Below are 138,805 nucleotides of genomic sequence, written 5' to 3' on the forward strand. Positions count from 1 at the left end.
TCTCACAGTACAATATTTATGTGCCTAATAATGACCCTCTGTCATTAAGGACGTTGAGACACACATGCCCCCATTTGAAGCAGCCATACTACTCTGTTTCATTATAATGCCATTTGTCTCTGAAATAGTAAGCTATCAAAGTAAATGGAGATGCCAACCCATACAGTAGATGGCAATCTATATTCTCCCATGCTCTGAGCGCTGTCCTAAGCTCTGTGACAATGACAGCTGTGCTCACTGGCAGTGAGTGTTGACTTGCATCTGCAAATGCTCTCAGCCAGGAGCCTTCTGCTGCCTCATCCCACACTGACATCCAACACTGTGTGTGGCTCACTTCACTGTGACCTTGTCTCCTGTCATGTTACTTGTATCCTAGAAAACCACTTTGACCTAGAGAAGTAGATCAAGAAGTAGATCAAGTGTGCAGAAGCGAGAGTGTGCTGGACCTTCCACCCAAATACACATACATATGTATGTATGTGTGTATACACGTTTGTAGATATACAGATAGCTGTATATTCACGGGTTTTGGCACCTTAAGTTGCCTTCAATGAAAACATTTGAATGCATGCCACAACTAAGAGTTCACATGCCACAAATAAGGAGCCCATGAGCCACAACTAAGGAGCCTGCCTGCCACAACTAAGACCCAGCAAAACGAAAGGAAGGAAGGAAGGGAGGGAGGGAGGAAGGAAGGAAGGAGAGAGAGAGAGAGAGAAGGAAAGAAAGAAAGAAAGGAAGGAAGGAAGGAAGGAAGAAAGAAAGAAAAGAAAGAAAGAAAGGAAAGAAAGAAAGAAAGGAAAGAAGAAAGGAAGGAAGGAAGGAAAGAAGGAAGGAAGAAGGAAGGAGGGAAGGGAGGAGGAAGGGAGGAAAGAAGGAAGGAAAGAAAGAAAGAAGGAAAGAAGGAAGCAAGGAAGGAAGGAAAGAAGGAACGTTTGAGGAGGAAGAAACAGGCAACTTGATATTTGGAGGGGCATCATAAATGTCATGGGAGACTTGAAAGTCTGACGACAACTGTGTGAAGGGCAGCGGGAAGAACGCCCGTCCAGACAGGTCCTGACTGAGGGGACTGATGGCCCTCTTCTCGGGAACCTTGCTGTGTGTGGAGAGCTCGCCCAGCTGGGTCTCCCAGCTCCACACACCGTGTGCTCTATTCCTTGTGTTCAGCGTACTGACAAAGAGAACCTGAGCCTGGGACCTAGGAAGCCATCAACAAGTATTTGTCGAATAAATAATTTCCATCAAAAATGTTAAAATAGTGTAGACATTTAAAAAGGTTAAACTTCAGTTATCTAGAACTGTCACTCACCAATCTAGAATTATCCTTTTCTGACTATTTCACACAATAGAGATGACACCTTATCACTGTCATGGCAGACCCATTCATTTTTTTTAACATAGGTTGTAGGTTTTTATTGAGAAATAATTGACATATAACACAGTGTAAGTTAAGGTGTACAACATGCTGATTTGATACATTTATATATTGCAGTATGATTACATTAGCTAACACCTCTATCGAGTCATAAAATTATTTCTTTTTGGTGATAAGAACATTTAAGATCTAGTCCCTTAGCAACTTTGAAATATATAATACATTATTGTTGGCTATAATCACTATGCTGTGCATTAAATCTTCAGAATTTATTTACCTTCTAGTTGCAAGTTCAAGACCCATTCAGCCGCAATTGACTTGTGAAAGATGAGTGACATGCGGGGAAACAGAACAGAAGGAACCAGAACTGTCCTTTAGTTTTGTTTTCCGATACCCAGTAAACAAATTAAAATCACATATCATTCAAGTACTACAGAAATTAAGCCAAGTTAATACGATCCCAACACTAGTCTGTAGGAAATCATACTCTAGGTCAGAGTTATCACATTTTTATTCCCTACAAACAATATGGAGAACTCATTTTAAAGACACATTCTGTGCCCCACCTCCAGATATTTTTAATTTAGTAGGTCTGGGTGGGCCCAGGAACCCACCACTTGTTTAACAAACATCCCAGAAGATTCTGTTCTGGGAACCATTGGAGATGATAAAGAAATGCCATCTGGGTTGAGTGACAAACAAGGGCCCAATATCCACAGTCCCCAAGTCAATTAGCTAATTCATGGAATAGCACAGGTGCACTCTCCCTATTTGTTATATTGATAAATTAACAGAGGTCTGTTTCACATTTCATTGTTAACCTCAGCTTGTAAAAATTACGTAACACTAGCTAGAGGTTATTGAAACTGTCTTGAGCCAAGATATACGGTAGGCATAGAATAACAATTTTCCAAATTAGCCATTGTTATCTCCATTTTAAAGATGAGGAAACAGGCTAATAGAGGATAAGAAATTTGTCCAAGATCACACAGCAAGTGTCCAAGCTGCATTTCAAACTACTGAGTCTGTCCAACCCCAAAGCAAAAGTGATTCCTAGATAACTAAATAATGCACCACTTTCAATTCTTCAGTAATAACTTGTGTTCAGTGATTTTGAACATTCTCTACAGGTAATCAATTCATTTCAGATTCATAAGTTCATAACATATTGAATGTCTTCCATTCTAAGACAATATTAAGATTTAATGAGAGGCAACATCGTTTTGATAACAGCTTTCAGGGGGCATAAAACTCTACAGTAAATCCATATGTTGAGTGAAAGATGCATCACAATTTTGGAAATGTGAAAGGAAGGGAGGGAGGAAGGAAGGAAGGAAGACGGGGAAGAGATCTTAGAATTAGTGGGGAAAAAAAACATGCTACAACTTAAGGCTGGTTTGACTACGCAGCCACTGGCTTACAGTGCCACCTGTTGTAAGAAAGTGGCAACGGCATCAGCCCTCGATACCAGGGCTTTGAGGTTATAATCTCGTTATTACCCCAAGTTTCTAACAGAGTGAGTGCCAGTATCAGATATAATATGTGGCTATGGAATAAAGGTGAAATTAAGAATAAATATAAAATTTTAAAGGAGGAAAACCAAGGAGTAGGGAAGAAAAAAGGAAAGCAACATAGGGAGGAGGTGTCACATCACCAATCATCGTGTCATTAGTATCTTATCTCTTATTATGCACCGGGTATTTTGCATATTTTATCTCCAAACTATTTTAGTTATGATCCATCTGACACAGACTTGCCTTTTTTTCTTTCTTCAGTCTTTTCAAAGAATAAGCTTTTGGGACTTCCCTGGTGGTCCAGTGGGTAAGACTCCACACTCCCAATGTAGGGGGCCCGTGTTCAGTCCCTGGTCAGGGAACTAGATACCACATGCCACAACTAAGAGTTCGCATGCCGCAACTAAAAGTCCGTGTGCTGTAACTAAGAAGTCCACATGCCACAACTAAGAAGCACACATGTCACAATTAAAAGATCCCGTATGCTACAACGAAGACCTGGTACAGCCAAAATAAATAAATTAATTAAATAAATATTTTTAAAAATAAAAATAAAATAAAATTTCTTCATCTATCAAAAAAAGAATAAGTTTTTGGGCTTCCCTGGTGGCGCAGTGGTTGAGAATCTGCCTGCCAATGCAGGGGACACGGGTTCGAGCCCTGGTCTGGGAAGATCCCACATGCCACGGAGCAACTGGGCCCGTGAGCCACAATTACTGAGCCTGCACGTCTGGAGCTTGTGCTCCGCAACAAGAAAGGCCGCAATAGTGAGAGGCCCGTGCACCGCGATGAAGAGTGGCCCCCGCTTGCCGCAACTAGAGAAAGCCTTCGCACAGAAACGAAGACCCAACACAGCCAAAAATAAATTAATTAATTTTAAAAAAAAAAGAATAAGTTTTTGTTTTTATTGACCATCTCTATGATATTTTCATTTCTACTTCACTTATATCTGCTCATCTTTGTCATTTGCTTCCTTATATTTACTTTGGGTTCTTACTTTCCATACCTCTACCGTGTAATTTTAAATCACAGAATTTCAGAGCTGGAAGGAGACAGAACGTGGCCCTCCTCTCTCATTTTACAAAGAGGCCCAGAGGGAAAGAGCACTTGCCTAAAATCCTGCAGCTGGTAACAGAGCTTCCACATTCTCCATCCACTGCTTCTCCCCTCACACCACCACTCTCCCACTCCCTTCTCTCTCTCCTTTCCTGTTCCTCTTTCCCCAGCCCAGAAGAGAAAAAGATAAGATTTTTGGATTGATAAAATTCAGAAGAAATAGGCAAATGTCTCTCTCAAAAGAGTTGCATGTAAGAACTTAAAACTCAGAGCACATTTGTGTTGGTGGATTTTTCCAACCAACAACACAACGTGGCCCGTTTAATGCAAAGGGACAGGTTACCTGTTGAATGAGAAGACAGAAGTGTCACAGGTAATCATATACAGTACAATTTTATAAAACAAAATTCAATCTGCCTTCTAGAAGTTTATGCTTGTATCGATTAACAATTCTGATATTTATATCAGATATTTGGCAAGAAGCAAAAATAGACAGTATCTTAATGAACCGGGTATTGCTGTCAAAATGCAAAGGTAGTCTTATATTTCAGGTTAAACAGATGAGGACTTCTAGCCGTAAAATGTATTGAATTGTGCATAAAAATCACTGGCCCTGAACGGGTTAAAAGGAAGCTGAAGTTTGACTTCTGGGCTCCTGTCCTGCCACCCCTGGGACTTCAGAAGCCCTGGTGGCTTTGAGGTCCGGGTCTCTTCCTCCCTCTACCAAGACCTTGGATAAGAAAGGCTCTGATGTTAGTCATTCGCATTAGTAAGGAGATATTGCTCAAATGCCCTCTCCAGGGCCATTTGTATTTGAAGTTTTCCTTCAGTGTAAGCTAAAAGGCTTTCTTGTCTAAGAAATGTGAGGGAGCATTGATCAGGTAGGTAGGTATGGGGAAGGAGGGCTTTCCAGGTGCTTGAAAATAATTCCATCCATTCTAAGACCCTGAATATTTCAACACAAGTTAAGTTTGCCATGTCCTCCAAAAATGTATAGTCCCTAACAGCACTTCCCAAAGCAGTGTTATAGTTGTTAACACACACACACACACACACACACACACACACACACACACACTGTGGTCCAGTCTCTGATACACTGGTGCACAGCGTGATGCTCCGAGAGGGGTGTAGAGAATACTTCCAAAACGTATCCAACCACGGGACATCTCCTTCAAGCAGCATCTGCAGGTCTGTAGTGGATAAATAATGTCACCTTCTCCCCCCAAAATAAAGACACATCTACCTGGAACCTCAGAATGTGACTTTACTTGGAATGAAGATAATTAACGTAAGAATCTTGAGATAAGGTCATTCTGAATTGACTAGGGTGGGTCCTGAATCCAATGATGGGTGTTCTTACAAAAGACAGAAAAAAGACACATGGTGACCCAGTAAAGAAGGCCACGGGAAAAGAGGCAGAGATTGGAGAGATACAGCCACAAGCCAAGGGACACTAAAGCCACTAGAATCTGAAAGGAAGGGTCCTCGCCTTCTAGAGCCTTCGGAGTGAGTATGGTCCTGCTGGCACCTTGATTTCAGGCTTCTAGGCTCCAGAACTGGGAGAAAATAAATTTCTGTTGTTTTAAGCTACCAAATGTGTGGTAATTAATTGCAACAGTCCTGGGAAAGTAATAGAAGGCCTAATGTTCCTCAGAACACGCAAGAGGAATCAGGTCATAAACTTCCTTCCACTCAGTCTCCAGCCCCATCAAAGAACCATTCTGAAGGCTTTCCTATGGCTTTGCCGTTAGAACTCTCAGTATCCATTATAAGACACAGAAAGAAGGAAATGGTTTCTGAAGACCTGCATGGACATAAAAGGCTTTGGCAAGAGGTGTCCTAGAGACAGGTACAAATGCTTGGTGAGGGGAAGCAGGAAGTGTCTCAAAGCCATTCATAGGATGGCTCTGCACCGCACAAACATAGAAACCTGGGAGGTAAGAGATCTGATTACTATACAAATAACATTACAATCAGACTAAGTGAAAGTGGTGGGACAAAGGAAAGCCAACAAATGAGACCAAGCAGTCAGCCCCTAGCAGCACAAGCATTTTATCTCCAACAGAATTTGAGAACTCGGGAATCTGATTGTCCTGCTCTTCCACATTACAGTCAGAAAGTCTGTGCTTAAATTGATTAAGTCTATGAAGAACCAGCCTCAATTTTAAAACCAGGCATGAAAAACAAACCCAATTATGAGTGAAAAAGTTCCAAATAACTCTATACCGTATAACACCATTTTTATAGCATCCCCTGAAAAGCAAACTAAATTATAATAAGGAACAGGATAATGTGAGATAAGTAGGCTCAAGCAAGAGATTGATAAACAAAATTCAGAACATTGGTTACCTTTGAGATTGAAGGTTTGGCAGGGGTGTGTTCAAGGAGGAACATCATAGTAATATTCTAGCTCTGAGATTGGCTGGTGAACTCTGAGTGTTCACGTTAACATGCCTTAGAACTCGCACATGTGAAATATGTAACATATATGTGTTACATACAATTTTATTATACAACACTTGAAACATACAAAAGAATACACTAAGGGCTTCCCTGGTGGCGCAGTGGTTGAGAGTCTGCCTGCCAATGCAGGGGACACGGGTTCAAGCCCTGGTCTGGGAAGATCCCACATGCCACGGAGCAACTGGGCCCGTGAGCCACAATTACTAAGCCTGCGCGTCTGGAGCCTGTGCTCTGCAACGAGAGAGGCCGCGGTAGTGAGAGGCCCGCGCACCGCGATGAAGAGCGGCCCCCGCTCGCCACAACTAGAGAGAGCCCTCGCACAGAAACGAAGACCCAGCACAGCCATAAATAAATAAATAAATAAATAAATAAATAAATAAAATTGCAGTTATCTTAAAAAAAAGAATACATTAAAACAATGTAATTTAATATACATAACTTTTTGTAATTAAAAAAAATAACCAAACTGAAAGCCCCTCGGGCTCGAGGACAGCTGTGTTCCGAGGACCACATTTCGTTGGGAGCCTGGAGGCTGTACTGTCTCACTTCCCCACGAGAGTTTTCTCACTTGGCTCTTGCTGCCCTCACCAAGCCCAGCCCCAAGATTGTCCCTCTTGCTCCCGGCTCTGCTGAGGTACAAGGAGAACACAAGCTCCCCTCCTTCCAGTCCTCTGAGCACAACCAGCGCAGGGCAGCACTCTCTAAAAGCTGTCCTACAAAGTGAGGGTGAATGGGAAAGATACAAGCACAGAAGGACAAGCAGCTCCTTGGTGTGGCAGGCCGGGCCTGACGCTCTCTGCCGTTAGGCTCACCCCACCCTCCTTCCCTCGCTCACGCCCCTCCTCCAATCATGCTACACTGCTTGGGGTTCTCTGTGTGGTTCCACGCAGCCAGGCCTCTATCCCTGCTGTGTCCCCTGCCTGGAATGCCCCCCCCTACCTTTCTGTGCCCCGCCATCTCTTACTCATCCTTTGCCCCTCCACTCAGGCAGCCTTTCCCAGGAAGAACCCTCATCACATGTCTCATATCTCATCACCAACCCCCAAGTAAGCGTGACCCTGAAGGGCCAAATCTTCCTGCTTGGTGTTTGTGCCCCTAGGGTTGGCCAAGTCCTGGTACAAAGTAAATGCTTAGTCAATCCTTGCTGAACAGAGATGGGCTAAAAAGAATCAAGGTCCCAGAGACCAGATTTCTGTCCAAAGATTTAAAGGAGAAAAGAAAGACTTTTCTGAGCCTCCAACTCTTTCATCCTGAAATTACCTCAACCCAGCTCCAAGGGCTGAGACTCCTTTGCACACATACCTTTCTTGGCTCCCTTCTCCCACCCCCTTCCTTATCTCATAGCCAAATGGCCCCTTGCAGCCCCCTTATCTGTCAAGTGCATCTTGAACCATTCCTGGACCAACTACAAAGACCAAAGTTCAGACCCAAGACCCCTTGTATCCATCTTACTTCTGGCTTCCAATCTGAGGGATGAGTCTTCACAACTGACGGGAAAGGCAAGAATGGTGAAAGATCCCGCAGGCCTGCGTTGATGGTCCTGGCCCCTCTGGAGCCTCTACTAATTGCCTCTCTAAGGTGAGCTGAAATTCCTGGAAGGGAAATTGCTTTATCACACACAGTCCAACATCACAGTATTTTAACCACGGGGTGTCATGCTATGGTTCAAAGCATGCTGAGAACTCAGCCACAGGAGCTGGTGAGGAAGGGAAGGAAGCTTGAGAAATGTGGAATGAAGGCCGGGAAACCAGACCTTTCCCAGGTGCTGGCTCCAAAGCACAGCATCAATAAGACACACCGGCTGAAGCTTAGCTCAAGCCTTAATCTACACCTGGAGTACCTGACCCAAAGGGTAATGGTCAGACACCTGAAAGCAAAGCAGGCAACTTGAGTGGTTCTAGTTGCATCCCTGGCTGCACTGGGACAGGAGCAAGGGTCCAGGATCTTTGGCTAGAAGTTAAGGAGGGTGCCAAAGCCTTGGATTAGAACATCAGGAAAGACAAGTGCGAGAATCATGAGAAACCTAGGGATAGATTGGCAAAAGAGGCGGCGTGGGGGAGGGGATGAAGAGATTCACGTAGAAGAGGAGAAAATGTTACGACCAAAGTGCTACAGAAGCACTGGGGGCCCAGATGGGGTCGGAGAGGAGACTGAGGGGGAGGGAAACCATGAGAGCTGGCACCTTGGCTATGCTAATAGCCAGACACAACCATCCTAAGGCCCAGCAGGGAGTGTTGCTCCTGAGGAATGGATGGGCTCAGGTTGAGGGAGTAGGGAGTTAAAAAGGAGAGAAGGCAAGTATGTTCAATAACAGGTACATGCCTACAGTGTTAGAAGCTTCCTATGTGGAGACTAGGAGGTGGCACGCATTGTTGTTTTCTGTGTGTGTGTGTGTGTAACATATAAAAGTAGAAAAAATAATTTAATGGACCCCCATGTATAGTGCCCCCAACTTCAGCAAGTATCAGTTGATGGTCCATCTTGTTTCCCCCACACCTCCACCCATGGCCCTTTGCCCTGGATTTTTAAAAGCAAATCCCAGATATTGTATCATCTTGTAAAAGTTTCAGTATGTACATCTAAGAGATAAGGACTTTCCTTTTTAAACCTGACCCCAATGACATCATCAGATCCCCAAATTCCTTAATAGAAGTTACTTAAAGTTATCAAATATCCAATCGGGATTCACATTTCCTAGATGGTCCTCTGAATGGTCTTCTTTCCTTTTATTTTTCCAGTTGGTTTAATCTGGATCTAAACAATGGCCATACATCGTCATTAGTTAAAATATCCCCCAAGTCTCTTTTAATTTACAGGTTTCCCCTCCCTGTTTTTTTTCTTATAATCTTTTTGCTGCTCCTGCTACTGTTGTTTTTGTTGTTGATGTTAAAACCGTAGGTCGTGTGTCTGAAGATGGTCCCATTCTTGGTTTTGCTGATGGCATCCCTGTGGTGTCATTTGACTTGTTTCCTCTATTCCCTATATTTCTTATAAATTGATAGATTCATGTGAACTTTTCTGGCACAATTCTTTCACAGGTGACAGTGTGTTCTTCACTGAGAGGAGGCTGATGTCTGATTGTCAGCCTTCCAAACATTGTTTTGTGATGTTTGGAAAACTGTGAGGTCCTAAATTCTATCATTCCTTCTGCACTTAGAAGCCAGAATGCTTCTATAAAGAGAAGTCTCCTTTATCAGTTATGTGATTACCCTGATGTATGGTTCAGGTAGAAGAGACAGAATATGTGCTTGATTCTTTCCCTTTATTTACCAGTTTTTGAAATAATAAGTTTGTCCCCTAGAACCTTCTAAGGGCAGTCAATGCAGCTTTATTTTTATTTCGTATTACTGTAAATTCATGAACATAAATATATTTGATGTATTTCAAGAACAGGATATTTATAAGATTTTTAGGGTCTGGTATAAGATGGGTCTTTCAATGCAAGGAGGCTGATTAGATTGGGTAAGTTTGCCATTCAACAGTTGAGGATTGGTGGGCACAGCAAGGGGCAGGTTTGAAGTGAGCCTTGAAGGGCACAGTCATGAAATCACCCAGTTGACTGATCTATGGTTGAGGAGAAGCTGTAATTCTGATGAGAATTAGTTGGGTAGTCAGTCTATTGCTCCAATGAATGGATTTTTAAGAAATTCCTAAAACAAAGATATTTGGCTTGAGACTTGCCCTTTCAATCTGAGGTTTATGTCTTTCTTTCAACCTTGAAATTCATCTCCACAGTGTCTTCAAGTATTTCCTCCTCTCCATTTTTATATCATTCCCTTTCTGTTCTAGTTCTATTCTTGATATTAATTAGAAAATTGTAAAATAGGCTGCCTTATTTGTTTTAACCTTTTCCTGTTGCTTCTGGAGAGCTGCTGAAACTACTCTTTCCAAGCACTGATTCCTCTTCAGCTGCATCTATTCTACTATTTATCCCATGTTATTAATAAATAGCATCAATGAATATTCATTCCAATTATCATATTTTTCATGTTTAATGTTTCTATTCATTTTAGTTTTGTGATTTTTTTCCCTGATTCATATTGCTATTGTCATTCCTCACCTTCTTGAATAGATTTGTCATGCTTATTTAAAAATCTTGGTCCATTAGTTCTAATAATTCAGTTTCAGATGGTATGCATTGTTCAGTTGTGGTTGTTTTATAGTAGTTGTACTCCTCACAGGTCTAGTTATTTGGCCTGTGAATTCATGTTTGCTTGGAGTTTCAGCTACTCTGATAAATATGCATCCAGAAGGCCCAGTGAGTTAGGGGTGGGAGGGCGGTGATGAGCCCAGAACTGAAGTCTCAGGCACCAGAGAACCACCGTCTGTCCATCCCACTCTCTGACACGACACCAGATCATTCCTCAGCCAGGTTTCTCCCCTCAGGGAGAAGCAGTGCTGAAAAGAAACAGCAACCTAGCAGCCCTGGGGGTGTGGATGGGGAGGAGTAGAGAGTGAAAGGGGGTAGAGGGTCCATTTTCAGTTGTTTTAATGTCTCACCCCGATAGCACTTTTGCGCTGGTCAGCTATTACCCAAAGGACTCCTCCACCAGTGGCTTCTGCAGTGGCTATCATTTCAATTGTGAACAGCCCGACAATGATTGTCCCATTACTGGGACAGAGAGGTGAGAACAGAACCTGAAATTCCTTCATCCCACCTAACTTTTTGGCCTCTCCTCCCGCCACCCACTGCCCACATGTTCACAGATTACGGCAGCCCTCAGACTCCCCAGGCTTTTTATTCTCGTTTTACTTCCTGGAACCCGTGGTTCCTCCAGCTGCTTTAGTTTCTCCAGGTCACGCGTTATGGGAGAGAGCCAGCAGCCCCTGGCCGCCATCCTGATAGAAAGAGAAACACCTCGACAACTCCTCGAGTGTCGTGGCGGGGTTCAACTCCTAGCTCTACAGTTTTCTCGCTGTGTGTCCCCGAGCAAGTCACATGGCTGCTGTGCGTGCCTCAGTTTCCCTAATCTGTAGACTGGGGATAACGGTAGTTTCTGCCTTTTTGATCGTTTAATAATGCCTTAAAGCAGTTAAAACAGAATCAGGGGCAGGGTAAGGGCACTCACCTGTTAGCTATGTAGATTAATTCAGCACCCCACCCTGGCCCGCCCTCTGGAAGGGTTTGTTGAGACTTTCTCGGCTTCCTGCTCACTGCGGTGGCCGCCCGCTCACTAGGCCCCAGAGAGGACGCGCCCAGGGTCGTGGCGGGGCCAGCGCGGACGTCGCGCTTCAGCGGGCGACACGGGCTTCCCGGGCGCCGCACCGCGCGGAGGGTGAGGCGGGCGGCCCGGGTGCTCGCGGCGGCCGGGGGCCCCTCGGGGCAGCGCCCGGGGCGAAGTCCGTGGCGCTCGAAGGCGGCCGCAGGGCGGCGCTGCGCCCCTTCCCCCCGCTTGACTGCCGGGCCCCGGGCCGGCCCGCCGCGGGCTCTGCGTGGGCTCCCAGTGCGCGGCCCCTGGGGCGGAGCGCAGGATGCAGTGCCTCCGCGCCGAGCACCTGGTAAGGCCTGCGCCTGGCCCCGGGGGAGGGACCGCGGGGGAAGGCTCGGGCCCCTCCAAGCACCGGCCCGCCCGGACGCTTCCGCCTCCCCGGACTCCCTCAGATCAATACCCACCGCTCCCCGCCCCCCCCCCCCGCTCCCGGCGCCGCCGCGTCCTGGGGGCACCTGGCGGGGAGGACCTCGAACCCCACTCCTGGGGCAGAGGCGCGGGAGAGGCTGGCCGCCCAGCACCAACTTGGGGCCGCCTCTAGGGGCACCTCCAGGTAAGGACTCGGCGACTGGGACCTTAACATCCGCTCTGCACAGGACAGGTGTTTCAAAGGCTCCATGAGAGCTTCAGGCGGCCACGTTTTTAAAACAAACAAACAAAAAAGGAATGGGTTATTCTGAGCAGTCTTCAAGTAAGTTTCGACTCATTTTCCAGGTTGGGACTTATATGATTATCCTCTTTTCCTCAATACTCTTCTTTCTTTTTCTGGAAGGTTTCCACGGAGAGAACCCCCAGGCAAAGACAGTGGCGACCTCAGATTTATAGGAAATGCACAGATAAGGCCTGGTTGTTCCTGTTCTTTCTCTTTTGGGCTGGTTTGGTAAGTGTGAGCGCCTGGCAGGGAAGAGACCAGAGTATGTGTGTGTGTCCCGAGATAGCTGTGCCCCAAATGTAAATCGCGTCCCCAGGGCCTTTCCTGGGGAGAAGGCTCCGGGTGGTACGAGGTTGAAGTTTGTGCTTCAGGGAGCGATCTATCTGCCAGTACTGCAGGGTAAACAGCTGTTCTCGTTAATTCCTGTCAGGTGTCTCAACCTCCTAGGCTCGGTAAATTGGAGAGCCTGGCTTATTGCCGTGAGTCACGTTCTAATGCGAGACTCTGAGAACCACCGTTTGCAGTGGGATTGTTATTTAATAGGCCAGTGTGTGTTCTCTTATTATCCCAGCTCACTGAGGGGAAGTTCTTTTACCATCTCATCTCAGCCCCCCAAATATTGATAAAATGTTCCTCCAACAAAGGGAAATCCAGTGTAAGCCTAGAAATATCAATAAATTCTTCTTACTTTAGCTGAGTGTAACGCCCTCTCCGTATGTTGTGTTTAGCAGCTAATAGGTAAACAAGCCTTTGCTATAAACCCTCTAGTTTGATAGGTAGTGGGATTCCCCCTTCCTACTCTGGTTTCCAGGTGTGTCTGATTGATGGTAGACCTCATCATGCTGTGCCATTTTTGTCCTGGGAGGGTCTCTTGGAAGCTGAATCTTGTAGCCTTTGTACTTACGTTAGAGTTGTAGGTAACAGCAGAAAAAAGCTCACTCAACTTCTTCAAAGATTATGTTCATGAAATCATCCATTCCAGACTGAGCCATGCTATTTGCTGCATGGTAAATGATCAATCTATAAAGCTCGACAATAGCTATCACATAATTACCTCTGTTGAAAGAAAACAAATTTGAATAAACCCTAAAATATATTTGTTCTTCTTTCCAAGTAAGAAAGGCATTTATTCAGTTGTTGACTTACCGACTGGTTTCTCACAGGCAGATGGGTAACAGGCACAATGGAAGGTTGGGCCTTAAAGGCATAATTGAATGTCCTGTGTTGCCTCTATTATGACCCTTGGAGCTCTTCTCTAGGAGCTGCGAGAAACTGTACCTACAACACCTCCGCCTAAACTTGCCCACAGATGCTGGTATTTCTCTCTGGATCTGCTATTGTATAAATGCAGGGAGCAGCTGTTCTGCCAGTACCTGGCAGCTTTGAACTTGGGCTGTTAATGATCTTCCCTAGCCCCTCTACAATTCAGACCTAGTGCAGCACTACCAAACCTTCAACCAACGGCTTTCTGGGGAAAGGATTTGTAGATGGCCCATCACAGCCTGAAGAATTAAGAACCATCTGAGAGGTGGTACAGAGCTAGAAACTGCTTTAAATTTATATGTCCTTTGCAAAATAAATCTGAAATGCCCACATTCTCTTTACTATATTAAATTTGAATAATGATAGTTCTTCCTTAGGTGACTAGCTTTTAGTATCTTTGCAACATTTTTTTAATCACAGCTGAGATAGTAAGGAGTGTTTTTTCTGCCTCTCTGCTGTTCGGCTTTCTGGTCTTTCCTGTGACATCCTGACCAGTGACAAGGCACATGTGGGATGGGATTATTGATGGTGCTGCCCTGAGTCAGGGCTAGACAAAGGAGGTTTGGGGTGAGGGGCCAGAATTATGAGCAGGGACAGTCTATTATAAACAGAAAGAGTGCCAGCCTTTCTTTATATGTGCGTAAGACACAGAACAGAACGGCTCAAATCCTGGACCATCTCTGCCTCTACTACCTCTCCAGTGTCCTCTCCCACCTTGCCTTTTCTTACTCATCTTTCAAGACTCCTTTTTCCAGATCTCCCGCAGTACAGTTGACGGTGACCTCCTTGATAACCCCACCATAACTGCTATAAACGCCTACTGTTTGGAATTGCAATTGTGTGTTTGAAATTGGAAAAAAATTTTGATGGTTTAAAGTAGTAGTAGTATGACAGGGACTCAGGATTACCCAAATCTGTTCCCCCCAGAAACCCCCCCCCAAAAAAACCTTCCACTCCTCCCCACAAGCTTCCCAAGGGGGACGTTAACATAAAGAATGCTGATAAATGGGAAATATCACTTCATTATTAGATCTCTGGTGAGCCGGGCAGAAGCCCAGGACTCCTTTCCTCCCTCTAAGTCCAAAACCAATCAGGATCTGACCACACTCCAGAAGGAAGGGCAGGAGGGGAGCACCCGGGGGCTGGGTCAGCCTATCACGTCAGCCACATGGGCCCATGGTCACACCCAGAGCCACAGTCTCAGAGTAAAGGGTAAGGGGTCTGTCCACCGGCAAGGGTGACCCACTCGTCCTGGAGTTTGACCTCAAGACTGAGGAAGGAGGTGCTGGCGGAGTAGGAGGGGCAGAGAGCCTCCTTCCCCAGGAGGTCAGCTGTTTATAAGCCCTGAGCCCTGCCTGTCTTCTAAGCCGAGTTCCTCGGGGGGCAGGGGTTCGGTTGTGTTTGTTTCTATGTCCCTCAGCAACAGAGTCTCTAGCACACACTGGGCACTTTAAGACTGTTATTTTGATTCCTAAATTAGTAATGAATGTAGAGTATCTGAAACATATTTGACTATGGGACAATGTACCTTTGGAACATATGGTACCAGTGCTATATATTCCAAGTATTAAATGGTATTCTATGCATTGTAGATTGAGAAACTTACAACACTAAGCTTATGTTATGGGAAGATACAGACTCAATCCGAGTAGAGGGCCCGTCAATGCATATTAAGGGAACAGTCGTTTGAGCTGAATATTTTAAATATTCCACATTCATCATTCCACATTCAAAAGTGACTAGAGACTGCATGATGTTCTTGTCCAGCAGAATTCCTGAGATTCTTTATCTTGTGTATTTTTAAGGACTTACTCCAAAACACCATTTTCTCACTTGTTATGGACAGAGGGTTAGAATCCCCTAAATACAAGACAAAAAGAAGAGTTGGGGGAAGGGAGTAGGAGGAGAGGGAGGTGGAAGGAAGTAAGGGTTGGACGGATGGCTAGAACCTCAGGGAAGACAGCATAGCCTTGCTTATGACCTTAGATAAAACAGGAACCTCAAGTGGAAAAAAATTGAATTATACTGGTGAACTTAGGCCAAGAAGAAAAAAATGACAGACTCTTGGAGAAGAAGGTGAGAAGCACAAACTGGTGAGAAAATAGAGAGGAATCTGCTTCAGTGTTTTAGAATGTCCTCCCTCCCTAACCTGTTAAAGCGCGTACTAGAGGAGGAGCGCGCTACCTGCTCTGATTTGCTGGTATTACTGATGAAGGAGGAAAGGGCAGTGATGCTGGGGAGATTCGTTTCCACCCGGTTCCATTTTATACCAACATCCAAGGATGTGGGGGACCGGTTTCCAGCCCTTGGCCAGGCTCTCATGGCGGCTACTTGGGTTTTGCCAGGTGTTCATCATGGGCTACTCAGTGACGGCTGGGGCCACAGGAAGACTCCTCTTCGGCTACGACAGCTTTGGCAACGTGTGTGGCAAGAAGAACTCCCCAGTAGAAGGGGCCCCTCTTTCGGGGCAGGACATGACCCTAAAAAAGTAAGTTTTCAAGTAAGTCCCCAACCTGCAGAGGGGCTAGATTTCAAAACTTTGTATAAATTAGTCGTTTGAGCCTGGAAACTCTTTTCCCACTCAAAACTCTGTCCGCCCAACTCATGAGAGGGAGGCATGTGTGTGGTAGTAAGGACACAGGTTTTAGAATCAGCCAGTCCTGAATTGAAATTGGGCAGAGTACTTAACCTCTCTGAGCTGAGTTTTCATCTTTTTAAAGTGGTTATTAGACCCACCTCACAAGATTGTTTTAAGGATCCACTGAGACACTGCATGAGCTAAGGCTTAATAAATGTTAGTTGTCACTATTATTATCCATAATGTATCAGAATCATGTTACTAATTATACACCATCCACAGTATTGTTTCTATGTGGAAATACCTGAATCCCACCTGGGAATGCTGCGGACCTGTGTCCCACTCCCTCCCCAGCCTACACTCTCAGCTATGGCACTCTCAGCTTTGGTGTCTCACTTTTCTCCCACCGACTCCAACACAGAAACAAAAAGGGGAGAGAAGAGACAGGAATCCCCTGAGGGGAGAGAAATCCCTGGCCATGATTTTCTAAGATGGATACAGCTTTGTGATAATTTCAAGACTTGATAATCAAAAGCAGCTCCTAGGAAAGAAATCTTAAAGGTCTAGATAGGTCCTGAGTATAAGTTTGGAATCACCAAACACAAATCTCCGACCAGGCCTCCTCTACCCCTGAATTTGCTCTTGAGGAGGGGGCTTTGCACTGCTGAACATGGACTGCCTGAGGGGCATTTCCCCCTGCACTTGTGGGTGTCACTCACAAAGAAGACAGGAGAGGAAGGGGCTCCCCAGATGCACCTGTGCTCCTGTTTAGACATTGTATTCATAATGCAATGCTGGGAAATAGTCATCCTCTTTGAAATGAAAAATACATATTTTATTATTCTCAATAGCCAAAAGGTAGAAGCAACCAAGTGTCCATCAGCAGATGAATAAATAAACAAAATGTGTATATATATATACTGGGATATTGTTCAGCCTTATAAAGGAAAGCAATTATGACACGTTACAACATAGATGAATCTTGAGGATATTATGCTAAGTGAAATAAGCCAGTCACAAAAAGATATTTTATGATTCCACTTATATGAGATATCGAGAGTAATCACATTCATAGAGACAGAAAGTAGAATGGTGGTTGCCAGGGTTTGGGAGTGATGAATTATTATTAAATGGGTACAGAGTTTCAGTTTTGCAAGATGAAAAGAGTTCTGGGTGGTAGTGATTGCTGCACAGCTATGTGAATGTTCTTAATGCCGCTGCACACATAAAAGCTTTAAGATGGTAAAATTTTATGTGTATTTTACTACAATTTTTAAAAATTAATAAGTAGAATAAAGTACGTATTTATCATACACCTACGAAATCTGTTCCCCCATCTCCTGTAACACCACCCACCTTTCTCCCAACCCCAATTGTAGGGAAAAGAAGCTTCTGGCACCCCTTCTCCGGTCCCTCCCCTGGAGGACTGCCTACAGGGCTCTTGGTCTGACATTCCTGTGATCTCAGCAACCCGGATAAGTGTAGGGCATGGGCCTGAGAGCTGCCACTGCCAACCAGCATGTGACCCTGTTAATGTCAACAACCAGTTTTGTTCTTGTGCCCAGTGGCTGGGCAGCTGCAGCAGGAAGGGTCTCATGAGTTTCCTGTCTCTAACTGGGAGGCAGGGGGAGGGGCAAGCCTTTAATTCACAGCCTCGGCCTCCTCCTCTCCACTTCTCACTTCCCTGGGTTCAGCTATTCTCTGAGGTATAGTTGAACACTCTTGGGTACAAATATGCTTTCTGTGGACTTCATGAGTAGTTCATGCACTGGCCTCACCTCGCAAACCAGGGGCAGTTTAATCAGTCCTTTCCCTTCCTCAGTGACTTCCTCCCTAGTGTTATCAACATCCCAGAAAATGCTGAATCTGGCAAAGGGAAGTTTTGTTAACATTTGAATATGATTCCCAAGCTGCACAACTCCATAGATGAACCCAGGTAGGCATAATACATGTTAAATTATGTGGAAGTATTTGATGATGAAAGTTTGCCTTAATTATTCCCACATTTGATGGCGTGTGGATATTTTTAAGTCCCACAATCAAACTCAATGACAGGAAATGCTCTACGACATTCTTCTCCTGTTTCATTTGTCTCCTAGACATGTGTTTTTTATGAATTCCTGCAACCTGGAAGTCAAGGATGTGAGGTTCAGTTCCCCCATTCTCTGTGTGTCCAGCTGTCCTGAAGAGCAGCTTAATACCCTGGAAGAGGTCCAGCTCTTTGCAAACACTAGTGGTAGGTACCGAGGGATGGGGTCACTCTTCCTTCTGAGGCTGGGGACCACGGCAGGGTAACCTGTGCAGACCTAGATAACTTGCCCTGCCCTGGCTTTCTCTGCAAAACTGGAAATTGTCCTTCCTGTGGGTGCCTCTCCTTGTGTAGAAAGGGCCATAAACATTTTCTCCTGAGCTGTTCAATTTCATTCAGGTTTATCTGGAATTCATCTGAAACCCTAGCTGTTCTCTGCTCACTGCCAGGGACTGGTCTGCGGTAGAGAGCGGGAGGAGACAGCAGACATTTAGGGCCCAAAGGCAAGGTCAGATGGAGGTCAGAGAGCTCTGTGCACTTGGCACATCCAGTCCTAGAGAGGCACCCACAGGCTTTGGGTTGAATTGCCGACAGGTATGTTCTTTCATTAAGATGTTCGGGCCATGGATAGTTTCACTGACCAGTGGGATAGCCGTTAAGCTGTTCCAAAAGCATTTGTGTAACTTGCTCTGAGCCTGCTTTTCAGATTTATATTTTAAGCATTAAATAAGCAAAGGAAAGTAAAAAGAAATTCGAGACAACCCACTGCAAATTTCATCTGCCTGTGAAATGGGGTGCCAGAGTTTTAAAAACTGTTTGCAAGGCTGGGTTAAAAATATGAAGCCTATATAATAACTCATCTTCCTATCGTTTTAGTACCAATCATATAACTTTCAGTTTCGAATTTGGCATTTTGGAGAGAGAAAAAGAGAGGACCTAACTCGATCTCAGTTTTGATGCTGATTCTTTTTGTCTTAGGTCACCCAGAGACCTGTTTTCTAAACCTGAATGATTTATTCTGGTTTTTTTTTTCCCAGTTTGGTAAAATGACTATGGTTTCCTTACTGGCTCCCCTAGAAAGATAAGCACAATGTAGGAAGGTGGTACAGTCTGTGTGTCTTCTGCTTCCAGGGTCCTTCCTGTGTGTTTATAGTTTGAATTCCTTCAACTACACCCAGAATCCAAATGCAGACTCGCTGTGCCCCAGGCTACCAGTTCCTCCAAGGTAAAAGCTTCCATACGTTTTCCTTATCCATTAACAAAAGTTATTGGGTACTTGGTGGGAGGCTGTTACTCTTCTGGGTATCACAGAAAGCAGCGCAAAGGAGTTATCCGGTAGAGCCCCTGCCTGCAGGGAGCTTACAGTTTACAGAAGGCCAGGGATAAACAAGGAGGGGCTATTTGCAATATACATATTGGCTTAGGACTATGGATTAGAAACCAGGCTAAATAAGGAGAAAACTCAACAAACAGTAAAAATACACGTAGTCTTCAAATGACAACCCTGGAGCTAGCAAAAAGTACTATATGAATTATTACCAAATGAATGATTTTATAAAGTAGTTGGTGTGTTTTTTCTACTCCAGCTATTTATTATAAAGTAGAAATCATTTACTTTTGCTTTTTTATTGCAACCAGACATTGTTAGTTTTTTTTAGCTCTAGATTTCTCCCTAAGAAACAGGCCTTGGTGGGCAAGGCCAAATGGGTCCACACCTTTCTTCTCAATGAGAATAGAAAACAGGTCCTTCTCAAGAACACCACTCAGCGAACTGCTTTCAGCATCTTATTCATCCCTATCAACTAGGGCAGTACTTGGCACAGAGGAGGTCCCCTGTAATTTAAGTTGTAATGGTGAAGCAGTAGTTGCACTGCCATGGTAAATGGCTCACGTGTGAGCCATTGAGAAGACTAAGGGGAAAAATGCAATTAATAATCATTGCCACCATCAGGATGCTGAGATGTACTGAAGGAGGACTTGGGTTTATTTTGCATTACCATTCTTTTGAAAATTGTACATATGTTTACAGTGAATAAGACCTCTGTGCAAAATCCCTTCAAGATAATGACAATTTAAGTAGAACCAAGGCATCATGCCAACCCCCTACGATAGTGTTCATCAAACTCGTGACTGGGATTCACAGTAAGACATGTATTACATCACAACCCCAGTATACATACCTTCATACATACTTCTGTATACGGAACAGAAATAAAAGTCTCACAAAACAAGAATTCCCCTTACTGCATATGATTCACACTAATAGTTTCTATTCTATTTCACTTTTTTAAAAAGTAATCTATTTCATAATCTTCTAACAGGTTGCAAATGCAACTTGAAAAATGCTGAGATAGCAGGTGCTAAAAAATCAGATTTTAACAGAATAGGAGGAAGAACATAGTTAACCATCCTTGTGCCCTTCTTTTCTAAAATAAATACTTTGTGTTATAAGTAATTGAAAGAGAATTATTTCCAGAGGAGAATACCATATCATTTTTCTATAATATCTTATTTTTTTAATTCTGATTTTTGTTAGATGTCATAAACATGTCTCAGTGAAACATAACTAAATCCAGGGGAAAAAACCCAAAAATGTTGTAGTAACTTGAAAGAAAATTATTTAACAGGTGGAGAGAAGTTTTTTTTAACTTTGTACCCTTTGACCAACATCTCCCCTTTTCCCTCCCTCCCCTGTGGTGACTACCATTCTCTGCTTCTGTGAGATTAACTATTTTAGATTCCACATATAAGTAATGTAGTGCAGTGTTTGTCTTTTGAGAAGGATTTTTTAAAGAACACTATTTGTAACTGGACCTGCAGAAGGAATTGAAAGAGAATAGAATTTTTGAGGCTGTAATTTAACCAGAGTTGGATAAACTCTCCTCTTACTATAAATGGGATGGTAACTGTAATTCCATGGGAAGCTTATATCTTGATATTGATGATGATAACAGCAAACATCTATTGAGCTCTGATACTTGCCCGGTACTTTTCTAAGCTCTTTACGTGTATTAATTTACTTGGACCTCATAAAACCTCTGTGTTGTAGATATTGTTTCAACCCTATTTTACAGCTGAGAAAGCTGATGCAGAGGTAGGTTAAGGTTGCACAAGTGGAAGAGCTGGCATTCAAACCCAAACAGCGTCCATATTTGTTCCTATAACCCAAAACAAACAGTCAGGACTTCGTTGGTTTTATTCTGCCTGGCAAATGGCCTCCTTAGGCCCACACCAAGCTTGGGGGTGGGGGGCGGGGAGGATGGTGCTGTACCCTGTGTCCTCGGGGCACCATCTTTTCTACCACTCAAGCCGATCCTACTCCTTTCACCCCTTAAATGCAGACCTTTCCAACACTAACTTTTCAAGTGAAGACAAAACTGCTGATTGACTGGCTTTTCTTGGATGGAGTTAGGGAGATAGAAATAGGCTCGAAGGCTCCATTTCCTTTTCCTACACAAGCAAGTGGTTGTTTTAAGATGGAAATTATCATATTTATCATGGAAGAGCAGTGCCAAGAGTGAAAAGCTTGAAAACATGAGAAGTGTGGCTATACGGCCAAAGCACATTTTCTAAATACCTCTTTTTGACTAAGCCAATTGTTTCTTCTTTCTGGGTTGGTCACGTGAGGTATAACATACCCTTTTAGAGCAATGACTGAATATCAAGAAGATTTGTATACCTAGGAATGAGCTTCTAAGAGCAGTGAAAAAATACTGCAGAAGATAACAAGCAAGCATATCTTTTTCCTTTTGGTGTTCTGTGTAATATTGTATTTTGAGTCCCCCATATATTTAAAATGTAAAAGGCTTGGGCTTTTCCTTCCAGTAAATTCTGTTTCTAGCCTCTCACGTTGGTGCCTGTGCATGTCACTGCATTGTTTGCTTGAATAAATTCCATATAGAGAGTCACCTAAATATACAGTCAGCTCTCCAAATTACTTCCAGCATATCTGAGTGGCTTTGCTGGTGGGGAGAGGAAAAGCAGAAGTGGAGAAGAAACCGCAGTTTGTGGCCAATAGATGCATCTCCTGCCCCAGCTAATGAGGTACTCCGTAGGCAGCTACCTGGTCAACCACCTACCAGCTAGCTGGTCACCAGGGGTGACCCACACTTTACATGCCTCTCTCCATCACTCTCCGGGGTAAGATGGGTCATTCTTTACCAGTACAGGGAAGTTAAATGCCTAAAAAGCACCATGTTTAACAAACTATGTTGACAAAATTAAGGTCTTAGGGAAAATTATGTTTGGGGCAAAATAAAATGCCATTGAATCTATATATCTGAACTTATTTTTCAGAAACACTAAATGAAAGTTCAGAAAACATTTTCTTTCAAAACAATTCAGATTCTTTGGTATTAAGACTGTTTAGTAAAAGCAAAGAAAAAGAAAATAGAGGTTTAGAAGTTGGAAAGCAGGAGGTAAAATTATTACTCTGTAGGTGGTAAGAAAATTAACTGAAAAGCTACAAATGACAAGAAAACTTTGGTGGCAGGGAACAAGATAAATATACTGAAATCTGTAGCATTCATATGTTTTTTGAAAAGACTCCTTTTACCACAGCAAGAAAAAGCACCTACAAAAACACAAAAGTGCCTAGAAATAAATTTAACAAGAAATGTACAAGAGCCACAGGAAGAAAACTTTCATATATTCCTGAGCTACAAAGAAAGCTTGAACAAATCAGAAGACAGAAATTGTTCTTGACAGTATGACTCAACATTATAAAAATGTTACTTCTCCCTACATTATTAAGATGTTATTTCTGCCTAAGTTGAGCTATAGGTTTATCATGATTAAAATAAAAATAATAGCAGGATTTTTTCAGTAGCTAGATAAGCTGATGTAAATTTGCAAGGAAAAAAGTTTCTTAAATGGCCAAGAAAAATCTCAAAAAGAAAAACAATGAAGGAAAACCAGCCCTTCCAGTTTTTAAAACAATGCTTAATAATTAAAATGCTGGGTACTAGTTCATATGTAGAAAGATCAGTGAAAGATATTATATAATCCAGGAATAGACCCAAATTCTATAAGAATTTAGTAAATGATAAAAAAAATGGCATCTAAAATCAGTGACAAAAAGATGGACTATTCAATACGGAGGTTGGGACAGCTGGGTAGGCATCCAGAGGGAAGAGCTGGGTCTATACCTCGTGGCTTATATGGATAAATTCCAAATGGATTAAAGATTTTAACTTATAAAGTGAAACCAGGAAGTACTAGAAGGCATGGGAGAATTCTCTTATAGCCTGGAAGTAAGGAAGGCTTCTAACCATGACTTAAAACTCAGGAGACATAAAATTAAAAATTCATTGACTAAATTAAAAACAAGTATTTCTGCATGACAAAACACTAGAAGCAAAATTAACAGGCAAATAAGTTGCTATTCATATAAAAAAGATTAATCTCTAATTTATGAAAGGTCTTACTAGTCAACTTTTAAAAGACCAATATCTCAATATAAAAATGAAACAAGAATATGAATAGATGCTGCAGAGAAAAAGCACAATATTTTTTAAAGATACTAAAAAAGAATGAACCTCCCTCACGATAGGGGAAATTCCATTTAAGACTCTAATGTTTTCACCCCATAGACTGGCAACATATTAAAAAAACACCCTTGGCAGGAGTGTAGGGAAATAGGCACTTCCATACAATGCTGAGGCAGGATCCTAAGGAGGGTAATTCATCAATATTCATCAGTCATGAAGGTACATACATTCATTAATTTTTTATTGAAGTATGGTTGATTTACAAAATTGTGTTAGGGGACTTCCCTGGTGGCACAGTGGTTAAGAATCCGCCTGCCAATGCAGGGGACACGGGTTCGAGCCCTGGCCTGGGAAGATCCCACGTGCCGCGGAGCAACTAAGCCCGTGCGCCACAACAACTGAGCCTGCGCTCTAGAGCCTGCGAACCACAACTAATGAAGCTCGCTAGCCTAGAGCCCGTGCTCCACAACAAGAGAAGCCACCGCAATGAGAAGCCCGCACACTGCAACAAAGAGTAGCCCCTGCTCACCGCAACTAGAGAAAGCCCACACGCAGCAACGAAGGCCCGATGCAGCCAAAAATTAATTAATTAATTAATTTTTAAAGCACTCTTAAAAAAAACAATATTGTGGTAGTTTCGGGTGTACAGCATAGTGATTCAGTTATTTTTTTCTGATTATATGTTGTTATAAGATATTGAATATAATTCCCTGTGCTATACAGTAAATCCTTGTTGCTTATCTATTTTATGTATAGTAGCTTGTATCTGTTAATCCTATACTCCCTTTCTCTCCCCTTTGGTAACTGCAAGTTTGTTTTCTATGTCTATGAGTCTGTTTCTGTTTTGTATATAGATTCATCTGTATTATAATATTTTTTAGATTCCACATTATAAGTGATATCATATAGTATTTGTCTTTGTCTGGCTTACTTCACTAAGTATAATATTCTCTAGGTCCCTCCATGTTGCTGCAAATGGCAGTATTTCATTCTTCTTTACGGCTGAGTAATATTCCATTGTATGTATATACCACATCTTCTTTATCCATTCATCTGTTGATGGACATTTTAGGTTGCTTCCCTGTCCTGGTTATTATAAATAGTGCTGCTATGTACATTGGTGTGCATGTATCTTTTTGAATTAAGAGTTTTCATTTTTTCTGGTATATACACGGGAGTGGGATTGCTGGATCATATGGTAGCTCTAATTCTAGTTTTTTAAAGGAACCTCCATACTGTTTTCCCTAGTGGCTACACCAATTTACATTCCCACCAACGGTGTACAAGTGTTCTCTTTTCTCCACACCCTTTCCAGCATTTATTATTTGTAGACTTTTGATGACGGCACTTCCAACTGGTGCGAGGTGATACCTCACTGTGGTTTTGATTTGCATTTCTCTAATAATTAACAATGTTGAGCATCTTTTCATGTGCTTGTTGGCCATCTACACTTCCTCATTGGAAAAATGTCTGTTGAGTTCTTTGCCCATTTTTTAATCCAATTGTTTATCTTTTCAGTATTGAGTTATATGAGGTATTGGTATATTTTGGATATTGACCCATTGTCAGTCTCATCATTTGCAAATATTTTCTCCGAATCCATAGGTTGTCTTTTCATTTTGTTGATGGTTTCCTTTGCTGTGCAAAAGCATTTAAGTTTAATTAGGTCCCATTTGTTTATTTTTGCTTTTGTTTCCTTTGCTCTAGGAGACAGATGCAAAAAAATATTGCTACAATTTATGTCAAAAAGTGTTCTGTCTATGTTTTCCTCTGGGAGTTTTTTAGTATCTGGTCTTACATTTAGGTTTTTAATCCATTTTGAGTTTATTTTTGTATATGGAGTTAGAGAATGTTCTAATTTTATTCTTTTACAAGTAACTCCAGTTTTCCCAGCACCACTTATTGAAGAGACTGTCTTTTCTCCATTGCATGTTCTTGCATCCTTTGTCATAGATTAATTGACCATAGGTGTGTGGGTTTATTTCTGGGCTCTGTATCCTGTTCCATTGATCTATATGTCTGCTTTTGTGCCAGTACCATGCTGTTTTGATTGCCGTGGCTTTGTAGCATTGTCTGAAGTCTGGAAGGGTTGTACCTCTAGCTTTGTTCTTTTTTCTCAGTATTGCTTTAGTAATATGGGGTCTTTTGTGGTTCCATATACATTTTAGGATTATTTATTCTAGTTCTGTGAAAAATGTCATGGGTATTTTGATAGGGATTGCATTAAGGCTGTAGGTTGCCTTGGGTAATATGGCCATTTTAACATTTTAACAATATTACTTCTCCCAATCCAAGAGCATGGGGTGTCTTTCCATTTCTTTGAATCTTCTTCAGTTTCTTTTTCAATGTTTTATAGTTTTCAGCATATAGTCTTTCACCTCTTTGGTTAATTTTATTCCTATGTGGTTTTTTTTAATGAGATTTTAAATGGGACTTTTTAAAAATTTTTGATATTTTGTTATTAGTGTAAAGAAATACAACAGATTTCTGTATACTAATTTTGTATCCTGCTACCTTGCTGAATTCATTTATTAGTTCTAGTAGTTTTTGTGTGGAAATTTTAGGGTTCTCTACATAGAGTATCATGTCATCTGCAAATAGTGACAGTTTTACCTCTTCCCTTCCAATTGGATACCTTTTATTTCTTTTTCTTGTCTGATTGCTGTGGCTAAGACTTCCAATACTATGTTGAATAGAAGTGGTGAGAGCGGGCATCCTTGTCTTTTTCCTGAATTTAGTGGGAAAGCGTTTGTTTTTCACTGTTGAGTATTGTGTTGGCTATGGATTTGTCATAAATGGCTTTCATTATATTGAGATATGTCCCCTTTATACCCACTTTGGTGAGTGTTTTTATCATGAATGAATGTTGAATTTTGTCAAAGTTTTTTGCATCTATTGAAATGATTATGTGGTTTTTGTCTTTTGTTAATCACATTGATTGATTTGTATATGTTGAACCTTTCTTGCAACCCTGCAATTAATCCGACTTGATCATGGTGTATGATCCTTTTTATGTATAGATGGATTTGGTTTGCTAATATTTTGTTGAGATTTTTGCATCTATATTCATCAAAGATATTGGCCTGTAATTTTCTTTTTTGGTAGTGTCTTTGTCTGGTTTTGGCATCAGCGTGATGGTAGCCTCATAGAATGAATTTGTGAGTGTTCCTCTCCAACTTTTTGGAATTGTTTGAGAAGGATGGATATAAGTTCATCTTTACATGTTTGGTAAGATTCTCCAGTGAAGCTGTCTGGTCCTAGACTTTTGTTTGTAGGGAGTTTTTTTTTTTTTATTACACATTCTATTTCAATTCTAGTAATGTCTGTTCAAATTACCTGTTTCTTTTTGACTCAGCCTTGGCAGCCTGTATGTTTCTAGAAACTTTACCATTTCTTCTAGGTTGTCCAATTTGTTGGCATATAACTGTTCATAGTATTTTCTAATGTTTTAATATTTCTGTGGTATAAGTTATTTCTTCTCTTTCATTTCTTGTTTTGTTTATTTGGATCATCTCTCTTTTCCTGTTGGTGAGCCTGGCTAGAGGTTTGTTGATTTTGTTTATCTTTTAAAAAAACTAGCTCTTGGTTTTATTGATCTTTTCAATTTTTTTATCTCTATTTTATGTATTTCCTCTCTGATCTTTACTGTTTCCTCCTTCTGCTGACTTTGGGTTTTGTTTGTTCTTTTTCTAATTCTTTGGGTGACTGGTTAGGTCTTTTATTTGAGATTTTTCTTGTTTCTTGAAGAAGGCCTGTATCACTGTGAACTTCCCTGTTAGAACTGCTTTTACTGCATCCCATAGATTTTGTAAGGTTATATTTTCATTTTCATTTGTCCCAAGGTATTTTCCAGTTTCTTCTTTGATTTCATCATGGCCCATTTTTTTTTGTTTGCTTTATTGGTTTTTTTTTTTAGTAGGATATTGTTTAGTATTTTCCTCTTTTTCTTTCCGTGGTGGATTTCTAGTGTCATACTCTTGTGGTCAGAAAAGATGCTTGAAATAATTTCTAACCTCTTAAATTTGTTGAGGCTTGTTTTGTGACCTAGTACGTGGTGTATCCTGGAGAACATTCCATGTGCGCTTGAAAAGAACGTGTATTATGGTTTTTTTGGATAACTGGTTTATTGTGTCATTTAGGACCTCTGTTGCCTTATTGATTTTCTGTCTGGATGATCTGTCCATTGATGTCAGTGGGGGGTTAAAGTCTCCTACTATTATTGTATTCTTGTCCATTTCTCCCTTTATGCTTGTTAGTATTTGTTTTATGTATTTAGGAGGTCCCATACTGGGTGCATAATATTAAAGAGTGTAATATCCTCTTCTTGTATTGAACCCTTTATCATTATTTAATGTCCTTCTTTGTCTTTTTTTATGGCCTTTGTTTTAAAGCCTATTTTGTCTGATATGAGTATTGCTACCCCTGCTTTCTTCTTGTTTCTATTTACATTAAATATATTTTTCTATACCCTCATTTTTAGTCTGTGAGTGTTTTTTGCCCTGAAGTGAGTCTCTTGCAGGCAGCATATTGTAGTTTCTTGTTTCTTTTATTCAATCTGCCATGCTATGTCTTTTGAGTGGAGCATTTGGTCCATTGACATTTAAAGTAATAATTGATAGGTATGTATCTATTGCCACTTTAATCCTTGTTTTCCAGTTGTTCTGTAGTTCTTCTTCATTCATTTCTTCTTCTTTTTGTTTTTCCTTTTGTGATTTGATGACTTTCTTTTGTAGTATGCTTGAGTTCCTTTCTTTTTTGTTTTTTGTGAATCTATTCTGTTTTTGATTTGTAGTTACCATGAAGTTCAAGCATGTTGACCCACAACTATATCTATTTACTTGCTTTAAACTAATAGTCATTCAAGGTCAAACACATTCTAAAAGATCTACATTTTTATACTCCCCCGCCCTCACATTTTGTGCTTTTGATGTCATATTTTACATCTTCATGCTTATCCTTTTCTATTTATTGTAATTACAATTGCTTTTACAGTTTTTTATTGTTGTTTAATCTATGTACTGGCTTATTTAAGTAATCTTCAACGCTTTTATATATTTGCCTTTTCTATTATGATTTTCCCTTTCCTATAAATTCTTGCGGCTTTTCTATTTAGAGAAGACCCTTCAATGTTTCTTTTAGGGTAGGTTTAGTATTGCTGAATGATTTTTGTTTTTGCCTGTCTGGGCAATCTTTATCTCTCCTTCTATTCTAAATAATAATCATGCTGGGTGGAGCATCCTAGGTTTTCCCCTTTCAGGACTTTGAATATATCTTGCCACTCCCTTCAGGTCCTGCAAAATTTCTGCAGAGAAATCAACTGATAGCCTTATGGGGGTTCCCTTGTAACTGACTCTTTGTTTTTCTCTTGCTGCCTTTAGAATCCTCTCTTTAACTTTTGCCATCTTAATTATGATATGTCTTAGTGTGGGTCTGTTTGGGTTCATATTGTTTGGGACCCTCTGTGCTTCCTGCACCTGGATATATGTTTCCTTCTTAAGGTTTGGGAAGTTTTCAGCCATAATTTCTTCAAAAGCAGTTTCAACCCCCCCACCTTCTCCTTCTGGAACGCCTATTATGTGTAGGTTGGCACATTTTATATTATCCCATAGATCTCGTATGTTGCTTTCATTTGTTTTCATTTGTCTTTCTATCTGCTGTTCTGATTGGGTGATTTCTATTATTCTATCTTCCAGTCACTTATTCATTCTTCTGTGTCATTTATTCTGCTATTAATTGCTTCTAGGTTGGTTTTTATCTTGGCAGTTGAATTGTCTCTTTTTGATTGGTTCATCTTTATAGTTTCTAGCTCCTTGTTACAGCGATCTGCATTTCTATCAATAATCTTTCTTCATTCAGTTATCATTTTTATTGCCAACTTTTTTAACTTGGGGTGTAGTGGATTGGAGAGGTCTGTTTCATTGTTTGTTCTTTCAGGGGATTTTTCTTTTTCATTTAATTAGGAGTAGTTCCTTTGCCTTTTCATTTTATTTAACTTTCTCTGTTTTTATAAATTTAGGAGACACAATTATCTACTGTGGTCTTGAAGGGGTGTTTTTATTTGGGAGCGTCTCTGTGTAGACTGTGCTTGTCCAATGTCTTTGGTGCAAGTTGCTGGTTTGGGTATGGCTGCCATCCAGGTCTTTCCTCAGAGTTTGCTGGCCATTATCCCCTTGATAGGAGGTGTAGTTTGTGTTGTAGTTTCTAGACCCTGTGCAGGGTATGAGGTGGGGCTTCCCTTCTGCTCTGTGGCCATTGTCACCCTGTCAGGGACAGGGTCTGCTCCCCAGTTGTTGGATTAGAAGCCCTGAAGGTCAGGTTCAGTCAGGCTCTATTGCCCTTGAGTGCGTGCCCCACCCCTAGGGAGGTGAATACTAAAGCAAGTGAGGCCCGTGCGGTCACAGAGGACCTGTGGACCCCCATGGCTCTGCTTAGAAGCAGCCCAGGATCACATCCCTTTCTCTGTTGTGTTCATCCCAGATCTAGGGCAAGGCTGTGGTGTGGAGTGGGCTGGGGCTGCAGGTCAGGATGTTGTGGCTGCAGGAGTTTAGGTGTCTGTGCTCCCGCCTGCCATCTATGCTGCTTCGGTGCCAGTTTTCTACCAGGACCTGTCTGCCCCAGGTCTAGGGCTAAGCTGTGGTGTGAAGTGGACTTAGCTGGGGTGCTCTCACTGGGAGATAATCTGCTACTCCTGAATGCACTGACAGTGGCCATCACCGCCCCACCCGGACCGCATTCCAGGCCCTCTGGGCTGTCTCTGTGTAGCTAGATGAGTTCCCAGGGCCTGTCTGCCCTAGATTCAGCCCTTAGCCTCTGTGTGCTCTTGTGGCACCTCCCTGTGCTCACCCTGACAGTGGCCACTATGGCTCCACTTGCCCCATCCATGCGCAATGGCCTCTGTGGCTTCACCTGGATCACACCCCAGGTGACCTGGTCTGGTTCTGCATAGCTAAACTGAATCTTTGCCCTGATCTCACAGCAGGCTGTGGTGTGGAGTGAGCAGGGCCAGGGTGTTTGCCCCTTCTGGTTAAGAAGTGCGACGAGGCCGCAGCCACCCGTGCATAGCTCTCTCCACCCTGATTGTCAGCAAGACAGCAGTCACACACTCCTTGCAAGCAGAGTCTAGGCTTCTCTAGCCCTTCTGTCTGTCACAGCAGATTTTCCAGCAGGAAAGGGGGCTTGTCTTCTCCACACAGGAGCCCAGGACTCGGATGCCCAGATTGTGGCTTGGCCTGCTTGCTTCTCAGGGGCACAGGTCCCAACCCAGTGCCTTTTTTGTCCTAACTGGTTATGTAGAAATCTTTCTTGCAGCCTTGGTGGTATAGGAGTTCTTCTGCTGGTTTCCGGTTAGTTCTCCATGAGAATTGCTCCACATGTAGATATATTTTTGATGTGTTTGTGGGGGGAGGTGAGCTCCACATTCTCCTGCCCCACCATCTTGATCCCCCTCCCTACATTCATCACTTTTTAATCAAGCATTTCTACTTCTAGGAATTTAATCTTCAGGTATACCTGTACCAGTGTGAAATGACATTTGTATAAGGTTATTCACTGCAGCATTTATAATAGCAAAATAATTAAAGCAATCTAAATGGCTTTCAATAGAGGGCTGCTTAAATAAATAATGGTATATCACTTAATGTAACACTATTTAGCTCTTTTTTTTTTTAATAAGAGACTAGCAAGCTGGGAATAGCTGAGAACTTTCTCAGTCTGATAAAGGGCATCTATGAGAAATCTATAGTTAATATTATACATAATGGTGAACTATAAAATGCTTTCCACCTAAAATTAGAAACAAGGCAAGGATATATGCTCTTACCACTTCTACTCACCAGTGTAATAGAGGTCCTAGGAATTGCAATAAAGTAAGGGAAAAAAATAGATTGGAAGAGGCAAAACCATCTTTATTAATAGATGACCTAATTGTTTACATAGAAAATCCAAAGGAATCTACAAAATAATTACTTAGTGAATTTAGCAAATCTGCAAACTACAAAGTCAAGTTACATTTCTATGTATTAGCAGCAAACAATTAGGAAATAATTTTGAAGTCCATCTTCAGCACTATCAAAAAAGTATAGAATAACTAGGAATATATTTAACAGAAGACATGTAAGCCCTCAACTGAAAACTTTGATAAGGCATTGCTGAGAGAAATTAAAGAACACCTAAATAAGTAGAGAAATATACCTAATTCATGAATTGGAAGTTTTAATATTGTTAGGATGTCTCTTCTCCCTAAATTGTTCTATAGATTCAACACAGTGCCCCAATATAATTTTTGTAGAAATTGACAAGTTTATTCTAAAAAATACAGAAAATGCTAAAGACATAGGTTCACACACACACACACAAAAAAACTTGAAGAAGAACCAAGTTAGAGAGCTCATAACACCTGATTTCAAAAGTTATTATAAAATTACAGTGATTAAGACAGTGTGGTATTGGAATGAGGATAGACAGATAAGTGGATCAGAACAGAGAGCCCAGAAATAGAGTAACATACACATGGCCAATTGATTTTTAATGAAACTGGCAAGGCAATTTCGTGGGGAGAAGAAGTCTTTTCAACAAATGGTGCTAAAGTAAGTGGAAAGACATGGGGGAAAATGACTTGGTCATTTTGATTGAGGACTCTTACCTTATACCACACACAAAAACTAATTTTAGATAGATCCTAGACCTAAACCTAAGGAGCTAAAACTATAAAGCTTCTAGAAGAAAAATAGAAGAATATCTTTGCCTCCTTGAAGTAGGCAAAAATTTGAGAGGGCACACAACTATATTGAATATAGTTCCCTGTACTATACAGTAAGTCCTTGATAGCAGCTTTATTTTTAATAGCTCAAAACTGTAAACAACTCAAATGGCAATCAACAGGAGACTAGACAAACAAGTGGTAGTATATTCATACAGTGGAATAGTACTCAGCAGTTAAAGGAATGATCTGCTGATACATGTGACAGCTGAGTGTAAGAAGCTGGACACAGAAGAGTGCATACTATGTGATTCCATTTAAATGGGATTAGACAAGAGTCAAAACTAATGTTTAGTTATAGAAATCAGATTAATAGTGCCTGTAAAGGGATGGAGATTGGAAGGGGGCATGAGGGAACTTTCTGGGGTAAAAAAGCTGTCTGCACCTTGAAAGGGCCGGTGGTTGCATTGACATATGTATTTGTCAAAAGCCACTAACTGTATGTTTAAGATCTGTACATTTCACTATATGTAAATTTTACCTCAGTAAAAATAAGAGGAACCTCTTATATCCTAATATGAGCAGAGCTACAAGATGTATTAAGTTTAAAATAAAGCAAACTATAAAGCAGTATACAGTATACCACCTTTCCCATAAAAAGGAAATGTCATAAGTGTGACTTATGTGTTTATATACATATAAGTATGTATACATGTGTGTGTGTATATTTGCTTGTATAATCATTACATCAAACATAACCTATAGGATGTAGTTAGAAAGCTACTCTAGTTTTGTTTCTCTGTCTCTTTAAATTTATTCAGCCAAACTAGTTTTTTCTCTGCCCCTGAATGAAAACACAGTTCCCAAGACTTCTCTGGTTACTTTTAGGTAGTAAGGACTCAGTCACTTTAAGTGGTTAAAAGACACTTTCAATTCAGGAATTAAAATGTTCAGCGCAGTGTGACAGACTTCAAACTTGACCGGAAGTTGAAGCTTCTCCCTCCCCCAGGTTGGGTCAGGAGCAGGGGGACGGCTTGGGTCAGGGGAGGTACAATCCTCTGCTTCTCTCTCCTCTCCTGCTTACTCACCCCTTCCTCTCCCAGCTTGCTAAAACGGGCTTCTGACTCTTGGGGTTGGCACACCAAAAGTGAAGAGAAGACAGAAGGAGCCAGGAGCATTTTTACTTGACTAGTACTGATTCTAGGATGAGTCTCCTGGGCTTGGGAGGTGTTCCAGACAGCTTTCTCCATGAAGCACTTTTCGGGTTATCTGGAAAGTTCCACCAATGGGCTTTCTCACCAGCGGCGCCCCTTACATGGTCGAGGGCACCTCTGCTCTGGCTGATCATGTCCCCATTCCTCTGGTCGGGCCTTCCCCTTTCCCGAGGCATTGAGCAGCTACCCACAGCTTCTTTCCGCTAAGGTCCCCACAGTCGTCCATGTGGCTGTCCTGGACACCAGCCCCACCCCGTTCTCAGGACTCAGACCTTAACCCATGGGTTAAGGTCTGTAGAGCCTCTGAATTTTCCAGGAAACACTTCTCATCTGACTTAGGAGTAGTATCCCTCACCCTAAGGGACAGCGATATATTCACATGGCAGTTCTCTCTCTCAAAACAAAACCATCTGTTTAGAATTGCTCTTGTACATGAGTCTATGCACTTGCCAACACCTGTACACAGTCCACTGTATCCAAATAAAAAATACAATCAACCAAGGTATCAGGAGATCTCAGGATAAAATGTAGACTACAACAAATGAATTTAACTTATTATAAATGTATGACATAACCTAATGAAGGGGGTAGAGAGAAAAGGAGCTGGCCTAAGTAACTTTGGGAAATAACCCTGTGACTACATACTGTAAGCTAAAGCCAAAAAAAAAAAAACACCAAAAAATTTAAAATACTGTACATAAACACTGTGCTCTAGTTGGTAAATTTGTTTCTCACGGGGCACTATTTAGCAATTTTGAAGCTACGTACTAGGGTTGATGATAAAGTAAATATCCATGAGTCCATACTTATATAAATAAATGACTAATTAAGTAAATAAATAAATGGGAGAAAGGGGATAGATCTTTACAGAGGATCTCAGATAATGTGTGTAGATATTCCTCCTCCAGGAGGTGGAACTTAGTTTCCCTCTTCTTGAGAGCAGGCTGGATTTAGTGAATCACTTCTAAAGAACACAGTGTAGAAAGAGAAAAATAGTCACATTCCAGTGGAGAAAACTGGCAGGTACCAACCACCTTAACCAAGTGATTTTGGGCAACTTCAGCAGTGGTGTCATGTTGCTGTTGTGTCCCCTGATGTGATCCTCTGAGAATAGCTCTTTGCCTCTGTGGTTTTCTTCCTATAAACCCATAACTGCAGCCTAATCATGAGAAAATGTGAGGGTCATTCTATAGCTTGAAGGACATTTTATAAGATACCTGACCATGAATCTTCAAAAGTGTCAAGGTTATGAGAAATAGGGAAAAACTAAGAAACTGTCACAGACCAAGAGAGACACAACAAATAAATGCAGTGTGGTATCCCAGAACAGAAAAAGGAATTGGTGGAAAATGGTGACTTCCAAATAAAGACTGTGGTTTAGTTAATAGTGTAGCACCAATGTTGATTTCTTAATTTTCACCAATGTACTGTGGTTATGTCAGATGTTAACATTAGGTGGAGGTGAGTGAAGGTACATGGGAACTCTGTGTACCATGTTTGCAATTTTTCAGTAACACTAAAGTTATTCCAAAATTAAAAGTTTATTTTATAAAATGCTCTTCTAATCTCCAACTTCCAACACTCTTATATTCAGTGTGGGTGAAGGATTTAAGAGAATAACCAGTTTTCTCCTACCTCTCTTTTGACAAACCCTGCTTGGTGGGGTCTGGCATCTCATTTGGGGATATAATTTTTATTATCCTTGAGCCTCAGCAGCAGACTCCTATTTAAATGTCCTATTATGTTCGTGTATGCTAAAAATGTCTCTAGAATGATATACAAGAAACCAAAACAACGGTCGCCTGTGAGGAAATGTACTTCCGTGGCTCAAGGAGAAGAAAGTGCAGTTTCTCACAGTTTATCCTATTGTACCATTTGGAATCTGAGCTGTGTGAATGTATCACACTTGCAAAATTTTTAATTTAAAAAAAAAACAACGGCTTGGTTGTATTACTCTTCTCTTAAATCACCGTTCAGTGACTCGGGAACTCTTATATACTGTTGTGACTCCTGAGAAAGATCCTTCCGTATGTTCTGTGTTGAGCTTCACTGGGGTTTCAGAAGCCATTTTGCCTTCATGGCAATGCGATGTTGGTGACTGCCTAATGTTTTAGCAACTTGTCAGACAATTTGGCACTTCTTGGGTCAGGATTATTTCCACTGTTTGGGGCCCACAGAAGGAAAGAAGAGCAGGATGTTATGAAGGTACGCGTGGCCTCATTAAGATTCATTAGGATGAACATTCCTGGGCATTTTTCCATTTCAGGAAGGGCCCCAAAAGAGGTCAGCTTTCTCATCTACCCAAGGCAGTGATCAACCACAGCTTCATTCATACATTTATCACTCATTTATTAAGCACTCACTCTGTTTGTAACAAAACTCTCAAGGCTTTTACGTCTTCTTAAAGAGGATAGAAATAAAGCTGGTGGTTTCATTAGTACAGCTTCTGATTGAGCCAGTCCTTATCTCTAACAGTTCCTAAAAAGAAATGTGATTCTTGTGTTGGAGTTGGTAGTTTGTTATCCAGGAAGGGCCAAGACATCAGAGTCAGAAATGTCACTCCCCAACATTAGGTTTCTGGTGTCTATGGGCCTCCATAATCAGTTTCCCATCCAGGCATCAGCTGAACACTGTGGCAGCACAGATGCCTGGCTTTCTAAGGTGTAGACTGCAAACAAGATGTTAAACTTCTTTTTATTACTGTGGATCTTATACATTTTGGTTGCTGAGAATTTTAAATAAACATCTTTTTTTAAGATAAGTAATTAAGTAAACATCTTTGCCACTTATTCTTTTATTTTTAGCAAGTCTTTTCCCTTGTTTAATCGATGCATCCCTCAAACGCCTGAGTGTTATTCCCTGCTTGCGTCTGTTTTGATCAATGATGTTGACGCCCTCCATCGAACTCTAAGTGGAATAATGTCAGGAAGAGACACAATCCTCGGTCTCTGTATCCTCGCCTTCGGTAATTTTCAATTAATTTTATTTCAGTGACTATTTATACCAAAGTTTCTAGCACTTATGTATGTTGTACAATGGAAATTAGCCTCTTGACTTCAATATAAAACTTCACTTCATATATCTTCTTTGTAGTTATTTTCAGTGTTTCAGGTTCCAGTGGAGGAGGGGGCAGTAAGACTGGGGAAAGGCCAACTGGCTCTCTGCCCAGAGGCCTCACTAGGTGGGGCTGCCTTAGAGAGTGACCACGTTCCAGGGCCTGCTCCTCAGCTCTGAATAAGGATGGATGTGCAGAGCAGATTGCCACTTTGTGAACTGGCCATGATAAGTACCAGGAACGCATGTCCTCTGGCCCGTGTGCCCTCTTCCCCTAGGCAAGCCCGATCACAAGACTGCTTGGCGAGCAAGGGAAGGAGGTGTGTGCATCATGTTAAATAGCATCAGAGGGCATTGGCCGGATGTATCCAGCTCCTCCTAGGAACAGGCCTACTGGGTTGTAGGAGGGTCAAGGTCTTGAGCCAGATCATGCCTTTTCCAGCCTTTCTGGAAGCAGCCCCCCAGCCACTCGTGACCGTTTGACTTCCCATTTGCTGTTTCAGCTCGATGAGCGCCTTTAAGAGTCGGCCTTCTCTTTGAACGAATTAGTGCTCTCTGCTGCTGTAGGCAATAGTGGTGGCCTCTTATTTACCCCGTTATTTACAGCGGCTGCCTCCCAACCTTGGGAGGTTGAAAGAAACTCTTTGATCAGCCATTAACATAATTTTGCCAGTTTACAAATTGAGTTTTCCATAATTTCATTACCCAAAGGTTACTAATTCCTGAATGCTTGGGGATGCTTAACTAGCCACCATTATGTAACTTCCAGACTTCTTATGACCCAGATGTGCCAGACATCGTGCTTGCTGTTAACACATTAAACCTCATCAGAACCCTATCACCGTTTGTAGGAGAGGAAGCTGAGGCTTAGGGAGGTCTGAGGTTTGGCCAAGCAGAGGTGCAGAGCTGAGACTCAGCCCAGACCTATCTGATTCTAAACCCATGTTCTTAACCACTACACCCAGATATCTATATGTAATCTTGAATTCTTGTTTAGAAAAAAAAAAAGTAATGTAGTATTTATAAATTCACTGAAGTACTGAGAATAAATTCATAGGCTTAAAAACCCCCAAATTGGAAACTGATGTGCAGATTTTTATACATACATCTTATAATCATAAATTTTTCATTTTTAAAGGCATTCATCTTTCACACTTAATGAGAGTATCTGAGAACACAAAATTGGAACTTTAGATAAGTTATGAAATCAAAAGGGTTAAGTTTGATAAAAAATTTTAGATGGTTCATTTGGACTTAAAAGAAAAAAAAAGAATGTTTAGGGTATTTGGGAATAATACCTGCTTTAAAAGAAATTTTTTTAAATTCAGAAAGAATGCTGGCACTTCCAGGAAGTGGCACTGTCACAGGCCTAACTTGTGTATGCTTCAGAGAGCGGCCAGGGTGTGTCTTGTTCTTTTGTTCAGTAGATGTCCACGATATTTAGAGACTGCAGGCCGTCCTCAGCCCTCACTCCTTTGGAAGGTTTAGGCATTCCAGCCCCATCATCATCCCCCTCAGGCCTTGGTGGTTGTTAGAATTTATACGTTTTGCTTAATTTTCTAGCCTTGTCTTTGGCCATGATGATCACCTTCCGATTCATCACCACCCTTCTGGTTCACATTTTCATTGCACTGATTGTTTTGGGATTGCTGTGTAAGTATTTCCACTTGATTGATTTCTTCTTGATTAAATGAGAAGCCTTTCCGTGAAGTGTAGAACTTAAAAGCTGGCATTTCTGAGCTACATGGGGTCTTAGAGAGTCTCTCGTCCAACTCCCTCATGTTACGTAGAGGAGACTCGGGCCCAGAGAGGACAGGGAGGGCCACAGGATTGCTCCTGTCTCACAGAAAACAGCAAAGTTCCTGCCCAGCCTTCTGTCTCTTCTGCACTGTGCCACCTCTCAGATGAGCCGGCCAGGTGAGTGGTACTGGTTTCCACACCATTAAAAGTCAGTTCCAGTGCCTGTTGGAAGCCCTTTAAAGCAGAGGTCCCCAACCCCCGGTCCGAGGCCTGTTAGGACCCGGGCTGCACAGCAGGCGGTGAGCAGCGGGCGATTGAGCGAAGCTTCATCTGCCGCTCTCCATCCCCCACCCCGTCACTCGCATTACGGCCTGAACCATCCCCCCACCCTCCACCCTGTGCGTGGAAAAAGTGTCTTCCACAAAACCGGTCCCTGGTGCCGAAAAGGTTGGGGACCGTTGCTTTAAAGGATGTCTTCTGAATTTTCACATCTCCCATTGACATGTGGGTACCCACGCTGTCATGCAGAGGCTCCGGCCAATCTGAAGAGACGCAGGCCCTGAGCTGGGGCAGGGTCCCGGAGACCCTGCCCGGTGCCCACCGTTTTCCTTTTCAGTGCTGGATCCTGGATCCATCCAGAAGTTGTCGGGGAAGAAGGTCCGAGGGGCAGAGGCATGCAGGGAGCTCAGGGCAGCAGCTGTTTCCAAACTAGTATAGGATATTTTAATTTTTAATAATTAGCATGACCACATAAATAAATAAATAATTGGCATGACCGTAGGTGTTTCATCCCCTAAACAATCAGTTCTGCAGATCACAGGTGCCCAGCGGGCAGGCGCTGGAGGACACGCAGTGTGGCTTGTGAGGGTGCCTTCCCCACCTACGGCTAGTAAAGACGACTGTGACCTCCCTGTCGTCACTGTGGATGCGGTGCAGGTGGCGCTTAGTACCTAAATGCAGAGCATTTGCAATGTCGGGGCACCCGCCCAGTTTTGTAGGTGCCAAGCCAATATCCAGGCTGCCCCTGGAGTTGTCACCCGCAGAGCTCATTTGGAAATTTTAGACTTTAGACTCTAATATTGTTCCTCTCGCCATCCCCTTCGGTGTAGTTTCCTCCCTGCTCACACCCAGCCCCACCCATGGGCTAGGCTGACAGGACACATCTGTGTTCCGGAGTCACCTCCCTGCATCTCCCAGAGACAGGCAGCCACCCCAGGTCTGGCAGGTTCGCAGCTGGCCCGATCCAGCTGCTTCAGAGGGCCGGTCATTGCCTGCAAAGCCCCAGGGATTTGGGACCCACTGCCCGAGCAGGGCCGCCTGGTGTGAAGGGAGGGGCCGGTGGTTAGCTCATGGCATGCGCGCTGAGTTCTGCTGGTGTTTTGCTTTCCAGTTGTCTGTGGTGTCTTATGGTGGCTGTATTATGACTATACGAATGACCTCAGCACAGAATTGGACACAGAAAGGGAGAATATGAAGTGTTTGCTGGGGTTTGCTGTTGTGTCTACAGTTATCACGGTAAGAAGCACCCTTCCAGCAGTAGATCACGTAGCCGGCCAGAACTCTGAAATCCAAATAATTAGATTTTAACCAAAAACAACGAGCACTTGTTTTTCTTTCACTGCAGAATGTATATACATGTTAGTGTAGTGAGTGTACATACGTGTCTAGCGCCTTTGTGTTTTATTTGCGATACCTACGTAGGAATGCATCGCAGCCTTCAAAAAGATGAGTAAACGCTCTGACTTCGTTGCAGGTCACTTCCGCCATCTCAGAGGTAGGTTCGCTCCCCTTGCTGACTCATTGCCCTTGCACACAGTAGAGCCGCTTTCACCCGCAGGCGGCTACAGGGTGGACGCTGCAGCGTGCAGAGGGAGCCAGACATACAACAGTTCCCATTTCCTGGTTTGCGGAGAGTCGCCACCCCTCTAGCCAGTGGATGCTCCGCTCTCAAGGCTGTGACAGCTCGCACTGCCCTTGAACACAGAGAGCCCTTTGTTTCCAGACGTGCGGCTGCTAGGCTAAGTTGGTTTGAGAGAACCGCCGCCTCCTTGGTGAATTCCCTAGTTGAGAGCCGGCAAACAGAGAACATTGAGCCTGGAGATACTGGTCGTTGGGGGAGGGTGGTTGGCAACTGAAAATCATTCTGGTCCCTCCCCTGGTGCTGATAGCAGTTCTGGAATCACAGGGCCCCGGAGAGGGTCAGCAACTGATTTCAGGTGGCCCACGGGCATCCTTTAGTGTGTGGCTTGCTAACCGTTTCATGGAGGCCTGGCCGCCGGGGTTTCCACACGCCCATTAAATCTTTCAGCAAGGGCAGATTCTCTCACCAGCTCAGCTCTCTCCTCTAAGGGAATCCTTCAGTTCTCACATTTGGCACAGGCTTTCCGTTTTCTCCTTTCTAGTGAGGTGTCAGGTTTGTGTTTGTCACATGAACTGCATCTCAGTGACCAAGTATCCGATAAAGCAAAGCTCCTGGTTCGTCCTGGGACCAGGCCCGTAGCTGAGCCAGGGCGTGTGCAGGAGGCTGGAGAAGAAAGGCCCCCCTGCACCCCAGGCCGCGTGCTGGGCTCTTGGGCACTAGGGGCAGGGAGGAGCAGGGCTGGGAGCCGGGAGAGCTCGCTTCGCCCCCTTCCCCCACCCCCAGCCCTCCACAGGGCTCCCTTTGTCTTCACACACTGAACCATTAGTGGCCGCCAGATGCCAGGGTCGGGGGAATGCTCTTCACCGAGGGTCAGGCTAGGGAAGGGGTAGGCTGTGAGAGCAGAGCGAGGAAACGCCCCACGGCTCGCACACCGTTCATTTAACACGTGTGTCACTGCTGCTCAGTCTCTACCAAGGACTGGGTGCTGGCGCGCTTGTTCTCATAAGAGCCCTAGCTTCTCTGTCACCACTACTGAGCGCCTGTTATGCCCAGGGCCCTGCACTAAGCAATGCACCTGGCAGGACAAAGCACAGAGATAACACACGCCCCACGATGAGGTGAATTACAGGGCTAGCAACGCCATGACGTGGTACGCGGGGAGAGAGGGCGGCCTATGAGGGGGGCTGCCTAGGAATATTATTTCAGTGGTTTCAGTAAAACCACTGGCAGCGATGCAGACAATGGGATGAACGGCATCGAATGTTCGCCTCAGTGTGTCAGCCTAGGGGCACAGGCTGAGGTGCAGCAGTTTGCAGCTTAGAGCCCAGAAGGGTGATGTTGAGGCTTGACCCCTGCGGTGAGTCAGCTCTGCTGTCCACCCCGCCCAGCCCGCACCCCTGGCACCATCCCCAGTGGGTAATGCTGATCTCCCTTGAGACTGGGGAAGTGACGGGTTAGAGTTAACTCATCACTTGTGGTCAATATCCTGGTGTACTTTGAACGTGAGGGGAGCATTTTATACATATATATGTATATATAATATAATTGAAAAACACACGCATTGAAACACACACATTTTACCATTCCACTCAGGAGCTAGAAGCCAAGTTTATTTGCCTAAAGATTGTATCATTTTGCCTCATTAGAATTTTTAGTAAAAAATGACAACAACAAAATATGTCCCTCTTCCTTGTTGATTGTGCTAGGCATTGAGGACACAGAGATGGAAATTCCTACTGTCTCCTCCAGGCATCTTCCCTGGCTCCTCAGGCCAGTCCCCACAGCTATGGCAGGAGGCCCTTCTCCCAGCCCCGGGAGCAGTTCTGCACAGTTTATCCCACTGCCCTCTGACTTTCCTCCACTTGATTATGAGGTCCCTGAGGGCAGCAATGCCCAAGCCCAGCTGGAAGAGGAAGGGCATCCTAGGCCAAGGGAGTAGCATGTGAGGGGTCACATAGACAATAGAGGAACCTGCAGGAAGTTCCCTCGGCAGGAAGGGACCATGCCAGGAAGATCCTGATTTACAGTGATGATGATTTCGATCTTTATCCAGGAGTTTTGGGGAGATGTTGAAGGATTTTGAGCAGGGAGATGATATCCTTGACTCTACCTTTTACAAAGATCCCTTTAGCTTGGGTTGGAGGAGGGATTGAGGCAGGGGTAGGGGGCTAAGGGGATTAAAACAGAAGGTAGTGCGGAGTCTACTGGGGTCTGGATGAGAGATGTTGAGACTTGAGCTGTGGCATCAACGTGGGAATAGAGAGGAGAGGATAGATTGAGAGCTCTATCAGGAAACTGAGTCCGAGGTGATTGAGATTGTGCTGTGCGCTGGGACTGTGCCAGTCCTTGACAATAACAGACGGCCCTGCCCTCAAGGAGCTTAATGTAATGTGAAATGCAGACAATAAACATCTACAGTAGAGTATGTTGAGTGCTACAGTAGGGTAAGTATGGGATAAAATGGAAGCACGCAAGAGAGGAACCTGATTTTTTCTTGGAGAGTCCAGGAAAATTAGGGCCACTGGAGTAGGGAATACAGGGGAAATAAGTTTTTGTATGAAGATAATGAATTCGGTTCAGGACAAGTTGAGTTTGACACCCTGTAGGACACCCAAGGCCTGGTCAGTAACTGAAGTGCTTACTCATCCAGCACCTAGAGAAAGGTGAGGCTGGAGATTTTTTTTTTAATTGGCCACAGGACCTTAGTTCCCCAACCAGGGATCGAACCCGTGCCCCCTGCAGTGGAAGCGTCGAGTTCTAACCACTGGACCCTGGAGATTTTTATTTAAAGGTTATCAGCATCTAAGAAGGATTCAAAAACCACAGAGGAGTAGGAGAGACCACCCAAAGGATCCCAAGGAATAGCAACTGAAGAAGTAGAAGGAGAGCCAGAGGAAAGAGCAGTCACAGAAGTCAAAGGAGAAAGTTTTAGGAAAAGAGGAGGGGACAAGAGATTCACACGCCATGCTGAGGTCAAGCAAGATCTGGAATGTTTCCGTGGGATTTGACATTCAGGAGGTCAGATGAGGTGACCTTGGGGAGAGCAGTTTCAGGAGAGTCTTGGGGTCTGGAGGTTTACAGGCAGCTGAAGGATGAGTGCAGGTATGGACGTGCAGATGGCTGGTGTGGACCAGTACTTGAAGAAGCTCGCCTGTGAAGGAGATGAGAGATGACGGTGGCTGGACCGCGGTGTGAGGGTAGAGGGAGGTTTGTTTCTTTCATACGATATTTATATACAGGGAGGCCAAAGCCAGCAGAGGAGGAGGCACAGAAGGTTGCTTTGAGGCACGATCACTGTCCTCTTCCCTCATACTTGTGTCCCCTTGACCTTCTGCAGTCCTTCAGCATTCTCTGAGCATCTTGGGTACTGTGGAGGGAAAAAGAAATAGACGGTTCCCTGACCCCAGAGGACCTTATTCTCGTTTTCTCTCATTCTCTGACCAGATTGCAAGCTCCTTTAGAGCAGGGGCTGTGTCTTGTCCACTGTTGTAGCAGCAGGATCTAGCATAAGTATCAGCACATAGTAGATGCTCAGTTAGTATTTGAGAATATGTCTATTCTATTATAATAAAAGTAGGGAGTAACTATCTTAAAAGAGTTGTTTGCCGAGATGTCAGGGAAATATTAGGGTTTGTTTTCAGCTCTTCTCAGTTCTTCATTATTTTGAATAATTTAACCCCTTTCTCACCAGGCAGTTCTGCTCGTCTTGATTTTTGTCCTCAGAAAGAGAATAAAATTGACAGTTGAACTTCTCCGAGTCACAAATAAAGCCATCAGCAACTCTCCTTTCCTGCTGTTCCAGCCACTGTGGACGTTTGCCATCCTCATTTTCTTCTGGGTCACCTGGATGGCCATACTCCTAAGCCTGGGAACTGCAGGTAAGGGCAGTGGGAGTGGGGTCCATCACCCTGGAGTCATGCACAGAAGGCCTCACCGTTCTGGAACCATTGGCCTGTTTTTGGAAGGACCAAATTTCCCATGCAGCTAAAGGCATCTGATGGCAACAGTGACGGTGCTTGGGGCTCTGTCATGGGAGAAAAAGCAGGAAATTCTTTTTCCTCTTTTGTATCAGTATGTGAAAAAAAGAACCCAGGAAAGACCCTGTTAAAATGTTGTGCTCAGAAGAACGAGCTTAAGTTTAAAGCAAGTGTGCGCAGATGTTCACATTGCTTTGCTCCTGGGAAGACAGTACTGTCCTCCATTCTGCTGTCATATCTGTACAGTGGTTTTCCACCAGAGATATTCCTCAGAATCTGCTATGGTGCTTTACTAAAATACAGATGCCTGGGCCCCATCCTCAGAGACTCTGATTCACTTGGTTTGTGGTAGGGTTAAATTTTTTTGGATGCCTGTAAGAGAGCAACTACATTCTAGAACAGTGCTATTCAAAGGGTTGTCTGACACCGGATAAGGAGCTTATGCCAGAATGTATATCCCTCCATCACTTCCTCCGTCAAGAAAGTCTTGCTGTGAAAAAAAAAAAAATGTCAGCAGAACGAGACGATAGGCCTAGTGATGCAGCTGACCTTCCTTCTGGCACAAGCTCCTTATCTCACTGTGGACTAGTCACATACAGGGTGAGCCCAGGCCACTAGTCTATGGCCCCGTTTGAGTGATACTGCTCTAGATCTTCTCTCACTCACTCCTCGATTTGATTTAGTTAAGGCCCAAACTCACACTCTGATGTGAGTACAAAAGAGTAAGTTGCTTTCGGAGACTGTCACCAGGCAGATAAGAACCACAGCAGATGTCAAAGCAACAAGGCTAACATAATTTCTTAATGGTTTATCAAGTTTATTCTGTTCCCTGTAGGCTCCAGTTGTATATGTAGGAATAACTACACGTAGTAGATTCTTAGTAAACTAGGTTCTCTTACCTCTCTTCTGGAGTAAACTGAACCCGTGGAGATTACTCCAAGATGGGCAGCCAGCTGTCTGGAGGTCCAAGCCCTTGGAAGCCCATGTTTCCAACTTAGAGATGCTCTAGGGGCAGTCTCTTCTGTCGGGGGTCTCTGGAAGCTTGCTGAAGGCCTGCAGTGCACTTCCGATAATTATCCAGCAGGGAACCTTGTTCAAACAGGCACAGGACAGTAATCAATCAGGATGAGGTTTGTGTGAGAGTGATGGAAACCTCAGAACAGTGGCTTAAACAAGATGACACGTAATTTCTCTCTCATGTAAATGAAGCCCACAGGAGGAGACCCCATGCCAGCATGGGCTGCCAGAGGTCACAGACCCACGCGCCTTTTTTCTTGCTGCACAGCCTACCACTTGCTTCCACCTCATAGCTGAAATAGACACTCGAGTTCCAACCACCCTGTCTTATTCGAGCTGTGAGGAAGGTAGCAGGGAAGTCATGACAACACTTCCACCTACAGCCATTGGGCAAATCCCAGTTACATGGCAACTCCTATGTGCAAAGGGGGACAGGAAATGTCATTTCGTTGGTGGCAGCCATGCACAGCCTAAAAATGAGAGGTTCTGTGAATTGCAGGGCAGTTGGAAGTCTTAACTAGGGCAACACTGAACAAGCATCTTCCAGCTCATTTCCTTGACGTGATCTTAGTCCTGGCGGAAAGGGAAGCAATGGCCTCGGTGCCTGCAGGAAAGCAAGCATTTGTTGAAAATTTCCCAAATTCTAAGCTCTGCACTAGGTGCTTTCTTATGTTCTCTCCTTTAAGTGTCGCAACCCCCTTTCGATGCCTGTGTTGTTATGTTCAAGTTACAGGCAAGAAAACTAAGGTTCTGAGAAAGCAATTTGCTGAAGGTCCAGCTAGAAAGTGTGATGGCTCTTACTGACGCCAGAGCTCTAGAACAGAACCTGTGCTCTTTCCACTACCTCGCATGTCCCTTGTGTCTGGGATACAAAGCTAGGAGATCAAATTAGACCTCCTCAGGTTTGTCTGTTCAAGTTGAAGCAGTATTGTGACCACAGCAGCTGGCTGGTGAATGCAGGCCTGTAATGTGGTGTTTGGGACCTGCGGCCTGAGGGCAACATGACAGGGCCAGAGGCTAAAGCCAGATCAGGCTGGGAGTGAGGTGTGGCAGGAGGTGGCAGGGCTTGACGCTCTGGTGGTGGACTGTGGCGCTGGGCCCTCGCCCTAGAGAACCACAGAGGAGAGGTGAGGCCTCGGGAAGTACAGCTCAGGACCAGGGAGGGACCTTCCTACTCCAGCCTCCAGGGCACAGCTGCCCGCCCCGCTGTCCTTGTGGGCTGTGAGTCTGGGTGAAGGGAATTGTCTCTGTGGTTAAACCCTCAATGATTTGGAGCAGGACACGTTCTTTCGTTCTTTAATGCACAGATGTTAGGTGAGCACTGGGGGGACGAGGCCCTGGCAAAGCACTGGGGAAGAGTGGTGGCCTCTCCCCACGGTGAGGATGGCAAAGGCTGATGAACATCGCAAGAGGAGAAATTTGGGGAGCTATGGAGCGGCACAGTGGAGCTCCAACCCCCTCTGCGAGTCAGGGAAGGCTTCTCAGAGGATGGGCTGGAAATTACCAGAAGATGGGAAAGTACGGAGAGAGGCAAAGGGGATTTAGTGGGGTCATGTCCAAGCACAGGAGAGAACCTGCTCACAGGGGACAAGGCGAGAGCTGGTCCTGAGAGTTGGGGATGCAGTCGGAGAGGAACACGCCCCAAGGCCAACTCGGGGTGAGCTGCTAGCAGGGCTCTCCTTCAGTTCCCCCACTTCGGCCCCAGCTGGGCCCAGGGCCTGGGGACATTACACAGCCTCAGCCCAGGACCGAGAGGAGGGGCAGGGAGAGAGTGGGCTGCTCTGTAGGGCCGAAGGCAGCACATCAGAGGGTCACATATAAAAGCCCAGCCCTTCTCTATCTGTGGAAGGAGCAAAATGAGCAAAAGTGAGAGGAGTTGAAGGGCAGAAAAGGAAACCGGGTGCCCAGGACCTACCGTAGGGGTCTGTGGGCAGGTTGATGTTCAGCTTCACAAGAGAGGGTGTCTCACAGAGTGACTGCCTTCCCCCCTTCCCCGGGGCTGAGCGTCATAGAAACCAGATCCGCTGTCCCCTTAGGCCACCTGCCTCTCCTTTCCACTCACCTGTGGGCCGACCCAGGTGCACAGAACTCCCTTTGACTTCAAAGGCCTTTTCATGCAGTGCCAGGACGATGGGCTCTGGGCCTGGGCAGGTCATCTGCTGCTTGTTTTGATCTTCAGCAGATGCCCAGGTGATCCGGGTGGTGAGAGATGCCTGCACAGCACCTGACTGTCTCATTTCATGTCCCTCAGGAAGTCCCAGAACCCTCAGGCTCTCTCTTCAGTCTCCACCCAATGTTCCCAATGCTGTGGGGTGTCCTCAGTGGGTAAATACTGTAAGACTTTTATTGTGTCAGATGATTGAATGAGTTAATATTTTAATGTGTAAAAAAGAAAAGAAAATGCAGACAAAGTGAACTTTAGGTTGATCATTTTTTGCCATTTTTTTGATGAGCTCTTACTCTAGTGACTGTTAATCAGTCTCTTGACTAGTTGACAGACTCTGGCTTGTTTGAAGATTGTTTCAGTGGAGCATAACGAGGCCCTCAGTAATGACAGCAACTAGTCAGCTGGGACTTGTCTGCCACCAGCAATGTGACAGTGACTACTAAATCCAGTGAAAATAATAGTTACAGGAAAACGGAAATAACCTTGGGAATCCAGTAGGTGCAGTTGGCAGGTTGGAAAGAGCCCAGTTGATCTGATGACCCCCAGTTACCCTAAGGTGGTTGGGATGCCCCAGAGTCAGAACAGTAGAAGAAAGAGGCCCATTTGGGGAAGGGGGGGCTTTCTCTCCCACTGGTACTGCAGTTAGAAGAGGTCATCGCAGGGATGTGCTCAGAGTGCTTAAAGGCAAAGGACCATGCTTGGAAAGGAGGCAGCAAGGTCGGACAGAGGGTCTCCCATCCAGGGACCTGGGATCCAGGATGGCTCTGGCCTTCCTTGTATGTTAATCCTCTGGGCTTCCTGTTTTCCTTTTATACAGTGGAAAACTGGTGCTTTCCCCAGGCTGCCTCATAAGGATGTTAGGAGGCTGAAATGGGACCAGAGCTTTGCTCTGCAAATAAGAGACAGTATGTGTTCCTTATATTAGGAACTAATGTCAACTAGAGAATGTCTAGTACTAGCGTCAGCTTTGTGGTTTATTCTCTGCTCTGCATGGCATATTTGAGAACACAGTCTAAAAGAAAATTGTCCTTTTTTTAAGTTATCAGAGATCTAGAAGATAATTGAAGTTATTTCACAAAAGTTTCCTAGTGGCCCAGTCCTGTCCTAGGAACAGGGGGAAGGGAGATTGCTCAGGAGAAATTTAAAACAGCTCCTGCTTTTCAGAAGTTTATGGTCCCTGTGGGGAAGTGTGAGGGAAAACAATCTCCATGAACATCTAGGTGCCTTTGCACCTGCTGTGGTCTTTGTCTAGAATCTGCTCCTCTTCCTAACTTTCACCCCAACTTTTTCCCCCAAACTTCATGGAAAACTAGTCATTATTCAAGATTTGTTTTGAGTAATATATTTCTTGGGAAATCTCCTATAAATTGCCCAGGCATACTTAGATATTTCTTCTTCATTTTTCCCTGCATTTTTTATATTCTTCATTCTTTCAACAGATATTCATCAAATGCCTGCTATGTGGCTTGGGTACTGAGATACAGCAGTGAACCAAATAAAGGTACTAGTGAGTGGGGAAAGAGAGCATAAATAAGTAAATAGATTATGTCAGGTAGTGATAAGGCCTATAAAAAACAATAATGCAAGATAATGACTTGTGTGTTGTCTTCCCTCAAGAGAATGAACATCTGGAGGGCCTGGGCTGTGTCTTTTTCTTTCTGTCTCTATGGTCAGTGCACAGCCCTTGAGTGAGTTCAGTAAGTGTTTGCTGAGTCAGTAAGTGAATTCACATCAATGTTGTGTTCAATGAGATGTATACACAGAAAGAATGAGGTGAACCACAGGTGCGCTGTCAATGAGATTTTCTTCTCTTTTGCCCTAATCCTCGTGCTGTCAGAGCAGAAGCTGAGCCAGCAGGGGGCACAGGCAGGATGGGTGTCAGCAGGACACTGAGCCAGTTTGCTGGAAGAGGCCAAGTGTACAGAATGTGCCAGAATATAGAACCCTTTTAAGTCGGGCCTGCATCCTTTGGGAAATTATCCCAACCAACTGGACTGCCTCCCTTGAGAAACTGCCATTTACATTGATCATTAATATTGATATCCATATCACCTCATTAATATGATATCAATATCACCTCAGTCTTTCAAAATGCTTTAAAGCTTGCTTGTAATACCCAGACTTATAGCTAGCTGCATGATGCATTTCCTCCAGGCTATAATGATGATCTCTAGGAAGACTTCTAGAAAGTTGTCTCGAATCTCTATGATAGGATGTATTACTTGAGGAAGGTTGATTCATTCATTCATACAATCATTCATTCAACAAATATTTATTGAACATTTATTATATCAGACCCTGTTACAGATGCTGGAGATACAGCTCTCCTTCTAGTTTGGAAGCTAGAGGGAGATTGGCATTAAATGAGTAAGTGAATTTTATAGTATATTAAAAGTTGATAAGTGGTAAGGAGAAAAATAAAGCAGAGAAGAGTAATAGGAAATGCTTAAGGAGGGGGGTCCAATTTTGAATTTAGTGATTGGGGAGGGCCTTGTTGAGAAGATAATTTGTGAGCAAACATTTGAAGGAGGTGAAGGCAGAGCCTTGAGACTATGCAAAGGAAGGGAAAATGTTCTAGGCAAAGGGAACAGCAAGAGGGAGAGGTGCTGGGGACACAGCAAGGAGGCCCATTCAGTGAGAGTGGCCTGATCGAGGGAGAGAATGGTTCAGGTGAGTGTCAGAGAAAGCACAGGCTCAGATCCTGGGGCGTTGTAGGCCATTATAGGAACTTTGTTTCTGAAATGGGAAGTCATTACAGCATTTTAAGCAGCATAGTGGCATGATCTGACTTACATTTTCATGGCAGTGCTCCAGGGAGGAGGTGATGGTGCCTTAGAACAGGGTTGTAATGGTGGACATGGTGTGACATATCAGATTCTGAAGGATTTCCTGATATTAGGTGAAGGGTGTGAAAGAAAGAGGAGTTGGGGATAAAACTGAGATTTTTTAGCTTGAGCAACTGGAAGATGGGATGGCCATCAACTGAGATGGGACAAGACTTTGGAGCGTTTTCGGGGAAGAGCAGAAGTTCTTTTTTAGTTGTGTTGATTGAGATGCCTTTTAGACGGCTGGATGGAGATGTCAAGTAGGGAGTTAGCTGTTTGAGTCTGAAGTTTCTGGAGAGGGCCAGCTAGAGATCTCATTTGGGAATTGGGGAACACATGAATAGTATTTAAAACCATGAGAGTTGAATGAGTGTAGATAGAAAAGAAATTCAAGGACTGTGCGTTGGGGCATGTCAATGTTAAGAGGTCTTGGAGATGAGGAAGAATAAGGAAAGGAAACTAAAAGGGAGCAGCCAGTGGGCAGGAGGAGAAAAATGTGCTGTCCTGGAATTGGGGTGAAGGGTTCAATGTGTCAAGTGCTGCTGATAAGTCAGATAAGAACTAAGGATTGACCATTGATGTTAGCAACATGGAAGTGAAACAAAACAGTTTCAGAGAAGTGTGGGGGAATGGATCACGATTAGAGCAGTTTAAGAGAAAGGCGGAGAAAAAAGAATTGGAAAGAATATGAGACAGTCTTAGAAGTTCGGCTGTAAATAGGAACAGAGAAATAGGAAGGAAGCTGGAGGAGGAAAGGGAGTCAAAAAGTAGGTTTTTTTTTTTTTAAAGATGTGAGGTGATTTAAAATGATTCAGTAGAGAGGAATATTCTGATGAAGCAAGAAGGAGAGGGAAAATTTCTGGAGTGATATCTTCAAGTAGGTGAGAAAGGGGATCTAGTGCAGGGGTTGGCCTTAGGATCACAGACAGTTTATCATATTAAGGGGGTCCGATTATGGACACATGCTGATAAGGGGTAGAGATGGGGGTAGGTGCTAGCAGAGATTTTCTGATTGCTTCAGTTTTCTTAGAGAAACCGGAAGTGAGGCCACTGTCTGAGCATGAGGATGGGAAAAAACTCTTAGAGGTTGGAGGAGGAATTATAAACAGTCCACAAGAAGGGAAGATGAATAAACTAAAGTAGCAAATGTGGTATTCACTCTGATGATATCTTCTTTCAGATTTTTGTGTTTGCCTTTTTCATTTTTTCCCCTAATGGCTAATGTCCAGCATAATTCTAGCATGCAGTATATGCTAAATAAATATTTGCTCATTTCAGACCTGGAATCATATCTACTTATACCTCAACTATAGCTAGCCTTATATTGTACTCACTGTTCTAAGCACCTACCTGTTTAATCCTCGTAACAGCTATGTGTATGGCTTTTAGAGCCGTGAGACTAGATGGAATCAACAAGGGAGTGGTATTAGTGTCTTCAGATTACAGATGATGAAACAGAGATTTTAAAAGGTCCCACAACCTCATAACTTGCCTGAGGTTGGTCACCCATTAGGAGACAGAGCAGAGATGTGAATCTCAGCCTGCGTGACTCTCAGACTGTATAACTACTGCCCTGGAGTTCATCTTGTCTTCCCTCTTCATCTTTACAATAAGAGAACCGAGGCCCAGGTTGCTTATCACAAACGTCAAAGCTGAGATTGGAACCAAGCCCTCTTCCAGTTCAGTGTCCTTTCCACCACCATCCCCCTAGATCAATCTTATCTTGGGATCCAGTTCCCAGGCCCGTTAGCTACACTTAGTGGTAGCTATATTGTAATGGTCCTTAGTAACCAAGCAACTGGTATTTTGATGAGAGGCTCTTGCCTGCACCGACCCAGCCATCCAGGAGAGGGCAGTCCTGTGCGCATAAACACGCCTGCCCCACCCTAAGCTTCTTCCTGAAGCCAGAGCGCCTGATTCTTCAGAGAATGTTTGCTTAAAGCAGTGGTTCTCAAGCAGCAGTTCTGTCCCCCACATGGCATTTGGCAATGTTTGGAGACATTTTGGGTTGTCATAACTGGAGGAGGGGAGGGAAGAATCTCCTGGCATCTAATGGGTAGAGGCCAAGGAAGCTGCTAAACATCCTACAATGCACAGGACAGGCCTCCATCCCTCCCGCCCCTAACAAAGAATTATCTGACCCCAAATGCCAGTTGCTATGTTGAGAGGTTGAAAAACCCTCCCCTAAAGGAAAACCTTTAAATAGTCTGGTATAATGGAACCAGAAAAATAAATAGATGATGGCTTCAGTAAAGATGTTCAAAAACAAGTAGCCAGTCAAGAATAATTTATGAATTCTGCTTCTGTGAGGAATGCCAAGGGTGTGAAGGCCTGCGTGGATCATGATTTATCCCTTTAGCCATTCTCTACTTGCTGACCGTTGCCATCAGTGTGCCAAGCTGGGATGTATGTGAATGTGCCACTGGCAGCACAGGGCAGCCCCAAGGAGAGACAATCCCCCCTTAGCACCCAGGGCCTTTGTACTTACTTGCCTTTTGTCTGTCAAGGAAATCATCCCTCCTGTTCTTTGGAAACGTCATCCACCCCCAAACCATGTGTGATGTTGTAGACCTGTTCTTGCAAACTGTAGTCTGTCCCCGTCACTGGCAACCTTGTGGGGGCATCAGTGTGCATGTTGACTGGCCTCATCACTTCTGCTATTCCAGGAGTGGCTCTCCAAGTCTCCACTCACCTGATCTACCTACACTGGCTTGTTAGTTGTGAGGGGTCACCTCCTTTGGGATTGGGAATGCTTTTCTGAAACACACCCATTTTGGAAAAGCATAAGCATTTATCAGTGCCTTACCTGAACCAGAGATTGCTTCCAAGCCAGAATGAGCCCAGTGTTCAATAAGATATTAACTTCTCTCTGTAAACCAAGCTGCTCCGCTATTTCTCACAATGTGACTCTTGTTCAGCAGAACACAGAGCGTGAGTTACTAAGACCAGCCTTAGTCTGTGGAATTAGTTTGCTCTACAGCATGATTATCTTCTCTCACTTCGTTTGCACAGACCCTATTGTGAATGTCTAAAGACACATGAATTATGAACCTAAAAGCAATTTATAGCTGTGAAAGGAAATATGAAACTATCTTTAAATGTTCTTCAAGTTGTAGGTTTTGCCAAAGACCAAAGTGCCATCTTCTTTCTTACAGTAGTTTATTTAAAATACACAGCAGAGGACATCTAGAAATCAAATGCAGTTGCAGAGCTGGGATTTGGTTTTACTAGATCCAAATGGAATTGAATTGAATTGCAGAGCTAATTCAAAGGCTTCTTTAGATGAGAGCAAATAAAGCAGGGTATAACCAGTGAATGGCAGAGCATTGCTGGGGTTACCTCACTGGCCTCAGTTTAATACAGTGTTGTGCTCCTGAAATTTAATAATAATAATAAAAATCGTTATCACTTATGTAGCGATATTCCTTTGGGCCAACACTGACCAGGTAATCCCACTCTACTCTCTCTTGAACTACCACCAGCATATGGGTATTACAGATAAGGATACTAAAACTCCAAGAGGCCAAATAACTTGCCCCAGGCTACCCAGAAAGGGGTGAAGCTGAGATTTGAACCTAGAAGGTTAACACTGAGGCCCAGTAGATATTTTAAATGTCCTAGAAGAGTTTGCTCTTGAAATGAAATCTGTAATGAATCCCTTTGAAAAAATGAAGATCCTTGTCTCTTTTATTAAGTCTAAACTTTTGGTGAAGTGAGGTTCTATAACAGAGTCCTAATGGCTTTGTGTGCTTTCATCAACATAAGTTTTGTTTGCATCACTAAGTGTTGTGGTAGAAAAACCATGGGTTTAGAGTCCAGTGTGTCCAGGTTTATATTCTCCCTCCACTAGTCATGAGCAATGAGACTTTGCAAAAGTCACTTGACTCTTCCAAACCTCAGTTTTCATATCTGTAAAGTGGGGTGAGTATTAGAGTATAGGTCAAGTGCCTTGCAAATTGCCTACCAATCAGTCATCATAATTATCCCTGTTAATATTATTCATAAGTTAAATGTGTGTTCTCAATTTTTAGTTTTGCTATGAAGATCTTATATTATGGTGGGTATTTCAAACTTTACTTTGGCATCTGTGTTTTGTATAATGCCAAAGCCCAGGTATGAGGAAGCATGGCCTGTTGAACCTTCTTCCATACTTAGGAAAACATAGGTATAAAGCATGTTTGTGTTTTAAACTTTAGGAGCTGCACAGGTCATCGAAGGCGGCCAAGTGGAATATAAGCCTCTTTCAGGCATTCGGTATATGTGGTGGTACCATTTAATTGGCCTCATCTGGACTAGTGAATTCATCCTTGCATGCCAGCAAATGACTATAGCTGGGGCAGTGGTTACATGTTATTTCAACAGGTAGGTCTAGCATGTTATTCCTATTGATTTGTCTATGTGCTTCATGTTGTGTATCTCAAAAGATATTTTGGAATTTTGACATGACCTCTCAAAAGGGATTGGCAAGAATAAAAGACCAAGCTCAAAATTAGGCAGGATGTTCATTTGGTAGTAAAAAGAAATGTTATATCTTAAATCTGTCACATTTCCAACCTCTTTTACTTTAAGCTAGGAAACCCAGAAGGAAGCCCAACAGGGAAGTATTTGTACAGCTTAGAATTGAAAGATATCCAAAAGAAAGGGTTGACTTCTCCTGTAAATATCCATTCTTACTGACTTCAAACTTTAAAAACATTACTGATCTATTTGGAGCACACTTCAGTAAATTCTGCAAGCTTCATTTCATCCTCTGCAAAATGAGGAGAATGTTTTCTTGGAAAACAATTTTAAACCCTAAGGGAATTGTACATGACTATAAAATATAATTCATGTTCAGATAGTTAAGTGCTAGTGAATTAATTACTTGCTTCTCTGTTCGCTATGATACTTATTTAAGTGTTTCTCCTCCTTTACCTCATCAAAATAATTGAGGACACACACACACACACACACACACACACACACATACACATCTCAACCCTTTACCTTTTTTGTGTGTGCTACTCTCCATGAGGCAAAGATAAAGCCACAGTCAAGAAGAACACGGCCAGTAGAATGACAGGGTTGGACTCAGAACAGGAAGTTTACTCCTATGGGACTGATCCTCCTCTAATCTCTCAGCCTAAATGAGCAGAAAAACATGAGGGTTTGTGGGGGTAAGAAAGTCAACCAGGGATGATTCATGCCATTGAGCAATTACCTCCTGATGATAAGGAGTACTGTGGGTTTTATTACAGAGGTGCTGTTGGGAGCCTCCGTCATTAGAGAGCCCATAGGATGCACAAAGGGCTGTAGCCCTTGGCATTGAGAACCTTTGAGCCGTTGGAGGGGGTGGTGTGTGCTGCTTACTCCTGAGTAGAGGAGCAGAGATTATTCTAACCAAATTGGCCAGCAGGTCATATCTCTCTGACAGCAGTGATTTTGTGCTATTTTAGTACCACAAAATCAAAGCATTTTCAACGAGAGCTTTTTATTTAACTTCCAGTGAAGTGACTATCTCCCTATCTCTGTGCATTCGGTGGGAGAGGAGGCTGGTTTGAGCCACAAAAACCTAGAGAGGCTCAGGAATCCAAGTGTAAAATGTGCTTCCAAAGATTAGTTAAAGGTCTTCCTAAGGAGCAGTTGGGCCCCAGGGCCCCTCCTTCACACCGGCAGAAGACAAGACGGGAGCTTTGCTCTCTGGAGAAGTCATCAGAGAGGGTCTGGACGTGGGGCATCTGGCACAGCTGAGGCTGGGGCAAGGCTCTGCACTGAAAGAAGGGGGAGCAAGTGAAAGTCTAAATACTGAATAGTATTCTACCTACTACCAACCCACACTCCACAGCTTAGCCTCCAGGATGCTGACAGCCAGGTTGATATTTCCTTGGCAGGAGATTATCGGATTCTTCTTTGGAGAAATTGTCTAACCCAAAGAAACGACCTACAGATGGTGCCATGTGGGGGTCCCCCAATGAAATGGCCTGTTTCCCTGACTCTGAACCAGGTCGTGAAACTCACCGGTCAGCAGTCACCCTCATATAGAACCTCTAATTCACTTTTCAGTGCCTCACTCTTAAATGTGAACTGATAACCAGTGATTGTTAAACATTAGAAGAAGCCTCTAGTGAAAGAAAAAGATCAAAATGAACAAAACAAACAAACAGAAAGAACTTAGGGAAAATAGGGGCAATGCAGGCAGCAGAAGAAAACTACAACAACGACAACTATAGTATCCTCAGAAAGAACCAAGAAATGTTGCTTCCATAAAATAAGAATTAAAAAAAAGAATATTGAGAGAACAAGAAAGACCTCTTTGTAGTTAAAAATATGATTGCAAAGTGATATTTTTCTATTGAGGGATTAAAATATAAAGTTGAAGAACTCTTTCAGAAGGTAGAACAAAAAGATAAAGAGATGCAAAATGGGAGAAAAAGGATAAAAAATCAGAGGCTAATTTAGGACACCCAACATCTGACTAATATGAGTTCCAGAAATAGAGAACAAAGAAAAAAGAAGGGAAGAAATTATCAAAATTTCCCAGAACTGGAGGACATGAGTAAAGAGAAGATCCCAGAAGCTTTACAGAGAAAAACAGATCACAGGCAAAATATCAAGAACTAGAATGGGTAAAAGACCCATATACTGAAAACTATAAAACTTTGATGAAGGAAATTGAAAATAAAGCAAATAAATGGAAAGATATCCTGTGTTCATGGATTGAAAGACTTAATATTGTAAAAATGTCCATACTACCCAAAGCAGTCTACAGATTTAATGCAATCCTGATCAAAATACCCATGACATTTTTCACAGACGTAAAACAAATAATCCTAAAATGTATATGGAACCACAGAAGACCCCGAATAGCCAGAGCAATCTTGAAAAAAAGAACAAAGCTGGAGGTTTCACACTCCCTGACTTCAGACTGTACTACAAAGCTACAGTAATCAAAACTACAAAGCTACAGTGGCATAAAAACAGACACATAGATCAACGGAACAGAATAGAGAGCCCAGAAATAAACGCATGCACTTATGTTCAATTAATTTATGACAAAGGAGGCAAAAATATACAATGGGGAAAAGAAAGTCTCTTTAATAAGTGATGCCAGGAAATGGACAGCTACATGTAAAAGAATGAAATTAGAACATTTTTGCATACTGTATACCAAAATAAACTAAAAAGTATTACAGACCTAAATGTAAGACTGGGAACCATAAAACTCGCAGAAGAAAACAGGCAGAACACTCTTTGACATAAGCCATAGTAATATTTTTTGGACCTATCACCTCAAGCAAAGGAAACACAACCAAAAATAAACAAATTAAACTTAAAAGCTTTTGCACAACAAAGGAAACCATCAGCAAAATGAAAAGACAACCTACTGAATGGGAAAGATATTTGTAACTGATATGACCAATAAGGAGTTAATATCCAAAATATATAAAGAAGTCATACAACTCAATATCAAAAAAATAAAGAACCCAATTTAAAAATGGGCAGAAGACCTGAATAGATATTCTTCCAAAGAAGACATACAGATGGCCAACAGGCACATGAAAAGATGCTCAACATTGCTAATCATCAGAGAAATGCAAATCAAGACCATGAGAGATCACCTCACACCTGTCAGAATGACTGTTGTCAAAAGGACCACAAATATCCAGTGTTGGCAAGGACATGGAGAAAAGGGAACCCAAGTACACTGTTGGTGGGAATGTAAATTGGTGCAGCCACTATGGAGAACAGTATGGAGGTTCCTTTAAAAAGTAAAAATAAAACTACCATATGATCCCACAACTCCACTGCTGGGTATACATCCAAAGAAAATGAAAAACACTGATTCAAAAAGAAATATGCACCCAGTGTTCAGGCAGCATTATTTACAACAGCCAAGATATTGAAGCTACCTAAGTGTCCATCAGTAGATGAATGGATAAAGATGTGGTATATTTATACAATGAAATATTAGCCATAAAAAAGAATGAGATTTTGCTATTTTGAAACAACATGGGTGGACCTGGAGGGGATTATACTTAGTGAAATAAATTAGAGAAAGACAAATACTATATGTTATCACTTACATGTGGAATCTAAAAAATAAAACAAATGAATGACTATAACAAAACAGAAACAGACCTACAGATTTAGAGAACAAACTAGTGGTTTCCATTTGGGAGAGGGAAGTGGAGAGGGTCAAGGTAGGGATAGGGAATTAAGAGGTACACACTACTATGTATAAAATAAATAAGTTACAAGATATATTGTACAACACAGGGAATACAGCCAATATTTTATAATAACCTTAATGGAGTATAATTTTTAAAAATATTGAATCACTGTATTGTACACCTGAAACTAATATTGTAAATCAACTGTACTTCAATAAAAAGTAAAAATTTTAAAAAAACTAGAATGAGATCTGATGTTCAACAGCAACTCTGAAGCAGGGAGACAGTAGGACAAGGCTGTCAAAATTCTAAGGAAAGATTATTTCCAACCTAGAATTCTAGACCTACTCATACTATCAGTCAAGAGTAAAGGAGGATAAAGTCCTGTTCAGGCATACAGCATCCCAAAAGATTTCCTCCCCACATCCTTTCTCCACTGAAACTAATGAGTAAGCCAGGGAGGAAAGCATGAGTTTCAGGAAATGGGCTCCAACACAGTGAAGAAAAGAAGGAATCCCAGGAGGGTAGCTAGTCAGCAGGTATAGAGCACAAACCAGTCCAAGGAGGAGCTGGAGAGCAGTGGGCTCCAGGAGGGATGTCTCCAAGAAAAAATAAAAAGGAAACTGAGAGAATATAAGATGTGTTGTTTGAACATGTGGAGAAAAAATTTATACTTTGGTGAAGCATTTGGTGAAGTCCATGGAAAACCAAGCAAATAAAAAATGTGAAACATTATTAAGTTAAGGAAAAACCAAAAGTTGTACAGAAAAGGAAATATAATCAGAATACACTGTTTGGATTAGTTGTATTTTTTTTATGTACTGATTTTATTTTATATATGTACTGATAATGTAAACCCTAAACATTAACTAAAACATAGTGGTGAAAGATTGAAAGTTTTTTCTCTAAGATCAGAAACAAGACAAGAGTGCCCACTCTTACCATTTCTATTCAACATAGTACAGGAAGACCTAGCCAGAGCAATCAGGCAAGAAAAAGGGGGGAAAAAATGCATCTAAATCAGAAAAGAAGAAGTAAAATTACCTTTGTTTGAAGATGATATGATCTTATATATAGAAAATCCTAAAGACTTCATCAGAAAACTGTTAGACTTAAATCAATGAATTCAGTAAAGTTTCAGGATACAAAATCAGCATACAGAAGATGGGTGCATTTCTATACTCTAACAACAAAATACCTGAAAAAGAAATAAAGAAAACAATCCCATTCACAATAGCATCAAAAACAATAAAATATTTAGGAATAAATTTAACTAAGGAGGTGAAAGATCTGTTTACTGAAAAGTACAAGGCTCTGATGAAAGAAAGACACAAACAAATGGAAATATATCCTGTGTTCATGGATCAGAAGAATTAATATTGTTAAAATACCCATATTACCCAAAGCCATCTATAGATTTAATACATTCCCTATCAAAATTTCAATTATATTTTCCACAGAAATAGAAAAAAAATCCTAAAATTTGTATGGAATCACAGAAGATCCCAAATAGCCAAAACCATCCTGAGAAAGAAGAACACAACTGGAGGCATCATACTTCCTGATTTCAAACTGTACAACAAAGCTATAGTATTGTATGGTACTATATGAACAGTATGGTACTGGCATAAAAATAGACCCATAGATCAGTAGAAGAGAACTGAGATCCCAGAAAGGGGAAAGGATAATATCTTCAATAAATGTTTCTGGAAAAACTGGATAACCCCATGAAGAAGAATAAAATTAAACCCCTGTATTACACTGTTCACAGAAGTTAATTCAAAATGGTTTAAAGACTTAAAACATAAGAACTAAAACCATAAAACTCCTAGAAGAAAACATAAGGGAAAAGCTCCTTGACATCAGTCTTAGAAATGATTTTTTGAATATGACACCAAAAGCACAAGCAACAACAGCAAAAATTAGTGAGACTACATCAAACTAAAAATCTCTACACAGTAAAAGAACCAGTCAACAAAATGAAAGGGCAACCTATGGAATGGGTGAAAATATTTGCAAATTGTATGTCTGATAAGCTGTTAAAAAACAAAATATATAAAGAACTCACACAACTCAATAGTAAAAAAAAAAAAAAAATCCAGTTAAAAAATGGGCAGAGGAACTGACTTCTTTCCAAAGAAGACATACAAATAACCAACAGGCACATGAAAATGTGCTCAACATCACTAATCATCAGGGAATGCAAATCAAAACCACAATGAGATATCACCTTATACCTGTTAGAATGGCTATCATCAAAAAGACAAGAGATAACTGTTGGCAAGGATGTAGAAAAGAGAGAGCCCTTGTGCACTGTTGGTGGGCATGTAAATTGGTACAGCAATTATGGAAACAGTATAACAGTATGGAGGTTCCTCAAGAAATTAAAATCAGAACTACTATACAATCCAGCAATCCCACTTCTTGGGTGTATATCCAAAGGAAATAAAAAAATTATCTTGAAGAAATATCTTCACTCCCATGTTCACTGCAGCACTATTCACAGTAGCCAAGGTATGGGAACAACCTAAGTGTCCATCAAAAGGTGAATGGATAAAGAAGATGTGATATATATAATGGAATATTATTCAGCCATGAGAAGGAAGGAAATCCTGCCATTTGCAGCAACATGGATGGACCTTGAGGGCATTATGCTAAGTGATATAATTCACAGAAAAACAGTTACTGGATGATATCACTTATATGTGGAATCTAAAAAAGCTGAACTCACAGAAACAGAGTAGAATGGTGGTTACCAGGGGCTGGGGGTAGGGGAAAGGGGAGATAACTGGTTAAAGGGTATAAACTTCTAGATAGAAGGTGAATAAGTTCTGGGGATCTAATGTACAGCATGGTGATTATGCTTAATAAGACTGTATTATATACTTGAAAGTTGCTAAAAGAGTAGATCTTAAATGTTCACACCACAAAAAAGAAATGGTTAATTATATGAGGTGATGGAGGTGTTAGCTAACACTATGGTGGTAATCATTTTTCAATATATAAGTGGATCAAATCAACGCATTGTGTACCTTGGACTTACATAATGTTATATGTCAATTATATCTCAATAAAACTGGGGAAAAAACATTAAAAACTTCAGTGTAATTATGTTGAGAAGAAGAGGGGTGGGAAAATGAGTGTGTTGGGGGAGTTTAGGCTGTGTAGGAGAACGAAGCCTGCATCTTCCATGGTGGGAAGTTGGTTGACAGTCTCTGAGGCTGAAAACAAAATCAAGAAATAGCAGTAAGAACAAGTAATTTAGAAGTGTGAGGGTGAGTTCCAGAAGAAACAGCTAAAATATTACCTCCAGGGAGAGAAAATTAGTGGTGGGGAAAGAAAACTGTTGTTTTTCCTGTTATGCCTAGCAGTACTATTTGACTTTTTAAGATATTTCATATATTTGATAAAAATAAACTAATTCAAAGTAAATGCATGCGATTTATTTTTAGCACTACTATTTCATTTATTAAAGAGTTCTGCATTCTTTTTGACTGTGTGCTAATTTTGAAACCTCAAGGTTTTTCCTTATCTCAGGGCTCACAATTCTTTGATCTCATGTTCTAGCCTGCACGCAGGGTGAGAATTAAATATAGCCAGAGTGCATTCATCTCTGTCATTCATTTAAGCAGTAAGAGGCTAAAGCGTTCATACAAGACCATCAAGTACCAGGACATGGGCAACCTGTGTAATTTCCCTTTTACAACCATTTGCTTGAAGAGGGGTCAACTGAGAGCCCTAAAGATGTGGCTGAGGTATGATGGGAAGGAACCAGCACCGCTCAGTTTGGAGAAGGGACGCACGAGGCATGACTTCATCCTTTGCAACTGTACAAAGATGGCTTCCAGCTGCTTTGGATTTGCTGAGGAGGAAGTGAGGAAGTGGAATCACAGCGGAGCCTAAGGAATTTAGGTAGGAGACAGATGAGTTTCCTAACCCTGACAAGAGCTGCCGAGGACCTGTTCTTCATAGCAAAGAGCTTCCATTTTCTTTGGGACTGGAAAGGTGAATCTCACAGCTTCCCCACAGTCATCACCATCCCATCTTGCAGTAGTTTTGCTGAAAGAAGTATCAGGAAAGGGCAAGGTCTCTGCAGGGACACACCATGCTCCTTTGCTCAGGACCAGATTGACATTGGAGGCCATCCATCCTGTGCAGCCCAGTCCTTGTCCAGGAGCCGTAGCACAAAATGCATTTCCATACTGTTGAAGAGTTCTCAGTGAGCGCTAGGCTGGATCTAACTGGAGCTAAAACGTGCCTCTAGGACCCCGAAGTTGCTGGATTCGACTTATGCTCTACTGTCCCAAGCAAATAGTAGTTGCAACACAGCACTTACGTACCATGACTCAGAGGCGCTACAGACTTGGATGAATGGAACCATTAAATGCTTTGCCCAGTGACTTGAGCTGACGCAGTGTCCTGGGGCCCTGGCTCCACTGCACAGGGCCAGGCACCTTTAGCACTCAGCAGCCGCAAGTTTAAAAGTAGGGGAGCTAGGTGTGTGGGGCACATCCTCGAACCTCCTGCTCTCTCACACTGCCCGGGGTCTTCCTACTGCCACCACCCACAGAACCCGGTAGAAGATGCTCAGCACGCAGTACTCCCTAGAGACAGAGGCGCAGTCCTGACGGGAGGACCTAGCATCCTCACAAGCCCGTCACTGAGCCGCCCAATACACCCCTCGCTGCACTGCAGTCCCGAACGCCAATTCTCAAAATACGGTCAAGTCTCAGTTTAAGCTTCACCAGGTGTAATCAGAGCCTCTTCCTGAAGGCAGTTTTGGCTGGTTGTGAAGGTAACAGAGATGAAGGCCCCAGCCACATGCATAGCGGAGGAGGGATGATGATAAGATGATGTTACCTTTGAACATGGAAAGAAGGTCTAGGGAGAGAAAGTGGGGACTCCAAGACCCTCCGCTGATTGACCTTTCCCTGTGGGGTGGCGTTTAGTTCTCAGGGCGGGTATTGAGTGACTCCTGGCTCCACAAGCTGGCCTGGTCTGTGAGCTGGCCTTCTTTTCAGGTTTTCTCTCTCATGTGGTAACTCAGCTTCTGGAATGTCTACATCTTCTTCCAGCCAAGCCCTGGAGCGGCTGGAGCCGTCACTGGGGTGCAACATGGGTGAGGGCAGTGCAGACGATGCAGACACTCCTCTGCCTGAAATGGTTAATCCCATCCCAGCAAAACCTTGGAAAGCGGGTGCCTAACCCCAAACTTCAGTACCTGGCGGACCAGCCCCCAAGGCCCTGTTCACAGTGGCCTGTGAATCCTCTGTTTCCCTACCAGATGGAAAGCAGGTGCTGCCCTCTTCTCCCCGCATCCCCTCTTGAGCACCATAATATGTTCTAAGGCGCATAAATCTCCTAAATGGGAAAGTAAACATTCTTCCTTTTAAAAAAGAGAATGAGGAAAGGGGAAAAAAAATGTGTCCGATTTTCCTGGCTGTGCTACTTTTCTAGTTTATCAGATCTAAATGAATTCATATCAGCAATAGCTTCCCTAGTATTTCCTATTTTCAACAATATTGAGTTGAAACACACATCGCCCTTTTTGTGGCACAACTGGATTGCAGTTATTCTGCTCCCAATATTACTTTCATATTCTCTATCCCTTCCTGGATGATTTAAGTAACAGCAAAATACGGCTGTTGCCAACTCTTGAAACATTTCTGGCCAATTTCCTTTTCCTCCCTCAAAACCTAGATTCTTGTCAAAACCTTAATTCATAGTGACTTATTAGCAACCAGAGCAAGTTGTAGAATAATCCATTATGAAGAAAGCAAGCTTCACTTGGAATCAGTGAAGTAGCTTTTCGGACAGGGCCTCATTTTCTAGAACTGGCATCAGAGGGTCGGGGGAGGGGTTGCATCAACCCTCCCTCCTTTGTTTTATCTTTCAGGTTTGGGTAGGGGATGTGCCCATTCTGTTCTTTTTCACTTTTTTTCCTGCCTGTGAAACTGACTTTTGCATTCTTGAGAGCTGTGTCATGACAAGTCCCGTAAATGATTCACAGTGAAGTGACCTTTTCAGAGCAGAGTAGGAATCAGCTGGGTTTCAGGAGCTTGGAGCTGTGTGAAAGCCAGAACGTTTCCTCCCTTCGCTGTAAGCTGGTTCCTCTCTGGCTGCCAATCCTGGTCATGTGATTTGGTGGTGATTTTAATCACCGAGCTAATACTGGCAATATTTACAGATGCATGTGTGTAATTTAAACGTTGGGGATTATTATATAATTAAACTTCTGAAAATGAAAATGGGATCAATACGCAATTTAATGGATTGGTGGAGGTGGTAGGCGTGGTAAAGAGGAAAACTTATTTAACTCATCAGTATTTTTTTTTTAATTTTCTGTTCCATGTTTGTAACATTGAGCACCACCAAAAGGAATTAACTTCGTCCAAGAAATCATTTAACCTTAGCTACCAAGTAGTGTAAAAATTTTGCCAAATGCGGATGGCGTCCCTGCTTTCTAAATTGTTAGTACCACGGATGATTTGAACCAGAGAGAAGTTTCTCGTTTCTTTCTAAATAGGGTTTTTTAAGTGCTGTCTTTTTTTCTCCTGTTCCCAGAAATAAAAATGACCCTCCTGATCGCCCGATCCTTTCATCTCTGTCCATTCTTTTCTGCTACCATCAGGGAACAGTTGTCAAAGGGTCATTTTTAATCACTGTGGTGAGGATTCCAAGAGCCGTCCTCATGTACATCTGTAACACTCTGAAAGAGAAGGTAAGGCAGCACCCTAAAACAGTGCACTCCGTGTTTGGGTTACAGAAAAGTTAATCGCTGGAAAACTACACTGGGTCCCGGGACAGGAATGTGACCTGTGCCAGTGGCCATTCAGAAAGCTCCAGTGTTCTTCAGGTCCCATCCCCCCACCCCCAGAAATCTTTTTGTCCCCGTCCCTGTTTTGTTCATAGCTTTGTTTGTTGGATTTTCTCCAATGTGGTGGCAGAGGTGGGGTGGAGAGGGCATAGCTCTGAGTTTGCTGGTTTTCCTTCTTATTTAAATGCTGAACAAATGGGAGGAATTCTTAAGATGCAATTTAAGCAAGTTTTTACGGACATTTATCATGCTTTATTTTTTAAAGAAAGAAAAGTACACTATAAGATAAGAATAATGTTTGTTTGTTTCTGTTTTAATGCTAAAATATTCCCCACCTTTTGTGTTTCCTGGAGGGTGACCTGGGAAGTTGCTGGGGTGTGTGTGTGTGTGTGTGTGTGTGCACACACGCACGTGCTTGATAGTTAGAAATGGGCAAGCTGACCTCAATCTCAGCTCAAAAGACAGAAAACTGTGGGGCTTTTGTGCCTGGGGGTCTTTCTCCTCCCTGGTTTTTATTTCCATGCACATTTGGTTATGAATGGCAGTGGAAACCAAAACACCAGGAAAACAGCTGTTCTCATGGTATTTCTGGCCTGCCAAACAAGGGAAGGTTGGATTTTCCCCAACTTTTCTGTTCTCACACAATGTTAATCTCCACCCCATCCCCACCTCAGTGTTGGTGACTTGGTCAGAGTTTCTCAAACGTGCATGAGTCCAACCTTTTGGGTATACGTATGTGCTCTTAGTTAATTGGGGAAGTTTTACATGTGGGTTCATAATTATACTTTAGAATTGTTTTTGTTTGCTCTTTTAAGCAGAAATCTGAATTGTTGATATTTAAGTCTGTAATCAAGATTTAAGATTAGTATATTAATTAGGAACAATTGATTGAATTTCGCATAAAATTATCTAGCTTCCTCATCTTGAAATGCATGCTAAGCCGTTGCCCCTGATCAGAGAGTATTTTCTTGTATTTCTGCTGAAGTACTGCTTAGCTACATGTCTGTGACTTGAAGAAGCATTTGCACATCCAGGACAAATCAAGCTACTCCGGCTCTTGCATTTTGAAATTGATCCTTCAATCTTAGGAAACTTGGGGGAAGGATTTCTTGAAGAACAGAGCAGCTTTTTTATTTTAAATATATTCATATAGTTTATATATATTAAATATATTCTTATTTAGGTATTATAGGTATATGTATGCATTAGTAATAGATACTCACAAATTAATGAGCAGTAGGGGACTAGCTATCTCCCCTAGAGCTAGACACCTGAAATTCTTTGGGGAAACAGCCTCCATAAATCTGAAAGAGAAGTTAGTGGGTCATTCTCTCTGGCAGAAGTCTAAAAGGTTATTTATCACTCGCCAGATCCCATAAGGACTAAAGGGCCAAACTCCCTTTTAGTGGTGTCACTGTTGGAGAAATGTGTCCTTTCTTAGGTTAAAAAAAATGGTCTTCCTCAGCAGCCTTACAGCCCCCTACTGTACCTACAATTTAAACATTTCACACGGCCACTGTGAGACCCTTCTTACATTAAGTGGCTTATTTACAACCATGGCCAGGCTGAAAAGTATCCAGGTCAAATTTCATCCAATTGAATTAACATTGGGACAAGAAAATGTCCATATAAGGCTGAGTTATTCCTGGGGTCCTCAAAGAGAACTGTTTCAGTATTGTTTTCAGGAATCCTCCACCCTGGGTCTGGGCACATTCAATCACCCCTTCCCCCAACAAGTTTCGTTAAATTATTCATTCCTGAGTTATACACAAGTTCAAGTTATATTTCGAAGGACTAATTTATCCCTAAAAATTTAACCCTGAAAATCTCACTATAGGATGTATTTCCAAAAAAATTAAACCTGACTCTTTTTTTATGTGGACACGTAACTAGTATCTACAGTGCATTAGTTTTATCGTCTCAGGGATGTGAAATTTTCATGAATACAGACTTTGGTTTGAAAAAGCAGAGTTTATAATTGAAGACACTTAGGGGAAGGTGAAGAGGGAAGAGAGATTCTTTTTTTTTTACTAGAACCAGGAGGTCTAGTTCACCTTTTCTAGTAAATATGGACTAACCCATTTCCCTTTCTGCTGAAGTCAACAACAGTCCTAACAGGTAAGCCCACAGGAGAGAAACCTTGCTCATCAGTAGTAGTAATGATAATAATTAGTAGTAGGAGTAGCATATACAGAATAGAAGAACTTCTGTACCGAGCACTGCTGCAGTGCTTCCCCAGGTACGTGGGTCTCCAAGTAGGAACACGGTATGTTCACAGAAACTGCCTGCTTACCTCTTTCCTGTGTTGTTTCTGACACTGATCCTTTCATTCTTAACCTGACCCCAGCAGCACGGTGCCTGGTCGAGTTGTGTGCCCCGTTGCTGCTACTGCTGCTTCCGGTGTCTTGACAAATGCCTGTGCCATTTCAACCAGGTATGTCTCCTGCCACGTGCCCCAGGGACACAGGGAGGGGCCTGCCAGTGGGCATCATCTCTTAGGTCAGGGGTTGGCCAATTTTTCTGTAAAGGCCAGATTGTGTAAAAGTTTTCAGCTTTTGGGTCATTCAGTTTGGGTCACGACTACTCAGCTCTGCTGCGGCAGCAAGAAACAGCCATAGGCAAGATGTAGCTGGATGGGCCCGACTGTGTTCTAGTAAAACTTTACCTGTGGGCACTGAAATCTGAATTTTGTATTTTTCATGTGTCAAGAAATATTCTTCTTCTTTTGAATTTTTCCAGCTATTTTTTTTTAAAGTAACTATTTCTTTTTTTTTAAATTTTATTTATTTATTTATTTATGGCTGTGTTGGGTCTTCGTTTCTGGGCGAGGGCTTTCTCTAGTTGCGGCAAGTGGGGGCCACTCTTCATCGCGGTGCGCGGGTCTCTCACTATCGCGGCCTCTCTTGTTGCGGAGCACAGGCTCCAGACGTGCAGGCTCAGTAGTTGTGGCTCACGGGCCCCGTTGCTCTGCGGCATGTGGGATCTTCCCAGACCAGGGCTCGAACCCGTGTCCCCTGCACTAGCAGGCAGATTCTCAACCACTGTGCCACCAGGGAAGCCCTCCAGCTATTTTTAAAATGTGAAAATTATTCTTAGCTCTGGCCAGAGGGAAGCACTCTGTGTCTGATGGATCTGGCTCCTCAGCTGTAGTTTGCAGACCTTTACCTTAGAACTTTAGGTCACTAATGCCATTCTTCAAATTCTGAAAGAAATGTGTCTCTCTTTTCAGAAATAAAAAGAGGAGGGGGCTTTAGAAACTAACACAAGGCGTGTATATCAACTGAGAGCTAATTTTCAATGTCTTCTCCAAGAACTATAATTTTCTTGAAATAGGAAAAAAATTGCCTCCCTAATTTTTATATATTTTGCCAGCCTTTCCCTTTCAAGCTATAAATACTCCTTTGAAAATCAGAAAAATTGCATACTGTGATTGTTTGAATTTCAGATTTTTTTTCTCCTGAGTCTTTCAAACTGATGGAAATTTAAATATATGTTTTATTTTTCTGTAGATAATTTAGGAAATTTTAATAACTCTTAGTAAAATTTACACAAAGCATTATTTTTATAAGTCAGCAAGCTGTTTTATACTTTGTCTCACTTAGAAAAGTACTTCTTATTATTGCCCCTCTTCCTAATAAATATACCAGTAGAAGCAAAGGGACTAATTAGGCCATCTGTGTTTAATGTCTTGTAAGTGGCATTAAGAATGTCTTTCATTGTTCAGGGGAGATTGTAGTCGTCTTGCAGTAAAACCCTATATTTAAGGCTCTTCTTAAGAATCTTGGAATACATTCTAGAGTGTATTTAGTTTTCGCTTGGATCACTTCAAGCCAGCATGTATAAAACACAGTAAAATACCACAGCACCTTCAGAATGGTGGGTCCTGTAGCAAAGTCAGGCCAAACTCTATGAGTGTCTTGTCACAGTGTAATATGCCAGCCTCTCTCTCCTAGAACTCTGTGCACATATCCAGATGCCAACTTATTCCACAAAGATTTTGAGATGCATTACAAAAAAGTACTGTGATAAAATATACGTACATGAAAATCAAGCTAAGAAACATATAGACAGACGAGAAAGACAAAAGCAGTGGGACCATTGATATACTAATATGTTGGCCACATGGCCCTTTAAGAACTGAAGGTTGAGTTGCAGTGCCCTCACTGTATTATGTAAATTCAGTTTCTTTCCATGTCCCTCGTTCACTGCCCCATGGAAGCCTAGGGGCTCCCTGTGGGTGCTGCAGGGACCACCACTTCAGGAGGGGAAAGAAATGGGTGAGGAGGAGGAAAGGTGGGTTCTGGGCCCATACCACCACCACCAGCACCAGCACCACCACCACCACCATCACCATCACCATCACCATCACCATCACCATCACCATCACCATCACCACCACCACCATCACCACCAGCACCACCACCACCATCATCACCACCAGCACCACCACCAGCACCACCACCACCACCATCATCACCACCACCACCAGCACCACCACCACCACCAGCACCAGCACCACCACCACCACCACCACCAGTACCACCACCACCAGTACCACCACTACAACCACCACCACCAGTACCACCACTACCACCAGCACCATCACCAGCACCACCACCACCACCAGCACCATCACCAGCACCACCACCAGCACCACCACCACCACCCACCCCTGCCTTGCAACCAGAGCAGCTCCACTTTTATCTGGTTTAGGAGTAGGATTCCACTGAAGGTTTCATTTGAAGACAGGCTCTGCTGCTTGAACATGTTTGAAAGCCACTGTCTCATACCATGTTCATGTTTGTTTTCTCTGCCCTCTTATCCTAAGTGATGTATTTGCTGCATTCTGAAGTTTCAGCACCTTATATTAGCCCAGTACCTTTTCTTTGGGGAGTTCAAAATGTTTCCAAGATCCTAAGTAGTGTTAGTATTAATCACACTATAATTACCATCATAAAGGGGAGGAATCCTTATGACAGATTTACAGTGGGAATGATTGTCCCTGAATCACAGAAAGGCTCAGCTATCCTCGAGGATCCAGCTCGTAGTGAATCAGTGTTGCAAACAGGGATAGGTCTTCTGGATTCTGTTCATGGTGCCCGTGCACTAGGCCTGGGCCTAAACCAGCTGTCGGAGCAGCTTTAACGTGGGGTGACTCCTACAGGACTAGGCACTGCCAGCGGATGTGGGCACCACTGGGAGGCCTAAGGGTTAGGAGATTGAGAAAGAAGAGAAGGAAGAATGGAGAAGAAAGAAAGAAGTGACGTGAATATTGGCGGGGAGGGAAAGGTCACCTCTAGTCTAAATCAACTACTGGAAAGCAGAGTGAAATAATGATTTGTAAGAATAAAGATAATTGTTGTATAATGGTAGTCAAAGCTATTGTTGATCTCATCTGGCAGTAGACAAAGGAAAGTGAGCTCAAAGTGAGAGAAGGAATTTAGATTAGCCTCTTGAAAAATTTCCTGGCACGGGAATGAGTTGCTAGGAAAAGATTTTCTCTGGAAATCAGACTTATAAGAGTTGAGGCTTATTTTTTATTTTGCTAGTTTTGTGCAGAAGGAGCTGGGAAATGCTAGAAGAGAATGAGATCCATTTGTTACCAACAGAACCCAGATGCTCTTCTTTACTTAAGATCAAGTAGCCGGCTGTGTTTCAGCATTGCTGCTTAAAAGCCTAATCCGTCTTCACCGGTCCTGGGAGGGAGGCTGGTGGCAGTTGCCACATTTGTCGACACCCAGCCTAAGGCTACACGGTAATTCACTTGCGGGGTGGGGGATGAAATCCCACATCTCATCATTTTTCATTACTTGTCTCTCTACATCATAATATCAAACGTGTAGATAGCTGAAAATATTATGTGTGTACACCTCACACATTTATTTATCCAACATCTATTTGTTTATGCTGTATTCAAGCCATTTGAACCAGGTGTAATGGGGGAGGGGACTGTGGTGAAACAGAGTCAATATAAAGCAAGCCAGGCCTTCCAGGAGCTGACAAGCTGGTGTGGGGAATGAGGAAGATCATGAGGCACTTGCATGAGATGCTTAAAGAACAATATGTGCTGGAATGAGAACTGCGAAGTTCAGGAAAGGGGAGTCTTGGTATGGGGAGGTACTTTGACCTGATGATCAGGAGAGCTTGCACAGAAGAGGTTGGATTTGTCAGGCGTGAGCATAGAGCACCACCGGAGGTCACCAGCTGATAGCGACAACGGTAGCCGTGACCTCCTGGCACTCACTGTATGGCTAGTTGTGTGCTCAGCACTTTCCCTGCATTGGATCAGTTTTGAGTTTGAACTGCAGCCCCCTGAGATAGTTACCTCCAATTTATAGATGAGGAAACCGAGGCTTAGAGAGGACGCATAGTTAGTTAGTGGCATAACTAGGGTTTGAATCCATATCTGTCTTGCCTCTGGGACCCAAGCCCATACTTACTGTGCATTTTGAAACAGTCAGAGAGGGAGTCACAACCGCTGTCTGGGGTGGATCGCTTGAGCGCCTGCCCAAGCCAGAGTCCAGACAAGTCAGTTGCTGGCTGTTGAGCAAGGCTGGCTTCAGACAGACTTTTGTAGAGGAGGACAGGAAAGGTGTGGGGACTGTGAAGGCGTTGAAGGCTGGATCATGCAGAAAAGGCTAGTCAGGGTGGTCTGAGCCCGCCTCCTCCCCTCAGGCAAGTCAGTGTCAAAGCTTCTGGGAGGCCAACTGGCCTGGGTGTTCTCAGAGATTTTCAGACGAGGAGATCCTGCAGCCTCCCCCTCCCTCCCAGCACTTTCCAGGAGCCCGACTGAGAAGTCCCCTCATGGGACCCTGGAAGCGAACCCTTCGGCAGGAACGGCCTGCCCCTTATTCTTACGATCCACACACGGTTCCTCGTGAAATGTCTCCCTGAGTGCACGTTCTGTCCACGGAGGACACAGATGTCTGCCCCAGAGCTGACGGTGGCTTTAGGTCAGTGTCCCTCTAGGTTTGAAACCCACTGGTGGGCCACAGGACTCTTCCTGATGATTCCAAACTGATTGAATATTCCAGAGTGTTCTTTCTTCAATTCTTACAGGCACATTCATTCTTCTTCAATTCATGGATTTTCATTTTCGCATACAACTAAAGGCTTTTTACCAATCAATAAAGTGCATAGGGTGTTACTTAAAGCTTACTGAAATGTGTCATTTATGAACCAACATTGATGTTTTACTTAGTTTCCTGAGGACTCAAATTCATAATTCTGTTAAGATGTCTGTGACTGCCAAGGCGATGCCTGGTGACCCTGCAATGCTTGTGAATGAGCCCAGGCAGAGCTGGGATTTTGCAGACTGGGGAAGGAACCCTTTGCTATGAGTGCCACCAGAGTCGCCTTGGATTGGCTGTGTTGTTCAACTGCAGTTATACTTGCCTTGTTTACCACTTTACTTCTGGTGAGTATTTGGCTCTTGTTTAATGTGTTGTATTTTTATCATGGTGAGCATTGCATTCCTTTTCAATTCTTTGTTCTTCCAGCAGAAGTGGGAATGGGTATAGGAAGTGAGCTGTGGGCTGAGGTCAAACAAGTTTGAGAACGACGATTTCCATTCCGTCTCCTGGGAGGAGCTCTTAGGTAAAGGCAACCCCTAGTCAGGTGTGGCAGCTGGCTTCTGCCATCTTTGTGGAACTTGGGTGAATCCCTCCACCTTACTGAGCTTCTGCAGAAGAGGATCAGCTTAAATGACCTGAGGTCCTCGTGGGGCGTGCTCAGCCTTCCCGTGGTGCCGGCCGAGAGCTGGGGCACGCGGGTACCATGTTGCCGCATCATATCCGTGATCCGCTTTGTGCGGGATGTGGGGCAGGATGGAAAATGCGAACTGTGTGTCCTCCCACTGTGTCCCGAATGGCAGGATCTTTTTTTTTTTATGTTGGTTTTCTTATCCATGGTGAGGACTTACCCTGGGATCACAAAGATTAATGATGCTTTACGTTGCCCGGATCTCAGGCCTCCAGAATCTTTGTTGAGTGAACTGAGCATGTGAGTGGACCGCTATCTGCATCCCCTTCCAGCGATTCTCCCAACACTGCTGCTGTAGTGACAGCAATAAGTACATTGAACTGGTGATGAGATGCTGGTAAAATGCCAGTCACCTCGGTCATTCTCAACAGTGGAGAGTAATGTCCAGCAGCTTTCACCTCCCATTTCTGCCGTGGGCCATTATGCAGGGTAGCTGGGTGCCCAGTGGATCTCTGCTGTATCTCCTGGTCAGATCTGCCTTCATGCAGCCCATCAAGCTGCCAGCCTGCTTTACTGTGGCGTCCGTCTAGATATGAGATACCAAGAAGTGCATAGATTATTGCCTCTTGGCATTTGATTTGAAATGCCCATAGCTTCCTGGCTTCCTAACTAACAAATATACTGGTCAGAAAGGCTCCAGATAATCTTGTCAAGTCCAGTGCAGAGAAAAACTTGCTGCTACTAGGAAAATATACACATCTCTCCCCTCCCTGCTTCATAGCCCACCCCTACACCCCCGCCCACACTGCCTGCCAGTGCTTGTTTCTCAGGGCACGTAAAGTCGGTCTCTGTCTTCGGAGCCTTTGTGGCTGACCGGGCTCTGTAATATCCCAAAGCCTTCTCTCCCGCCTCCACTTCCCTTGCAGTTAGCTCGATTTCAATGCTTCTCTCTCTCACAGTCCCTCAGGAGCAAAGGCACTGGGTAACTTTTCCATGTCTGATTCTGGTTCATCGTCAGCCAGCTGGCAGACCTCCAGGAACTCCTCTCCTCTCCCCAGAAAAATGTGTGCAGCTCAGAAAAGAAAACTAATGAATATTGTGCAATTTCTCGAACTCGATTATGAAAATGATGTAAAGGTTCTTAAGAGGACACAGTGCTTGGGGTAGTTGACATTGCCTCATCACAGAGCATGCAGACAGCTGTTCTTTCCATGACAGCAGCGGTTCTGAATTCTCCTGCCCCCACCGACTGGCTTAGAGCTATTCTGGGGCAGCCAGCTGATGCTGAGAGCCCCGGAGAGATGCCTCCGTGTGTGCATGCTGTAGAAGAAACTCGCATGTGTGTCAATATGATAGTTTACATTAAAGTCCATTTCTAGATGATGGTAATCCTCACAGCCCAGCTGCTTTGTGGCAAATGCTACTGTCCTGACTTTAGATAGAAAGGAATTGAGATGCCTATTTGTCAGAGACCCCAGGCTGTCTGGGAGAAAACCAACTGTATCCTCATGTTTCTTGGTGCGTGGCTCAGAACCTCCTGGGCGTAGCGCTGAGGCTTTATGTGGCTTCCTGGAGAGCAGCCTCTCTGGAGCCCGGCTCCCACCTGCTGTGGGTGTGTTGCAAGGCTTGGGGCTCAAGAGGGTGTGGCCCTAAAGCCCTCTGCCCTAAATGGGCCTCAGCAGCCTCTCCTCCTTCTGGAGAAAGGCCCAGTGTGCAGCTGCCATCTGTCCTTTCTGACTTGAAATTCTTCTACCTTCTCAGAGAAACAGTTAATGTTTGTTGAGTGAATGATTGCCTCACTATAGGGAAGGGAGGGTGAGTTTTGCAAGGGGCCCTCAGCTAATCAGAAAACCTCTTGGGAGGCAACTGTTAGGCTCTCTCCAAGGTGTGCAGCTCCTCAAGACAGGAATTCCTACCACTTATTGGGCATTTCTGTGCAGCAAGCACCATGCTAACTGCTTTACATGTATTAACTCCCTTCATCCTCACAAATAATCCTGTGAGAAAGGTACAATTATTACCCTTTTTTTTTTTTTTGTAATATATGATGACACTTAGATTCAGAGAGGTTAAGTAGCAACCTGCTCCAGGTTAGACAGGAGGAAAGTAACAGAGTTGAGTGTTAAGGTTTGGGAGACATAATAAGTCATCCCTCTTCCTCGTAAAGTTCTGAACAACTGAGAGACCCAAGAGGCAGCAGATGAAGATTAACAATATCACCTTGAGTACCTAATGGCTGGGTTGGAAAATACATTGTAGGAGCAGCTTATTAAAGTTTCACCCTTGAAATGGAGAGACCACCTCGCCCTGTCCCAGGCCCAGCCAACAATGTAGACCTGCCGCTGGGGTCTCCCCTGTGAACTCAGCTGATAAGCTGAGAAGGTGTGTCCTCAGTGCTAGGTAGATCCCAAAGAGAGTGACAGAGGGCTGCGACAGCCTGTGCTCTGCTCTTCCCTCCAAACTCACCCTTAAGTCCCTCAAGTCCCTCAAGTCAACCACCTCCTCTGGGAACGAATGGCCATGGAAATACAAACACAGGGTTACCTCCACCAGGATTTAAAACCGGGTCTTTACCAGTCCACCAGGGCACCCCTTCCCCAGGGAGGAACTCGGACCCCAGAACTTAAGAGATCATGGAAACCCTGCCCCTCATTACAGCAGAATCTGGGGTCCACAGGGCTTGAGTGCTTCAACCAGGCTTACACAGTGGGCAGGGCTCTTTCTGATTCTCCTCTTCTCTACCTTGCATCTTCTCTCCCCCCACCCTCCCAAGCTTCACTGAGACACTGGGGACAAACAAGTATGTCACAGTACACAGAATGTCGATGGGAGCTGCCCCGGCTCACCTCATAAACAGAACTATACGTAGGTCACCCCACTCCCTTGGGCAACATGGAAGTCAAGGCCCTGCTCACAGGGCAGAGGATGGGGAACACTGGGATCTGGGAAGGATGGGATCTCACCTCTTATTAATGGTACCAATCCTCCAGCTTCCTTCTCCAAGCATCCTCCCTTCTCCTTACACCTTAGCGCTCCCCTTCTTCTGGAAGATATTTGTCCACCTCTTATGAGAGTTCCTCCTTCCTCCCCCTCCTCCCTCTCTGGACCTGGACCATCTGTTCATTTCCCAGCAGTGTGATGGAATGGGAAGAAGGCAGACAGGTCGGGGTTTGGATCATAGCTTCTCCACTTACTGTGTGGCATTGGACAGGTCACTTCACCTCTCTTACTTAGCCTTGGTTTCCCCATATATAAAACAAAGTTCTTAACACCTACCTCATAGGCAGCTGAGAGGGTTAATTAAACTAATACACATAAACATGGTGTGGTGTCTGGCTCTTAGTACGTGCTCCATAAATGTTAGTTTCTTCTGTGAGGGGAAGGAGAGGCTTAGTTATTCACCACATACTGGAAGTCTACCATGTACCAGACAAATTGGGTATAACAATGCCTGTCTCCCAAGATTATTATAAATAATTAAAGAGATAATGTTTGCAAAGCTCTTAGTTTTGTGCCTAGCATGTAGAGGTATGTGCTGAATAAATGGGAGTCATTATCATTATCAACCCGCTAAGTGTACAAGCTCTGATTCTGTCCTGTGCACTTAGAGCAGTGCTGGGTTCCTGGGGTTATTATTCAGCCAGGGGTATATCAGCATCCACAGGGAACTTCTCCAAAAACACCTTTCCTTCCCCACTACCCTCAGCCAGAATCACTGCACTCATGACTTGCTGGGGGGAGTTGAATTGCTAAGAGCAGCCCTTCTGGTCCTTGCAGTCCAAGCAACTTAATGACTAAGTTTCCCCTCACAAAGGATGATGGTGAGGGAAAGCCAGTACTCAAATCCAAACCCATAACCAGAAAATGACCGTGGCCCGAGGTTAAGGAAACATCCCCTGCATAGCACATTGGTTTGGCCCCCTCTTTTCTGCATCTAGCGTTCATTTTCTTCCTCTTCACTCCCATTTTCAAGGGTAGTTGTGTCACTGCCTAGGGAGGATGACTGGGACTGTTTCCAACAACACTGGTTCAAAAGGTCATCTGATCCAAGGAATCGCCATTTGCTTATCTGTAAGACTCCTTTCATAAGTCTGAGCTCCATGCAGGACATAAAGCAAACCCTAATGTTCTTTGTCCTTCCCTTCCTGTCATGACATGCTCTAGGTATGCTGCAAATATGCTGAGGGAGATTGCCTGTGTTTTTAACTTTGATCTATGAAAACTATCTTTGGAGTCAGCAAAATTCAGTTTCCCCAGAAGTAAGGAAGCAGGTGACCCATGAAAACACTGTGCTCTGATGGACAGTGTTCCACGTGGGGCTGAGGCAGCTGCCCATTGGCTCCCCCTGTGTTCTTCTCGTCCGCAGCCTAGTGTCCGCTGTGGGCACCATGCTTACCACCGACGCTGGCCCATCATCTGTGACGGCAGCCAGGGTGGGGGCCGGGTGGGGGCATGGTTCAAATGGAAGATAGAACTTTGGTAATCCAAGTTCTCAACATTGCCCTAAGTGCTTAAGAAATGGAAAGATTGTAGATTAGTTTCGACATTTCCCAAATTCATTTAGTGTGGGAAATGAAATTAAACCATTAAATAGCTTCTACCCCAAATCTAATCTTCCTCGTGATGGAGAGCAGGTTTCTTCATGTAATTTCTCTTTATCTGCATCTGCTTCTGGAACAGAGTCATTGTCAGAGTGGCCACCTCTGAAGCCCATGCTTCATCCCCTTCCATACCCTTCTAAGCAAGACACTGACTGTGAATACTGTCCTCAGCTGTCACTCCCCAATTGTCTTTGTCTTAGACATTAGACTTGTTGGGAGAAGGTAGTGATTGTTGGCCAGAGACTAGAGAATGCATTCATAAAAAGATTTTAAAAAAAAGGAAGGCGGTGCGAGTCACAGTGGTCAAGGGAATAAAAGCCACTTTGATGCAGCGGCTACTGATTCCATGTTCTGCTAAAAGCTAGAGTCTGACAGTGCTCTGTGCCGCCACTGCCTGAGTCTCACCTCTGACTGACTTCCACACAGATGTGAACCTCATCCACAATCTCAGATGTGCAAGAAATACTGTATCATGTCTCTCAACCTAATTTCTGTCTGTTAACTCCCATTCACTGGACTGGCAGAAAGTTTAATCCATTATTCTTGGGCTATCCCCCCATGGGTTATATGAGGTGTCAGGTAGCCCCAGGCATTAGTACACACAGGTTGCCCTTGAGACATCCATCTTCCCATCTTCATGGCTCCTTCAAGCTCTGCTTGGGAAGCAGGAGTCTTTTGGAAGGCCACCTATGGCCCTGTCTGCCTAGATGTGCTAGTGGTAGGGTAACCAACCCTCCTGCTTTGTCTGGGACTGTTCTGGTTTTAGCAATGAAAGCCCCCCATGTCTCTGGAACCCCCTCACTCCTGGCAAACTCAGACCCTAGGAGTGGGCACTCCCCTTTAGAGTCTCGCTACTTTTCCGTGCTCTGCTTTAAAAAAAGGAGAGCTGGACACCTGGTCAGGACCCACAGATCTCTAACCCCCCCTTCTTTCCCCAGTGCAGGGGAGTCTCATTTTCTAATCCCGGGGTGGAGGAAGACCTGCACACCCACCTGTTGCTCCCAGACTCGGGTCATGTTGGGAACCCCCTTCGTTCACCTTCTCCACTGGTAGGAAGGGCCTGAAGAGCTTAAAATTTTGGAAATCAAAAGCCAGTAAGAATTGCAGACTGGGTGTCTTCTCCTGCCCCCCTCCCAGCTCCCTCCCCTCACCTGGGGGAATGAGCACAGGGCCCCCGAGTCCTGCGGGAATGAGGTGGGCAGAGAGGCAAGAAAGGAGGAAATACATGCGGGAAGCGAAACAGAAGTCAGGATAGCAGAGTGAACCATCACACACACACTGGGGATAGCTGGACAGTCCTCCTTCCATTTAGAGTCTCATCTCTATAGACATTTCAGAAACGAGGTCTGTGAAAAATAGGAGAGGAAGTGACTAAGAGAATTTTGGCTCAGCATTCTTATCTAGGCAGGACTAGAAAGTTCCTAAAAGTTTCAGCAATTGGATCCAGTCTTTGATGTTCTTCAAGTGGTTTCATCTTCCCCCTCCTTTTGCCGTTTATAGAAGGCCTCAGCTGGCATAGGGGTGAGGCGGAGAGAAGCATTTGCTAGACTTGCATTCATCCAAGCAGTGCGACAGCTGAGGCCAGATGACTTCATGAGGCTGAATCTCAGTGGGGGTGAGAAGGGCCCTCTGGGCCTGCTGGCCATGCCCACGTCTTGCCTCCGTCAAGGCGGCAACAAAAACTTCCTGAGATCCAAGAACACAAGCCTGTCGGCCTGGCTCAGTGCCCTGTGCCCAGCCCCGAGCTTAGTAGAGGCACACCCTCCATACGCGTCTGTGGATGGAAGGACGAGCCCCTACTTTCTCAGCCCAGCCCTGGTTCGTGCTGCCTTCACAGAGCCTGGAGCATCTGCTCAGAGTAGCAGGGAGACAATAAAGAAAAAGGAAATACAAGCTCAAAGAGCTGCCCTTTCTTGTTGGAGCTGCCCTAACAACACCTAAGACTGACTGCAAGAAAAGCTGCTTTCCAAGCAGAAGTGCCAGTGGTTAGAGAAGGCCAGAATGGAAGGGCCGATAGTCTTTGGAGCTTCAGAAAGAAGAGTTCTGTTATTACAGCCAGTGTCTTTAAATAAATGCATTTTTCTTAAAAGAGTTTTCATTGCATGCTGGGCCAAGCCATGCACAGAGCAGTAATCACTCCCAGCAGCCTGTGACCTTTCAATCGACTACCAGGCTCTCTGTCAGCAGGCCTTTCTCATGCAGCCTAACAGGTCGGCTGTTGCTTCGCCAGCCCCACACCCATCAACAGTGTGTTCATGGAGGGACACACACCTGACTTCAAAAGTTATTCCCCCAGATGTGCAACATGCGAAAACATGTAAACAGTCCCATTTCTGCCCTCCATCTCCCTCTTGCCGTTTCCTCGGGCTGAGCTTCAATCAGAGATATTTGGCATTCTCTTAACTAAAGAACCAATCTTCTCAGGTCTGTAAATAACATAGCCATTTATTGAGTTTTGAGGGTCTGCCAGGCACCCTGGTACACATTTTACATATGCGGTCTAAGTTTGTCCTCTCAAGGACTCTGTGTGTTAAGTGGGTATTACCCCCATTGTACAAACGAGGAAGCTGAGGCCCAGAGGCTGAAGAGCTTATCTAGAATGCTAGCTGCTCTGTGAGGATCCATATGACTCCAGGTCTGTAGCCTTAATGGCCTCATTGTGCTGCCTGCAGTTCCTTGTCAAGGGTAAGAGTAAGGAGGAGAGGAAACCAATGGTCTTCACTCACAGGGGACAGCCCATCCATTTAGTCTTCTTTCTAATAAAGCCTAAGATCAAAATACAGTCCGAGCATTTTCCATCCCCTGCATTTCCTATTTCACAGGCTGCAACTTTAATTTTACCTCATGGAAGCCCAGGCCTCCCTTCGCCTCTCTCATTTCCTCCGCTGATTATACCCAGGTCACATGAGGTGAACGCAGGGAGAGCCCTCTGTGGGCCTGCGGGGAGGCAGGCGGCACTCGCTGCGCAGCCCTGTATCCAGATCTGCTCATCACTAAGCATCACGTCCTTGTCCCGGTGGCTTTTCACTGGGAGGGTGGAGCTCTGCTAGCACATCAATGATGGCCAAGTTCAGCAAGATGCAGGGGCCTCCTTGGCTTTTTCTGGATTTTGGGGACCCACAGATCTCTAACCCTCCCTTCTTTGGGGAGGAAGGGGCATGGCTGTGAATATCTGATTCACGTCCATCTTGGTCACCTCTGTCTGGTCACTTAGCCTGTTGAGACTTCTGTTTCCTCATCAGTAAAACGAGAGGGTTTTCCTGGGTGACGTCTGGGGTAGCCTTTTAATCCTTTGGCTTTGCATGAAGAAGTATTATTTGGAGGCCATTCTTGATTTGCCAAAGCATCTTCCTGTATCCATTCAATGAGCGTGAGCCTCACTGGGAGGGCGTCTTGGCCAAGGAATCCCACCCCCGCCACCACGTCCTGCAGGAGAGTGTCAGAGCAGCTGGCACAGAGCAGAATGTAAGGCGGCGGGCACAGCGGCTGTGCTGGGTACACTCCATTAAGTAACTAAAGCCGTCACCACAGAAGAGGCTGTAAATGTTCAAAACCCTGACAAAGTCAGAATAGTAACGAAACGCACTAAATTCGGGACGTGGGAGAAAGCGTGAGACAACTAACTCATCTTTCACCATCCATGCTGCTGAAACTTAAGCCACAGTGTTAAAAAAAAAAAGAAAGCACTCTAACCTCTTAATGTTTTTCATAATAATTTTAGAAAGTTTTCTTTAGAAACCTAGGTCTTGTGTGTGAAGATACATTTGTCCGACATTCAAATATTCCTTCAGTTTCAGTTTCTTTTGCTGAAGTCAAATTCACATTCGTGCTTTTACTTAAACCGTACTTTTTGTTTCCATTTTTATAACTGTTGCTTGCCTGCCCATACTTCCTCCCTCTGTCTGTCTCCCTTCTGTGTATCTTTGCAGGGAAACATTGGGGTGAGGTCCATGTGATGTGAGCAGTGGTTATTTCTGAGGGGTGGGATCAGAGCGATTTTCTTGCTTTCTTCTTTGTCTCTACGTTGCTTGATTTTCTTTAATGATGAGCATGAAACTGATAAAGCCATTATTCTAAAAAATAAGCCAAAAGGAAATACATTTAAAAGGAGCAAACAGGACAGCACTGCCGAGTGCCCGGCTTTACAGTGCCTCCACCCAACCTGGTCCCAACCCCGAGGGGCCGGCAGGTTCCCCCACCCGCCGTCTCACCGGACTTTTGCAACTGGTGAGCGGTGAACTCTTGGGCTGATCCAAGCAGCGAACGCCAGGTCTGGAGGTTGTGCCCCACCTCCCTCAGCATGTGTTTGTGATAAAAACAGGGCTGAGATGAAACTAGCTTGTGATGGTTCCTGCAGGTTTTACCAGAAAAGACCCTTGGATGTACGGGGATCACTCTGGGCTCAGATTTCACTGTATTACTTTTGGTTCTGAGGAAAGTATGAATACCAGTGTTATTTATTCATCATCCAGTTTCTCAGGTTTGTTTTCATAGTTCTTGTTTTATTTTGAGTTAATAAATATCAGAATTTTGTTAGGAAGGCATTCCAGAAATAAAGCTGGCTATTCATGGCATGGCTTTTGGAAAATGCCTTTCCTCCTGTACGGAGGGAAACTCTGTTTACCTTTTTGAAGAGTCAACAGAAGCTCGGGTTCACAGTTCTGCCACCAAAAGAAGGGCCCGCTTCAGTTTCGTGGGAGGACGAATGGCTGCCCTTCGCTGATGAAGGACACAGCGTGGGCTGGGCTGGCTTCCGGCTTGAGTTAAGGAGGAAAAATGTTCTTTCTGTATAAAAGCTGCAATTAACATTCTTGGACAACTCTCAAAGTAAAGAGGTAATCCGACTTTTCTGTTACCTAAAAGTACACTTAAATCTCTTTCATTTCTCTTCAAAAATTAGAATTTCCTGTAAAATGGGAATAATATACCCATGGTGATGATTTCAGTGAGTCGTGGTGAGAAGCAGATCAAGTAAGATAATAGCAGGAGGGTGCCTAGTGCACTTTGAAGTACTGCACAAACGTGAAGCATCTTTAGCTAGAACCTGAGGGCTCGTGTAAGTGTGAAGTGACATTACTTAGTGGAAGCCATTCAGCCAGTCTTTGGAGGCAACGTGATTGGAACCCAGCCTCTTTCTACTAAACCGTCCTGCCACATCCTTGGCTCTTTTTAATGACACATCTCCTAAGAGCACCACTTTATTATTTTGAACCTTTTGGAAGGAAAAGCACAGAGTACAGCTCAAAGTAAATGTTTTCCTGATGGGCCTGAATGAGTCAGAGGTCCATTTCTTGTAAGTGATGCAACTTCTGTCGCATGCGTGTACCGGGGGTGTGCTACCCAACCTCTCTGCATTCTAGTCTCTGCAACTACTTCATCGTCCAGTTATGGTTGTTAAGAGGATTAAATGCATTCAGGGGAATATAGAATAGGGCCTGGCACATAGTATGCACTCCGTGATTCTTGCCATTATTAGTTACTATTATTATTTATTTACACACAGAAGTTGCACACCTGCCTACTGATAGCGAAAGAGAAAAAAAGGCCACAGGGACAAATTAGGAAGCTACTGCCAGGTCTGTGGCAAGCCATTCGGGACATATCACTAAGGCATCTCTTGAAGTGGGGTGGAAGGGAGCAGAGCACCTGGAAAGAGTTACAATTCCTAGTACTCTTTTTTTTTTAATTTATTATTTTATTTTTGGCTGTGTTGGGTCTTTGTTGCTGTGCGCGGGCTTTCTCTAGTTGGCGGCGAGCGGGGACTACTCTTTGTTGCAGTGTGCGGGCTTCTCATTGCGGTGGCTTCTCTTGTCGCGGAGCACGGGCTCTCAGCACGCGGGCTCAGTAGTTGTGGCTCGCGGGCTCTAGAGCGCAGGCTTAGTAGTTGTGGTGCACGGGCTTAGTTGCTCTGCGGCATGTGGGATCTTCCCGGACCAGGGCTCGAACCTGTGTCCCCTGCATTGGCAGGTGGATTCTCAACCACTGCGCCACCAGGGAAGCCCCACAATTCCTAGTACTCTTATTTTCTCCCCACAGAAGGGCTCATTTGCTTTGGGCCTGGCCCCTGGCTCATGACCGCTAATGACGCCAACGTGCTCAATGTCTGAGTGGTCACAGGGCATTTATGTGCAGCTCAAGCAGAGCCCAGGAGGCGCAGTGGACGTGCCTGGGGGGCTCCCCAAGGGCTTTGGTGAGAATGAGCTTTGGGAGGTGCAGGGCTTTGTAGCTCAGCGTTAGACGGTAATGAGAGATCTGCCCTGAACCTTCCCAGGGCAGCCTGGGAGAGCTTCCAGAAGCACAGGCTGAACCCTCCTGTCATGTCCCTTGCTCCACAGCATGGCGTTTCAGCCCCGCCGAGATCCGGGTCTGGAGGAGTCCCACCACAATTCTCTGCTTGACCCCTGAGTCTCAGTTCACTGCCTTCTGCTGCTGCCGTGGCCCCATCCACCCCACGTTCTCTGCAGGGGCCCAGCCTGATGCCACTTCTGTGACGTCTTCTACCCCCTCCCCTCCCCCATGCTCGCTCCTCTCCCTCACCCCAGGCCGGGCTTCCACTCCATGTTGCTCTCTCACCTGAGCTTGAGTTGTAGTTCATCGTTCACGAATCCTCCCAGCCACACAAGACCTCCACCCACCCTCCCCTGCAGCTTGTGACAGACCTTGGTGGACAGTCCATGCGAACCTGAAAGCAAAGCCACCTGTACGTGCAGGGAGTCCTCAGTCCCAGGCAAAGGAACGAGAATGCGACCTAGTGTTGAGGTGCTTCCATTGTCGAGCGGGGAATCCTTCCTTGTATCGATTTTGTGTTTTCACGGGTTCAGTCTCAGGCATAGATGTGTCCACTTGTTTGGTGATGCTAAAGAAACAGGTACACTGAATTTTGTCTAGTAATAAAAGCCTGGTACCGCTACCTCCTTTTTCCTTGCTTCAGGATCTCCTGATTAACCTTCACAACCAACAAAACGTGTTCCCTGTTCCTTATATCTATCCTTTCCACGTATTGTTAGGGTCTGCAGATCGCCTTAGCGTTCTGTCATGCCAGGCAAATGCAAATGCTCCGAGCCAGGACTTACAACACTGAACATTTACTGCAGTCCATCTTCCAGCTGCCTGGCAAGGAAGCACTTCTCCTCAGAATAAGTATAAATTAGCTAATGCTGAAACTGCAGAAATTCTCAATCCATATCCTGTGTCATGAGCAATTCTTCCCTCCACCAGTTCTTCATTCAGACATTAATTCTAGGTCTCTCTGCGGCAATCAGGGTTGAACCTGTGGTAAAATACTAGTGGTGTAGTAGCTGCAGGAAGGCGTATATATAATTTCCCTGTCAGAGTGGTTTTAATGCCATCTTTCACTGGGCATGATACATTAAAGAAAAGATAAATGGTTATGGGCCCCCAAGATCTGTGGAGTCAACACATGCATGAGAAAGTACTATTTTACCTTTAATCATTTTAGCCAGGGAGCAAAATCTATTTTTATTGCTTATGAGCAGTTTTGCTAAACTGACTACGAGGTTATGATCTGTAGGTAAAGGAAGTCCCACAGAAACTCTATTCCCAGCCTGAATCAGGAAGAACACCAAGAACCTCAGTTCAGAGGGTAGAAGTGGGGCCGTGGGGGGCTGGGGGCAGAGCCCGAACGCAAAGAAAGAGGCTGAGCGGCGTGTGGTGTTGCCGTGGAGCAAGACCATGTGGGAGCCTGGGACGTGGTCTGGGAAGCAGGTCCTGCCCCTCCTGGGTCCCTGAGAGTGTGAGGGATTAAAGTCTACAGATGAAGAAACCACGGGTCCTTTCCGCACCTCCTCCGCGCTTAAAGAATGGCCTCTGTGTTTCCCAGTTGTAAATGAGTTCATCGTCGGTGAGGTCTGGAGGAAAATAGCCACCCTTTATTACATGCTTTCTATGTGCCTGCGCTTTGCTAAATGCTTTATAGGGAATGTGTTCTTTAATCCTCCCAACATCCCTTTGCAGTAGGTGCTATAACTCACTTTACAGATCAGGACATTGAAGTCTGAGAGGGGTTAAATCATTTGCCCAAGACCAACAGCCAGTCGGTAGTAAGAACTAGGATTTGAGGAACTTCCCTGGTGGCGCAGTGGTTAAGAATCCGCCTGCCGGGCTTCCCTGGTGGCGCAGTGGATGAGAATCTGCCTGCCAATGCAGGGGACACGGGTTCGAGCCCTGGTCTGGGAAGATCCCACATGCCACGGAGCAACTGGGCCCGTGAGCCACAATTACTGAGCCTGCACGTTTGGAACCTGTGCTCCGCAACAGGAGAGGCCGCGATAGTGAGAGGCCCGCGCACCGCGATGAAGAGTGGCCCCCGCTTGCCACAAATAGAGAAAGCCCTCGCACAGAAACGAAGACCCAACACAGTCATAAATAAATAAATAAATAAATAAAAGAACGTGAATTTCTTAAAAAGAATCCGCCTGCCAATGCAGGGGACATGGGTTCGAGCCCTGGTCCGGGAAGATCCCACATGCCATGGGGCAACTAAGCCCATGTGCCACAAATACTTAGCCTGCGCTTTAGAGCCTGCGAGCCACAACTACTGAGCCCACGTGCTGCAACTACTGAAGCCCACGCACCTAGAGCCCATGCTCCACAACAAGAGAAGCCACGACAATAAGAAGCCCGCGCACCACAACGAAGAGCCCCCGCTCACCGCAACTAGAGAAAGCCTGCGCACAGCAACAAAAACCCAACGCAGCCAAAAATCAATCAATCAATAAAATTAAAAAAAAAAAAAGAACTAGGATTGGAACCCAGAGACTGGCTACAGGGCCTGTGCTTACATTAACCACCATGCTTTTAAATAGCCTTTTGTTCTAATTAAAGTTGCTAGTGTCATGTCCATAAAGTTAGAATGAAAAAAAAAGTTCCCTGATTTTCCAGAGTACCTGGGGCAATGCCTTTGACCTTGGTTTCCAGTCTGTACCTACCCACCCTGCACATGTGTCTTCAGGATGATGAGCTGGTAGTCAGGGCTCTGAGAACCTTAGATGATCAAAGATGCTTGATCAAATAATGAGCAATGAGTTTCCACATCCCCACTCAAGACTTAAGTCCACCAACAGCCAGTTTGGGGTATTAAAAGCAATTTCACATGCATTCTACTTAAGTCAGAAATCAAAAGTTCTTGTGGAATACCATTAAGGCATTTCTGCAGGAACCTCATCTGACATCTGACTGAGAATATCCCCTCTGAGGCAAGCAGGGTGCCCTGTGTGGGGAGGTGAATACCCAGCCTTTCATCTTTAAGAGCCAAATATTCCTCTCTAGTTGGCCCTGGGGAAGAGGGGGTTACCAAGAGAGGGTCAGTTAATTCCATGGCCTTAGTCTCCTTCTCCTCTGTAACTCAGCTTGCTTAAGACCTGCATCACTGGGGCTAAATTACTGCAGTAGACTCCAAATTAGTTTCTTTACAATGTTTTTGAATGGGTGTATGAAAGGATTAGTTTTATATCATGAGATTAAAAAAACTTTCATCCTTTAAGCCAAAAGGCAAGGCAAAACCCAAGCAGGTAGCATTCCAGTGTATTTTCCCAGGGAAGTTATAAATTGTAAACTGCAGTGCAAGTAGCATTTTAAAGATTTCAAGGGAAATGTAAGAAATAGATGGTTTTGAAATTATCGTATAGTTATAAGGAAAAGGTATTTTGGAAAAATGACCAAAGAAATCTTCTTATATGAACACATATACCCACTTGTCCTCTTTGACTTAGTAATCTCATTTCTGGAAATTTATCCTTAAGAAATTATCCAAAATCAGGAAATTAAGATGTTCATTGCATAGTTATTTATAATAGCAAAATATTTGAAATAGTCTAAATATGCCCTAGCCACACACACACACCCCTGATAAAATATGTATTTATTAAAAATTAAAATTATAAAAGCCATGGAGCAACATGAAAATGCTTATTTTCTGTATAGAGGGAAAATAAGTCAGATATATAACAATGACACTGAGCCATTTAAATTGTATATCTTTTCATTTCTAGAATTTCTATTCCGTTTGTTTTCTACACTGCCTCTTCATTTTTTATACCGTGCTGTTCATTCTTTATGGTCACTCTTCCTTCTATTATCTCCATAACATCTTAAACATACTTCCTTGAATGCTTTATTTCAGATTGTTCTCAAGGTGAGATTCTTTTGTTTGACGTGCTGTTCATTTCCTTGGGTCACCTGTACATTTTTCCTGTGAAGGCTTCTTCATCTTCTTCAAGGATGGTTGCCTGTGGGCCTCCACCATTCCCTGGCCTGGGGGGATGTGGTTTTGCTCTGCCTATGGCCAGACCCTAGTAATTTCAGTGGTCCTAGGCAGATGTTGCATTTCTTTACCACTTTCCTGGAATGGCTGATTGAGTTTGAATATAAATTCTGTATTTATGCAGACAGCTCAGTTTCCTGGTATGGGCCTGAGCGTTGTTTCTTAGCCCCAAGGTGTTAAATCCCCAGCCCATCACTTCTAACATTTACTGATTCCCTGCCCGTTAAGTCTTTGGGTTCAGCGCTCACCATTAGCTAGGGTCTGCTTTGTTTCTAGCACCTATACTTCTTTTCCTCCCCTCAAACTCTGCTGTGCATTAAGATAGTTATGCTTTACGCATCATTTCCATATGTTTGTAATGGTGATGCTTAATCCACCATATTGACCAGAAATACTTATTTATCTTTTCCATTTATTACAATTATATGAAAATATATGTGTATATATTCCAGAGACTGGAAGGGACTTTGAAAATGAAATGACCTGTTATGGGTAGAGATAGTGGGTTAATAGTAACTATTTTTCTCTATTTTGCAAATATTCTGCATCGGCATTATATTGTCTTTACAACGGTAAGACTCATCATCTTTTTAACTATTGTCTTTTGTTTTCAGAATGCATACACTACAACTGCCATCAATGGGACAGATTTTTGTACATCAGCAAAAGATGCACTCAAACTCTTATCCAAGAATTCAAGTCATTTTACATCTGTTAACTGCTTTGGAGACTTCGTAATTTTTCTAGGAAAGGTGAGATGTCTTCACTAAAATAATAAAGGAACTTGGGATCCAAAAATTAAGCCATACAACAAGACCGTGAAGGACAACTACTGTTTCCTGAGTGCTTACTCTGTGGTAGATGCTGTGTCTCATCCTCTCATTTAATCCTCAATCCTGTGAAGTAACCCTGTTTCGCAGATGAGGAAACTAAGGTTTAATAACTTGTCCAGGATCCCATGATAGGTAGAGCCAGGATTCGAATCCTAGTCTTACTCTTAGCTATGATCATTTCTTTCTACCATTCTGAATCCTGCTTTCTCATATCTAAAATGAAAATGCTACTAACCTCAGAAAATGAATGTTTTATAGGGGTTGTTTGCCATAAAAATATATGGAAATAGTATTGAAACCTGATTACTTTAAGAGCATTGAATCCATAAATATAAAGATAGAATGGTTAATGTCCCAAATGGAGCCAGTTACATTTCTGCTGTCATCTTTTTCCAAGGAGTTGTATGTGGTCTTGTGAAAACCTCATTTTTCCCATCTGTGAACTAAGGATAACACATCCCCTTTCTGGGTTACAGGGAAGAATCCCTAAAAGAGTGATGAAAGCGGTGCTCCAGCCCCTACTTGGCCATGCCTCAAGTTGAAGGTTCTTTATACTGTGCTAGCGTGTCTCTTTCCGTGTCACCCACTGGGCTTAATTCCACACACCTGTTTGATCCTATTTCCAGTTGACTGCCCTTCAAATTCTTGACTACAGACATCCCGACCCTCCCTCCACATCTTCCCTCTTCTAAGCTAGACATCCTTGCGTCTTCCAACCAGTCCTCCACATAGGACACGAATGCCGGGGACATTCGTGGTGCCCTAAAATGAACAAGGTATCAGTCTCCAGTTGTGCCAATGCCAAATATGGGGACTCTTGGCTCCTCGTTTAGCATTTTGTGTTTCTGTGGCATTTGGCGTATATCTCTGGTGCATTACTATCATGGTTAGCTGTCAGTAACAAGTTAGAACATGCATGGACTTCACAGGTGTGTGTTAATTGCACATATATTTTAAGGCACAGCTGGGCCCCAGAGACTTTTCATGGGACAGTAGCTCTAGAAGAACAAACTGATTACGCCTTTCAAAACAGCCTAATAATCTAAGTTGTAGTTCTATCTAAGTGGCATTGTTTACGTTAGCTTGGTAGGATTGTGGATGATATATTTTGTAATAACTACTTACAAAAATTTTTGGAAGGTTTCATTTTTTCTTTTTTTATACACTTATTTATTTATTTTTGGCTGCGTTGGGTCTTCCTTGCTGCGTGCGGGCTTTCTCTAGTTGCGGCGAGCGGGAGCTACTCTTCTATAACAGACTTGTATTTTATTTTAGGCAGTAATTCATTTTCCTATATTTCCCAAAAGGAACGCATAATTGCTGATTTTTTTTTTTTTTTTTTGAATGAAGTGGCATGCAGACATTCACGTCCATCTTTATGGATATCCAAGTGCAGTGCGGGCTCCAGAGGGGCTCCAATTTGTCTGTTAAACAGTTAGGTACATCATGGCCTGTAATCATATTCCTGGAAATATAATAATTACATGTAGCAAAAGCCTATTATCCTATTATCTCCCTACACCAGCATTGGAAAGCCCATCCACTTTAATCCCCAGGGTAAAAGTACTCACATATTGAACTACAGTATGTCCACTCACTGGATTGTTGTGCTGTTGTTTTTAAAAATAGCATTTATAAAAAAAAATTTTTTTAATGAAGATGCTTTTTGTAGTGTTTAGTGAAAAAAACACTAAAAATTTTGTGAGGTACCATTACATCTGCATAAATACAAAAACTGGGCACAGATAAAATGAAAGTATGTATACTCTTCTCATCCTCCAAATTAGCTGGGTTTTCTTTTGGTATCATAGCTTTTCATTTTTCTTCTTCCTATTTCATTGTACCCAATTTTCTGACAAGCACTGTTTACAGTAAGGCACATACACTCCCACACATGCACATACATGGAAACTATTGCTTATACCTGACAAATGTCTTTTCTAAAATATCCTAACCAACCAACTTATAAACATTTTCAACAAACTCTTGTTCTGGACAGGTGCTAGTGGTGTGTTTCACAGTTTTTGGAGGACTGATGGCATTTAACTACAACCGTGTGCTTCAGGTGTGGGCAATCCCACTGCTATTGGTTGCTTTTTTTGCCTACTTAGTAGCCCATAGTTTTTTATCTATGTTTGAAACTGTGCTGGATGCACTTTTCCTGTGTTTTGCTGTTGATCTGGAAACAAATGATGGATCATCAGAAAAGCCCTACTTTATGGACCAAGAGTTTTTGGTAAGTAAACATCTCATTTCCTGTTTTAGACTCCATCCTCACAATCTCAAAAGCGTTGAAGACTCACACATAAAGGAGCCTTGGTTCCCAGCTTATTTTCTCTGCCGGAGGGCCACATGACCCAAATGTCCTGAGAGATTTGGGCTGTATTTTCTGAGATTGATCCCACCTCCCTCATTGAAACCTTCTCCCTGGAAAGAAGTGAAGCTGAGCAATTATCACTAAGCAAATGACCCAGGGTAGGAGGGTCTGGATGGAGTAGCAGTGCAAGTCCCCTTTGGTGCTAATGGCTTGGTCTGGCCTTTTGGATGGTCTGGAGATTTCACAGTTGATCTTTTTCTAAGGCATTTTTGCATCCCCAAGCATCATGTCATACCCGTTGTATTTTAGGGAACACCCACTCCAGTGTAGACCAATCACCTTCAGCGCCAGTATGACAGATCTGCGATTCTGAGGCCCTTTATTAACCACAGCACACAATGTTGAGGAATGCCACACCCTCATTAGAGCCCCCATACTGCTATCTGGAAATAGCAGGCAGCTGTTTCCAATAGCTTTTGCAACACAGTTGTTGCTGATTTGCCTTATCCTGTGTAGACAGGCATATTTTAACAGCTGAATGAAGTCTCTCATCTCTTTCTGTTGTCTGGGTCAAGTGACATTTTAACAATTTTCTTTCATTCTGTTACCCTAAAACCTAGGCCCTTTTGCTTTTAAACAGAGCATGCAAAGCACTCCTTAGTCCGGCCAGGCACTGAAGTTTAACAAGCGCTTCTACAGTTTTATAATTAAGTGTATCCTCATTCTTCTCCAAATAAAACATAAAAATACAGTAGCACTTTGACATATTTGGTATGTACTCCAAAGAAAATATTTCTGATGGTGGTAGGAAGCTAACTAGGTCTTCTTTCTCCAATTTACACTTTTCTGATTAAAAACCTACTTGGAAATCTACCCCCCCCCCCAAGATATTTTAGTTCAACAGGGAAAACTTTAAGGATTAAATTCCCCGAAATGATATGGCTAAGTAAATGACTGCCAATCTGTGCAGATACAGAACACTGGTCTAACTCATTCTTTTGTTTTTCAGAGTTTTATAAAAAGGATCAACAACTTAAACAATGCAAGGGCACAGAGAGACAAGAACTCATTAACGAATGAAGAGGGAACAGAACTCCGGCCTTTGTAAGATAAGCGCCCATCAGGTATTTGTACCTGGAAAAAGTTTCCTTCTCCTAAGAGCCATGCGCAGAATAAACGATAGGGCCCGATGTGGACCCTATTCTTCCTGTTTTTGTCCCCACTATTTGACCACATTACAATACTAGGACCATTAAAAGTATACAACCTTTTTTGTACCAACTGGGACTGAAAAACCTTTTAACAACATGTTTATGTGGTCAATTAAAAAGCACATTATGTAAAAACCAATTTAAAGGACAATTCCTCACTCACAACCAATAAACCTTAGCAAAACTCTCTGGAATGTTGCCCTAGTACAGAGGACTTTTCCCTACCCTTCCACTCCTGGAAACGTGCTAAATATGTTACAGCTTTTCAAAGTACAATTCTTAGATTTAGGGACAATTAAAACGGAAAGTGTAAAAGGAACTACCACCTGATGGGCGTGGTATAGAACGGGCAGAAGATTAACCAGATGTGAAAAGTTAAATTTTGTTAAAAGTACAAGGCTACGTCTTACAAATTACCAAAGGTTCTGCAGAAGCGGTTTTCAACCACAGCCCCACCTGAGATTGCCCGGAGGAAGGTTTAAAGTCCTTCTGCCTGGACCCCATTCCCAGATTTAGATTCAGTGGTGGGTCAGAGGAAAGGGCCACGATGGGCGTGCACTGGCGGCTTTTCCTTTTTAAAGCTTTAAACAAATAGGAACATCTAACGTGTTGATTGGCAGCCTCGTTTCAACTAGATAACAGGTAAACTGAATTACTAACTCTCCTAACAGGACGCCCAATCTGGCTTATTTGGCAGGGCAAGCAGTGCGATATAAGGTTTCCCTAAACCCCTCTTCCTGGAGGGCAGGAAACAGCATGCTAGCTCGGTCTCCTTTAACAAATGCAAATTACAACTTTTTTCTTAAACAAGACTATTAGTTGAGCTCTGACAGTCTCCTTTAGGAAAAGGATTTACAACAGGGCAGTTTCTCCGAGGCATTAACCTTAGTCACTGCAGCACGATGAGCAAGTCAACTGCGCTTTTGTGGGTTCATCAAACACCCCTATGTCCTCATTATCTGCCTCAGCAAAAAACAAGCAGGCACATTTCACCCCCAAGGCCTAATAGAACCAGTGCTATCAGAGGAAATCACTTGGCTGAGAAAATGTCAAAAAGTGTGTTAGCGACTGAATTTTTTATCATTACAACACTTAGCTGTTTGACCTCCTCTAGGTCATAACTGAAGGTTAGGTTTTGCTAACACTTCCTACTATAAATCCTAGTTCATTATCAAACAGCATGTCCTATTCCTGATCCAGTATGTTTCTTAATATTTACTCACGCTAGAATATGAATATAAAATCCCCCCACCCCATCCCCACCAATGTTCCCCAAGATGATTTTAAGATTATTCCAAGTTGGATTTAGAATGAACTGGAGGCAGATGAGTCACAATGGAATAAGCAAAGGTCAGATGATAGTTTGAATCCTGGCTGGCATTTCCCGTGTGCAATGGGCAGGTCCCTTCGTTTTTCTAAGCCTCCTTCTCAAGCACTCCTCAGTGCACTGGTGTATAGATTCAGTAAAGAAATGTTCAAGTATCTTATAACAGTACCTGGGAAAGAATACTTAAAAAAAAAATCTGACTCTACCCATCTGGAAGTTAGCCAGAAAATAATCAGCCTGTGGCTCACAGGAATGTTCAAAAAAAATATTTATTTATAAAAAATACAATGGGATAAGTTTATGCTGAGAAATGCAGCAATAAATACAGTGGAAGAAAACAGAGCAACTCTACATCGATACATTGGCACAAACAGGAAGAGCAAACGCACCCCCCAGACCTCGATGTCTGTAGGCCAGCTTTGTACACACTCCTTTCAAAACACCACTCGGAAAAGATCTTGTCGGCTTAGGTAAGAATGAGTACACATATAATCACAAATGCACACTGATCAGGACTTTATTTAAAAATTAGCAAACAATACTGTAGAAACATTGATATATAAATTTCTAAAATGCTGCATCTTAAATTTAGTTGGCAAAGACCACATTTAGCTATAAGCATGAGTTTAGTCTTCCATGTAGAAACCAGATACTAAACTGTAAAAAAAAAAGCTTCCTATTGTTTGAAAATACCAATTTAAGTAGAGGATTGTAAAAATGCATAGATCTTTAATAAAAGAATTGACTGTACAAGAGTACTCCCCTTTCACAGTATTCCTTTTTACTTCATACGCGAGTTATTGGTTATGCTGTAGGATTTAACTGTTACAGCACTAAAAGGCAACTATTTAGGGAAGAGGCAGAAAAAGGAAAAAGGAATGTATGTAAGGCAGTATTTCCTTTAGGTACAATAAGCATAATAGTGTTTTAGGAAGACAAGATAAAAATTACTCAAGGCTAGCTTGGTTCTCACTGGATAAAAACAACGGGCTAAATACTGAGCTCCTCTGTGAATCTAATAATCAATGCCTTGGTCTCCATATTGGTAATCTCTGGGGTAGTCATCTTGGTACTCGCCATGATATTCATCTGGGTATTCTGCCTGATAATCACTATCACTGATTTCCGACCCATTTGTTCCGGTTCCTTGGCTTCCATTGTGAATGACAGGTTCTGTGGGCGCAGCACAGTATTTGGGGTCATATACTTGCCGCCCAAGCCCGTACACACTCATTCCTTTCTGGGAAGCGACTTTGTTGGTACCCATCTGTAGAGAAATTGTCGAGTTGTCCACGGGTTGTAATGTTAGCTTCTGATCGTAGATGTCTCTTCGGGTACCCGGTGCTAACATCCCCGCCTGGTATTAAAACATAGTATAAAAGTTAAAACAGCAGGTAAAATCTATTCTTGTTTTTTGCATTTTATAGATTATGAAATTCCCATCGAATGTGAACACTAATAACTTCCATTCGGTTCAGGGGTAAAGCTAGCTCACCAAAATATCCTGATGCTGACTGTCTTACAAAGCAATAGTCACTGGCTTTTCGAGCTAAGGTCAGCCCTTCCTTCAAATCCTTGCTCTGCTATAAAACTGCTATGTGGCCTCAAACAAGTTAACTTACTTTTAGTTTTAGGTTTCTCATATGCAAAATGGAGACAATACTACCTACTTTGGAATAAGAAGATTGGACATAACGAATATAAAAACAAAGCATAATGCTGGCATACCTGAAAGCTACATCTGAATGCCTATTATGACCATACACGCTATCCAGGTTACCAATTTCAAAAGTCTGTAATACATTCAACAAAAATTATGCTGAGCAGTCCTTAAGGACTTGAGTCTTTCAGAAGGCTCTGAGACACCAAAGAGCCAGCTATTTCAGAACAACTACTCCCCTCCTTTTCAGAGTACTGTAACTCACCTCATTTCTCCACTTACGCCAAGCACATGCTTTCAGATTTAATCGATAAAAAAGCAAACCTGAGTGGCAGCTCTGAGACAGTGCCCCATGTGGCAGGACATATTCCATAAAGGGTAACAACACCACACCTCATGAGGTCATGATGAAAAGCTTTTTCAAACTTTATCCCCACTCTTGTTGGATGTAAGACATGTCCCGCTCTGATATGGTTATGTGCACACCGCCTTGCGAGGTGCTGGTGATCTATTTATTCTTCACAGGAAATACTTCCATCTTGTGTGGTGGTAGAATACTAGCATTCTCACCATGCTGTATTTCCATCTCCTTAGATTCACACATTTACCATGATGCTAGCTAGAGTTCTTTGTAAAACACCAGATAATTTTACCCACCAAATTAGTTGAGGGCTTCTTTAAAAATAAAAGAAGCGTTAGAATGAGCAATTCACTTGGATTTGGAGCAAGAATACTGTAATAAACGTATCTTTTTCTTCTGGTTAGGTAGAAAGGCCAGCTGTTCTAACTGCCAATAAAAGCCATGGGCCACACCATACTTGTGTGGCTACAGAAAAGGCCCTTTGATTCTTTTGCTTTCTCAGCAAATCTTACTTTCCCGAAGGAATATATATATATCGTACAAAAAATAACCGCTTTGGACTCAGTTAATAAGAATAAGGTAAGTGTGAATTTAAATAGCCCTTTTGTACTCTTTGAAACAAGTACAAAAAGGTATTGCTTACCTGGCTGGCTCCTTTGTTGGTGCCCATCTGCAGACTAATCGTGGTCTGATCAAAAGGTTTGTCAGTTTGCATTTTGGGATCATAAAGATGCCTCCTAGTCCCATAGGCTGTCATACCTGCTTGGCTGGCGCATTTGTTGGTTCCCATCTTTTAAGTTAAAAATAAAATCACTAATTATCAGAAGTCAACAATATATATGACACAAACAAAACTTTGTTCTACTGAAAAGATTTCTTAGAAGGGATGCAATTGACAAGTCCCTTCCAATGCTGAGGTTGCAGTCAACTAGATACAAAATCTATGCTTTTACAAATAAATTTCAAGGTGCTCACTTTAAAAAGAAAAATTTCAAAAACTTCACTGGATATAAAGCCTCACAACATAATTCATCAGATACAAACATGCACATAGAAAGAGAAGGACAGACACACAAAAAGTTATTACAGTGGCAGAATTATGAATAATTTCCTCTCCAACTCTTTCCCCTACCCTCTTTAGCACAAATAACCAAATTTATGGGTACCTGCTTCAGCCATTTAAAGGGACAGAGCAATCTTTGGCTAAACAACATACTTTTCTACTCCAAACATATTTTGCATAAAATGTGACAGTAAATGCCAGGTGTCTTCTCTGGCAGCTTAGCAAGGGATTAAGTTTCATTAAAATCACCAACATTTTAATGGGAAAAGAACCACATTTTATTCCTCTAATTCTCATGTCACTAGACAGAGTCAGAGAGGGGCAGAATGAAGAATCTGAACTTAGCAATATTCAGAGGAATAATAATTAACTTTTATTCCCCACTGAGAATAACATGGCTTCAGGACCAACCAGTACACCTTGTTCTACTGGTTGGGGTCACATTTCTACTGCTGGTCTTTTTTCCTTAAAAAACAAGATTTATTAAAGGAAAACTTTATTACTACAACTCAAACCTGTCACTGGAGAAGATAAAAAAAAAACACATATAAGCAAAAAGGAAGGGAGGGGAAAAAAATCACTGAAATCCTACCATTTAGACATTCATTGTAAAGATTTGTGTATAACCATCTAGCTTTTTTAGCTTGTTTCTGTGTACATATCCAGATACACATACATATACATACAAAAATATGCATGTTCATTTAAAAAATAAAATTGGGATCACACTGACTATATAGTATTGGGTTGGCCAAGAAGTTCATTTGGGTTTTTCATAACATCTTCTGAAAAACCCCAAACAAACTTTTTAGCCAACCCAATATTTTATGACCTGATTTGTTTTCCTTAATCTTTGAACTCTTGTATATCATTTTCTTCATTACTAGTTCCTTTTATGGAGCTCTCACAATTTAAACAACTGATTACTGTCTGGAAATTCAGGTTTCCAGTTTCTCGCCACTGACATGATTTTGTACTGTATAAAAATAAATCCATATGTCAATTATACCGTGATAAAGCTGAAATAAATAAATAAATCCAACTCATGTAGACTGAGTCCACAGTGAGGCACCGTATCCAGCAGGTATCAGACAGTAAAGCCCTTCTTAGCATATTAGGCATTTAACAGTGGTGTTTTTGTGACACTCTGCAGGGGAACAACATGAAGGGAAAAAAATACCTGAACAAAGTATTCCACAGGACTAATAAATCATGCTTTACTAAGGTAAAAAAATGACTTTGCTATTGAGGTTTTCTAAAATTGTTTCATTTGGTCAATAACATTTAGGAATTTATAAAGTATATTTTCTTAAAAAAATAGGACAATGTAATTAGGGAAAAAAATCATTTCCTGGAGAAACAATTACTAAGTCAGATGGCACGCCTGAGGTTTCTTCTAAAACCATCATCGTCTCATGGGCTTTAAATGGACATAAATTGTATATACCACAGGTCCATCCCAAAATATACACTATAGTATATCTATCTGTTCCTTACTTATGAGAGACGCTTTGCATGGTAAGAATTAATGACATTGAATAAGTAACTGATATGCAATACCACATTACTTACCTGCAAACCAATTACACTTTGGCCAGCTTTTAATTTTCCTTCATCAAAACGTCTTGTTTGTTTTTCTGCGTACTTAACTCCAATGTCAATGGTTGTATGGAATCCTTTTGTTTTAGCCTAGACAGAAATATGCACACTAACTAGTGATTCTGCCAACAGAGTTTTACAGAAGGAACAACAAAGAAATGGTACTGTCCATAGATGAAGGTTTCATTTGTTAAGACCCAAGCTAGGGGTAAAAACACATCCAAAGCCATTCAGAAACACCCCAGCCCTCTGAAATGTGAGTATTCTGATTAAGCTATCCAGTACTAGGCAGCTGATGTCGGCAGCCTTTCCACAAAGCTAATAATTACGGAAGAGACAGCCTCCTCCCTGCCTAGTCTGAACTCCTATGAGAGCAAAGATGCAATTAATCACCAACATAGTGGGGGATTTTTTAACCAGTCATTAAAGACGTATACATACCAGACCTGCTAGGGCCACCAGCGTAGTCTGAACCTGGGTCATGTTTCCATTCTCAAAAAGATCATTTGCTTCAAATATGTCATGTGGCTTCATACCATAAGCCTGAATAGCTTTGATAAAGTTGCCAATATTCTCCAACTATAAAGAAAAAAAAGCATACAACTTTTGGAGCTAAATACTGACATTCATATTATCTAAGAATTCTAAGGCTTTATGACTAGGTACATGATGCCAGGCAGAAAGCTACTTGGCAAGGATTCTCAACCAGATACGTGGTAAGCGTAGCTCTCTCTGGAAAAGGAAGAGTATTTTCATAGTTGGTCACATCATGATCTTTTTAATATTTTTAAGCAGTCAAGTTTTTTCAGTTCTTTAAAGTCAAGATCTTGCTTACATGTTTTAAAGAATTCTGTGTCTGACCTATCCAGGGCTGGAATTTTCTTTGTCAAAAGGTACAAAATTAAATTAATGCACAAGTTATTATGTTTAAATTTTAATTAAAAAAATGTGTGGTTACTAAGTGTTTATCCTCATAACTCAAAGCATATGCTCAAGACAAAATATCCAATTTTACTTTATCATACACATTCATGAACTAAGACTATGCTTAATACAGTGCTCTACAGTCAACCCTTAGTTGTTATGTTAAATTCCTTGCTTTTTCCTTCATTTATCCTATGTTCTAGGACCTAGACCATAGGTTGTATTTCTCTGTGTAAGCTGTGTCAAATCCTCTCTGAGAGTATACAGACTAAATACGTAATAGGAAAACTTCTAAGCTAAACATCTAATAGTCACAGAACTAATTGTAAGTAATTACAGAAACATTAAAAATAACACTGTAAAAAACAATATAGTCATGTGCACAAATTTCTGCTAAAATGTCTATTTTAAAATTGTTATCAAGTTCTCACTGCATAAAGAGTAACCGACTGGAATCGGGGGTTGCTGGTTTGGCTGTTACCTGAGGCCAGTTTAATGAGGACTCGTTGACCTTCTTCACTGAGCCTGGCTGTAGCTTGTTTATGAGTCTGAAAAGAAAAGCATAAGTGATACCATATTTATTGGAACAACAAACAAGGACTGGAATGTAAAGTTGGTTCTTCTGACATCTGTAAAGGAAAGCATTAAAAACATGTGCAGAATATCAAGGTTTGACACCCTGGATTGGCAAGGTGGGCAAGACAGAGGCCTGTGGAAAGGACTGGAAGAGGGGCCACGTCAGGACCAAAACTTACTCGCAGAGGATTATGCCATCTTTTAGGCCCAGCTGAAAGTTGGTGCCAATGCTCATGCCGGTCACCTCTTCTATCCAATTGCGAAGATCTTCTTCTGCCTGATGATCATACTTGGAAGCAATCTGAAACACAAGTTAACTAACTTTAGAAGTTTCACTAAAGCACCCAGAACTGCTGCCTTCTTCTGCTTTAATTATCCATTAAGACCAAACCTGTGACCTGCAGTAAATTACACTCATTGGAGTTCACTGGCGAACCTAACCATTACAGCTTGAGTAACTAATAAAAGTTTTTGCTTAAGGAGGTGTCATACAAATTTTGAACAACACATGGCGGGAAGCTGGGACTGAGGGGGAGAAAATATGTATCAAGATAAAACAGATTCCCATTCGTGACACACAGGAAGTGACAGGGGCTAATAGTGTATTACAATATGGCACCAGCCACAGGAAATGTTAAAGATTAAGTCATCGGTTACCACATTCCAAAACAGAGTGAGAGGGAGTGAGACCGGCAGGATTCTGATACATCCAACTATTTTACACAGTGTTGCGATACCTACCAGTCTAATAGTTTTGTTGCCCGGAAAGCTCTGGTGTTTCTATGCCTTCTATTCAGCCAAATACACACTGCACCCTACACACACACACACACACACACACACGCGCGCGCGCGCTTTCCTTGTAATAATCATTGTACTTACACTAGAATACTGAAATTCTGCTTATGTATAGTCTGTATCGTATTAGACTCCTCACAGGAAGGAAAAGCATTTGATTCACTTTTGTACCCTTAGTACCTACCCAGCATTGCATCTAACACCCAAACATTTAATAAAGTTAAAAGTTGTTAACTCTTTACTTACAGAATTCTACGATAAAGGCAACATTACCAACACAGATGCTTTACTATCATACATGCTAAAAATACCTGCTTAAACACATGTTTTGAAAGATCCCTTCATAATAAGACCATAAACCTCAATTAAAAAAATAATAATACAATGTAAGTACTGTTAAAGATCACATGCTCAAGTTCTTATGCTATTCCTTGTCCCAGGGTCAGTCCTTATCAATCAGTTATTAGGGAGAAGAACACACCTGGGAAGAAGGAAAGATTATGTGTCATTTTTCTTCTCATTAGCACAGGTGAAAGTGCCAACAACACACAGGCAATGCCCAGGGGGATGGTAATGACGGTGAGCTTAGGAGTCAGCTGCAGCGTTGCTGGAAATGGAAATAATCAGTAGAAATGTTTGCCTCTGTAACACACGATTAGGTTTAATTACCGAAAGAAATGAGATGGCATGAGGACATTTTCGTCATGGAGAGGCCCTCCAAGTTCCAGTCTACCCCAGTCACAGAGGAAACCTTCCCCCTGCCCCCCACCAAGTGTGGAGGAGGGGCCTCTGCTTCACCAGAGGGCAAATGACTTCACTAAGTGCTGTGTCATTTAAGGAGACAGCAAGTCCTCACCGTGTGCACTGCTTTCCAAGTTAGAGAAATGGGTCTACACCTTTGAAGAATAATGGATAATTTATTTAAGCTGTAGATTTAGTTAACCAGCATCACAAATGGAAATTCAATGCGTTTATATTTTCATGTTAAGATAACTAACACTGTGCAGTGTTTCCTGGATCAAGTTTTGGCTTGGAGGTTAGTTTATGAGAGAGCTCAGGCAAATGTTAATGTGTTAATTTCCTGCTCCCGGGACCCCCAACCCCTGAAAATCGCACTTCTATTCTGACTTCCTGCCAGTCTGAGGTACAGGTACACTGGCATCTGGCTGTGTGGACAGGGAAGGAGGAGGTAGTAACGCGCGAAGCTTCTGCCACAGGGACACGCAGCCTCTGGTGCGCAGGAGGGAGCCATCGTTCCTGTTACGCCCCAGACAACAGTCCTGGATAATGTACCTCCTCAACACATCAAACACATCCACTTACACACGGCACCTTTAGAAAACGGATAAATAATAGATTAGAAAAATTTTAAGACGGCTATATTTTTCACGCTGGAGTCTTGTTCTAGGTGGCTAGAAAAAGAAATTCTCTCTATATGAATTTGGGGGTAGGGGGAAACAGAAAGGCACAGGTAAGGAAGAAAAGTAGGAAGTAGTACTCCTTAAGCATCAGCTATGAAAAGCAATATCTAAGAGTGAGTTGAATTTTTTTTCAAAAGCAAAGCACTCTCTACTAGGAGATGCATTTCAATAAATCTAAAGAAACACAATATGCTAGGGTAGGAGGGGCTCTGCCTTGGCTAGAGCCTGGCTCCCCCCATCTTGGGACACGGGTTCATTCGTCTCACTTCCGAACCAGTTCCTGTCTGTACGACAGGAAGGCTGGCTGCATAAGGGCACTAGGTCTCCTCCCATTCTAAGCTGTGTGTTAAATAACTTGGTCAATCAGCAAAAATTGTAAAGAAATTCTTTCTCTTCATTTTTTCAAATGTAGAGTTGGAAGTTATGTTGGAGGAGTTTTGTCTTTCCTGGGGGGTGGTGGTTAGTGGGGGTGGTAATTCTCAACCAAACGAAACCCATTTTTATTCAACCAAAAAAACATAAAAGCCTATTTATGTTTCCTTTGTTCAAAATGTTTCTGACAGGTTCGGTGCCGTGCCCCAAACCACAGAGTGATTACAGATCTAACATGAAATATCCGAGTAGGAACGCCAGGGAGAATTTTCATCTCCTCTGTTCACTGTTCTAATCAAGGGAATGATGAAAGAAAAATCAAGGACTGGACTCAGATGAACCCAGGTTCAAACCCTGACTCTGACTAGTTACATGTGGGGCTCTGGGTGGCTCACTGACTCAGTCTCTGAGACTTAATGTAATAGCACATGCACAGAAAAAATTCTTAAGCATGTACATGCAAAGCCAAGAGCCCAGGTGATAAACTAAAAATGAAAACTAGGTATGCTTCCACATCATGTAACTATTGGTTTTGACTTAGAGTTTTCCTTTAAGTGAAGGAGCAGCAAGGATTTTTCTACCCAAATACTGCTAATAAATGAGCTTTCTGAAGTCACGTCAGCTAAATAGAATTCAAGATTTAGGAATGTGTCCTTTTTTTTTTTTTAAGTTCAAAATTAAAAAAGAAAAAAATTCTTCAAAATCATCTAGGGAAAAAGTCTATTTCAAGTTGTCTCTTAGCTTCTGGCCTGCAGCTCTACTCCACAGGATACAGAAATCATAAGTTTCCTTTAAAAGTATACTAGAATACAACCCAAGCTAATATAATTATATTCTTTAACTACACAGGTTATTTTTAAATTGTTTGTTATACACATCTTTTAAAATCAAAGTACTGAGAGCAATTAAAAATAAATGTAAGCTTTGGCCAATAAACTTTATTTACTATTTTCATCTAAAAAGCCTTAATTACTGAACATCAGGCAGGAAGTAAATGCTGGTATTTCCTTCTCAGAACAAGAAAGTTAGCTTCAAAAATTACTTAATCTTATCTCATTAATACCTCATGGAAATTTCACTCCAGTCTGTTTAAAAATCATTCCTCCAAGTTGTTTATAAACATTCACTTCTTTACTATTCTTTAAGATTTATTTTATTTGACCTTCCTAAGCGGATTTCAGAATTTCTGCCTGGTGCGTTCAAGTCCACAGCAGCCCCTTGTTCCTCACAAGGCCCTGCCTCCTTGCCTAAACACCCACGAATTCTCTGCAGCGGGGCCTCCCAACTCTTCTCACATCAAGACACATTTGCAAATGACTTTTGTACGGTCGCTGAGAACACCTGCTACAGGCTTCTCGCTAAAGCTCACCAAACGCCCCCCCCCAACCCCAAATACAATCAATCAAAAAGCAAAGAAATGAAGACGGAGAAAAAAGCCTCTAGGGCATCTGATGGGATTGACCATCCTCCTGCCATCCAGTGCTTCTGAGCCCAGGGCCCGTGCCCAGAGTGGCTGCGGCCTCTGCTGTCCCTGCATTCTCCTCAGAGCAGCTAAGAGCACCAGTCTGGAGTCACCCTCCAGTACAAAGGCCTTTCTTCTGGATTTCTAAAATAGCACTTGTTTATTTTTATTTATTTTTTTTAGGCCACCTGTTGAGGACCTCTTTTTTTTTAAATAAATTTATTTATTTTATTTATTTTTGGCTGCGTTGGGTCTTCGTTGCTGTGCGTGGGCTTTCTCTAGTTGCGGTGAGTGGGGGCTCTTTGTTGCGGCGCGCGGGCTTCTCATTGCAGTGGCTTCTCTTGTTGCGGAGCACAGGCTCTAGGCGCGCGGGCTTCAGTAGTTGTGGCGCGTGGGCTTCAGTAGTTGTGGCGCACGGGCTTAGTTGCTCTGCGACATGTGGGGTCTTCCTGGACCAGGGCTCGAACCCGTGTCCCCTGCATTGGCAGGTGGACTCTCAACCACTGTGCCACCAGGGAAGTCCCACAGCACTTGTTTTAAAAAAATTAAACAGGTATAAGTATGTAGAGCACGCGTTCTCAGTGGGGGGGGGGGGGGTGATACCGCCTCCCAAGGGAGTGAAAACCACCTTAGATATTACAATAATTTGTGACCCTCCCCAACAAACTCTGTTCCTTTGTTTTAAATTTGGTGGAGGTCGGGAGGCAATTAGGAAAAATGTCTAAAAAGACTCTTTGGGAAAGAGATGCGGAAAACAAAGTTGAGAAACACTAGACAGAGTAAAAAAGTACAGGTCTCTCTTCACCCCTCCTCCAAATCCTACCCCCTTTCCCACCTCCCCAGAAGTAAGCTCCTGTCCAGTCTGCCAAGTCTTCTTTCAGACCACATGCACATGTCTTATAGTGAATCATGTACAGAACAGCACTAGAAAAAGATCCCCTTCAACAACACAAGCCCTGAGGGCCCAAACTTCCTAGCAGTAAAGGGAGACACTAGATCAGATAAAAGCCCGCTCCTTCTGGCTGTTAAGAATTGCCCAGCCCTTCCTGGCACTGAGGTCTGAGAAGTTTCCCTCGCAGAATCCCTAAGAGGGGATACTGAGTAATGAGGGAAACCGAGCTTCTAAAACATCTCCACAAACTGACCCAAACAGTGCTGTTCCACACTGTTCTATGGAGCATTTGGTCAAGACGCAATTTAGTAGAAAGATGGGGCTGTACCTGCATGAGGCAGAGTGACGATCCTATATGTACGAGAGCTGTCTGACAGCCGGCTTACACCCAGGATATTGTAGAATCTGCTAAAGAATTAAGACATGTCTTTCCTCTATATTCCTTCCCACAGTACATTTTTTATCCCATCAGTCGTTAAAACCTGAAGCAGACAGACAGGTTACTGTCTCTGGTGGTTACAAGAGTGTCCCCCAAATGTCAGTCGTGCCTGAACTCTCACTAGACGCCCTTTTGAGCCACCAGAATAATCCAGCATTACCCCAAACTCTCTAAGTAAAATCATATTCAGTGTCAGCTTCCCTCTCTTTCAAGTGATCCTTGTGTGTCTTGGATTCTTCCTTCAACTTCTTTCTGCATCACTCCTTCCTTTTGTCCTTCATTCAAATGGCCACTTTGTAACAGGCATGGTTCAAAGGCAAAGTCTCTGTCCTAAAAGCTGACATTCTAGGGCTTCCCCAGTGGCACAGTGGTTGAGAATCTGCCTGCTAATGCAGGGGACACGGGTTCGAGCCTTGGTCTGGGAAGATCCCACATGCCGCGGAGCAACTAGGCCCGTGAGCCACAACTACTGAGCCTGCGCGCGTCTGGAGCCTGTGCTCTGCAACAAGAGAGGCCACGATAGTAAGAGGCCCGCGCACCGCGATGAAGAGTGGCCCCCGCTTGCTGCAACTAGAGAAAGCCCTCGCACAGAAACGAAGACCCAACACAGCCAAAAATAAATAAATAAATTTATTAAAAAAAAAAAAAAGCTGACATTCTAGTGGAAAGAGACAAATATTAAATAAGGTGTGTTAAGACATTCGTCAAAAAAAGAATAAAGTAGAGTATTTAAAATAAGGGGAGACCAGAAAGACTGGGACCACCACAGACTCAGACAAGAAACGAACAGTAAATTTCCATCTGCAACATCAAGATGCCGCTTCCCTTCCTTTGCTTTATGACTTGTCCTTGTTGATATCTCATGCAAGAGAATGAACAGGCTTTAACAGGGTTGACCTACCTTAAACCCTTCCCCCAACAGATCCTCCAAACATGTAAAATACCTTTGCAAATTTTTAAGTATTCACGCTGGGGATACAACAGACCAAAGATCCCATGCTGTGAAGTCAAACTTCAAAAACTTCCAAAAACTGTGTTCCCAGTTCCAGAGTGACATAAGTAAGTAACTTAACCCTGGTGACCTCATTTCTTGCAAGTTGTTTCCTTCCTTCCAGGGCCATTGTGAGGAGGAAGCCCATCTCAGTGCCTGACACACCTCAGAATTAACACTTGCCATTTATATCAGCTTGAGTACGGAACTGGTATGAACCAAACCCCACTGCAACCTGTTCCCTTTACCGTCTACAATTCAAAAAGAGCATTCCACCACAGACAGGCTCACCTCAGATACTGCCCGTCCCCACCGTCCATTCCCGTCACCACACATCTCCACTCTCCTTCCTGCCTGTGTTTGCAAATTCTCATTCTCTTCCAGATTACTTACTGCTGGTGAAAGGGATGAAGTAACTATTTTTTTTTTAAGTGAGTTTGTCAAAAAGGAAGCAGACTCACAGACATAGAGAACTAGTAGTTATGGGGGGGGGCAATTTAGGGGTTGGGGGTGGGAGGTACAAACTACTGGGTGTAAGACAGGCTCAAGGATGTATTGTACAACATGGGGAATACAGCCAATATTTTGTAAAAACTGTAAACAGAAAGGAACCTTTAAATATTGTATAAATTTTTTAAACTTTTTAAATAAATAATAATAAAAATAAAAAGTATAAAATTAAAGAAAATAAAAAAGAAGTAGCTAGTACAAATGTTCAGTCTACTATCATCAACTTTAAACACTGGATTAAAATCAGATCCTGTGGGAATGATAAATACCAAATGTAAGACAGCAATTTCTACAGGAAGAAAGAATGGGATCAGAGAGCAATTGTATTTTTAATATATATTTTTTCTTTAAACTGGAAAAAAAATTTTTTAATTTAAAAAATTAAAAGTGGGTTTGTATTTTATGGGGAGTAGGGAGTAGGAATTCTAGAGAAAATCAGTTTACATTGATGTCAAGGTAGATTGCGTGCCTTCTTCAAGTTCACTATAGAATCTGAGACTCATTCTATGGCATGAACTTACTAAATATTTGAGAGGAAATTACTATATATTCCAAAACTAGGGAAAATCACATCTGCCTGGGGTAAACCAGAGTGACGTCTAAGGGCATTTTAAATTTTGGCCCTTCTCTGAGAGGTACAGCCAGATCTTCAGATCAAGGTATCAGCATATGGCACCAGCACAAATTTTTCCCTCCAAACATGTATAGTCAAATAAATACAAAGATACTATGACTCAACGTATGAATACTGTGAAACTGACAAGAAATGAAAGATGTTAAAATAACTTAAGAGGAGTTGGTCCAGTGCCTAAAGCGAATACTGTAACTAACAAATGGTAGGAAAAATGCAGAAACAATAGAAGGTCGACTTTGTCTTCTCTATCTAGAAAATGACCATCAGACTACAAAGCTTAGAACATACATAGTTAAAGGTGGATTTTGAAAGTTGAAACTTAAACAATGAGGAAGTAATCACAGAGGCTGGATTCCCAGAAAAATCTAGACTCAGAAATAATGATTAATAAAGATGTGCACACTGAATAGCTCACCATGTGAGAAATCTTGGCAGACAGTAGTAACAGGAACCTAGAGATGGGCCCACTCCTGCCCACTCCCACCCGAAGTCAAGGGTGTCTCCACTACAGGCTGAAGAACCCGGCTGTCACGCTCGAGTGGACTACAGAGAGAGGGTGTGCACTCGGAGGGGCAGGGCGGTCATCACCAGGAGCCAGGGTAGGTATGCGAGGCATATCCAAGAACACCTGCCTATGTCTTCTTGAGGTCAAAACAGGCTTCATTCATCTTTCTACCCCTAGAGCCCATGCCTGACCCATAGTGGGTACTCAGTAAATGATTTTTTATTTACCGATAGTATTACCAGACTAGGGAAATGCCACAGATCTAAAGATCTCTCTTGTTACGGAAAGGCATCTGCATTTGAATGCTTGCTTCTTATGGGCGTCACATCGCCTAGATCTCATCTTAGGTGGATCACTAGGGACATATCTGTTTTACTTTCTGATAAAAGCCCCTTATGTCTATGGCACTCCTGAAGTCCAGTTTCGTAACCCTAGAAGTAGGGCCTGGTCAGAAGGAACAACCATGCCCACTGTGCTGATCTACGTCAAGGGAGGAGGAGCTCCCAGGGATGTGTACCCGGAGGCTTAGATTTAACATCTGTGCTCTTCTGTTCTGGTAGCTAACAATTTGAAACTATTGGGCATACTTAATAAACTAATAAAAAATAAATTGGGAACAGTTAAAAAGAAACAAAATTCAGATTCAGAAAGATCCTAGCTTAATAAACAAATTCTTCAAGATACATGTAAAATCCTGTCCAAAGTTCTAGAACTAACTAGTAATGCTTACTCAGTGAGCCTAAAAAAGCTAACGCTATCTTGGTCTGCACAGGTCTACAATTATTTATAAAATACTACTGCTCATCTTATTTGTTCGATGGAAACAGCCTCATGAGGTAATCAAGGAAGGGATTATTTAAGTGAAACAGGTGTGCGAGGAGTATGTGAACTATAAAATCTTAGGCAATTAGTCACCTCTAGACTCAGAAATCAACTTGCCAAAGCAAGGACTGGAATCCTCCTTCGAACCACCTCACCAGGTGATGACATTGATGAAAACAGAATGAGTTAGTGCTTTGTAGTCAAACAAAGGAGCTAGTTAATAATCCCACTGACCCTGGTAGTCAATTCTGTGGGCCACACTCTAAAAGGGGACATTTACAAACTGGCATCAGTTTTGAGAAGGAGCAAACTGGGTGGAGAAAAGATTAGGAGAATCATACACAGCCTATCGTGAGAGACTGGTCAGCCAGGAATGGCTACATATGGCCTAGAAGGGACTTTGGGGGCAGGAGAAACAGCTTAGTACCATCTAACTATTTAGCTGGAAGTCATACAGAAATTCTGAATGCCACACATAGGGCAGACCACGGATAAAAACGCAGAAGTCCTAGGGAGCCAACCAGAGAGGCACGCAGGAGTGGAGAGAGCACGTGCGCCAATGCAGCAACGGTGGGAAGGAGACCCATGAGAAAGCTTGCTGGAGGACATCCTCTCACTCGGGAAGGAGGCCGGCTGGGTCTTGAATTTTATGTCACTGTAGAGATCTTGCTGAAAGGGGATCTTAACGAAAGCCCCCACAGATAAAGGAAAACAGAGATGCTCTTCAACTTTTTGTTTGCTTTGCCTCACCTCTAGAATATTTAAGGGTCTACACCTCACTCATCACAGTATTTGCAGGTATCCAGATTTTTTGCTGCTATCCAGGTTTTCAACACTTGTCTCCTCAGCAGGACTCTAGATGCCTCCTAAATAATCTGAGTTGGGCATGTGAATAGCACTGAAAAATCTTCCTTTCTTTTTCCATAATTACAAGGAATATCATGGCAGTAGCTTTTTTGTAGCTTGGGAATGTCTATTCATTCCTCATCGATTACTTGGCAAGTCTGCTTCATAGGATGAGTCTCGGAGTCCATTACGACCTGAGGAAGAAGGCATGAAATCCACCCCCACTGTCCCAAGTGTCAGCCGTAAACTCGTCTCTCTGGAACTGGGAAACCCTTTCCGCTCCCAGACCACTGACCACATTCATCCAAGTGCTCCCAGCTGCCTACCCCAGAACAGAGTCAAAACACACATTGCCCCCCTGACTGAACTACTGATGAGACGAGGGTGGAAAGGAGGCCAAGGAGGAACAGATCCCAGCATCTCAGTCAGCTTTCAGTACATCTGGAGCTCCTCTTGGGGATCCTCTTCTGCTTACTACAGCTGAGTCTGCCCACTGGAGAGATGGCTTTATCCAACCAGCGAAGAACAGAGTTGAAACACCTCCTTTTAAATGTAGGATAGATGCTGGTTAGAGAGATTTCACGGGAGTCTTACAGAGGTATTAACTGTGCTAGATATCACTGCCGTTTTCTCCCCAATGAAAACTAGAGGGTGTGAAATTTCAGTGAGGTCCATGGCACTCTCCACATCTCAACAGTAAAAACTAACTCCACATTTTACCTGATTGTAATGTCATCTGAGAGCACAGAAACGCGGGGAGGAAGTGAGTTCCTCTGGAAGCACCGCACCCTCCATCAGAGTGCTGCACCGCAACACCGAGGTCCCCTGGACATTGTGTCATGAAGGCTTGCTAGGGGACACCCAAGCACAAAGAACAAAATAAGCCCAGCTTCGCATCCTTTCCAGGTCAAGGGCCGAGGGACTGAGGAGAGAGCAGTACCCAGGCTGCAAAGGGGCCCCAGCAGGACTCAGCGGAGAGAAGCAACTGAATCAACAGTGTATTCCACGAGCAGGCCTTGGCCTGGACCCTCTCCTCTTCCTCCTGGCTGCATACGCCATCATACATCAGTGGTTCCACGAGAAGAGGAACACAGCACTTGCAACAGAAAAGGGGATGTCTTATCCACCTCAGTTCTGTTTTCCTGGTCCTTTTCCTTTTCCTTTCCCAGCTCTTCATGGCGAAGAAGCTTCTTTGCTGCTTCGCTCCCACCCACCATGTGTACTGAGCCCTTCCTTTATTTGGTCCATCATTGGGCACAGACTACCCCCTATCTTGTCTGAAACAAGCGCATCTTTGAACCTGCTGCCAGCCTCAAACACTGTCCTGTTTCTCTTTTGTTTCAAGACAAACCTCTCCATTTCCTCACTTAGTACTCCTTCCTAACCCCCACCGGAAATTTGCTCTACTGAAAACGATCTCTTGAAAGGTCACCAGTGATCTCTCTGTGGCCAAGTCCAGTGGCCTGTTTCCTCTTCCTGGCCTCTCTGCAGCACTCCTGCGGCCCCCTCCCGTCTCTCTTCCCGCTGGCTTCTTGTTAAAGGACCTGGAGCTTCCCTCTCTGGTCTGCCTTCTCCTCCTCCTCCTCCCCTGAAAGATGCCGATTCCCCGAGTTTTGGCCTCAAATTAAAATGGTTAGGGGCGTGGTCTCTGGAAAGGGAATGCTCTGTTTAGAATTCCATCTCCACCATGCCTCAGTTTCCTCAGCAGTAAATCAGAGATCGTTAATAGCGCTTCCATCAGAAGGTGCTGAGAAGAATCAGTGACTTAATTTACATAAACCTTAAGAACTCAGTAAACGTCCCCCCACCTTCTGTCTACACTTTGCTGGTCACTTCTGTCCAGACACTAGAACGGTTTCCTCTTCCAAATCCAATATACCATACAAACCACGTACCTGATACTACTATTTGATAGCTATTTTGATAAGAGATCATTCTGATGCTGTCTGAGCTTTCTATGTAAAAAAATTATCTCATCACAAAATTTATAAGAGATGCCCTCGCCCCATTCTTTGGCCTCATCTCATTGCCAACTCCCACTTGAGTCTGGTGGGGGTGACAGATGGCGTAGGGGTTACAAATGTCACTGACTCAAGACTTGAAAATAAAGAACTAAAGCAAGTGACTTGAACTTTGACAAGGCTGCTTTGATAATTGTATTTGTTCTTAACATCAAGAGGAGATCTTCCTTCTCTTCTGAACCGTTGGTGGGAACTATACAACTGTTTAGACAGCAAGTTGGTAATACCTATAAACACATTTAAACGTTAGGTCAAAACTTACACACTTTTCCACACAAGTACTTTTTAAGGCAATATCCACCAGTAGGGAAGTAATGAATAAATGCATAGCGGAAATCCACACAATAAACTATAATTCACTTTCTAAAATGTTAAAATGATATTTAAAGCTGTACAAGCAGTTGGGTGGGGCTAAGGGATGCAGGATACTTTCACTTCTTTACTTTTATATTTTGGTACAGTTTGCATTCTTCTTGACAAATACTTCATTCACAAAATAAGGATCAAAAAAGAGAAGAGGTTCTCATAGGCAAGGAAGGTGGCATCCCAAGGTAGATGCATCATCTTCATGCAGAGATGACTTGTCCGTGGTCATGGGCTCAGCAGGGATTCAGACCCAGGTCTGGCTCCAAAGTCTAAGGCTTTTCCACCACTGGACGTTCTCCCTCTCCCACCCCTCTAACCAAACTGAGATAGGAACTCTAAGCTATACACAGAGAACACAGCACGGGCAACTACGCCGCTTGCAGACAGAGGACCAAGAACCAGGAACAGGGTGGTGGCTTAGACACTGTGGCTTAACATAAAGTCCTTCCAACTCATGGAGAAATGAGAGTGCAACCAAAAGTAACCACCACCACCATCGCCGTAGCAGATCGATACACCGTGAACTTGCTGCGGCTTTGATTCAAACCAGCCCCGGAATCTGTAGTCTCAAAGGGCGTTGCCAGCATGGTTCAAAAGTTCACAGTAAGAGATTTGGCAGAGATGCCTCAGACTTTAATTCTTCCCCTGGCCCCTATAAAAACTAGCTTCCTACCGCATGCATGTTTTAGAAAATGCTGTAAGACCGACTGCAGAAGAGGATGTCAATAGCAGAGTTGTCACTGAAAGGAGAAAAAGAAAATGGAAAAACGAAGCCCAGAGAGGAAGAAATTTAGGAACGAAAAGCCTGGCTGGCAAAGCCCACGCCTGTGTTTGTGTGTGTGGCCGAGGTGAGGTTGGGGGATGGGGGTTTATTCAACATCCAGGCCTCCGAAGAAAGGGAAAAGAAGAGACAAATGCATGTCCGTTCAGGGGGAGAGATCTGGCTGTGTGCGGACTCTGAAGAGCAGCCCTAAGGTTCCAGCTCAGCTGCTAAGGGCTAAGGACTCCAACAAGCTCAAAATATGCTATTACATATAAGTATAATTTCTACACTCGATTAGAAGTATGAATGCTGTTGCTATTTTTGCATCCAAAGTAGAATCACATGTTTGAATTATGAGAGACTCACTACACATGGTATTGATTATTTTCTCTATTTCCTCCCACGTGAAACGAAAGGAAGGAGGGAAAACTGCAATGATACAGCACTCTCTCTATCCATTTGTAGAGCCTTCTGCAGCGCTAAGCAGGCAGAGAGGCTTGAGATAATGAAGAAAGATTAGTGTGCAAACATTTGAGAAGGGGAGAGAAGAAACAACAGTGATATCATAGCCAGCATGCCTAACCACCACTCAGCAGCTAGGATCCCCTAGAAAATGTGTGGGGGAAGAGAGGAAAAGGGCCATAGATGCCTAGCTTATGACTTGCCCAGAACAGTCCTTCCCAGCCCAGAGGGCCTTCTCTTTTCTCTGCACTCACATCCCTAATTCCTGGCCTTCCCAGAGCAGATGTGCCCGCCCAACAGTGCCCGGGCTCACACCCTGAAGCTTCCTGGTCCTGGGAGGAAGGAAGATGTTGAAGAGGTCCCCTCCCCTACCACCCGGGGGAAAGCTAGGAATCAGGCTTCTCTACTCATGGACTTGCTTCACACAGGTCTAGGTAGATCCTTCCAAAGACCATTTAAAAGTGAAGGCCTCCAGTGACAACGCTACAGGGTAAATATGTTTATCAGTCCACTGTGGACTGTGGACGAGCCCTGTCTGAACCAAGAAATGAAAGATGTGTCTTGTCTAACAGAAATCGACTTCTTAGGAAGAAAAACCCAAGTAATGGCACGCCCAGAAAACAAGGCCTCTAGCTCTACACAGAAGTCCGTGGCCCTGTGGGCAATGTGGACAGAGTGAGAACAGGGAGAGAGACCCCGGGATTTCACTGCAGTAGTGCATCACAGGCTGCCGGGGGAGGAGGCCTGGACCAGGACTCTGGGGGCAGATCACAGTCCTGACACAGAAGCGAAATCGAGAGGTACTGCTTGGCTCTGTGGTCCCCTATTTGCCAGAAGCCTCATTCAGATACAAACACATTCGTGCCTGAATGTCCAAGTCCTGGCGATAATCTCAAAATCTAGAAGATAAATCAGGGACCGAACCTACCCAGCAGAGCAAAATGGAACAATTGCTAACATTTACATAACGTGTACTTTTGGTTCTAGGCATTATTTGAAACACGTTACGTGGATTGTCTATCTTGCTTATTTCCCCCCAAAACCCTATAGAGGTAGGTACTAGCATATCCTCATTTTACAGATGAGACACAGACAGGTTATTTGCCCAAAGTCACAGGGTAAGAGGCAGAACCAAGATTACAACCCAGTCAGTCTCCAAGGCCACCAGGTTCTACTTTCTCACTGAGAGGAACCTAGAGGGGACCTACCCGACATCTTCAAGTTCACAAAGATTCCCATGGTCATGTTTTCATAAAATGTGCAAAATTCTTTTGTACTTTTTTGTAATGATAAACCCTAAACTATATAAGCTTCAGGCCCCACAAACAGTGTGGATCAACCCCAGGCTCAAAAAACCCTTAACAAAAACTTGAGCACAAGTACATATGAATAATAGCTAAGAGCCCACCATGGCTACGAGTTCAGAGTTAAGGAAAGCCAATGCAAGTGGTATATGCTATAGAAGGCTAATGCCTAGAAGAAAATGAAACTTGCGGAAAATTCTAAGAACAAGCTCCTTTCCACCACCTAGTCATATTGAGATGAGAAATAAACATTTCCTCTCTCTCTTAGATATAATGGTCATAATTGGCTGAAAAACCAAAACCATCCAATTGTGCTTCCTCTTCTTCTTTTTTTAAATTTTTTTTAATGTAACAGATAATATTAACTGTGGTTCCCGATATACTGTTAAGTGAAAAGAAGACACTCACTAACCTCATGATTCCACCTGGAAGGGGAAAAGGCATAGGGAAATAGAGGATATGCCTCTGCTTGATGATGGTAGCAGCAAGGTCTTCATTGTCAAGCTTATTTTTGGAATCTTTAAGAACAGAGGCAGACAAAGGAAAGAGTGTAAATAGCTGTAGATCACAGGATAGCTTGATAACGATCTTGATAACGAGCTTGATAACGAGCTTGATAACGATCCCCATTACTATTCCAGAGTAAATAAGTCTGAGTATTTTTAAAGAGGTAGCATGGTACCTCTTCTCAATTCAGCAAACTATTTCTTTAACTGTTTTGGTCAAGACAGGAAAACAAACCAAAAAAGCAGGCAAACCACAATGGCACATCAGAAGGGGCCTCTACTGTTCTTCCCTAATCTGGGAGTCTAAGAAAGAACTTCAGCAACAAAGAAGGAATTATCTTACTGATAAGTTTTCAGTGTAATATTAACTAATAAAAGACATTGCTCAAGAAAAGCAAACTATAAAAATCACCATGTCCTTCAAAAACATCACACTTGCACCACAGAATTCCTTTACACAGACTTGTCAAACACGGTTACTTTCCAGTTTCTAGAGATGGTAAAATCTATTCCTGATGGGTAAATTAATGAAATCAGCAAATATTTATTGGGCATCTACTATGTGCCAGGTTATATTCTAAAATATAGATCTTGATATATCTCATCAGTGAATAAGATGGAGATCTTATCGCTGGTGGAAAGAAACAATAAACAAAAAGTTCTGAATTAAAAACCTATTTCTGGGGACTTCCCTGGCAGTCCAGTGGTTAAGACTTCCTTCACCTTCCAATGCAGGAGGTGCGGGTTCGATCCCTGGTCAGGGAACTAAGATACCAAATGCCTTGCAGCCAAAAAACGAAAACTAAAACAGAAGCAGGGACTTCCCTGGTGGCGCAGTGGTTAAGAATCCTCCTGCCAATGCAGGCGACACAGGTTCAAGCCCTGGTCTGAGAAGATCCCACATGCCGCAGAGCAACTAAGCCCATGCACCACAACTACTGAGCCTGTGCTCTACAGCCCGCGAGCCACAACTACTGAGCCTGCACGCCTAGAGCTGGTGCTCCACAACAAGAGAAGCCACTGCAATGAGAAGCCTTCGCACCACAATGAAGAGTAGCACCCCCCCCCCCGCCCGCCGCTCGCCACAACTAGAGAAGACCCAACGCAGCCAAAAAGAAATTACTTAATTTTTAAAAAAGCAATGTTGTAACAAATTCAATAAAGACTATAAAAATGGTCCACATGAAAAAAAAATCTTAAAAAACCTATTTCTGAACTGTAAAGTTAAAAAAAAAAAAAAGCTAAAGCTAAACCCATCAATACATTTTTACCATGATTCTGTTCCTCTAGCAGAAAACAAGGCAGACCACCTTCGGACACAGTTTACAACAGGAGTCCACAGACACCCTGGGGTTACTCTGATCCGCAGAGCAAACCGGTTGTCCAAGTGGCACTGGGCTGGTAGGCTGGCATGGCCTCATGGGACATTTGGTCCTATTTAATTATTACTATATGATTGTTTAACTTACTCTTCAATGACTTACAATTTTAGTAATAAGCCTTCCAAAATGGTTTTTATCTGTTGAGGGATACCATTTTGAAACCAAGATTCTGTGAGAAGCTACTTTGCTCAAATCAGACACTCCCTGGGAGCAGAAACTGTTAGAATGTGCATTCCAATTCCATTCTTCTTAGTATCTCAGTTAGACTCCTCCCAAGAAACATGCCCAGGTAAGATCATTTCAGCTCCACCCACTCCCGCCCCGCAACTAATTTCCTCCACGTTCCCTGAGACCCGTAAGAAAGCTCCCGGCACCATGTGCTCTAAGACTGGTGAGGGCATGCTTCACTGCATCCTCAGCTCTACAAGAAAGTACCCGACTCCAACATCTTGCTCAGAGCCAAGTGTCAGGAAATGCTGTGCTTCCTTTTGGGACCTGTCATGTTTCCATGGCTTATAAGGCACAGAGGTATTTACCTTTGGTCCCCAAGATGCAGTCAAGGGCCTGGCGTAACCTGTATGATACATGTAAGACCTTACTACTTTACGAGTGTTTCCATCCCTCACTGAACTATCTACACCAGTTTCTATATTCCGGACCTTCTACTCCATTATAGTCTTGGTAGATTGCAAGTTATGATCTTTTTCTTGTCATTAGAGACATACTGATTATATCACAGGCTGAAGGATTCTACTTTTTTAAGGCTGTTTTCAAACATCTTCTTGCCTATTAAAAAAATGTAAGTTTGTATGTTCTACCAGGTATTATTATCTTATCAAACAAGTATCTTAAATTTACTGACTTTTCCCTGAAATTTTACTAATTAAAACTATCTAAGATCAAATACTTCCTCAATTCAAATATAAAAAGACCAAAGGCTTTTTTAATAGAAATGGAATACTTAAAGAGGCAGTGACATACAAGTCTAAGAAATATAATACCAATACTAGTTGTCTATTACTAAGAACTAATAGCCACAACATAGTCATTGAGTACTTACTGCAAGCCAGACACATCTCAACAATGCAGAGTTTAGAGGTGGTAACTATCACTTCCCCCATTTTACTGATTAGGAAACTAGGACAGAAATACCAAATAATTTGCCCAACATCATTCAAGGCAGTAAGTGGCAGAAGGGGGATTAGAACCCACATCTGCATCACTCCAAGGTCCATTCCACACTATCTCCCCCCACTTTGTTAATGAGGTTTTAAGAAAAAAAATTAATATTTAAGCAACATACCAGTTATGCAATACATAAAGAAAAAGCAGGAAGAAATCAAAAGGTGTGCAAACCAAGCAACGACAAAGATCATGTTCCATAGACCCACTCAATCAGGTGGTTCTGAGCCCTCAATTGAAATGCAGTATCTCATACAAAGGACTAGCAAACATGGATATTTGATTTCCAAGCCCAGAAGAGATTAAAACAGCATTAAATGAATAATCATGATGCCAGGAACTGACAGGTGAACAGCAAAAATAGCGGGGAGGAGGGTGGACAATAGTGACATCTAGCAGAACATCCCTAAGTACCTCACTAAACTAAGATATCACCCTTAGAGTTAAAATTCTTAGAATATTCCAACATTTTTCTGTGATCTTGAGCAAATCCCATCTTTCTGAGCTTCAGCATCCTGATCTGTAAATGATGTTGGATAATCCCAGGAATCCTACCCACCTCAGAGGGCTGCTCTACTGCTGAGATCAAAAGACTTCCTATGGGGCTTCACTGGTGGCGCAGTGGTTGAGAATCCGCCTGCCAAAGCAGAGGACACGGGTTCGAGCCCTGGTCCGGGAAGATCCCACATGCCGCGGAGCAACTAAGCCGGTGCACCTCAGCTACTGAGCCTGTGCTCTAGAGTCCGCAAGCCGCAACTACTGAAGACGGCGAGCCTAGAGCTGTGCCCGCAACAAGAGAAGCCACCGCAATGAGAAGCCCGCGCACCGCAACGAAGAGTAGCAGCCCCCGCTCGCCACAACTAGAGAAAGTGCGCGCAGCAACGAAGACCCAATGCAGCCAAAACTAAATAAATAAATTTATATATATATAAAAAAGACTTCCTATGAAAGAATACTGTATGAAAGGGCCATATAAATGAAAGGGGTTATTAAGGATGGTTTGATGCTTAAAGGGATAAACTCACAGTTATATAAACCTAAAGTTTAACTTTCCAAAGGTTCTGGAAGCTGAGGTTTACTATTTTTAAAAACGTATAATAATTACAATGATCTAGCCTCAGTCCACGCATTTCCTTCAGTCTGCTCAATGATAAGTAGGCAAAGGGCAGAAGTTGCTTCATTAGTCAGCCAAAAGAAATTAACATGGATATTAACGTCCAAGAAAAGTAAGTCTCCAGAAGGACTGCCAAAGTTATCAGTACCTCATTTACAATGCAAAAGGTAGAGACTCAACTGTTGCCAGCCAAGAATCACAAGGGCGAATTAAAATTAATGTGCACAAGCCAGGCCAGGGTATCACATCCAGCAGTTTGGACATGCTGAGTCTTCTGACAGGATTCCTAAAGCTCCGCTTGCAAACCTTGGAAAGAACGGAACAATATTCTGCAAGTTTTCAATTGGTGGGGTTTGTAATCAATCATACACAAACCACTCACTTTTCTGTTCTTTACAAAAATGTTCAGAAAATCGTTTTCTAAAATGGGCAACAGACTTGACAAGGTAAAAGATCTACATTTCAATTCTGGATACATAGACTAAAATAAACTCCTTGCTTCAGAGATTGTTTAGAACTTATTAACAACTGAATTACAATATGATCTGGAGACTATATAACGGGGTGAGAAGAGCCACAATTCTCCCTTGGGGTGTGACAATGGTGCGCTTCATGGACTCTACATAATTCACTCCACAGCGCGTACACCCCCAACGCTGGGATGTTACAACTCTGACAATGCCAGTGAATTCTACAAGCGGTAGGACGGTGCGGTGGCAATCCTGACATGCTTCGGCTCCCGGGAGGTTAATGAGAATTAAACCACAGCAGCCCTCCTTTGTGGCGCTTTGGCCAGAACAGCAGAAAGGAGACAATGAGCGTTCTGTGCGCAGTTCCGCGCCGATTGGCTGCTCTCTCCCCCCAGAAACCCCTGATGTCATGGGCTTGGAATGCAGGGAGGGAGGAAGGAAGGAGAGGATTTGGGGAGGGGGACGCCTCTCATCTCTTTCCCAGACCGAAAGTACTAAAGATAAACCCAACGCATTCTTATGCTGGGCAAAGTGGCAGAACCGAGGTTACCAAAGCCCAATCACTCCGAACTACAGCCCGCCTCAGCAAATAAACCCTAACAAAAGCAACCCACGAAGATTTCCTTGATATCGTTGAAGTCTAACGTACTACAAACTTCTCAGTGTTTTATAAAAATAAATCTCAAGTCTACAGCAGATATTCCCAAAACGGCGCACTCAGGCTTTGTCTCCGCTTCCCGCAGAAGCAGCAGCAACTGGCACCGGTATTCGACAACCGTGAAGGGTTCTGGACGGCTCCCGTTCTTCCGGTGGTCCCAGAGGTCCGTGCGTGGGATGCTCAGCGGTCTCCCACCCGGGAAAAGGCGAGGAACAATGGGGGACCCAGTTTGGCCTCGTAACCGCCTAACTTTACTCACACACTTGAATTCGGCCTGGGGTTTGGAGTAAGAAAAGGTTCAGGGTTGGCCAGGAGCCCGGGCCGGAGCGGGTGGCGGAGGCTGCTCGCTGGGTCCCCAGCCGCGCGGACTGACCCCACCTAAGGGCGAATGACCACGCAGGAGCGCCCCCTTCCCGGAAGGGTGCGTCCTGCAGCCGCAGACCCGCTCCTGGAGCCGAAGGCAGGCGCTGCGGGATTCCAGGAGCCCGGGAACCCACCGCCCGCCGCCAGTCCCGGCCCGCGGCGCTGGAACAAAGCCAGAAGAGAGCCCGGGAGCCGGCGCTTGGAGCCGGGGACAGGTCGGGGACGCGCGGCGACTCTCGCGCCGCCCCGACATCTCCTCTCCGCGAAGCCCGCCATAGACAAGGCGCACTGGGCGAAGCGCGGCCCACGCCACCCCCGTCCCAGGGTCCCCTGGGCGGCGCCCTGCATCCCACCTCTGGCCCCGGGGTCCTGCCCCACCCTTGCCCAGGCGTACCTTGTTCTTGACTTCGGCCGAGAGCCCATAGGAGGGGCCCTTGTTGAAGTGGGTCATGATGATTCGGTCGGCGGGAAGAGGCTGAGCTCTGGTCCGGCGGTTTCTCGCACTCGGCTTCCCCGCTCCTGGCCCCGAGGAGTGGCCGCACCACAAGATGCTCGGAGTTCGCTCCCCTGGACGGCGCAGGAATCGCCCGGACTCGGCGGCGGGACGCGGGCGGTGCCTCGGCTACTCACTCGGACGAGGTCCCGCAGAGCCTCCCGGTCGGCTCCGGAGTCCCGCACGAACTGCCCCCCACTGCCTCCTCCGGACCTTCAGGGATTGGCCGACTAGCCCGACCAATGGAGGGCCTCCTCCTCCCGCCTCTCCCGCGAGGAGGCGGCGCGGCCAATTGAAGGGCGGCGGGCGCGGCGCTCCCTCCCCGCGCGGGTCCCTGGACCCCGTCCCCGCCCTCACGCCATACAGGCCCGCGGTGAGGCTGCCCCTCCTCCCGGCCCGGCCGACAGGGCAGCGCAGGCGGAGGCCAGCCCCGCGATGGGAGCCGGCCCTGCCCCCGCGCCCGGGGGCTTCCCAGCGGCCCGGAGTTCGCGTCAACTTCCAGGCATTCGCTCGGGGGCCGGCGGAGGGGAGGGAAACCCACCACGGCTGGCCCGCCGCCTCCTTCTGCCTCCTCCCCGCCTCCAGGCCCAGCGGGCGCAGGTGGCGGGCAGGACCCTTCCACCCGCTGCGGGAAGCACCAGGAGCAGCCTTGGGGCCCCTCTGCCTGAGAAAGGGGGCCCGTCCTCCGACACCTGCTTCTTCCTCCCATACCTAGCAGCTTCCCACGCCTGTTGGTCTGACCTCTCCCCTGCTGCCGCCATGGGAACAGTCAAGGCTTTGGGCCAAATTCGAGTTCACTCTGTGTGTGCCGTGCGGAAAAAAATGGGGAATGTGCCATGGCAGAGCCTGGGCATTTCAAGTCCTTTTCTGGATTCGCACAAGCTTCTTTTCACAAGCATCTTTATCCGGGGTTCAGCTAATCCAAAAACCCAGGTGGCTGTTCTTTTTTTTTTTTTTTTTTTTTTAATCTGTTGGCTTCTTTGAACCAGATCTTTGTATAGAGATAAATATCCTTGTATCCTTTAGGCCAGAAGTGGCCTCCATTCTTTAGTGGTCCCGCTTCCAACCCACCACTTTTCTTTCCCTCTGATCTCAAAGTAATTTGATAGAGAGGAGGAAGGGAACAGAACTTTCGTCACTCGCCTGAGCGCCTGGCACTGTTCTAGATGCCTTCCAAACACTTTGTCATTTACTACCCCCAAACAACCGGTAGGTAGACATCATATCCGTTGTAGAGGTGAGAAAGCTGAAACTCAGAGACCTAAGTATCCTGGCCCAGGTCTGCCAGCTTCCAAAGCTGTGCCTCCTGCCATCACTTTCTCCTGCACACTTAGGACATGTTTCCATTCCTGAGACCCTAGTAGAAGAGTTTTGTTTAGCAAACACCAGCTACTGTGCCAGAACAGACCATGGAACCAGGTGTGGCAACCTGCTTGAGAAGAGGAGCCAAATATTTTACCGTATTTGAGCCATCCTGGAACAGAAATGAATAAGTCGACTTTAAAAGAAAATGCACAAGACTGCTATTAGCTTTTCAAGGACTTTTGAATGACTGGGGGTGGAGGGGAGAAGATGAAGAAGGCTAATAGGGAGGAAGGTGAATGATTTATATGTGATTTGCTAATTTAGTCAGGAGGTAGGAATGATAAGTAGGTCAGTCTTCCCACACAAATAAGACACAGTTGACCTAGGATTAGTGAGGCAAGCCATTTGGGCTGTTTTTCCAGTAGTGTGATAGTGGCCAAGTGTCATGGACAAGACCTCACCCACTTTTCTTTGGGAGTAAAGAGTGTGGGAAATGGTGGCCAGATCTGAGGTACAAATCACAGTTCTATCACATTCCATTCCTGCTATGATGTAAGCCTGTCTCACCACAGTGGTGACGGAGAACACAGGGTCAAAATCACTTTAATCTGCTTCAAGGTCATTCCTTGTAGAATGTACAAGAATCATATTCAACTTTGTCATGAAAACTTGACAGAAATGTGAGTTTTGTGTAACGGGAGTTATTGTTTAATGGGTACAAAGGTTTAGTTTGGGATGATAAAAATTTTTGGAGATGGATAGTGGTGATACTCGCAAAACAATGAAAATGTACTTAATGCCACTACATACTTAAAAATGGGTCTTTTTTAATCCCTCCCTTTTTCTCCTCCTTGCTACCCAACCTGGTCAAGCAACCACGGATACATTTTCTGTCCCTACATATCAGTTTGTGTTTCCTAGGATTTTATATAAATGGGACCATACAGTGTGTCCATTTCAAATGGCTTCTTTCAGCAAAATTATTTTGAAATTCATTGACACTGTAGCATATATCAGTAGGTCATACCTTTTTATTACTGAGTAGTATTCCATTGTAAGGATATATCACTATATATATATGTATATATATATGTGTGTATATATATATATATATATATATATATATATTATATATATATATACCCCCATCCCCTTGTTGATGAACATTTGTGTTGTTTCCCATTTTTAGCTATTGCAAATAAAGCTGTATGAACATTCATGTACAGGTCTTTTTATGGATATATGCTTTCATTTTTCTTGGATAAATACCTATGAGTGGAATGGCTGGATCATATGAAAGTTTTACGTTTAACTTTTTAAGAAATTGCCAACTTTTCCCAAAATAATTGTACTATTTTACATTCCCACCAGCAGTGTATGAGAGTTCTAGCTTCTCTACATCCTCACCAACACTTATTATGGTCAATGTTTTTAAGTTTAGCCACTCTAATAGATGTGAGGTGGTATCTCATTGTGGTTTAAATTTTAATTTTTCAAATAAGTAATGATGTTAGGCATCTTTTCATGTGCTTATTTTTTCATGGAGTATTTGTTCAATCTTTTCTCCATTTTTTGTGTTTTCCTATTATAGTGTACATCTTTAACTTATCATTGCCAGGACAGATTTAGAAAATCCTGACCAAAGTCTAACAATCAAATGTGTCAGCAAATGTTAGAGTTTAAGTAAAATTTCACATTACAAAATAGCTACCAGGATATGTCCCAGCAATCTCAAGTATTTTAACTGGAGCCGTCTTTAATATGCAGAACACTTTGAATTGAAATAAATGCTCTTAAAGAGGTCACTGCTACCTTTCCAAATACCCATTAATTAAAAGCAGTTGGTGGGGAGCTTTAAGAAAGTGCTTTCACAGATACAAATCTGTAGATCATATTGTCATGTACCTTCCCACCAGGACAATAGTAAAAAATGTTTTGGAGAATATCCCCTGTAAATACACAATGCCAGAGAATTACAAAGAAGTATAATAAGAAGGAAACAGTTCTATTAGAAGGCTCAGAGGAGGCTAAGCGACTTTTAAGCAGCTACTATGTGCTAAACAATATTAGAGGTGCATCATGGGCAGCGAGATCATACAATTTATCACCCAAATAGGGATACTTTTGAGAGTGAAAGGGGGTACTGCTAATATTTTTTGTCTCAGGCAGTCCTGATAAGGCTCCTTGACAGTGTTCCTTTTTGCTCTCAAAAGTGTCCCTGTTTAGATGATAAATAAAATGGTCACTTCATTTATAGGCATCCCTCACAACAATCCTAAAATGGTAAATATTATCTATACCCATTTTACACTCAGAAACTGACTCAGTAAGAAAAGATACACAACCTGGCCAAAAGCAGATGGTTAATAGAGAGCAAAATTAGGATTTGAAACTGGGCTTGCTTTAGTATGATTTCTGAAGAACCAACTTCCTAGATCCCTCAAGAATCTAAAATCACCCTTGTAAGGTGCATCTACTCCTTTTTAAAAATTTCTGGCTTCACCTGGGGAGTACCCACCACTCACTTCATGGGATACTGTCAGTCTCTCAATCTCAGAGCCACCTCCTTCCCCACCAGAGGTTTTCACGTGGCCAACTTGTCAAAGGGTTTGCCCTATCCCCCTGAGGCACGGTTACTGGGTCCAAGGAGGCACGTGATCCAAGCAGGGCCCACCATTGTTCTTTTTGGTGAACAGATACAGAAGCTGCATATTTTGGTTAGAGCAGACAGAAAACTAACTCAAAGTGACATAGACAAAAAATGGGCTGAATTGGTTCATCTGACAGAAATGGCTGAAGTCGTTCTAACTTTAGGCATGACTGGACCCAGGGGCTCAATCAAAGTGTATCACAAGCCAGTGTATCTCCATATACCTCTTCTCTTCCACTGACTCTTCCCTTTTGGTGTCAGATTTACCACCAGAAGGTTCAGGCTTACATCCTAACCTCTCAGTAGCCACAAAGAAAAGAAAAAAAAAAAGCATAATAGAAAAATGAACCATTTCCCAACAGTTCCAACAAAAGTCCCAGAACTGAGTCTCACTGACGTGCTTTGGGTCACCTACCCCTCTCCACAGCAATCTCTTAGCCACAGGGAGAAAAGCCCTGACTGGCAGGTGTGGGCCTGAGATGGTATGGAAGGTGATTAGGCAGCTCCTCCATCACCACAGGAGCTGAGAAAGGGGAGACGCATAACCCCAGAGGAAAAGGATGTTGGCAGGCCAAATAAAACGATGCCCATGTCATCTGCACGTGCTCTTCTTCCTCAGGTGTACATTAGAAGGGCCCCCTCACTTCCATGGACCCCTTTCAGAACCTTGCACTTAATTTTTTAATTCATTTTAAAAATTCTTTTTCCCAAAGGGGGTCCCTAAACGTATATACACTTCAGACAAAAATTCTGGAGATACCCTGTAAGGGAGTCATCCAGAATCCCCTTCTCTTACCGCCAGTTAGGCACCAAGATGTTGTCAATTGCTTACTTACATTCCCTTCTCTTCATTCCCAATAGCCTGAAGTTGAGGTTCTTACCATCTCTAGTCAGGGAATGGCATCCTGCCCACAGGCTTCCTCTCCCAGATTTATCTTCAAACCTGATGCCTTTCAGCATGGATTTCCTCAAAAAAAAAAAAAAAAAAGAATATTACTAGGAATTCCCTGGCGGTCCAGTGGTTAGGACTCCATGCTCTCACTGCCAAGGGCCCGGGTTCAATCCCTGGTGGGGGAACTAAGATCCCGCAAGCCGTGCAGCACGGCCAAAAAAATAAAAATTAAAAAAATGATAATAATAGAATATTACTATATGATCCAGCAATTCCACTTCTGTGTATATACACAGAAGACTTGAAAGCAGGACCTTGAAGAGATATTTGTACACCCAAGTTCACAGCAGCATTATTCACAATAGTTAAGAGGTGAAAGCAACCCAAGTGTCTATCAATGGATGAATGGAAAAGCAAAATGTGATATATACATACAATAGAATATCATTCAGCTTAAAAAAAATAAAAAGAAATTCTGACACATGCTACAACATGGACAAACCTTGAGGACATTATGCTAAATGAAATAAGTCAGTCACTAAAGGAAAAATACCGTATGATTCCACTTATATCAGGTACCTAGAGTAGTCAAATTCACAGAGACAGAAAGTAGGATGGTGGTTGCCACGGGCTGGGGGGAGGGAGAAATGAGTTCTTGTTTAATGGGTACAGAGTTTCAGTTTTACAAGATGAAGAGTTCTGTGGATGAATGGTGTGATGGTAGCACAACAATGTGAATATACTTAATGCTACTGAACAGTATACTTAAAAATGAATAAAATGTATGTTATGTGTACTTCACCATGATTAAAAAATCCCTGATGCCTTAATCACTTTTCTAAATACACTATGATCATAGTATCCACCCTACTTAAAAGTCTAGTGGCTCTTCATTTGGCCACAGGGCCAAGCCCCAAGCTCTTCCGCTCATAGGGTTGTTGTAATGAGGATTTCAAGAAATCATGTGTGCAAGTGCTTAACTATATGGCAGTGCCTGGCACAGAGCAGTCACTCAATAATTGGGTGTTATCACCATTATCATCACCACAGTATTATCTGGCCTCTCCATACTTTTCCAGCCTGAATAGTCCATGCTGTTTCACGGTTAGGTGCCTCTACATAACCTGATTTTTTTCTGCTTCTATTGTTTAACATCTATCCTTCAAAATCCAACTCAAATATCACCTTTCCCCAGAAGCGTTCCTTGTATCACAAACCTCCTGTAGATTTATTCCCTTTCCTGTGTGTCCTTTCTAAATATTTTGTAAATATTCCTATTGTTGCTCCTGACACAGTGTATTTAATTTACTTGTTTACATGCCAACCATCTTCCTAGACTGTGAGTAGATTTAGGGCAGAAAACTGTGTATTGTTGATTGCAGCATCTTATATTGAGGCTGGCATATACTCGATGGTCAAGATGCTTACTCAGTGAAAGACTACAACAAGCATTTTCTTACAAATCTTATCCCATTGAATCCTCACGACAAGAATTTTAGAGATATATTATTGTCCTCAGTTTTTTTCAGATGGAAGAAGCAGAGGCTCAGAGAGGTTAGTGACTTGTTCAAGGTTGCACAGCAGTGATATTAGAACCAGAATTTAGGGTTTTCTTCTGCTTCTGAACCCCATGTTTTTCTTACCACACTACACTACATCATTATAATCCATAGTTTCCTCAGGGAGGGAGTGTAAAGAAAACAGAAAAGTGAGAGCTAAACTCTGGGATTGCTCAGATTTGGAGGGGAAAAAAGAGATGGAGCAAGTGAAACAACGAAGAAGTGCAAAAAAGTCACTAAAATGAACCCAGAAAACAAGGTAGAAGAGAGTTTTAAGGGCAAAGGTGAGTAACAATATATAAAATAAGTGAAGACAAGAAAAAACATTTTATTTTTCACTATGGTCCTTCTTGATGAGAAGCCCCAAGACCACGGTAGAAATCAAATAACTGGGTAAGACAGGGAAGGGTTCGTAAAGAAACGGAGGCAGCAGGAGTAGAAAACCCATCTCTCGTGGGAAGAAGCAAAGAAGTGTAGCACTCCTTAATAAGAAGGCAGGTGGGGGACTTCTCTGGTGGTGCAGTGGTTAAGAATCCGCCTGCCAATGCAGGGGACACTGGTTCGAGCCCTGGTCCGGGAAGAAATGCAGACCCAACGTAGCCAAAAATAAATTAATTAGTTAATTTTAAAAAAAAGAAGGCAGGTGGGCTGAGAGAAGCAGAGCAAAGAATCCCTAGGCTTACAATGGAAGGGGCCCGGGAGAGCTGGACAGATTGACTGGCCATGGACCACAGGGGCCAGCCAGGAGCTGAGGGAGTAAGTGCTTCCTCTGGAGGTCCGGAGGGGAGGGCTGCCCCCCTCTCCCTATCCCCCACCTCCTGCCTCGGTCTCCCTTTCTCTCTCTCCTTCCTCTCTTCACTCCCATATTCATTCACTCCTCATTCATTTTCTCCCCGTGTCTCCTCTGCCCTTCTCTCTCCTTTGGCCTTTATTCTTGCCTTACTCCTGCTTGAAGCCACTGCTAAATCCCAGTCATTTTATCTATTGGCATTCAGGATCAAAGAAATTGCTGTTGAGGTTTGGTGTTCAAAATCAAACCAATCTTTCAACAGCTGCCAGAACTTGGCAGTCTGGGGAAAGAGTTTAGGAAAAGCGGTGAGGTCCCAATCAGGGATTCATAACCTTCGCAAGACTGTTATGCAAGTGATTTTTGTGCATGTGCTCAGGGACATTTTTCTGGGAGAGGATCCTACTGCTTTCGTTGATTCTCAAAGGGAAAGAGGATCATAAAGTTTCAAAGTCTCATTGCCTTTCACCTTCATCAAATACAGTTGCTTCTTTTGAGCTTCTTTACAATAATTGTGTTCTTGATTTTGATAAGGATGTAGTTAAAAGCTTCTGTTTGCAACAAGTAGGGTTAACATCAAGAATCGCAGCTAAGCAACAGTTGTGAAGTGCAAAATGACTCACATTCCAATCTTTGTTGCTTATCGGAAAGCTTAGATAATTTAAGATGGTATCAAAATACTAATGCAGTTTAATTCCTCCGTAAACTTGTTCACTCAGAAATGCAAAGACCAGAGCTCCCTATTGAAATGCAATTCCTTTTCACTCTTTGAGGAAGCAGGAATCATCTTCTCAATGGTCTAAATTTCAGCACACAGCTATTCTAACAACGGAGAGAATTTCCACAGAAAGTTGCTTAGCACCTGTTTCTTGAAATAAACATGTTTACCTTTGGCAATGAAGACATTTGGAAAAGAGGCATTTTGTTCAATAGTATTAAAAACATTAATATAGTAAACTAAACTAACTGGTTTTTCTTTTACTTCTCATTACATTATAAACTCCAGGAGGGCAGGAACCAATCTGTTCAACATTGTATCTCCCACACTTTATACACAGTAGCTATTCAATAAATATCTAATAAATGAATGAAAAATAAGCTGATAACAGAATGTATTTTATAGAATGCATTTTTGAAGGCATGCCATTTGATCAACCCTTCCTTCACTCCTTTCATTAGCTATTTGTTGAGTGCCCATCCTGTACTGGGGGCTCTTCTAGGCCCAGGAAATACAATGGTAAATGAGACAGTTAAGATCCTTCTTTTTATTTATGTATTTATGTATTTAGGCCGTGCCGTGCGGCCTGCGGGATCTTAGTTCCCCAATCAGGAATCAAACCCGTGCCCCCTGCATTGGAAGCGTGATGTCTTAACCACTGGGCAGACGGGGAAGTCCCAATGGAAAAAGAATTTGAAAAAGAATAGAAAAAAAAAATTTTAAGTAAAATTTTTAGAAATTTATAAAATAAAAATCACCCCAAAACCTGCTCAAAAAAAAAAAATCCTTCTTTAGGAGCTTTCAATCTCCTGGGGGTGGGACACAGACCTTAATCAAGCAAATACAATAGGGACGATGATTTCTTGCAGTCATGAAGACAGCAAATCGATATTGTGCTAGAGAGTCTGTGTGCAGCTTCAGAGAGGGTGGCCAGGGAGCAGGTGATATTTAAGTGGAGATCTGAATGGCAAGATGGGCTGGAGGATTCAAGAAACACAGAGAAGTGGCTGGAGGTCTGGACAAGAGGGAGAAGGATGACGTGGGAGAGGTAGGCAGAGGCCAAATCAAGCAAGGTATTGAAGGCTGTGAGGAATTTGGCCTTAAAAGAGTAACAGTGGTGATCTGAGGTCCTGAAAAATTCTTTTGTGCTTGTTTTCTGAATTAAAGAAAGATTAAAATAAGCCCAGAGAAGTGAACTATTGAGGTGACTTAAAAATAGAAATTCTTGAGTGAGTTATCTGATACCTCATCCAAAAAATGAAATTTTTAAGTAGGTGGGCCCATTTCCCAGCCATTCTAGATAAATAACCACCTATTACATTATAATGCTTGTTCAAGTAAAATCCTTACTACTTAGGGGAGAATGTAGTCAACATAACAGGAAAACATTTTTCCACTCTTTTTTGTGTGTTTAGAATCGGCTACTCTACTAGTTTCCATTTCTTTCTCCAGTTTTGCATTTTAAAATGCTTGGATCATGATCACAGATTTTAAAAATATTTTGACCTCACCCAGTCTTTGTTTCAAAAAGTTTTCAAAGAAACTGCTTTGTAAAGTGATGGAAGCACTCTTTACTTTCAGCCTGAAGCAGGTATAGGTATGATTTACAGGCATTACAGGCATACCTCGAAGATAGTGTGGGTTCAGTTCCAGACCACCACAGTAAAGCAAATGTTGCAATAAAGCAAGTCACACAATTCTTCTTTATATACTTCACTTCTTTCCCAGTGCATATAAAAGTCACGTTTACACTGCACTGTAGTCTATGAAGTGTGCGACAGCATTATGTCTAAAAACACATTGTATACACCTTAATTTAAAAATTGTTTAGGGCTTCCCTGGTGGCGCAGTGGTTGAGAATCTGCCTGCCAATGCAGGGGACACGGGTTCGAGCCCTGGTCTGGGAAGATCCCACATGCCGCGGAGCAACTGGGCCCGTGAGCCACAACTACTGAGCCTGCACGTCTGGAGCCTGTGCCCCACAACGAGAGGCCGCGATAGTGAGAGGCCCTCGCACCGCGATGAAGAGTGGCCCCCGCTCGCTGCAACTGGAGAAAGCCCTCGCACAGAAACGAAGACCCAACACAGCCATAAATAAATAAATAAATTTATTAAAAAAAAAAATTCATTTGTTAAAAAAAAAAAAAAAATTGTTTATTGCTGAAAAATGCTGACCATCATCTGAGGCTTCAGCGAACCGTAATCTTTTTGCTGGTGGAGGATGCTGTCTCGATGTTGATGGCAGCTGACTGATCAGGGTGGTGACTGCTGAACATTGAAGTGGCTGTGACAGTTCCTTAACATAAAGCAATGCAGTTCGCCACACAGATGGACTCTTCCTTTCATGAACGGTTTCTCTGTAGCAGGCAGTGCTGTTTAACAGCATTTTACCCACAGTAGAACTTTTAAAGTTGGAGTCAGTCCTCTCAAACCCTGCTGCTGCTTTCTCCACTCAGTTTACACGATGTTCTAAATCTTTTGCTGTCATTTCCACAATCTTCACAGCATCTTCACCAGGAGTAGATTCCATCTCAAAAAATTAATGTCTTTGCTCATCCATAAGAAGCAACTCCTTATCCATTCAAGTTTTATCTTGAGATTACATCAATTCAGTCACATCTTCAGGCCCTACTTCTAATTCTAGTTCTCTTGCTATTCCCACCACAACTGCAGTTACTTCCTCCACTGAAGTCTTGAACCTCTCAAAGGCATCCATGAGGGTTGGAATCAGCTTCTCCCAAATTCCTGTGAGTGTTGATATTTTCACCTCTTCCCGTGAATCACAATGGTCTTGATGGCATCTAGAATGGTGAATCCTCTCCAGAAGGTGTTCAATTTACTTTGCCCAGATCCAGCAGAGGAATCCCTATCGATGGCAGCTATGGACTTATGAAATGTATTTCTTAAATAATAAGACTTGAAAGTTGAAATTACTCCTTGATCTGTGGGCTGCAGAATGAATGCTGTGTTAGCAGGCTTGAAAACAACGTTAATCTCATTTTACATCTCCATCAGAGCTCTTGGTGACCAGGTGCATTGTCAATGAGCAGTAACATTTCGAAAGTAATCTTTTTTTCTGGGCAGTAGCTCTCAACAGTGGGCTTAAAATATTCAGTAAACCATGTTGTAAACAGATGTGCTGTCATCCAGGCGTTGTTGTTCCATTTATAGAGCACAGGCAGAGTCGATTTAGCCTAATTCTTAAGGGCCCTAGGATTTTTGGATTGGTAAATGAGCACTGGTTTCAACTTAAAGTCACCAGCTGCATTAGCCCCTAACAGAGTCAGCCTGCCTTTGAAGCTCTGAAGCCAGGCATTGAAAATCTGTTGTTTAGTGTAGCACCTTCATTAATGATCTTAGCTAGATCTTCTGGATAACTTGCCGCAGCTTCGACGTCAGCACTTGCTGGTTCATCTTGTACTTTTAAGTTATTGGATATGGCTTCTTTCCTTAAACCTCTGCTAGCTTTAAGCTTTTCTTCTGCAGCTTCTCGCCTCTCTCAGCCTTCACAGAACTGAAGAGAGTTAAGGTCTGCTCTGGATTAGTCTCTGGCTTAAGGGAACGTCATGGGTGGTCTGATCTTCTATCCAGACCCCTAAAACTTTCTATGTATCAGCAGTAAGCCTGTTTCGCTTTCTTATCATTTGTGTGTTCACTGGAGTAGCACTTTTAATTTTCTTCAAGAACTTTTCCTTTGCCTTCACAACTTGCCTAACTGGCACAAGAGGCCTAGTTTTCAGCCGTTCTCTGTTTTCAACATGCCTTCCTCACTAAGCTTAATTATTTCCAGCTTTTGATTTAAAGTCTCACATCTTTAAGAAAGATGTGAGCCTCTTCCTTTCACTTGAACACTTAGAGGCCATTGCAGGGTTATTAATTGGCCTAATTTCAATATTGCTGTGTTTCAGGGAATAGGGAGGCCCAAGGAAAGGGAGAGTGATGGAGAGTGGCTGGTCAGTGGAACTGTCAGAACACATACAACATTTATCAGTTAAGTTCACCACCTTACATGGGTGTCTTATGTTATACAGTTACAATAGTAACATCAAGAATCACCATCATAAATATAATAATAACGAAATAGTTTGAAATATTGGGAGAATTACCCAAATGGGACACAGATACATGAAGTGAGCAAATGCTGTTGGAAACATGGTGCCATAGACTTACTCGATGCAGGGTTGCCACCAACCATCAATTTATATAAAATGCAGGATCTTCAAAGCACAATAAATGAAGTGCAATAAAACAATGCATTCTTGTATTCCAAATCCAAAAACAAAAATCAATTTCAGCTGTTGCAATTTGCCTTTGAATTATTTGGTTTTACTACTGTCCTGCCAGAAGTTATACAAGAAAAAAAGGATATTTTTCCTCCTATGGTTTCATGAGATTTAAATGATCATATACTATTATTTTTAAGCATATGTTCCCAAGGTGAAATTGGACTTACTTCATTAAAAACTACCCCTCAGTTATTTATCTTACACTACATTTATTCACATACTCTTATCTTTGCATATGAGTTAAACCACCATTAGTCATTATCACACAATTAGCGTTGATAATGATCACCCTTTTCTTTTTTAACATCTTTATTGGAGTATAATTGCTTTACAATGGTGTGTTAGTTTCTGCTTTATAACAAAGTGAATCAGCTATACATATACATATATCCCCATATCTCCTCCCTCTTGCTTCTCCCTCCCACCCTCCCTATCCCATCCCTCTAGGCGGTCACAAAGCACCCAGCTGATCTCCCTGTGCTATGCGGCTGCTTCCCACTAGCTAGCTATTTTACATTTGGTAGTGTATATATGTCCATGCCACTCTCTCACTTCGTCCCAGCCTACCCTTCCCCCTCCCCGTGTCCTCAAGTCCATTCTCTACGTCTGCATCTTTATTCCTGTCCTGCCCCTAGGTTCTTCAGAACCTTTTTTTTTTTTTTTATTCCATATATATGTGTTGGCATATGTTATTTTTCTCTTTCTGACTTACTTCACTCTGTATGACAGACTCTAGGTCCATCCACCTCACTACAAATAACTCCATTTCGTTTCTTTTTATGGCCGAGTAATATTCCATTGTATATATGTGCCACATCTTCTTTATCCATTCATCTGTCGATGGACACTTGGTTGCTTCCATGTCCTGGCTATTGTAAATAGAGCTGCAATGAACATTGTGGTACATGACTCTTTGAATTATGGTTTTCTCTGGCTATATGCCCAGTAGTGGGATTGCTGGGTCGTATGGTAGTTCTATTTTTTGTTTTTTAAGGAACCTCCATACTGTTCTCCATAGTGGCTGTATCAATTTACATTCCCACCAACAGTGCAAGAGTCTTCCCTTTTCTCCACACCCTCTCCAGCATTTATTGTTTGTAGATTTTTTGATGATGGCCATTCTGACTGGTGTGAGGTGATACCTCACTGTAGTTTTGATTTGCATTTCTCTAATGATTAGTGATGGTGAGCATTCTTTCGATCACCCTTCTTTAATGCAAGTGTAGGGGAGGAAAAAACTTTTCCGCTACCCTCTTAGGTTTGGTCACTGATGACTGCAAATTAAACTGGCAAAAGACATTAACAGGAGAAAAGATTTACTATGCACACACATGGGAGCTTCACAGAAAAGAAGTGAAAACCCAAAGAAGTGGTTAGGCTTGAGAGCTTATATATCATTTGAACATAGGGCCATGAATATGGAAGAGTAACATGACAAAAGTAAAGAGGTTCTGGCTTCTAGTGGCATAAAACTGGGGGAAGGTAAATATATAGGGGAAATGAATGCAGATAAGGGTGATTTTAGTAAGGTTTGCTATGCAAACTCCAGTGATAAGAGTCTCTTGTGATTAAGGGTCTCTTCCTAGTATAGGAGAGGGAAGGGGCGGTGACACCTTCACAAAGGGAAATTTATGCCCTGATTTTAGTCAGAAAAGTGGAAGGCAGCAGGTTCCTCCTGTGTCTGTTGTTTCTTAATTGCCTTCACTTCAAAATAATCCTCATGCCAAAGCAACATATTGTGGGGAGGGCACATTCTGATCTTCTTCACATGTTATCCCCATCTTTCTATTACATCTTACATCCATGGGATGGGGTCATGTTTTATCCCTAGTTGAGTTCTGAGTGCAAAGCAGGTGTCCACTTCTTATTTATGAGTTAAAATTGCAGTATAGTCAATTATAATGCATACACCTCAATTTAAAAATGCAGTGTTACCTCCTGAAGACTACTGAGTTATTTATATAACCATCCAGAAGAGTGATTAATATATAACTTATCAGCTCCTTCAGATGTAAGCCAAAAATACTGTTCTAATCAGCATCAATCCACAAAGGATAAGTGAAGGTTGGCAAACGGTGCTCTTAAAATGCACACATCTTTTCATCCAGTTCATTTATTCACTCAACAAATATCTGTTGGGTGGTTACTGTGTGCCAGGTTCTGTTTTAGACTCTAGAGAGACAGCAGTGAGCAAGACACAGTACATACCTTCCAAGTCATGGCTTTCCCTGCTTGGGTTTTACTATTTGAACTGATTCATGAAAAGTCAAGATGTTTGTTTTTATATCTTTGATTTAACCAAAAACACACATGCCTCAAGATAGCAGCACACCCAGTCTTGTCCTACTCTTGTGGGACTCACCTATGCTTCCAGGATGAATGCACACGTCTTTGAGTTTACAAAGCCCTCCTCACGTGGAATGTCTCACTGATAACTACTGGGGTGGGAGGGGGACACTCTCTGAGCCTCATACATTTCACCTTCACATTCTTTGTTCTAGGCAATGACTTGCTTTTAGTTATTTAGTAAAACAGCTGTGTCCAGAAAGCCTTTTTCCATGTCAGCTTCTGCTTTACCTGCTCTCTCTCTCTCTCTCACTAAGCTCACTAGTCATTTTCTTCAGGAAGCCTCCCTGGCTCCTCCTAATTCGGTTAAGTACCTCCTCTGGGCTCCTATGACTTTTAGTTTTTAACGTCTGTCATAGAAATTATTGCATATCATAATTGTCTAGCCTCTCTTTTCACTAGACTGTGTGCTCCTTTAATTTAGAGATTAATTCTTCTACATCTTTGATGACCATATTAAAAGAAAGAAAAAAAAGGGACTTCCCTGGTGGTCCAGTGGTTAAGACTCCACACTCCCAATGCAGGGGGGCCTGGGTTCGATCCCTGGTCAGGGAACTAGATCCCGCATGTAGCAACTAAAGATCCTGCACACTGCAACGAAGATCCCGCATACCACAACTAAAGACCCGGTGCAGCCAAATAAATAAGTAAATAAATATTTTTTTAAGAAGAGAGAGAGAGAAAAAGAAAGAAGAAAGGCAACATGTGGGGCGAAACTGATAAGAATTCCCCTCAGAGCCCATTTTTCTGGAGTCAGACCCACTTGGTCCAAAGCCAGCATCAATAATTCTTAGTTGTGAAACTTTGGGCGAGTTACTTAACTCAGCTGGGTCTCTTGCTCTCAGCGCTAAGCAGGGGCTTAATAAGCATTTGCTTAATGAAAGAATAATAATGATCGTTACAGGCTTAATAATGACAGCTAACATCCATAGCACTTACTTTGTGCCAGGCACTGTTCTGAGCACTTTCCCCATATTATTACCTCCCTTAGTCCTCATATAATGCTGTGAGGTGGGTGCTACTGTATTCCTTCTACAGATGAAAGTGAAGAAACTGTGGCCCAGAGAGGGTGACCTGCCAGCTTACTCAGGGGGGCTCCAGAGTCCGTTCCCTTAACTATTACGCCCTGCTGCTGCGTGCTGGCTGCTGGCTGTGAGGGAGAATAGGGGACGAGAGAAGATGACGAATACAAAGAACCCCCTGCCTCATTCTTCCTTACTGGTATCTCATTCCCCGGGGGCGACACACCCATATACCCAAAGTGCTGCTCTCCACTCTGGCATCCTTTCCTTTCATCCCAAACTCTCACCTGCCTACCAAACACACCTCACAGTTACTCTGTCTGGTTTGAGGGTCTAGCAGGAGAACACAGCTCCTAGAATACCCTTCACTGAAGAGTCTTTCTTCTCTACTTGGGATCTTCCTCCTCCTTGGCAGAACCAGCAGCTTTAGAAGATCCATGTGGGAGGATGGGTCCACAGGAGACCTCATTAATTGGGAGAGAGATGTTGGTTCCCTTTCCAATTTCTGAGCTTTCCTTCTCACTCACTAATCCACTTAATGCGTATGCTTTACGTTTACATATTACACATTATTTATTTCTAAAACAATACATATATGCCTCTAGGAATGGTTAGTCTCAGTACAGAAGCCTGGGTCAATAAAGTAGATGGGCGTCTCTGAGGACCCCTGAAATCCGTCCCACCCATGGGGTGAGCCCAGCAGCTAGGCTTGTATCCTTCAACTCTCCCCTCTCAGTTTAGCTGACTAGAAAACCAAGATGCGACAATCAATTCTCTTGCTTGGGTGTTTGATCCCTGGTTGGTCATTTCAACTTAGGTCTTATAAATTTAGAAGATATGAGGTGGTCATTTTCCATTTTATACGTAGAAAAGCGGAGAAAGCAGGTTTATTCGTTAGGTTCCAGGCTCCAGCTTCTTTCATAAAGACCAAAATAACACCAGCTTAAACAAGATAGAAGCATGTTTCTCTTTCCTAAAAGTGTCTGAACCTAGGCTGTCCAAGGCTAACCTGATGACTCCACGGAGTTGGACACCCAGGCTCCTTCTACCTCGTGTCTCTGCCACTTTCTCCTGGCAGTTTCCATCTCCAGGTCGAAGACATAGCTTCAGCTCTGCCATCTTCAGCCACACCTAGGCAGTGACAAGGGAAAATAAGGAGAGGAGCTCACGCCTTTCTATGTAAGAGCATAACCTGGAAGTTGTACACGTACGTCACTCCTGTCTGTATCGCACTTGGCCAGAGCCTGGTCAGCAGCTGCAATTAGCGGCAAGGGAGGCGTGGACGCATAGCCTTTGGCTGGTAGCTTTGTGTCCAGCTAAAACGCTCTTCCCATGGAAGGGGAGGAGTGATCTCGCAGGTACAACAAGCAGTCTCAGCTGGTTTCAAGCTCACACAGCTGGTCAGCATGGAGTTACCGCGAAATAGAAACTCAGAGAAAAAGAGGCAGCGAGAGACTTGAGACCTACAAGGAGAGCCACACTGGTTCCTGTTGGCACTCAGTCCTCGGTTTCAGGCTCTTAGTGAGACCCAGCAGCTTTCTTTCTCTCACTTACAATAAAGGCTTGGTTTTGCATAAGCCAGCCCAAGGGTGCCTTCTGTTCTCTGACACCAAAAAGCCTTGTCTTAGACAGTCAACCTGATTATATGCTCCATGAATGCAACATTTTACTTTCTTACTCCTGACTCAGCGTTTCCACAGCTCCCGTGCTCAGTAGACAAACATTGATTTGACTTAATGTATTGCTTCCTTTCGCAACTGGATGTATTGACTGTCTGTCTCCATCATTTTTGCCAGTTACAGACTGTAGGCTTCCAAATTACTTCAAAGAACAGAAAGGGTGGGCCTCCAGAGGGGATCGGGAATGTTTCAATTTGAGGCTTGAAGTGGAAAATACTAACAGCTTTGGCACAGGCCTTTCCCTGAAATCTGTCACCACTCAGAGGGAGGTGCCGTCATCAGTGGCAATAATGCAACAGCAGTGTTCACCCACCGTTATGCAAACTGGGAGGACCAGGAGGGCTTGGCCCCCTCGTGTGAACGGACAAACGATTGTAGATATGTGAGTTAAATACAAACTGATCCAGCTCACCCTCAAATTGAAAATACTCCAGCCCAGTCTTGGAGAAGAGTCTTTTATGAAACTTTTTTTTCAGTGTTCTAAATTTAACCAGCTGGAAAGAGCACCATGCTATTAAATTTTTTTTTTTTAAATGAAGGATTTGCTTTTTTAATGGGAAAGCTGCTGTCATCAAAAGGATGGAAAACAATACTCCTGACTAACTCATTTGATACAAAGCCCAGCACAACAACATACCCAAATACATGGTTTGATGATCATCTTCAAGAGAAAATAAAGCAAGGGGTTTTGAGAGACTTGCCTAACCAGGGCCAGTAAGCTGCATTCCGTGGTATCATAATGAAAACAGCAGGACTGAAGTTAAACTAAAGAATTTTACATGTCTGTCTGGCACATAGAAGGTATTCAATCAATTCTTGTTGAATGAATACATTTCAAAACTGATGCTGAAGCAGTTAGTCTAGAAATATCTATAACACGATACATTTACATTTATCTCTTAAAACACAGGACTTGTGAGTGAATATCAAAATTAATTTATACTGACAATGAAATCAAGTCCATTGGGGGTAAATTGTGTGAAGGCAGCAGGAGGACTTTTAAAGTGTGATGATTTAAAAATTATCAATTACAGCACTGCCATGTCCTGCCTTCCTCTACACATTGCAGTTAACTTTTACAGCGCTGAAAGATTCCTAATATCATCTTTACAATTTTACAGAGGGGTTATTGAGGACAGAATGCTGCTTGGCAGCATTTTTATCCTTTACTCTTTCAA

General features: G+C 43.2%; 2 protein-coding genes and 1 long non-coding RNA gene across 8 annotated transcripts in view; 1 reads left to right on the forward strand and 2 right to left on the reverse strand.

Annotated features, from left to right (window-relative positions):
* The first annotated feature begins 11,804 nt into the window (after nucleotides 1-11,804).
* SLC44A3 (solute carrier family 44 member 3) lies at nucleotides 11,805-103,865 on the forward strand. Of its 6 annotated transcripts, XM_036832798.1 has the most exons (16): nucleotides 11,805-11,910; nucleotides 12,394-12,501; nucleotides 15,882-16,024; nucleotides 18,214-18,350; nucleotides 19,275-19,368; nucleotides 36,349-36,509; nucleotides 38,162-38,251; nucleotides 39,729-39,853; nucleotides 43,891-44,077; nucleotides 54,382-54,547; nucleotides 64,900-65,056; nucleotides 67,500-67,586; nucleotides 88,351-88,488; nucleotides 90,569-90,805; nucleotides 91,896-92,010; nucleotides 102,390-103,865. In XM_036832798.1, exons 1-15 carry the CDS (start codon nucleotides 11,884-11,886, stop codon nucleotides 91,992-91,994), a joined length of 1,956 nt encoding a protein of 651 aa, XP_036688693.1. In that variant the 5' UTR covers nucleotides 11,805-11,883; the 3' UTR covers nucleotides 91,995-92,010; nucleotides 102,390-103,865. The 6 variants fall into 6 exon arrangements, with proteins under 6 accessions (XP_036688693.1, XP_036688684.1, XP_036688715.1 ...); XM_036832789.1 differs by lacking the exon at nucleotides 102,390-103,865 and having other exon boundaries at nucleotides 91,896-94,135; XM_036832820.1 differs by lacking the exon at nucleotides 102,390-103,865 and having other exon boundaries at nucleotides 44,002-44,077; nucleotides 91,896-94,135.
* On the reverse strand, nucleotides 93,676-120,594 carry CNN3 (calponin 3). The gene is made up of 7 exons (XM_036832866.1): nucleotides 120,285-120,594; nucleotides 99,787-99,908; nucleotides 99,513-99,579; nucleotides 98,549-98,686; nucleotides 98,081-98,197; nucleotides 96,089-96,235; nucleotides 93,676-94,781 (listed from the first exon to the last, which is right to left on the reverse strand). The coding sequence occupies exons 1-7, from the start codon at nucleotides 120,339-120,341 to the stop codon at nucleotides 94,440-94,442; spliced, it is 990 nt and encodes a 329-aa protein (XP_036688761.1). The 5' UTR covers nucleotides 120,342-120,594; the 3' UTR covers nucleotides 93,676-94,439.
* Nucleotides 120,595-125,031: 4,437 nt separating this feature from the next.
* Nucleotides 125,032-138,805, reverse strand: part of LOC118891893 — a 15,960-nt gene continuing 2,186 nt past the window's right edge. Inside the window, exons 2-3 of the long non-coding RNA XR_005019199.1 lie at nucleotides 136,958-137,079; nucleotides 125,032-125,305 (exon numbers count right to left, since the gene is read on the reverse strand). This is a non-coding gene — a long non-coding RNA (uncharacterized LOC118891893). The remainder of the gene's footprint in view (nucleotides 125,306-136,957; nucleotides 137,080-138,805) is intronic.

This window comes from Balaenoptera musculus, chromosome 1 (assembly GCF_009873245.2).
Source record: "Balaenoptera musculus isolate JJ_BM4_2016_0621 chromosome 1, mBalMus1.pri.v3, whole genome shotgun sequence".
Taxonomy (NCBI): Eukaryota; Metazoa; Chordata; class Mammalia; order Artiodactyla; family Balaenopteridae; genus Balaenoptera; species Balaenoptera musculus.

Excerpts from the sequence above, each read along its gene's own strand:
- SLC44A3 (XM_036832798.1), top strand. The coding sequence starts at position 11,884 with ATGCAGTGCCTCCGCGCCGAGCACCTG. Across the intron at positions 19,369-36,348 it reads AGGCTACCAGTTCCTCCAAG|CAAGTCTTTTCCCTTGTTTA; the intron begins GTAAAAGCTTCC and ends TTTTATTTTTAG. Across the intron at positions 54,548-64,899 it reads GTTACATGTTATTTCAACAG|AAATAAAAATGACCCTCCTG; the intron begins GTAGGTCTAGCA and ends TCCTGTTCCCAG.
- CNN3 (XM_036832866.1), bottom strand. The coding sequence starts at position 120,341 with ATGACCCACTTCAACAAGGGCCCCTCCTATGGGCTCTCGGCCGAAGTC. Across the intron at positions 98,687-99,512 it reads CCTCATTAAACTGGCCTCAG|TTGGAGAATATTGGCAACTT; the intron begins GTAACAGCCAAA and ends TTTTCTTTATAG. Across the intron at positions 94,782-96,088 it reads CCAACAAAGGAGCCAGCCAG|GCGGGGATGTTAGCACCGGG; the intron begins GTAAGCAATACC and ends TTTTAATACCAG.